The sequence below is a fragment of the Ceratotherium simum genome, chromosome 4, assembly GCF_057802395.1.
Source record: "Ceratotherium simum simum isolate JZ-2026a chromosome 4, ASM5780239v1, whole genome shotgun sequence".
NCBI lineage: Eukaryota > Metazoa > Chordata > Mammalia > Perissodactyla > Rhinocerotidae > Ceratotherium > Ceratotherium simum.
The window spans coordinates 86,587,962-86,726,350 of NC_141903.1; the positions used below are offsets into that span (position 1 = coordinate 86,587,962).

The 138,389-nt window shown below is 37.3% G+C and overlaps 1 protein-coding gene across 1 annotated transcript; it reads left to right on the forward strand.

The window, feature by feature from the left end:
- Window positions 1–1,927: 1,927 nt before the first annotated feature.
- On the forward strand, window positions 1,928–119,949 carry HOMER1 (homer scaffold protein 1). Its single transcript, XM_004420420.3, has 9 exons — window positions 1,928–2,701; window positions 46,341–46,497; window positions 51,413–51,544; window positions 55,099–55,191; window positions 64,652–64,791; window positions 98,617–98,773; window positions 102,567–102,677; window positions 103,307–103,387; window positions 111,674–119,949. Exons 1-9 carry the CDS (start codon window positions 2,697–2,699, stop codon window positions 111,860–111,862), a joined length of 1,065 nt encoding a protein of 354 aa, XP_004420477.1. The 5' UTR covers window positions 1,928–2,696; the 3' UTR covers window positions 111,863–119,949.
- The last annotated feature ends 18,440 nt before the right edge of the window (window positions 119,950–138,389 follow it).

Sequence of the window (138,389 nt, forward strand, 5' to 3'; positions counted from 1 at the left end):
CACCCTTGCCATATAGGAAATGAAAAACAACATACTTCAGAGATACAGTAATTACATATTACATGGTCAAAGCCAAGGAAGACAAAAACAATCTAAATGTGCTTGTGTTAATATTATAAAAAGGATTTGGTGGTCTTATTTTTAATTTCCATAGACTGGAACTCATATTCTCTATAAACCTGAACTGAGAGGATATATACTGGCATTTGCTATGCGTGTAACAATAACCATGAGTGAACTTTCTAAGATTGACTTATCCTATGCCAAAACATTGCTGTTTTGCAAATGAAAACATTTAGATGATTTGATGCCCCCCTTAATTACTATTCTTTATAACATTACAACATTTGTTCATGGCTCCGCTCTTTATCCTTCCGTGATTTAGGTAACCACTAAGCAGAAAAAAAAAAAAAGTTTTAAAATCGACTGCGTCTGGAATGGCATTTAATGTCTTTCGAAAATTAAGGTGATTTTCCCCAAGTCTTGTTGGAAACCTATCTACCACTAGTGAGCAGGCTCTCCTCCCACATTTCCGTGCGAGTTGGGACTTGAGAAGCCCGGGGATGCTGCTGCAACAGAGGTGGGAGTGGGAGATTCGATGTCACCCGCTTGACACTTCAGCAGTGTTGCTATGAATGATTCACTTGTGTTTGGCACATTTGTTGCAAGGAAATCTCCTCCTCCCGCCGCTTCCTTCGCCGAGCTCCTCTCGGGCTGTCTCCTGTGCTTTGGCCTTTAAGCTGAAGCGAGAGCAGGTGGGCACAGAGGAGCTCGCGGACTCCTCCTCCCCCTGCTCCTTCCCTAATTTAGCAGTACTTCCGGCCGCGTGACATCATCCCCCGCACCCCGGTGACGTGAGCGGCGGGTGACGTGTGTGCGGAGAGAAGCGCGCTGACGTTGCTATTTAAAGGTCCTCCTGCGGGGAGGATGGAGACACAGCGCGAGCACCTGGTGTGGGGTGCGGAGGAGGCAGTGGCGGCCGGGAGCGGGGCCAGGAGCCAGCGGAAGAGCAGAGCGCGCGGGCCGCCCGCCGCCGGCCGCTAGGGGAGGGGGGAAGGAAGGAAAGAAGGACGGACGGACTGACGGACCTGCCGGCCGGACTCGCTCCCCTCGAGGGCCGGCTGGGCCGCTGACCACCAGCCTTCCCGCCGCCCGCGCGGCTGCCGCTCCCTCCCGCTGCCCGCAGAGCCCCGCCGGGCATTCGGGACGGGTCGGCGCCCCAGCCCCCGGCGCCCGGTCGCGGCTCCGCGGGGCCGGCCGTCTCCCGCCCCCTCCCGCGAGCAGGGGCAGGGCCCGCCCCCCGCTCTCCCCGCTCTCCCCGCCCCCTGCCCGCCCGGCCGCCGCGCTCTCCTCCCGCGGGCGGCGCTGACTGGGAAGTGGCGCGCTCCGCTCCGCGAGCGGCCGGTGGAGGCGGAGGCAGCGGCGGCTCCAGGCCGCCCGTGCCGGCGCTGCTCTGCCGAGCGGGAGCCGGAGGCCGGGGGAGGCGGGCGGTGAGGGAAGTGTGAGGCGGCGGCGGGGCCCGGGGACTGTGGCGGCGGCGCGGAGCGGGAGAGGCGAGGAGCAGGGTGGGGGCGCTGGAGTAGCGGCTCTCCCGCGGCTTCGAGCCCCGCGCCCCTGCCTTCGACGCGAGAGTAGCCGCCCGCCTCAGCTCGGGCGGGCGCCCGTCGACCTTCCCGCCCCGTCCTCCGCCGCGGCTCGGCCCGCCCCGGAGCTGGGGGCCGGCGGCGGCGGCGCGCGGCTCGGCTCTGTGACTCATTCATTCCCCGCCGACGGGAGCCTCGGACCTGCGGTGCTCCGAAGAGACGAGGGGAGAGGGGCCGCGGCGAATGAAGGGCCGGGCGCGAGCCAGGCTCCATTGTGCTGGGCGGCGGGGGGCGGGCAGGGGCTGAGGGAGGGGGATCGCGCCCCCGCCCCCCGCTCCCCGGCGTGCGCGGCGCCCCCAGCCTGCTGCCAGCCTGGAAATGGCTCCGTCTATTCTCCTCGGGAGAATGAAGCGATCCTGCCCAGCCTGCTCTTCCTCCTCCCCACCGCCTCTCTGCTCCGAGTCTTAGGAGGGGAGACGTTTCACAGACAGACTCCAATGTGGAGTGCCGTGCACGTCGCGAGCTGCAGGGTTTGCACTTCGAGGAGATTTTTCTACATCGCTTTTTCTAATGTGAGCGCAGGGAAGCAGTGGCATTACTGCTTTTAGGATTTTTATTTTCTCCTAGGGCTCTCTAAAGTGCACGTCGCATTGGGTTGCACGCTCCACCCCCAGGGACCTGGGGTGGGAGAGAAATCTGAACCCGCAGCCTTAGTAGCACCGAAAAGGCCGAGTTACCTGCCTCTCTCTGAGTGTCGAGGAGGACATGAGCGAAATGACCACCGAACTCATTTTTTATAGGACTCGGTGAAGCTGGATTCTGCGCTTTACGACACAGACTCATTTTGTGGAATAGAGTTGACCGCTGTCTCCTCCGCGCAGCATTTTAACTCCAATAAGCAAATGCCCCCTCTGTTTGAACGTTTTGGTATTTACGAGGGAGAAATCATTTTACCTAAGGGAACTAATTGAATTGTCAGCATCACTGAAATACCTCCAGAAAAGGATCTCGGGGGGTGGAAAAGCGACTGCGAAATAGCAGACGGAGAAATTCCTTTGGAAGTTATTCCGAGCATAAGAGCAGAAACTTCAGAGCAAGTTTTCACTGGGCAAAATGGGGTAAGGATTTTTGTGTTTAACACAGCTTCGAATCTGCTTATGTATGTGTGTTATTGAGCGGTGGTGGCGATTGTCTGGGTTTTATGTTTTCAAGCAAATTCCACCTTGCTAAGCTGGTCGTACTTGAAAAATAGGTGTGTTAGCATTTTAACAAGTTATTTTTGTAGAGTGACGCCGGAAGTCATAATGAAGGAACATACGTATATCGTTTGTAACCAGAATATAGTTTTATTAGTAATGTGTAAGAAGACAACACAGTCTGCACTTTACTGGTTACACTGCCGCATTAGTTTGTACTCAAAATCGTGTTGTCTTAGGTTTTGTTGCTGATATCTTTCAAAGAGAAGTACTGCGTTCTCTCAGTACTTTGAGAAGAATCAGTTGCACAGAGGAACAATTGTACAGTAATGGGTGGTTAGACTACAGCCCTTGAAAATGATCCAATGTAAATTGTTGCCCTTACTGTGCCCTCTATTTTGCCCTTGAATACCCAAAGCTAAAATGTGTAGAAGTGATTTATTGGAGCATTAAAACGAAAATCTGAAAGTCTTACTGATGTGGTCTGCACATGGCCGATGCACTTGATAGGAGATCAGAGCTTGAATAGGAAACAGCTTTTTGTTGAAGGAACTTGGTCACTTTCTCTGTTTTTTGCTTTTAAGCTCAAGTCTTCAATTTGTGTTAACAATGTCAGATCTACACCTTCTTTCAAATCCAAAGTCAGCCAAGAGTGCATTTTCCAACCTTTTATTAACTCTTCACACAATAACTTAGTCTTCCTAGTTTAAACCAGAAACCCATAATATATTAATGGAGTAATGGTCTGGTCATTTCATTGACCGATTGTCAATGCTTTTTGTCGAAGAGGAACTTCCAGAATTTTCTTTTCTCTCTCTCCTTTTTTTTTGTAGTTGAACAAACACATCTAAAGGGACAGGAATTGAAAGGATAGACTCTGAAATTCACTGTGACAGTATAAGGGGTGTGCACACCTAAACTTTCTTTCTGGAAACTTTCAGAGGAAAGTTCTTAGATAGTATTACCTTTTGTGTTGGAGTTAAAATTTGAAGTTTATTAACTTGAACAAATTTGAAAATGTAGATATTGTAGGAGCCCTTGGTCAGGAATTAATGAGAAAGAGCGATAATTGTTTTTTAAACTTAAATGACAAGTGATGAGAATATATATAACTTGCATAATTTGGGATGCTGCTGAGAGCAGTTAAAATACCTCATTCTATTTCTAGTGCTGCTATTAGTAGCTTGGTGATCTGAGGCAATTACTTAACCTCTGTGGACTCTGTTTTCTTATCTGTAAAATGGAGGAGTTAGGTGAGTTTAACAAAATTTTGTAATCTGTAAAAGTGAATTCTTTTCTTTTTCTCCTCCTTTCTATTTTAATGATTACTAGTTAGTTTGAGGTAAATCTTTCAGATGGAGAGATTGTTTTCTCTAAGCAGTTTTTAAGCACGTAAGCTGGAAAATAATGGCATTTGAAAAATGTTTTGGATGAGTTGCACCAATTTTAATGAGACAGGATACTGAAAAATACTACTATTCAGAATCTTTGAAATATGGCTTCCTTTAAGAATCTGCAGCTCTTCTGTTTAAAACATGTCAGAGCAAAAAAAAAAATGAGGTGGCAGTTTTTCCTGTCGAAGGCTGCATTCTGTCTAGACTGTGGAATAGTAGTATCGTGGAAGAAGATTGGTTTTCCACAACCTTTAAGCTGCATGAATGCCCATCATTTTACCAAGGGAAGCTTGGGATGAACTTAATAACAGGGGGACTGGTGTTTAAAATATGAAAATAAGCTGCCACACGTAGCAGCACATTTTAGATACTTTAGGGTAATTAAATTTGTTTATAAACTAGTATATTTGCCCTTAATAAAGCCATAAAGGTGGACTGGAGAGGAAACGGAGTGTTAAAAACATTTTTCTGAAAGTCTATATTTGGGGCTATGACTTTCTCATTGATAGTGACTTGTTTCATCTGAGTTGTCAAGAGAGGATGGGTAGGTGGAACTAGAAGAGAAGGGCATGCAGAGAAGGCATTTGTGGAAGTTTCCACACTGGGTGGGTGTTTATGCCTAATAAATGTTTGCAGAATAAGCATAGCCTCCTGCACCCAGTTTTACCCAAGCAGTCCTAAATTACCTTATTCTGACGAGTATCTAAAATTTAATATTGTGGGTGAAGAGTTTCACATTTCATCAATATATTTTTGACTGTTAGGTTATAATAAGAACTTACCTTTGCCTTAATTATGGATGTAATTGCAAGTCTAGGGAGAACATTTAAGCAAAAGGAATTATTTCTAAAGAAAATGAGTGATTAGGCAGAAGACAAATTTATGGCTCCTGTAATACTAGTTTATGAAGTATTGTGGAAACAGAAAAGAACAGCTGAAACTGACAGTTGGCAGAGTCTGTTAGGATCTTGGATGCTGCCTGAACTGTTTAAATCAGTGAAGGCAGTTGAAGTATTGGTTTGTGAAATAGGTGTATCAGACCCCCTACAAATCAGAGCATTCATGTTTGTAAGATAAAGTAAGATAAAGAAGCTTCAAAGCCCCAGCAAGGAGCCTCTGTTAGGTATGACGCCCAGTCCTCCACGTAGTATCTCGTAATGAGAGCAGTGAGTCAGTAGCTATTTCAGAACTATGAGAGCAGGCAACAGAAAGCAAGTAACTTCCACTGTTATCTCATGCTACCTTTTGTTTTGCTTAGCTCATATTGGCAACTTAGTGCCATCAACAAGGGAATAGATAATCTTCCCCCCCTCATTAAAAGTTAGTTCTAAAATGTGATTCTCCCTGCAAATGAGGTCTGATAATGCTGTTTCTGATTTATCTCACCTGCCTGTGGGGACCTCTGGAAACCCACTTTGCCTTTCCCCAGATAACTTCCTGAAGCGTGGAAGTGGGTGCTGCTGCATTGCACCCTATATTGAGTCCCTTTCTTGCTGAAAGAGAAAATTGACACCTCTTTCTGCCTCAGGCTACCTGGGGCTGTAGCAGAAATGTGGAAATCTTGATCCAGCACTACGATATGAACAGGCTTTGTTGTGAAGGCAACCACCTAATCATTTCCAACATTAGAGAAGTTAGATGCAAGTCCTTAATTCTTTGTTCATTTTACCAATTTTGAACCCCTATCATGTGGCAAGTACAGCAGCTTAATGCTGCTGATACAGGGACTAGTAAGATGTGCTCCTTCCCTCAGGGAGTTGATAGTTTAGAAGTTGGGAAGACAGTCAAGCCTGAAATTAAAAAGTACAGTGAAATGTCAAAGGGCTGTAATGTAGCGCAGCCTAGAGGTACAAAGTGTGTATGTGTGTGTGTAGCATTAGCTGCTGAGGGAAGGATAAAAACGCTTTTGTGGAGGAGGTGATAGGTATTAAATAATGGAAGATGAGTACAGGTGGGCCTTGTAGACAAATGAGCAGGGATTCAAGACCCAGGGAACGGTGTGATTGACAGCACTAAGACAAGGAACTGCAAAAAAGTTTGGCATGACGGACTTGTCTCTAAGGGGTGTAGCAAGAGAGAGCTGTAGAGCCTTATACAGGGGCCGGATTAGAGGGCCTTGTGGACCAAGGAAAAGCTGGTGTATTTCAAGCTTTTTTTTGGCAATGGCCCATTGTAGTAAGATACACATTTTTACCTCACAACCTAGTGCACACACATGTAAATGATAAAATGTCACAAAATAATACCCTTTGTGTGATCCACTCTGGTATTTTCTATTCTGTTTTGTTCTATTTTTAAGAAAGAATGATGTTTGGGACCCAATAAATTGATTTAACAACCTAGTAGTAGCAACTGGCAATTTGAGAAACACTGTTCTTGGTTGTGGGAACCACTGAAGGGTTTTAAACAGAGTAGTTACATGAAGGATAAGGGAAGCGGGGTGAGAAAGCAGTTTTAAAAATCGTTTAAAATTTGGTTTTGTATGTTGTATCCTGTGGAAACACCAAGCCGGAGCAGTGAAGCCTGGCTAGGTAGAGGAAATGGATGGCTGGGCAGGCCCTGGAATATTCCAGATGTGGGGAGGGGAGGGATGGCGACGAGTTGTGTGTGGTTGTCTGAGTGGGACTTTTTCAGGATTAGGGCATTTCATGTGCAGAGGTGACAGTGTAGGACATGGCATGGTATGTTCCTAGCAGTCACTCACTCAGGTGGGCCATGAAATAGTGAATTTGGAAGTTTAAAAAGGACTTTCTGGCTGGCCTACAAACTGCATGAAAAGTAAGAGTGAGAACACTTTTGAAATTCCCCCAAGCAGGTAAATAAAGGTACTTGGAGTTGCCAGTAAGACTTGCTGTGTAAGCTGAAAAGTTATTTCATCTGTGACTAACATAGAATTGTAATTCTGTATCTGTCAACATATTAGGAGGATATCAATGGTAAGCTGAAGTTTATTGAAATGTAATTGACATACAACATTGTGTTAGTTTAAGGTGTACAACCTGTTGATTTGACACGTTTATGTCTCGAAACGATCATCAAACGATCATCATAATAAGTCTAGTTAACATCCATCACCTCACATGGTTCCAAATTTTTTTTCTTGTGACGAGAACTTTCATGAGAATAGGTATATTTTTGAATATATTAATGGAATAAATGAGCCCACCCCGCTCTTATTGAAATTTGAAGTAACTAATTTTTTGTTTTTAGTGCTTTTTTGAGGTAACATTATACACGGGCAAGATCACCCTTGCTCTTTCCAAATGTCCTTTCCCGCCAGTCTACAACCTGTTGTTCCATATAGCGAGGACTTTTAACCGGTTCCTTTTTGCTCTTCTCTCCTTTTATCCTTGTGACTCATCATCCCCTTTTCCCTTGTCCTAGTAACATAGGCAGGGATAAGAGCAGTGGACTCTCAGGGCTTTTCTCCTGGCTACAGTGCGTTTACCCACGTAAAGCTGGTAGAAAAAATTCAAGCCCACTCCCAGCCCCAAACCTGCCATCTTCCTAACTTTGCTTCTGCAGTTTCCTCCTACCTCCCAGCTTCTTTTCGCTTCCATGTTGGGATTGGCAGTGCTCACCTGAGACCCGCCACCCCCCCCCCCCCCGACAAAAAAAAAAAAAATTGACAGAGGAGGAGAATTTTTCTTTTCCAGATCTGGTGGTGATGGATGGGTGGACCATCCACTCTCAACTTAGAGGGAACACAATCTCTATATGGGCTAGCAAGTTGTGTTATCATGCCAAGATGTAAGAATATTATTAAAATTTATAAATAAGATATTTTATAATGTCTTTTTAAAAAACTAGATCCTATTCTAGAGTTTTAAAAGTGAAAATAAAAACTTTTTGAATAGTTACATTTTCAGCAGGGGGGCACAAGTTGAATGACGGGGGAAAATCAAGGTTATGGTAGTTGAGTATTTGTGCAAAGTTCTGAGTAAGACTGTATAAACTAGTCAAGGTTGGTTACTTTAAGTATCTATGTAAATTAACTTTGGGGAGGGGCGAATATTAGAGCTAGGATCATTTGGGAGACAGAATGGACGTGGTATATGATGTTTTTCCCTCTGGCCTGAGGTTTTTATAAGAATGAAATAGTGATTGTGAGTAGCAAGTTAGAAGGTGATTATGTAATTCTTAAAACCAAGATATATTATGTCGTTTTGACTGGTCACATTATATAGACATTAATCCTTTTTAAAAACATCCTTATTGTTACTATTTTTATTTCTTTTACTTGTAATTTTATTTTCTTTATTTTGATTTCCTGGCTCTAGAATAGAATTACTAAACTTCCACAACAAACTTGCAGACTACCATGAACAAACAAGCACACAAAAAAATCCTCTTGAAAATATAAATATAGAAAGGATGTGTTTAGAGTAATCTCTTAATTTTGGTTCAGTACAGTAATTTATTAATAATAATTTTGAAATGAAGTCACAATATAAATCTGACTATTGTGACTTTTCTTTTTGGGGATTAGAGAATCATAAAAGTTGGTTTAGGCTAATTACCTGAAATGTTCATGGCAGTTAAGGGATTGAACAGAAGAAACTGCCTTTACACACAGTTTGTAAACTCAGTTCAGTTTTAAGTGATTGAATGTCCCAGATGAAAAGGTCATTTAATCTCACAAGGTCCAGCCTCCTTCCTGCCTTGTGATTTTTTTTTTTTTCAGACCTCTGGTATTTAGTTGAAATATTTGTTTTTAGTTACTGGATTGTTTTGTTTTGTTATTTGGGATTAATCCAACTCACTGGACAAAAGAGTAGGGAAAATGAGTTACAAATAGTTAATATTTACTGATGTAATTTTTAAATGACTGAATATAAGACATTTTAAATAGCTTTATTTCTCAGTTAGGATCTGTTTAGTTGAATGAAAGGTGCAGTTTCTTGTTTGTGCTCCCCATTTGTAATGCTTATAGTACAGAAAAGTGACCCTGTAGTTTGTGAGATTCATTGTGTTCCTGGAATAGGTGACATTTTCCTAGAGATCAGAAAGACTTCTCTTAAATTTTGAAACACTGAGTGCTTATGAGGCATTGTAAGGTTTCAGTCTCGTTAAGTATCTTCATTTCAAAAGAATCTCCATGTGATAAGCAGTATTTATATAGATTTTAGCCCATCTACAAGAATTGAGATAAAATTTCAAATCTTACTGAATGGGCATTACAAGAGTAGGTACAGTTTTTTAAAAGCCAATCATTCGGTGATCTCCAACATGTGAACAAAATCTTAGAATCTTAATTTTAGGCAAAAAAAATCTTAATTTTTACAGCATACCTCTCCATATACTGTAAAATTAGGATCCATTATCACTTTCTGTTAAGAGAGAGATTTATCAGTGAACTTCTGCTCTTAATTGTAGCTTGATTCTCTCTCCCCCATCCATCGTTAAGTCTAACACATTGGTCATTTCTGTGCTCCCTAATAAAATATCTGAGAAAAAAGATGAAAGTGATAAGAATCAATGCTTCTTGCTTTAAGCAACATTTTTGAGGGAAGAGGTTGAAATTATTGACATGATTATATTAAAATGTTTACGTTTTGTCTTTTCCCTCCACATTTTATTTATTTCTCGTTTTAAAAGTTTTTAAAAATCTGCTCACTTCTCTAGTAAGTATAATTTAGAATTAATTTTACAGGGGCAGGTAGAACTACTTTTACAGGGGCATCTTTTTAGTGACCTTGCAAAGGAAAAAAAAAAACCAAACTATTCTTTTTCATGAGGTTTTTTCCCAATAATGGATTGTGAACCCAATATGGCTCTTGTGTAGCTAAAAGAATTTTAAATATATAGAACTAACATTTGACTTAGTTAAGAACTGAATTTCTTTTGCACATAACTATCTTTTCTCTTCTAAGGTAGGCAAAAAGTCATTGTTTTCTTTCTTGTATCAGAAAATAAAATTATTTATAAAATCCAAAAATAAGCAATCTAGTCAATATTTTCTCTGCATAGCACAGTTATCTTTGCACTTTCTCAAGCTTTTGAAAAATCACCTTAATTCCTTAATACCTAATATTAGCTTTAAAAAAATAGCTTTACTTTATGGACATTTCCTTTTAATATTCTTCCATAAAACATGAAGCGTTTCCATGTTATCTTTGAAAAGGGTTGACACCATTTGCTCAAGGCAGAGCAGTTGTAAGAATTGAGGGCTTTTGTAAAATTACCAAAGAAGAGACAGAAATTAAACATAAACAAAAAACTATGCTGAGGGACCACCGATGCCAAAGCAGCTTTCATTACTTTATAAGGTCATCTTAAGTCATGTTTATTATGTCATGTCTGTTGATACATCTGAATCCACATGTTCACGTGCCTCAAAGTCCAGAGGGCTGTACAAGAGAGTGTCCTTGACTTCACCCCCATAGGAGGACGTGCTTCTAATTTGTCCCTGTCTTTAGTAGGAGAGCTGTAATAGAAATGTGCTGAGAGCCACAGCTCTGCTGCGTCTCTCTATGGGTTTCCTAAACCCCTGGTTCATAGTATAGCACATGTGTGCAGTGTAAGTTGAAAAGATATGGGGAGTTAGACCCTGTTTTTGGTATACAGAAAATCCTGATTTCTAGCAATTGGGTACACATTTGGATGTACCAAGTTCTTGTCTGATCATTTTTCCAGGTAAATTGTTGGATCCTTTCACTTTACGTTTAAGCATGCCTCAATCTTTCTTAAGTAGTTATTGTCTTCTTTCTGTTTCATTTAGGTATTTTTAAGTAAGAAATTTAAGAGCGTTATTCTGAAGAAGGCTTTTTTTTGTGAGTTGGGATTTTCTGCCCTACTTACTTTTTGTTCATCCCATTAGGCTCTTAATAATGGTCTCTAGGAAATTATCTCCAGTGGATTTGACTATCAAGGAGCTCAGAGGATTCATATCAGAACACTTCTGGCAGTCAGTCCTCCTTCCTGGCAGGGAAGTCTGTCCATTACACTTACACAGAACCATTATTGTGAACCTACTCCAGTAACTGACCTAGGCCTAGCCCTTTAGCTTTCGGCGCTTCATTTTTGCTTATTCTTTTGTAAAACTGCAGTTTTCTGTCCTGTGTTGTTACGAATCTCTGTCACATGGCTTTTAACTTGAAAATTCATATGCTTTGCTTCAGCACCCTGCCAGCTCCCAAGATGTTTACCGAATGAGGATTCCACCTACTCTTGTTCACTCATATTGCCAGGGATCTGTAGACGTTCAGCTGAATGGGAAGACTCCCAAGTCACCCTTGAACTCATCTTTCTTGAGGTTCTGTTGATTGAAAAAAAAAGTAGTTGTTCTGGGCCGACTCCGTGGCTTAGCGGTTAAGCACTTGCGCTCGCTGCTGGCGGCCCGGGCGCACCGACACACGGCTCATCAAGCCATGCTGTGGCGGGTCCAATATAAAGTAGAGGAAGATGGGGGCGGATGTTAGCCCAGGGCCAGTCTTCCTCAGAAAAAAGAGGAGGATTGGCGTGGATATTAGCTCAGGGCTGATCTTCCTCATAAATAAATAAATAAATAAGTAAGTAAATAAATAAAATAGGTATGTAAAAAAAAAAAGTTCTAGATCTTGTGGGCTGCCTTTTTCCTTCCTCAGCTGATAATGTATAGAATTTTAGTTGTCTATTTTCAGTTAGTATTTTATTGCTAAGTTGATATTTATTATTCTGCCTATATTAGTATGGGGGAAGTAATAAGACATTAATAACAACATTTCTACTTAGTTTTATTTGGTGGCATATTAGTGTATTCTGAGTAATTAATATGTGATCTATGGGTAGTTAAACTATAGGCTATTATATGGTAGGAAGCTAGCCTGAAGAATGTTTTCAAAGATGGTGCAGGGGTCAGTTAGAAACCAGGATGCAAAATTGTATATTCTTTGTGACCTCAACTATATAAAATACATTCTGTGTATGCATAAAGAGGTGTGAAGGAAATTCTTTGAAGTGCTACCATGTATATTTCTGGTAGGTATAATTGTGAAATTTTGTTTTTTGAATCTTTCTGAATCTTTTAGTTTCTCTGTGATGAATATATTAAGTTTTAGACCTTCTCTTGGGTTTTAAGGGTGAGGGGATTTAGAAAATGCTAATATCTGCAGTACAAAGTTATCAGGCTCAGTCACTGTTATAGATGCTGATGTGTTTGTATCAGTTTGCTTATCTTAAATTTTATTTCATTTTTCTTTTCAAAATTGGCTAGAGAAGTAGTTACTCTAATGATAGCAAAAATGGTTTCTTGTTTAAGTGTGAGGAGTGGTTCTGCTGTCAGTTATCAGAGTGTTCATACTAAGCCCCGCTTTTTATGGATGAGGAGACAGACTCAAAGGGAAAATGTGACTTATGGGAGGTTATGCATCTGTGATGCGGCAGACGTGTGCTAGGTCTAGATGCTTGAGCTGCTTAGGGGATTAGTTTAGGGGATCCTAAGTAGATGCTCACATATAGAGAGACTCACTTAGAGAGGGGTTTCTAACCCCTAATAGTTAAAAAAAAATTCTAATTTAGGGCAAGTTTAGTATCTTAGTGGTGAGTTCATTAAATGTATCTTGTTTTCCTTTTAGATGGTACTGAAAGAAACTGCATTCTAATTTTAGTGTAGTTAAACCTCTGCTCAGTACGTTATATTCTGAATGTACTGAAGTCTTTCTCCTAAGTGATTTGATGTTACTGCACGTATTTAGTATAGAGTTTCCAAAGTTGATATTAAATTCTAAATTCCATCAGTCAAAGCCTTGTTAACTGCCCTTGTAGTTATTGGCACATGATCCTCTGGAATACTTAAGTAGGCAGGGTCTACTTCTCTGAAGATTTCAGACCAGAAAAAGAAAGCTTGAGATGTTATCTTGAAACACTTTTTGTAGGGCTTAGTGCTGGACCAAGAGACCCACAAGTGGAAGGATGACTTGTAGCATATTGCACAATTTCTGAATCATCATGAGATAGCTGTAAGTTACTTGATTCCCTAGAATTTGTAAGAGAAGGTTGGACCATATCATATCCAGATTTAAAATTGTTATTCTTTCTAAATTATTTTTCCCAGAAGTCCCAAATTCTAATGCTGTCTTTAGCTAGGCAGAAAAATATATGAATGTATAGAGGAAGAAGGCAGTAGGGATTGGTGGGGCCTGTGGGAAAGTGAAGAGAACGTGTCCTGCCTAAAGGCATTCATATCTAATGTGTCCTAAAGACCATCTGGTGAAATAAATACATCTGAGGTCTAATCCCTTATTATTATATATTTAGCAAACATTTTTTGAGCTCCTACCATGTGCTAGTGACTATGGTACTAATAGGTTAGACACAGGAAATTTGGAAGTGCTTAAACTCTTGACTAAAGAAGGAAGACCAAAGCATAGCAGAGTAGTGGCGGAAATTAACATTAGATTAATGTTTCTCAATTTTGAACCTGCATCAGATCCCCTAGAAGGCTTGTTAAAAACACAGATTGCTGGGCTTCACCGCAAGTTTTTGATTCAGTGGGTCTGGGAGTGGGGCCCATGAATTTGCTGTTCTAACCGGTCCCCAGGTGATGCTGATGCGGCTGGTGCAAGGACCTTACTTTGAGTCATTGCATTTGAGAAATGAGGCTTACACATGCGAGCAACTTCTGTCCGTTCAAAAGCTTCATTGATTCTTGAAGCTTTTTTTTTTTTGCCCTGCTTGTAATTTATAAAAATTATAGTTTTGAACTGAGAGGAAAACCCTGATTGAGTCTCTTATCTGTTTTTTTTATGAGCTAAAAGGTCCAGGACAACTTGAAACTGATCTCTATCTCTTTAAACCTGATTACTTTCAGCAGTACCTACCAGTTATGCCCATTTCTTATTGAGAGTTACTTCTGCTTTCTGGCATTTCTAAATGTATTATTTTTAAAACTACCTGACATTGCTTTGACTCCTGAAGTTTTATGCTTTTGGAGGAAGTATGATTTCCTTCTAAGTTGTTTATTCTGCCTAAATATCCTTAAGTTTGTCCCCATACCATAGTATTAGTTTTCTATTGTTGTGTGACAAATTACTACAATTCTAGTGACTTAAAACAACACCCATTTATCTCACAGTTTCTGAGTCAGAAGTCTGGGCACCTTAACTGGGTCTTCTGCTCAGAGTCTCAGAAGCAGTCAAGGTGGCAGCTGGGACTAGAGTCTCATCTGTGGATCAGTGTCTTCTTCGAAGCTCGTGTGGTTGTTGGCTGAATTCATTTCCTTGCAGCTATAGAACTCAAAGAGGCTGTGTCTTCAAGACCAGCAGGAGGAGCCCCTCCCTGGTGCTTCATCTTCTTTCAAAGGACTCATCTAATAAATCAGGGCCACCCAGGATAAGCTCCCTTTTGATTAACTGAAATCAACTGATTAGTGACCTAATCACCTGTGTCATACCCCATCCTGTTCAACCCTTCTACCAACACTCAAAGGAGAGTTTTACGCAGAAGGTGTCCACCAGGGGGCAGTAATCTTGGGGCCATCTTAGAATTCTGCCTACTATACCACATCACATACCTATAGATATTTTCCAAATGCTCAAATATCAATGTATCCATTCCATCTTTTTTTAACTTTTAAAATTATGTAGCCCTCTACACTCCTACTCCAGTATGGACTGGTTAGTCTTTAGGCACGGGTGTAGTTCTCATACTAGACCTTCTCTTAAATAAATATATATTTGGCATTGTATCTCCTGTTTCCCGGACACTAAGTTTTCTTTCTTGGCTTACCCCTTTGTTTTACTGAAGCTCATTTACCTGTAGTTACTGAAAATGGCTAGGTAGGAGATAACTTTTTTGAGACATAATATATGTGTCTCCCTGCTCCTCTGTAATCGAGTCTAGATCTCTAGACAGGAAATAATTCCCTCTCATTATTGTGAAGGCACTGATCTGTTGTCTTCTCCTTTCTAGTCTTCCTGTTGAAGCCTGCTTGTTTCTGATTCTTGTTCCTTCATGTGTGACTTTTCCCCCACTGGGGAAAGTTTTAGGATTTTCTTTTTTTTTTTTTCCTTCTCTGCTATTCAAAAATTTCACGATGACATGGTGTGAGATTTTTTTGTTATATGTTTTGTTTTTTATGTTTTTAACATTTGTTCTTTTGGTAACTGCTGGGCCCATTCAATCTGTCAATTCTCTTAAGTTTGGGAGATTTTCTTCTATTTTTAAAAAATATCTTAAACATTTTCTCTCCTCTTTATGAACTATTAGGATTTTTTGTCAACTAATAACCTCCTTTTTGTCTTATGCACTATTTTTCTCTTTTTATTTTGCCTTCTAAGGAAATTTCCTTGACTTTATCTTCTAACACTTCTATTGGATTTTTAATGTCCACATATTTTTAAATTTCCAGGTCCTCTTTCATAATATCTTATTTGAGGACATTTATAGTGTTTTGAAGTTTTGTTCTTTCTTTTGTGTTCCTTTTTTGTTTGTTTAGTTTCTTCTTTCATGTTGGAAACTTTCCTGGAATATCTGGTGATCCTCAGCCATGTGTAACAGTGAGATACTGATAAGCTGACTAGGAACTCGCTGTGACTCGGTGAGGCCTGTCCCCCGTGGGCTTCATGGTAGGCATTTAGGTGGTGAACTGGCCTTTTTCCTGGGCGGTCCCCAGGTGTCACTAAGTAGAAATCTATTCTCTAAGATTGTAGGTCTTTTCTCTGAGACTGTTCAGTTTCCCTAGAGAATGATCTTCCAGTGTATATACCTCTTGGCATTCTGAGAGCAAGGTAAGTATATTCTTCCATTATATACCTGGGTGCATATTACCTGCTGTAATCTGAACCCATGAAGGGGAGGGTTTTTGAGGGGACATGGTTCAGTTTGCAGCCTTTCTTTTAATGCTCCTGTTTTAGGCCCCCTCTTATCTTCTACTCGTGGGAAAGGTAGTTGCTTGACTGTGTAGGGTGGGGCCAGGGAAGGAGGCTCTCGTTGCTCTGTCCTTTAAACTTTCAATCAACTCCTCAATTTCAGCCCCAGACCTCACACCCTCTTCTGCAGTCCCTTCCTCTAAATTCTCGCCAGTAAGTTGTTCACTTATTTGTTCCCTCTTTGCAGACACATTATAGTTTCCTTGGCTTTGTCAAGTCAGGTGCTATTCCTTCTTTCAAAACTAGATCTTTCAAAACTGTATTAAAATTACTTACACACTGGTGTCACTTCTATTCTTTGGTATTATGGGTTTATACCTTCTTTTTCTCTTCGCTTTCATTTTAGTGGAAATTCAGAAAAGGAAGATCAATGTGTGCAATTAATTTGCCATGTTTGACCAGAATCACTGAGCTGTAGCTTCTGAATTTATGTAAGGCATCTTTTAGAATGTGTTGACACTGTTGATGGTTAACTAATAAGAATTTGGTGGATGATAAAGTGTTGGCTTTCTAAAAATCTCTCCCTGTTACCAACACCTGAGAACTCAATGCATGATGTAAGCACATCTTAAAATTAAAAAGTTAAAATTGATCATCAGGCCAAAACAAACCTCAGCAAAGCAGAGCACTGAGTCTCTCAACTGTGTTGGGTAGCCATGGTATTGCTAGTTTATCCCCCAACACTGTGCCTCTTGAGCACTTGTAACAAACGTTAAGCACTTAATTTGTGTCATGAGTCATGCTAGGCACTGGCAATACAAAAATGAGTAGACAGCCATGTAAACAAGAAATTACATTACTGTGATTTGAGTGCTGTAGTAGAGATGCACGTTGTGTTGGAAAGCACAGAGAAGGAAGTGCCCACCTCCACCTGGGAAGGTCAGAGAGAGCTTCACAGAGGCAGTTATGTTTGTTTTGAGCCTTAAAGAACAAACAAGAATTGATGGGTGGTGGAGTGGAGTGGGGAGAGGGAAAATGGGTGAGGGGGTTGTTGGAGAGGGGTAGCATAGGTAAGCTTCAGAGGTGACATATGCTAGTTAGAAAGTTAAGGTAGTTTGGCATAACTTGGGTATAGTTCAAAAGTATATTTGACTAGAAAGTTAGTCCAGGACCAGATGATGACTGTGTGTCAAATTAGAGGACTGTACTTTTCCTCTAGATTAGTGGTCTCCACATATTTTTGATGTGGTACTCATATCAGTGAAAGATTTTGAGCATATTCCTTCATATGTTTATATTTGTAAATGACATGTCCTATTTGTGTGTGTGTGTGTGTATACGTATATAATATAAAACCTATGTAAAAATAGAAATGAAAGAGGAGAAAACTAACTTCTTCCTATACCCTAGTTTAGAGGCCATTGCTTTAAGTAAAGGTGAGCAAAGGAACAATTTTAATCTGATGGAGTTATTACCATGCTTGTGTTTTCAATCAACTACTCAGGCCTCAATATGGAGGAAGTTTTGGACTTGGGGGAGGGATGTGTGTGTGAGAAATGGGTGGGGATCTTGGAGGCCCTCAAATTTAATTGTGTAATAGGTTAATTGCCACAGTTTCGTCGAGAATAATGGCTTGGATTAAGATAAAATAGAACAGGGGCTGGATTCAAAGAGATTTAAGTAGTAGTATCTGGGGCCATTGACAGTGAACTATATAGATGGAGAGGGTAGAGGGATTGACTTGGTCACCATTAATTGAGGTAGGGAACCAGAGAAGAGAAGCAAGTTTGCAGCGAGGTGAGATGACAAATTGAGTAAAAGTTGATGTATTTATGGCCATGTATGGGGGAATGTCTTATAGTTGGATATCCAGGTCTGGTATTCAGGAAAAGAGAACTGGGTTGAGGATAGAGTTTTGGGAATCATTAGAATATATAAGTATTGGCTGAAACTGTGAATGTGGATGAGCTCATTCAAGGTATTTATAGAAAAGAGCAGATCAGGCCTCTGGGGGGAATAGTCATTTAAGGGGCAGGCAAAGTTGCTGAGAGAGCTGTCAGGCTAAAACAGTGAGAGAACCGTGTCAAAAAGCCAAGAAAGGGAGTTTCAAGAATTAAATAGCCTGGATCAAATGTAGCAGAAACATCAAATGAGGCAAAAAGTATCTATGAAATTTGGTCGGTAGTGGTCCTTTAACGACCTTACCTTGAGAAGTTTGAGCAGCCTGGGATGGAAGCCAAATTGCCATGGGGTGATGGTGCTAATGAAGGCTGAGGAAGCAGAGACCAGAAGTGTAGACATCTCCTTTAAGACCAAGCTTCTCTGAAATAGAATGTAGCTTCAGCAAGCTCTCGAGTTCAGGAAGTTCTTTTGGTTTTATTTCAAAATGGGATTAAGCATTCTTTTTAGGCCTTGGGAAAGGAGTCCATAGTTAGGGGTATTTAAAAAATTACAGTGGAGAGGGATAATTACTGAGGAAAGAGATGGGAAAGAATGTGATCTGGAGGACAGGTAGAGTAGTTAACCTTAAGCAGCGGGCTTGTCCTCCACACAGACTGGAGGTAAGAATATAAGGAAGGAAATGGTTAGATTAAGTTTGTGTGTTAAAGGGCAGGAGACTGGGAGGGAGTTCCTTAGCTGGGAGACTCCATTTCCTCAATTCATTCATTATTTCATTTAACAAACAGATATTTATCAAGTACGTGCTATGTGTCAGGCACTGTTCTGAGTGTATGAGACACATCTATGAACAAAGAGCCCTGCCTTCATGGGCGTATATTCTAGAAAATGATCACAGGCAAGGCCATCTGCTGCGAGTGTGGAGAAGAAGGTTGGTCGGAGCCTTGGGAGAGAGGTGAAGAAGGAGAGAGATACCGACCATGAACAATTAGAGGAGCCCAGCCGAGGTTGAGCCACAAGTTGTAGTGCCTTACTGTTGAGACGGTCTAAGTCTAGGTTGCTGCTGCACCTGAGGAGCAGAGGGCTGCGTGCTAGAAGGGTTTTCATGGTCTCCATTCTGCTGAACATGAAGCACGAAAGAGATATGGCCAATTTTTGTAGTGTTCTATTCAGTGTTATTTTAATATGCCACTTTTCCCCCCTTAATTGCCCTGTTCTTTCTATAGAGAACATTCTGTTATCTTAGGAAACCAACCTAGTAAGTATTAAGTTTTCCAGAATACCACCAATTTCTTAACATTTGATGTTTTTTCTGTGGGAAACATCCTGAAACCTAGTCCTGTGGAAAGTCGTGGAGTCCTTCTGAGGTCTGGGACTCCGTTTTAACTTTTCATCTCCCGATGGTGCCCTGTGTGCATACCACACTAAACATACGTACACTCATGGGGAACCAGTGTGTACAGGCATTCTTCAGTAAGCGTTTTCTTCATTCATACCCAGGAAAGTCACAGAAGTTAATTGATTGGTGTAAGCACTTGAACGTTGCTCTGATTCTTACTGAGAACTCAGTATATTACTATTTTGGGAGCAGTTTTGCAACTTTAACTTATCCTGTCTTTCTTACTCTTGATAAATATAAATATTTTTAGTCTTTTAAAAGGATGGGCTTTTGTTTTCTTTCTGGTCACTCAAAGTACCTGTACCTCTTTGCTAATTCTGATCTTATTGTGGCAGGTTGGATAGAATTTTATTTTTATGTGGACTTTCATGCTGAAGGGATACAAAGGAATAATTAACTAGTTAATTGAGCAGTATTTTTCTTTTTTATAGTAGCAAAAATCAGTTAAGAGAAAAAGGCTTCAAAATGCAATAAATTTTAATCCTTTGTTCTATAAAATGTAATTTCATCATCAAGTTCTAAATTGATGGGACTTGTACCGTTTTTTTAAAGGTGTTTTTTTTAACCTTGAGAGTTGGATTTAGGCCACAGAAACTATAGCTGTGGTATAGCATAGCGTGGATAGTACAGTACAGGCAGAGTGAATTAGCAATCAAGTGAGGTCTTTTGAGCCGGTTAGTGGCTGCATTTAAATTATTGGTCCTGTTAGCTCTGTGATCTTGGGAAGGTTATTTAAGTTTTGTATGTCTCAGTTTCCTCATCTGTAAAATGGGAATAGAGTTGTAAAGATTAAAGGATAAAATACAGAAAAGGTTGTTAAAATAGTGTTTGTGGCACATAGTAACTGCTCAATAAATCACAGCTATTATTATTATGGTTTTTATACAGTTATATTTCTGGTACTCAATTGAATTTTATTTTTTTAACTTTTAAGTAAAGAATATGAAAAAAAAAATTTAAGCTTTGATACTACTGAAGGCCAAAAATAAATTTGTGGATTTTATCTGTTCCCTTCTAATCAAATACCTATTAAACTCCTCCCACCCACATTTTATGTCCAAAGAACTTATCTGTTTAATGTTCTAATTTCATTGATTCTCTTGAAATATGCTGATTTGGGGGGCCTTGATGGATCCATGAAAATATTACTTCTCGGTAAGAAAGTTGAGGTTTAAATATTATGTATGATAAGAATAATCACTAACTATACTGTAATAAATTTTATGATACACTTAAATAATACTGTTTTTATGAAGACTTTTGTATAGTTAAGCTGTCTTATTGATCATCTTATGAAGTCTACAGAAAAGTATTTCAATATCTGATTTGGTCTTATTTATTAAGCATGTTCACCAATTATGGGAATCTTTAAGGTCAGATATTGTTAAATTACTCAGGTCGGGGTTTAATATATGAAAAGTTAAATAAAAAACCAACAAAAATAAAACACACTCGTATTTATTACCTAAAAATCTGTTTCTAAATTCTTATGACAGCATTAGTTTAGGCTAAGTGTTATGAGGGCAGGGACCACCTTGTCTATTAATTCATTTCACGGATGTTAATTGAGCACCCACTGTGTGTCCAGCTCTCTTCCAGGTGCTAGGAATACGGCAGTGACATAATGGACAAAAATCCTTGTCCTCATGAGATTACATTTTCATGTAAATCATGTCTGCACTGCTTGACACGTGACAGGTGTTCAAGAATATTTTCCTCCACACACTTTAGGTGCCTCAGAGGCTGAGTATAGAGATGTGATTAGACTACGTGCCTAGCCAGTTACTGCAAGGGGGCTTCACAGGTCCCCTCTATGGGCCAGACTGTATAGGTCATGGGCGTTGCTGGAGGATTTTAAGCAGCAGAGTAAAATTTCAATCCACCTGAAAATGTTGCATTTATGCGGCAGAAATACTAGTTTGACCCCAGAGGGGCTGTTTTTCTCTTGACTAATTTTGAATGTTTGGTCTAACTTGAATGTAAGTTAAGAATTATAGTACTATATTGACTTTTACAAGTAGATTTTTCACATAGATGGAAGAAAGAACCTTAGAGATAATTTATTCTGCTTGGTCTTTTTTTAGTTAATGTTTTATTTCCCTCTGTTTTCAGGTACAGAAATGACCTCTTGTAAATCAGTGCCTGTGTTATTGTTAAATGAGGCAGCTGAGGGCTTTGCCCCAAGTCCCCATGCCAGTTGTAGTGGAGCCTAGCCTTCCACTGCTGGGCCTTGTGTTCTTTCCTCTAGAAAGAGAAATGACCACCACTTAGTACGCCAGTCGGTTAGTACAAGCCAACCTAAAAATGGGTGTTTTGATGAGTTTATATTTTTCTTGTATTTCGAAATCTCTCTGTTTTCTGAATCCTCATGGCACTTCATATTATCTCTCTTTTGGAACTTATCACTTTCCATTCTTATGTATGTATCTTCTATTCAAGAAATATTTTTCTAGCGGAAACCTTTTTGAGAATAGGATGTGTGTATCATTCCTCTTTGTATATTCCCCACAGCTCTTAACAGAATACCTGGCATTCATTAGGGACTGAAATTATTAAATATGTACTCACAGATATTGTATTTAGGACATGGTAGCCATGCAAACCCGCAAGAATCTGTTTGGTCTACAGCAGTCTATGAGGGTCTTGGGCTTAGCCTCAGATCTAGGTTTGAATTCTGGCTCCATCCTCAACTTGACTGTGTGATCTTGAATAGGTCACTTCACATCCTTTTCCTCATCTGTAAAATGGAAATGATATGTGCCCCATCCAGTTTTAAGATTTAGGTGAAGTGTATGCAAAGGGTCTAGTGCCTGATGTACTAATAGCCACTCAGTGAATGGTAACTATTGTTACATTTGAAATTTATTCTCTATTTATTATAAATGTGCATATTTTAGTAACATTAGACAGCTCTATCACTATGTGAAGGATGTACAATAACAGAGAAAGGTCCATGGTGAAAAGTTGACAGTATTTTGGTGTGGTATTCATAGTTATCTGCTTTGGTGCTGCATGTTCTTGAAGGAGAAAGCAAAACACTTGGGGAGGTTTTATACTTAGTCATTATACTATCATTCTTGCCTGTTTACAGCCTCATCTTGATTGGATTTGGGGATCTTAGGCAGGCTCCTAAATTTTTTAAATTTAAACTTTGTATTATGAAAAGTTTTAAGTGTACAAAAACCTAAAGAGAATTGTATAATTCACCCCTATGCATCCATCACGCGGCTTCAGCAATTATTAATATATGGCACATATTGTTTCATCTGTACTGCCTGTTTCTCTCCAGATTATTATTATTTTTTGTGTGTGTGTGAGGAAGATTGGCCCTGAGCTAACATCTGTTGCCAATCCTCCTCTTTTTGCTGAGGAAGATTGGCCCTGGGCTAACGTCTGTGCCCATCTTCCTCTACTTTATATGGGATGCCACCACAGCATGGCTTGACAAGCAGTGCGTAGGTGCGCGCCTGGGATCCAAACCTGCAAACCCTGGGCCGCCACAGCGGAACGCACGCACTTAACCGCTGCGCCACCAGGCCGGCCCCTCCAGATTATTTTAAAGCAAATTCTAGACATCGTATAATTTACCTGTAAATACCAAATGTGTATCATTAAGAAATAAGGACTCTCTTTTAAAAAAAAAACCTACAATACCGTTATTATACTAAAGACGAAAAAACCCCTAATAGTTGGTTAACATCTAATCAATGATCAGAGCTCCCCAGTTGCCTCATCAATGTCTTTTTTATAATTGGATTGTTCAAATCAGCTTCTAAACGTGGTCCACACGTTGCATTTGGTCGAAAGGTTTCTGGAGTCTCTCTTAATCTATAACAGCCTCCCCCACCCCTTTCTTGCTGTTTATCAAATTTGTCCTTTAGAATTTTCCACATTCTGGATTTGGCAGGCTGCGTCCTCGTGGTGTCATTTAATATGTCCCTGTGTTCTCCTGTCTCTGGTGAACTTGTACCTAGATCTAGCCTTGATCAGATTCAGATTTGAAACTTTTTTCCCCCCAAGAATATGTCATAGGTGTTGTGGTATACTTCCTGTGTGTTGCGTTACACCAGAAGGGACGTAACAATTCCTTGGCATTTCTCTTTTTGTATGTTAAAGTTCCATGGGGCTCAGTGTTATCCGCTTGATCCATCCATTATAAAGTATATTCTTTCAATGAAACCATTATATTTTAGTTCTTCCTAATTTTATTCTCGAGGAGTACCTTGCTGTCAAACGTTATTGCCTTTCTTCTAATCTGTTCTTCACATGCAGCCAGAATGATCTTTTAAATATAAATTGGATCACATACTACCCTGCTTAAAACTTCAGTAGTGTTGCGTTACATATAAACTGACACCTGAACTTCCTACCATGATCTAAAAGGATCTGCGTAACCTGGGCTTGATCTGCCTTTCTAAACCTCATTTTGTGCCATTCTGTCCTTTGAGGAGCAGTACGGCGTTATTCATAGCATAGGCTCTTGTACTAGACTGCCTGAGTGTGTGCTCTTAGGCAAGTCATTTAACTGATCTGTGCCTCAGTTTCCCCGTGTATAAAATCATGGGGAACAGGATTATAGTGATTAAATAATACATGTAAATCACTTAGAACAATGCCTGCATAACCTATAAATACTAGATGTTAGCTGTCGGTTGCTGCTAGTGTTGGTGTTGTCATTGTCTGTCTCTGTGCTCCAGCCGCCCTGTACTTTTCAGTTTCTGGAACTGCCAAGCTCTTGCAGCCTCAAGATCTTTGCACATTGTTCTGATTATCTCTTGCTATATGGCAAACCACCCAAAATTTAGTGTCTTAAAACAACAGTAATCACTTATTTAGCTCATGAGTTTGCTGCTTGGACAGTGCTTGGCGGGGCTGGCTCATCTCTACTCTGCATGGCATTGGATCTACTTTTAAATGACTCATTCATATGATTGGCAAGATAGTGCTGGCTCTTGACTGAGAACTCAGCCAGGGCTGGGGGTCTTGGTTCCTCTCCACAGGCTGCTTGTCTTTCCTCACAGCGTGGTGGCCAGGTTCAAAGAGTAAGTGCCCTAAGGAACCAGGCTGAAGCTGAATGGTCTATTAGAACCTAGACTGAAAAGTCACACAGTGTCACTTTTGCTTATTATCTTGGTCTAGGCAATCACAAAGGTCCTTCAAGTTTAAGGGGAATGAATGTAGATTCCATCTCCTCATAGGGGGATGGCAAGGTTGTAGAAGAGGGACAGGAGATATTGTTGGCAGCCATGTTTGGAAAACACATTTTGCCACACACACACTGTTGTCTGAGTGTGAAACACTATTATCGCTCCAGTTCCCAGTGTTTAGCCGACTATCCAATCTAAATTAGGTCTGTCTTCCTCCATTCCCATTGTATGCTCTCTTTCTTATAGTTCTTTATTTTCCTTGGCAACACTGATCACAGTTTGTTATCCCTTAAAGTCCATGAGGACTAGGGTGATATACCCAGGACCTTGCATAGAACCTGTTGAAATGTATTATTTCTAACTTACAAATCTAAACACCACGTATCACAGTTTCACTAGGGAAAGCCTATTCCAACTTTGTAAAGAGATATAGAAACACCAGGAGTCAGTCCTTTAACTACTCATGTCCTACTGCTTAGCTTAGGGTGAAGATGCAGTAGAAAGGAGAAACATGTATGTGTAAATTTTGTGGGGGAGAGGAGGAGGAGAGGTAGGCAATTCGAATAGCTGAATGCTTGCTTATTCTCCATATACTTTTAAAACCCCAAACCCACAAATCCATTTTTCTGTTCCCCTATTCCTCTAGTATCCAGTTCATGGCAGGGGGCTTCTAGCTGGTCTGACAAAGAAGCATAATAGCCTAAGAAATATTCAGAACTCTCAGGGAGTAGCCAAGTAGGTATACTTTACTCAAGGAAAGCTAACCAGACCCTCACTCAGAACCAATGTTCTTTTACTTTCGGCACAGATCCTTTTTTTTTTTTTTTTTTTGCTGAGGAACCAGATGTTAGCCCTGAGCTAATTTCCACTGCCAATCTTCCACTTTTTGTATGTGAACCACTGCCACAGCATGGCCACTGACAGACAAGTGGTGTAGGTCTGTGCCCGGGAACCGAACCCCGGCCACCGAAGCCGAGCATGCCAAACTTAACCACTAGGCCACTGGGGCTGGCCCTGGCACAGATCTAACAACACTGGTTATCAGGTTTCTCAGCCCCCAGGGGACTGGATAGGGAAAAGAGAATAGGCTTTTGGAAGTAGGGTACAGATAACAGCCAGAACAGCTATTGATACTTCATATATTGTAGCCTGGGAATAGTAATGGGGGGTAGAAGTTTCCACAAATTCTAAAGGCCTTTCATTACTTAATAAATACTACATGCCACCTTGCAGGGTGTTGGAGACACAAGGGTGAACACAATGCACATAGCCCCTGCCTTCATGGAGCTTGCAACCTGGGAATGGGAGCAGACCTTATGATTAGTGTTTGCAAGGAATATCTTTTCCATCCTCTTACTTTTAACCTACATGTGTCTTTATATTTTAAATGATTTTTAAAATTATTTTCTAGTAAGCATAATATAGTTGGGTGTTGCTTTATATCCAGTCTGACAACCTCTGCCTTTTAATTGGAGTGTTTAGACCTTATATGTTTAATATGATTATTGATATGATTGAGTTTAAGTCTACTATCTTACTTGTTTTCTGTTTGTCCCATCTATTCTTTGGTCCCTTCCCTCTCTTTTTTGCCTTATTTTGGCATACTTATTTGAGTATTTTTTATAATTACTTTTATTTGCTTTATTGGCTTACTACATATACCTCTAAATCTTTTTTTTTTTTTTTGAATCATTCTTTAGTGTTATAGTAGGTATCTTTAACTTATCAGTCTACCTTCAGGTGATATTATATCACTTCACAAATATTAAGAACCTTACAGTAATTTAATATTATCCCCCACCTTTGTGCTATTGTTATACATTTTACTTCTACTGATATTATAAACCCCACAATACGTTGTTATAATTTTTTTACTTAAACAGTCAATTGTTTTTGAAAGAGATTTTAAAAATGAGAAAACAATAGTATATTTACCCATATATTTGCCATTCTTGTTGCTCTTCATTCCTTTGAGTAGATCCATATGGTATCATATCCGTACCATATCCATATGGTATCATTTTCTTCTACCTAAAACTTCCCTTTAACACTGTCTCACAGTACAGGTGCACTGATGATGAATTCTTTCAGCTTTTGTGTATCTGAGAAAATCATTTTACTCTCTTTTTTTTAAAGGTTTTTTTTGAAGTAAAATTCATATAATGTGAAAGTAACCATTATTCACATTAATCATTGTAAAGTGTATAGCTTTTAGTACATTCACAATGTTATGTAAACATGACAACTATCTAGTTCCAAGACATTTTCATCACCCTAAATTCACTTTCATTTTTGAAAGATGTTTTTGGTGAGTAGAGACTTTTTGATGCATTTCTCTCCTTTCTGTTCTTTTAAGGTGTTGTTCCACTGTCTTCTGGCTTGCATTGTTTTTAATAAGTCAGCTGTCTTTGTTATCTCTGTTCCTCTGTATGTAATGTGCTCTGTCACCCTGAGTCTGTGTTTAGGATTTTCTCTTTGTCATTGGAATTTAATTATGCTGTCCCTTGATATAGTTTTCTTTGTTTCTCTGTGCTTTGGATTTGTTGAGCTTCTTAGGTCTGTGGTTTTACGATATTATCAGATTTGGAAATGTTTCAACCATAATTTCTTCAAATATTTTTTTCATCCCTCTCATCTTTGAGGACTTCAATTTCATGTATATTAGGCTACTTCAAGTTGTTCCCTAATAATCACATTGATACTCTATTTTTTTTCAGTGTTTTTTCTCTGTGCTTCATTTTGGGTAGTTTCTATTTCTGTATCTTTAGTTTTCTTTCCGTCTGCAGTGTCTAATTTGCTGTTACTTTCATCCAGTATATTTTTCATCTCTACGGCATTGATTTGGGGCTTTTATATTTCTTCAAGTTTCTTCTTAACATGCTTATGCTTTCCTCTGCCTTCTTGAACCTGTGGACTGTAGTTATAATAACTATCTTAACATCCTTTTCTATTAGTTTTGTCATCTATGTCATTTCTGGATCTGTTTCTGTTGATTGATTTTCCTGCTCATTTTGGGTTGTATTTTACTTCTCTGAATGTTATTTAGAATTTTAGTTTATTGAGTTCTGAATATATTTGTATTCTTTTAAATATTCTTATACAGGACCTAATTAAAGAAGTAGGATATTTTCTAATATTTATATGGAGGTAATAACTAGTATAGTTATGATGCTCATCTCAGAGAGAGTGAGGAAATAGAATGTATTTTGTTAGCATGACAGTAACAAAGAGTTAGAGCTTAGGAAATTTTGAATTGGTCACTGAGTTACTCAGAAGAAAAAAGAAATTTAAGTCTAGTTTTCCTTACCAGACACCATTCTCTTCTTCGGGAATAGTCAAAAGTCATGGGCTTTGGAGTTAGTCTTGGATTTGAATCCCAGAAATACCAGTACTAGCTGTGATCTCTGGCCAATTATTTAAACTCCCCCCTCCTCCAACAAGTCGTTTTTTTGTTTTTTGTTTTTTTTAAATCTACCTCCTTTTGTGTCTTAACAGTTGTTTTGAGAATAGAAATGAGAATATGTATAAGATATTTACATGCACTAGGAATTCAACAAAATGTTAGTTTCTTCCTCTGTCCTTTCCCCTACCCTTTAGCTGTTTCATTTTTGCAACAGTGCTACTTCTGGATCACATGTTGGTTTGAAACTTAGTGAAATGGGGAGAAAAACAGAATCATGACTCAACTACTCTGAACAGTTACTGTAACTCTTCCCATGGCAATAATTTGTTATTCTTAAACTTTAATTTTTATCAAATTACTCTGCAGTTGAAGATACTCAATTGGCAAACAAATTGCCTAAAATTGCTTTAAAATATTCAAAGCTTCTATTAATTTTTATGCTGTTTTTCAGTAATGCTGTTCCTATTAAGTAAACATATTATTCGAGATACATGATTAGAAATTTCTTTTTAATGGAGATTAGAATAAACTAATTCTATAAATGCTGGAGGGTTAATAGATTTTAACTGGATGAAGATTTGTATCATCCATTATTGTATTAATGTCCTATGTCTGCTATAACAAATTACCACAGAACTGGTGACTTAAAACAACACACATTTACTCTCTTACAGTTCTAGAGGTCATAAGTCCAAAATCAGTTTCACTGGGGCGAAATCAAGGTGTCAGTAAGGCAGTGCCTCAGGAGGCTCTAGAACAGTTCCCTCGCCTTTTCCAGCTTCGGGAGCTGCATTTCTTGCATTCAGGGTTCATAGCCTTTTCCTCCATCTCCAAAGCCAGCAGCACAGCATCTTCCAGTCTCTCTCCATTCCTCTTCTTCCTTCATCACATTACCTTCTTCTGCAGTTAAATTTCTGCTGCCCTCTTGGTAGAACACTTGGGATTACATTTAGGGGCCACCCAGATAATCCAGAAGAATCTCTCTATCTCAAGAGCCTTAACTTAATCACATCCGCAAAATCCGTTTTGCCAAAAAAGATAACATTCACCGGTTCTAGGTATTAGGACCTAGATATTTTGGGGGGACATTATTCAGCCTTCTACAATCATTTAAAGGGGATAACAAATGTTAGAATGTTTTTTATGCAGTCCTACATTAAAAAGTGTCAATTTACTGAAGTGTTCTGTTGATCTCCCCTTTTCCATCGACTATTTACAGTTTCACCTGGTAAAGTAGGTTTTCCTCCTCTGTCCATGTCACTGTGTCCACATAAATATTGAGTTCTGATGATTCACAATAAAAAGACTGTCTTAAAAGCTACATCATTTTCAAAGAATTAGTAAGTACTTTCTAAAATAGTTCATATAGCCCATTTTATAAAACTTGTTTTTATGGAATCTAGCCCTTCTGACTGTGTGCATGTATGTGTGTAGGAGTCCTGTAATGGTTCAGAAAGCTTTTACAGAAAGTATGCACAACTTCCCCACAAGTAGAACTAGTTAGGGAATTACATTTTTAAAACTGAAGGGAAACAATTTCCTGGAAAAATTCCTTTATCAGAGGTGAAGTGTTAAATAAAATGCTGAAAGAAGTAAATTCTTAGGTGTTTCTGCCAAGAAGAAACCAATTTAAGATAGGAGAAACAGCAGAGAGGAAGTAGAAAGTATTTTCGTACATGTAAAGCTCCTACTTTTATCAAAATATGCATATTCCTATCGTGTAATCCTTCTCAGAAATGCCGTATGTGATAAAATCTAGCCAATGTCTGAAGCAGATATGAGATACTTTGGAATTAATAATCAATTTCTAGTCTCACAGACCAATGCTTTCATCTTACACAGACTCACACTATTATTATTATTGTTATTATTATTGTATTCTGTTACAGAAGTGGATTCATTCTATCAAAATACAGATCAGAGAGTTATCTTTTCTTGCAGAAGGAAAGGTCTACAGCTGTGATAATTGGCTAAAAATGACTAAAAATAAGTTTTTGGATTTGTCCAAACCACACTATTATTCAAATGAAGTGGTATAGTGCAAACTGTTTTCAAAATACAGTAAGGTAAGTGGTACCAGTGCACATATATACATCCCATGAAAACACTGAAGTACCCTTAACAGTGCTTATCATGCATAGTAACCATAGTTGTGTAGCTGTACTGTCCCACTTCTGTCAACAACATTCCAGGCAGGGCCCAGGCAAGTTTGGTTACAACAGTGAACTCAGGTTTACATAACAAAAGAATTCGTTTCCCATCCAAGGAGTCAGTATAGGATAAAGCTGTGGGCTCTAGAGCCAGACTGCTTGTATGCTGGTTCTGCTGTGTGCCATCTTGAGCAAATTATGTGCCTTGTCTATGCCTCAGGTTACTCCTCTTCCAAAGAGGGATAATAGTAACTACCTCACAGAGATTGAGAGGATTAAATAACATGGGCATAGTGCTCACTTAGGACAGCATCTGACCATACGGTAAGCTCTCAAAAACTATTATAATTAATTATAGTTAATTAATTATAACCAAAGAATTTATCACACATTCATTTTATAAGTTTAGGCTTTGTTTTCACCCTTAAAAGTGGCATATTTGAATTTCTCAGTTTGAATGATCTAATGTATGGCTTTCTTCCCTTGGCACAAATGATGGAAGTTGTTGTTAATTTGTGTGCTCATTAGTTTATAAAAGGGAAACTGTTGAGATATCACATCATTCCAATTGTCAACTTTTTTCTGTCCTTATTACTTTTTTAAATTCAATAGCTAGTGTTTAAACTCTTCAGTTTTTATTACATTGGATCTGTAATTTTTCAGTTTTTACAGAGAATTTCTAGTAATTTGTGAAATAAGGAAAAAGATTAAACAGAACAGTTAAAACTATAGTGTTGAAAAAAAGCAGATGAATAGATACACCAGACACCTGAGATGAGATCGTTACCTGAGTGGAGAACAGAACACGCCTGAGTTTCTGGCAGAGGAGCAAGAAGTGTGTGGAGCTGTAGTCTTGTTTGGGTGGAACAGCAGGCAGACAAGTGTTTTCCCAGCTCTGTCATGTGAGATAGTGATATGGGGATCCAATGGGAGTGTCTTTTATCAATCTGTTAAAAGATTCAAGGGAGAACTTTAAATCTTAATTCAGTGAAGGCTTTCGTCTAGGGAACTGAAATAAGCAGAAATTTGTCTTCTGACTATATTACTAATAAACAGGGGAAGGTTTAGTCTTAAAGAATTTAGAATAGTTAACAGTTTCCTTAAATACTTTTGGTATTTTGCCGAAGTACCTTTTTTTTTTTATAATTTTATTTATTTTTCCCCCCAAAGCCCCAGTAGATAGTTGTATGTCATAGCTGCACTTCCTTCTAGTTGCTGTATGTGGGACGCGGCCCCAGCATGGCCAGAGAAGCGGTGTGTCAGTGCACGCCTGGGATCCAAACCCGGGCTGCCAGCAGCGGAGTGCGCGCACTTAACCGCTAAGCCACGGGGCCGGCCCTGCCGAAGTACCTTAATCATAGCAAAGAGTGAATGCATTTAGGATACTGGGAATAGGAAGGTGTCAATTTTTTTTAAAGTGTTATGGCTTAGCTTATAAATTCATATAAACTTTGCATTCTTCTCCATAGTTTAGCTGTATTTATTTTGACATGATTTTCTTATTACCATGATATGAAATTGTTGTAGCATGACATGCTGTGCTCATGCTCCTGTTTGTAGTACCGTTGTTGTTAATACCACCCGCTCTCTTGAGACATGAGACATAAGGCTAACTTGTTTTTCTCATATGTCTCAAAAGAGCATTTGATTGAGACTCTAGAGCTCTTTTTCACATAATGAGAGGTTGTTTTTGACTAGGAAAGATTTAAGAGTAGGTATTCCCACTTTGGACTCCAGGGTAGGGCTTTTATAGAAGAACTGAAGAGAAGTGCTTCCTACATGGTCGCCAAATAGTTGGATGAGGCAGCCATAATTGGAGTTCTGATATTATCTGGTTAAATATTGTGGAATGTCTGCCAAACACAAAGGCTTTAGTAGAATTGATACTTTTTCTATTTATCAGTTGGTTCAGCTAATATTTGTACTAGTTTAGTTAATTAAACCATCGTCATCTTCTATGCAGTGTGAGCTGGAGAACCAGTTAGGGAACTTTCTCCAGCTTTAGATGATTGGCTTTCTTAGAGTTGATAATTTATGGGATCCCTTAGGACAAGCTGGCTGGTTAATAATTAAAGCCACACAGGTAGTTATAGGTTACTTGTGTAGGACAACTCTACGTATTGTTACACACCATAAAGAGAATTCTGAGCAGACCTAGTTGATGGAAAAACTTGCATCAGTGGAGGTTTGTGGCTGGTTTGTAGGAAGTATTCTATGGGCAAGTGTGTCCCCAAATCTATATTTGCTGGATGAATCCATTATCACTAGGGCTGTAATATTTTAAACTGTCATTTGCTTTTTTTTTAATTTAAGGCATATGTTTAATAAAGTGCACAAATCTACAGCTCAGTGAATGTTTACATGTGGATTTATTTGTGTAACCACCAAGATAACATCCCACTAGCTGTGGGTTTTTTTTTTTTTTTTTTGTGAGGAGATCAGCCCTGTGCTAACATCTGCCAATCCTCCTTTTTTTTTTTTTTTTTTTTGCTGAGGAAGACTGGCCCTGGGCTAACATCCGTGCCCATCTTCCTCCACTTTATATGGGGCGCTGCCAGAGCATGGCTTGCCAAGCAGTGCTTCGGTGGGTGCCTGGGATCTGAACCGGCGAACCCCGAGCTGCCGCAGCGGAGCGCACACACTTAACCGCTTGTGCCACCCGGCCAGCCCCTAGCTGTGTTTTTTAAAGCAAGCAAATACATTGCATTGTTTACTTAAAAAATTTTTCCTTATTATAAATACAATACATGTTCACAGATTGAAAAATGGAGATAAGAAAAAATAAGTAATTTATAATCCCACCACCAAGAACTCTGAATGTCTTGGTATATAATCAGTCATTCATTCATTTATTTATTAAGTATTTTCTGAGTACCTAATATGTGCCAGGTATTTGAGTTGCTGGAGACACAGCAATGATTAAAAAAGGCAAAATCCTTCCCCTTAAGGAGATAACACTTTAGCTGAGGGAGAGGGACAGTAAATAAGAAAATACATTGTATGTCAGATGGTTATAAGCGCCATGGGGAGATGTGAAAGAGGGGATTAAGGAGTCCTGGGAGAGGAGAGGAAGGGGCTGCGGTTTACAGAGAGCAACCAGGAGCAGCCTCACTGAGAAGGGAACATTTGAGCAAACACCTGGAGGAGGCAAAGGAAGATGCTAGACAGCTCTGAGGGGGAAATATGTCAGGCAGAGGCCCTGAGGTGGGGGTGTCTGGCATGTTTGAGAAACCCCAGAGGGCTGGAGCAAAAGAGGGTAAATGGCACTTGGGGTTGGAGAGGGAGCAGGGGCCGTGTCCTGTAGTGGTTCTTCCTCCTGGCTGCACGTGACAATCACATTGGAAGCTGGGCTGCCCACGCAGGCCACTAATTCTAGGATTGGAGGCTGGGTGTTTCTAATGCAGCCAGGGCTGAGAACACTCGTAGAAAGCCTTTAGACTATTTTAAGGACTTGAGCTTTTACTGTGAATGAGATGGGAAGCTGTTGGAGGGTCTCAAGGAATGACCCACCTGATTTAGTTTTTATTACTTGAAAACTGTATATAGTGGAATTTTTCAGACATACACAAAAGTAGAAAATATACTTTTCTGTACCACCACCAGCCCACCTACCTCAGTGCCATCTACGTTGGCTTTACTTGCTTTGTCTTGACCCCTCCCCGCTTTTTGTCCTGGAATATTTTAATGCTAGGTTGGGTTTTTAGAAGGATCACTCTGGTTTCTGTGTTGAGAGAAGGGGAGGCAGAACAAGGGCTGAATATAAGTATATCCTCCATGTATTTTTTTCTATGCATATAGGTAAAGTTTTTTAAACAAAAAATTATACTGTATTCACTGTTTATAAACTGTTTTCGTTTATTGGACATCATATGTCACTGAATATTCTACATCTTTGTGTTTTAATGGCTGCATAGGATTCCACTGTATGGATGTACCATAATTTATCTGCTGTTGCATTATTGGACATTTTAATTTAGAACCTTTTGTTATCATAAACAATGTAGTGATAAATCCCTATAGCTAAATCTCTGCATATATCCATGATTATTTCCTTAAGGTAAGTTCCTAGAATGGAGTTGCTGTGTCCAAAGGTATGCACAAAGATGTAAAGGCTTTTGATATGCATTGTTAAAGTGTTTTCCAGAAAGACTTGACAAATTTATACTCCCACCAGCTGCTTCTGAAAGTGTAAGGTTTTATTAAACTCTCACTAACACTGAATTTTTTCATTAAAAAAAAATTTCCTATTTTGACAGGTGAAAAAATGATAACTCATAGTTTTAATTTGCAGTTCTTTGATTTCTAGTGAGGCTAAATTCCGTTTCCATTTGTATTTAAATAATAAACATAGAAAATATGTTTATTCATATCATTTGCTAGCTGTGTGACTTTGGATAAGTCACTTAGACTTATCCAAAAAAACCTATGTTTTTGTACTATGAAGTGGGTGTTGTATACCTGCTTCATAGGGTTTCCATGAACATTAAATAAAAGCATTTTGTATACCCAGCTTTTTAAATTTTTTGACCATGATCCACAGTAAAAAATGCATCTTACGTCGTGCAAGCATTTATAAATATGTAACCAAAAGTTTCATGGAACAGTGCATATACCTTTACCAAGTGTGTTATACTCTGATATTTTACGTTCTCATTCATTTTTTTAAATGTCTATCGTTAGCCATTAAATTGATCATGACCCTCTGGGTTGTGATCCAGTGTCTGAAAAACACTGCTGAGCTGTGGAGTACTGTATCTTGTTAGGTGCTCTTTTATCTATAGTGATTCCCTCTTTCAGGCACCTCAGAAGTCAGCCTCCCTTTACCTCTACTAAAATTCAACTTTTAGAAAAGCTAAATAAGAGAAAGGCCCCAAACTTAGCTTATTGTATTCCTGTATCAAATTTTTTGGTCAGTGAAAAATAACTTCACAGTCATAAAATGTTTTTGTTTGGGATTCTATGATACAATAATGACTGAATTATTAACACCACTATTGTGAAATAGTGTTGTGAAGTAGATCTAACGCATTTGAACAAAAACACCACATCATTACAGGGATTATATTTGCAAAACTCCAAACTGGGACACAGCATCTGACAAAGAGTTTTGTCTATAGTTTTTGTTAGCTGAAAAGTTGGCAAAAATGGAAGACATAAATCACATTTAGTTACATTTAATACGGCCCTTTTCCATAGAAAAAAGAAGATAATATGAGAGCTGGATAATCCGGAGAAACTGAGAATCTGTGGCTACCATGCATAAAACACCAGATGCTGTTCATTGGTAGATTTATAGCTAAACTACTTGAGGACCACGCAGAAAGGAGTTAGCCATATGTAATTATTAGCTGTGACTAGAGAAAATTTAATCAGATGAAACTGAGAATCACTTCCAAGTCTGAGGGATGCTGGAATGAAAACTGCATAGAAAAACAGAGTGGGGATGGAGTGGTGGTGTTTACTATTTGAAAAACACCCAGGAGGTTAACCTATTTGACAATAGAACTGTATTACTTTTGATCTCTAGTTTAACATCAGATGTTTTATTTGAGTTATTTTTTGAGCTAAACCAGGAAAATTTTAAATGACTCTAAGTTAAAAGTTGGACTAATAAGCATTTACCACTTCTTCACTCACTCCTCCACAGAGGAAAAATTTTGAGGAATGTCAGAAACAATTTGGTATATAAAAATAAAAACTAAATTTTATACCAAAGAACCATAATTTACCTTTGAAAAAGAGCAGAATTTGTATGCTGTATCTTTACTATATTGATTTTAAAAATTAAATGTCATCAGATTTAGAAAAATAAGCAACTCTGCTTTTCACTGCTTAAGTGTGTGTTGACCTTAGTTAAGTTTAAATGTGTGGTTAGAATTGTATATATGAGATGTTCCCATACATATGGTCTGAGTGCTGAGTTTTAGATTCTGGTCTTTTCACTCTCTGGAGCTAAAATAAGGTGTTAAGCAAGCTCAGGAATAAGTGTAGAAATCGGTTGGGCTCAAATGGCCCAGAAATACATGAAGAGCTTCTCAGCTTCCCTAGTAATCAGGGATATGCAAGTTAAAGCAACAATGAAATACTATTCCATGCCCATCAAGTTGGCACAAATTAAAGATGTTAGTTGGACATCACCAGGTATTGGGAGGAAATAATATAAGACTATTAAGAGTATAAATTGGTGCGTGTGCTGTGAAGAGCCATTTGGAAATGTGCTATGGTGCATACCCTATGACCAAGAATTCTGCTTCTAGTATATCTCTTGCATGTGTGCACAAGTAAACATACAGGGGCATTGTTTGTCATAGTGCAAAAATTGGAACAACCTATGTGTCCATCAGTAAGGAAATGGCTACATAAAATAGTCCAGTATTTTCCATTTGAAATACAATGTGAACAACGTATGTAATTTTAAATTTACTTTTAAAGTTTTAAAAAGGTGAAATCAGTTTTAATATATTTTGACATAACATATCTAAAATATTGTCTTTTTAACCTGTGATCAATATAAAAATCATTGAGATATTTTATATTCTTTTTTCATACTAAGTCTTTGAAATTCGTTATATATTTTGCACTTTGAGCACATCTCAGTTTGGATGCTAAAATTTTTATTGGAAATACTTGATCTGAATTTAAACTCCATAAAATTTACAGTTGAAACAGTAGACTCACGTACCCAAGTTGTTCCATACATGCTTAAAAGTATTTCAATAACTGACTTGAGTGTCAAATAAAATTTAAACTAGTTCACTTTTTCAGTTGCACTACCCATATTTCAAATGATCAGTAGTCATGTGGCTAGTAACTACCATACTGGATAGTGCAGTTCTAATCATAGCATGCATTTTTGCACTGTAGTTAAAATAAATGATTAAATATGTATAAAATAAAATGTGGCTGATTATTCAAATTTCACAGTGTCTATAAGAATTCTAGACAAATGATGTTGGGTTTTTATTGTCTGTTTTGAGCAGCTTACAATATTCAGAATAACGTAAGGCATAATACAACATCCATGCAACCACTACTGTTAAGATTTTGCCAAACTACCTTCAGATATTTCTCTTCAATCCTTGGTTTATTTTTTAAAATATTTACTTGTTCAGACATGACATGGATTGAGTATCCACTTGGTTAATTTGTACTAGGTGAAAAGGAAAAGACTACCTAAGAGTATTATTGTTCCTTGAAGTATTATTGATATTGGAACTTAAATAATCTTTTATTTATTTATTTATTTATTTAATTTATTATTATTATTTTTTTTTGTGAGGAGATCAGCCTTGTGCTAACATCTGCCAATCCTCCTCTTTTTTGCTGAGGAAGACTGGCCCTGGGCTAACATCCGTGCCCATCTTCCTCCACTTTATATGGGACGCCGCCACAGCATGGCCTGACAAGTGGTGTGTTGGTGCGTGCCAGGATCCAAACCAGCGAACCCCGGGCCGCCGCAGTGGAGCACGCACACTTAACCGCTTGCGCCACCGGGCCAGCCCCTTAAATAATCTTTTAACATTTAATTTATTTTAAAAGTTTTTAGGAATTGGACGTCTACTAGAAAATTACTTATTTTAGATTTTTAAGATAGCACCACTTATATTAACAAGAATTAAGTTCTCATTAACAAGAGGCTATTTTCCTTAGATTTCCCTAGTGTATATTTTCAGTTCTCAGAATTTAACTTGATTTAGTGGAAATCATCTGGGAAGAGAAGAATGTTTAATATCTAATATAATTGAAAATACAATACTAATTTTGTAATCGCGCTGTCAGACATACCTCTTGATATATTTTAAAACACCCAGTATTTTATCCAAAATGCATAGAGTTTTAAATGGGGAGGAGGGGCAGAGATGATGTCCCTTGGCAGTTATTTAATAAATAAAAAGCCAGGTTCTTTGAGCATTGAAGATGTTGCTTAAATATATACATTTAGTGCATCTGCTTGCTCTTTACTATGAATTTTGGCATATCCCTTGATCTTTAAAAATAGCTACTGATCAAAGTGCCCAAGGGAAATAAGTGCTATAATCTCGTTTAATAACTAGTGCTGTGGCCTAATGAAAGGACTGAGATGGATAAAAACTACTCTTAAAATGAGTGATGGTATGGAATATAAACAGTTTTGTTACTGTGTAAGGATAGTTTTATAATTTAATAATCTTAAATTCCAAATGGAAAATTTTAATTTATTTGATTATGTTTTCTTCAGATAGGCCAATTAAATTGGATACTTGATGTCATCAAAGTATTTCTGATGCTCTATTGCTGTGAGGGAAACAAGAATTTTCTAAAAAAAAAAACCTTTAATTTGAATGTATGATTAACCAATTGAAAGACCAAGGAATTCAAATCATACAGTTTTTTAAAAATCTTACAGAAAAGACATCTCGTAGCTGTTGGTGTCATATTTTAAGTCTGTATACCTCTGTTATAGCAATGCCACTTTACAATTTTGTATTTGCTGTATAGTAACTTGGAAGTTTTAAAAAACATACGCCTGCTATGTTTTTGGTTCATCACTAGAGGGAGGTCTCACAGTATGACTCTGTGTTGGGGAGCCATTAGAATCATCTGCTTTCCTCCAAGTAAGCATGTGTTTTAAAAAAAGAACATTCTAAATGTATCGGCCATCAGCTGCTAAACACATAACATGGTAATAGGAATACGTAGTTGGTAATATGCAGTCATACTCTTGGAGCAGCATCAAAACAGCTCTTACAGTCAATAAGATTTTTATTACATGCACGTGCCTGGCAGGGGAGCGGGGTGGGTGTTAAACCGGGGCCCTGAGAATCCAGTGGAATTTCAATTTGTTTTATTAACTTGTACAGGATAGTTCTTTTGAGGAAATTCCAATGCTTGAGCTCCAGCTTGTCTGAAGACACGCTGTGCCACCTCGATGGCATTGAAACTGAATTCTTAGGCACTACATCTGAAGTTAAATGGTCATGTCTGTCCACTACTTGTCTTATCCTTGCCCATGGCCTTTGGCCTTAACAAGTATTGTCCAGCTTCCCTTGCCACTTCGAACTCCAAAAACTAAGCTGGAAGTGGCATGTTTTTGTCTTACTTCCTGTGTATTTACTTCTAATGCCAGAGGGTATTTTCACCGGAAGTGGACAGAACTTCGGCCCTTCCTGTCCTGCAGTTAGGCATGTTCCAATTTCTGCTCCTCTCCTACTTACCCTTTATTCCTCTGTATGAAGAATAGGAACACTTTCATACCACGGACTGTTAAGTCAGTTGAGTTCCAAGCTATTAAAAATTGTCACTTATTCTGTAGTTCTTTGGCAGTCGTCAAAAGTGGCCCCTAAAGCATTCTTTTCTCAGCGTTAATTGTGATGTAAGTGTAGTTTCCTCCACCATGCCATTTAGAAAAATCTTTTAGTACCTGTACAAGGTTAAAAAATTAAATAGTATTTAAAGTTTTATTAAGACAACTACTAGTTCTCTATCTCATCTCTTCCTTCATCTAGCCCCATCCCCAGAGGCAACTGATTTTAAAATTCCAATTTTTATTTTTCTTGGTGGTTGCCTCCATATCTAATATGCTATTATACTGCTATTTCTCGATTAAAAGCTTTTGATATTAAATCTTTATAGCAGAAAGTCAATTGATAGTGAACTTTCTCCATTTCCACATTTCTTCCTCCCACCCGTCTCAGTGCAGTTAGTCTTATAAATTTTTCTATTGATTACTTCTACAATTTTAAATGGGGCCCCCAAAATCTAATTGTGTATACTGAAGGGGAGGAATACTATCCTCTACCCACTCTGGGTCCTTTCTGGCTGGGCTACAAATTAAATTGACATGAGACTGAATACCAGGAGAAAATCAAACAAAGCTTTATGACGTGTATACATGGGAGAGACCAGGGAAACTGAGTATCTGGACAAAATGGCAGAGGTTCTGTCCTTAAATAGGTTTAGATAAAGACAAAGGAGGGTTTTAGGGGGTGGGAGAGTCAGTTATGGGCGATTTCCAGAGAAGCACAGTAAAGTTATTATGCAGCCTCACCTTCCACATTGATAAGTTTCTAGAGATGAGGTCATCCACCCCTCTCCCCAGTGCAGAGAGGGAGATACCTTTACAAATGGAGATTTCTCTTATAAATGTAAATGTTTAGTAAACAGAACTTTGATAAGAATGGGCTTAGCAAGGACCCTCCCAGTCTATCGATCAGTTAGTGGGGGGAGAGGTAAAAATGTCTTTCAGAAAATAATCAAGGGAAAGAGACATATTTTGAGGTGGCCAATTCTGATCTCCCACAATACTGTGGGGTTGCGTTATGAAGTTAATGAATAACCAGTGTATAGCTAGCCAGTCAGGAGTTCTGGAAGACCACCAATCACATTTTATTGGAGGTCATGTTACTGCAGAGTTTTTTAATATGTAAACTCTAATATGTAATTTTTAAGATGACAACTTCCTGGAACAATTAGGAAACTTGTTTTATCACATAAGAAGCCTGGAAGCTGATTCATTGATTCAATGATGTAATCAAGGAACCAGGTTCTTTGTCTTTCCATCTGCTATTCTTAGCAAACAATGTTGGCTTTGTTCTCAGGTTAGCTGCCCACACAGTCCTAAGATGACTTCTTCAGGTCTGGGTGTCACTGCAAACACAGTACTTAATAGAACATCTCCTCTTATGTGTGTATCTCTTTATGAGTATACCCAGAAGCTTCCAGCAAATTTTCCCTGGTTATCTCATGGACCAGAATTGCTTCAGAGGTCTGTTCCAAAACTGACTTCTGGCAAGGAGAATGGAATTGGCATGATTATCTTAGTGAAGCTCCCAGTCGTGTGGAGGAGGGTAGAGTGCCAGAACAATATCTGAGGTGTGTTAGGAAGGAGCGAGGAGGCATAGTTGGTGGATAGTCAGCCAGTGATGTCTGTAACAGTGCCAGACTCTCAGGGGAAAGTATCATCTACCTTGTTTCCTACAGTTCTGCCAGGCTACTTTCATTTGAGAAATTAGGTAGAAAGTCAGGGAATTATTTGAAACCATAGCCTTCTTTATATCCACTTTGCTGCAGTATCTAATTCTACTTATATATCTGAAAAGGATGTTTGTAAACAAGGCATTGAAAGGACACTAGGAAATATATAATTTCTCTTTCTTCCCTTGAGCTTGGTTATATTTTTTGGACCCATACTTTTGCACTTCTTTGGAACAAAAATTTATTGAGTAATCACATAATATTTGCAAAAATATAGACTTCAGTAGCAATTTTTAAAAAGCATTATCATTGATTTTTTTTTAATCAAAGCTATCCAAATGACAAATGTTAACTTTTTGCTTTTTTTCTATATCTAGAACTTACATATCTCTTGGCAAATAGTCTTTTTGTTTTGCTTCAGTTTTTCATGATCCTCATTTCTTTCTTATTACACAGATACCTGAGAGTTAAATATAGTAATTCTTTGTCAACTCTAATGAGTTTGAATAAACCTGATTTTTAAAACAAAATTTTGATCTTACTACATTTTTCTCGAGATCATCTTATACTTACATTCTTCCAATTTTCCACATTCATATTAAGCTTTAGAGTCCATCACTGTATGTAGCACTTTTACAGAGTTTTAGCCCAAGATGAAGAACGTCAGAATTATTCTTATACCAGCTTCCTAGAATTATTTTATGAACCAACTGGAAAATACTCCAGTAAGCTGTTCTTATAACAGTAAGTTCATTTAAACTACTCATTGTCCTGATATCGATGTAAGAAATTACGAAGTAGATTTTCTAGGATTAAAATGTGTGTATGTGTGTGTATCTGTGTGTTTAGTTTTATTTCTCAAAGCTAGTTTAAAGTATTTCATGTCAAAATCTATTTGCTTTTAAAGTTGATTTTTAGATTAATGTTTAATTTTTTAGAAGAGTTACTTTGTGTGTTATTAATAAATATCTATATAAGAAATAATACTGTAGTCATTACTCAGTTTTATGTCTTTTTATATCTACTGTCTAGTGGCAATTAGTGATGTGAATTAAAGTAATGTCAGCTAAACCCATTTAACTGCAAGACTTCTCAGAACCTTTAATATACTAATGTGCATTATAAATATTTCAGAATGGGACGTAACATAGTGTTTGCAGAACTTATTTAAACATGGAACACTCATTTCTAGGACTGTTGTTCCATAGAACATACTTTGGGAAATGCTGGTATTTGATGCAGTTAGTATTTATGTGAGTTGTTGTAAAGGAAGTAGTGTATCTAATCTTTATTTATGAGTACCATCCAGTTTATTTGAAAAAGTGTTAACTTTAGCACTTGGAGCAATCAGTTTCAGATGCTTTACAGATCCTTTTAAGAGATAAGAGCTTTAAGATTGCAGGTATAGCTTCTCTACTGCTTCTTCTACAGCTTTTCTCTAAAATGAAGTTTATCCACATGCTTAGTGTTGAAATGTATCTTAAACAGACTATTGATAAGATCTCTTGATGATCCCCAAAACTTTTCACTCCAGTATGGTTTTCTCTCCTGAGCACCAAACTAATATTTTTAAGTTCCTCTTCTGACAGTTTTACATGCAAACCGTTGTAGGCATCTGAACTTGGTCAAAACTGAACTCATCCTCTCCCTGTCCGCCCCCCAATCCCAGACTTTACATTTGTTTACCACCCTGGCTAATGGCACTGTCTTCTTTTCAGTCACACAAACCAGAAACCTAGGAGAGCTAGATTCCTCCTGCATCTCCTACATCAGGGTTTCTCAGCCTTGGCATCCTTGACATTTTTGGCTGGATAATTCTTTGTTGTGGGAGACTGTCCCGTGCGTTGTAGATATGGAGCAACATCCCTGGCTTCTACCCACTGGATGCCAATAACAGTCTCCCTCAGTTGTGACAACCAAAAATGTCTCCAGACATTGTGAAATGTCCCCTGGGAGACAAATCTCCCCTGTTTGAGAACCACTGCCTTACATCCAATCTGTTACTTAATGTTATTGATTCTCTTTCTGAATTTGCCTTTAATCCCTCCTTATGTCTTCATCCCACTCCCTAACCTCCTATCCTCTTTATTTTTTAATACTTGGGATTCTTTCATAAGGTTCTGACTAGCCTCCTTATGTCCAATGTTGTTTTCCCTCCAATTCACCCCCTTCAGTGCTGCCAAATTTATCTTTGTAAAATGCAAAGCCTTCCCTATTAACATCTCTCAGTAGCTTCCAGCAGGGACCCTCATGAACTGGCTTCTCTCTTTATCTCTAGCCTCATTTTCAAAGGCGCTCATACTCACTAAGGTTCTTGCTACACAGGCCTATGTACTGTGCCCTCTTCCCGCTATGCATACTTTATTTCAAACTCGGCTTAGGCATCAATTTCTCCATGGTAGCCTTTAGCCACTTACTTTCAGAGAATCTATCATGGTGAAGAGCATTTTATTTTATCACATGTGTCTTCCCTCACCAAATTGAACTTTTCAAGGCCAGGAACCATCTCTCTCTCAGTTTTTGGCAAGTAGTAGGTATTCGATAAAAGTTTGAATCATTTATTTGCATGCCCTGATAGATGTAGTAACATCCTCATTGCTTCTAGGAATTCTGTTCCCTGTATAAGCAGTGGAATCATTTCCTGTTCTTTATCATCCAGACTTAAACAAGTAGGCTTTTGACCACAGAAATCTTGAACTGTAACTTTCTTTAAGAAATCAGCTATTCAGAAGAGAATTGAAGAAAGCTATATATTTAGTTGATATCAAATGTCATTCGCTTGTAAAATAGCTAGCTTACCCTAAAGATTTTTATTCAAAAGAGAATTGTATGGATTAATTGTGCAGATTAATTAAATTGTATGAGTTAATATGATGCAGAAAGTACTGAACGCAAAACATTGCATTTCCATTGAATAAGGATTTGATGATTGGTCATATAAGGCTTGCAAAATGAATATCATTGTCTTAACTATATTAGTTTTTTGGAGAATGCATTTATTAGAGCACATTCCTATAATTACCAGCCTACACTGTTTAGAAATTTACCCCCCATCACATGAAAAAAAAAAAATCAAGTCAGTGAAGACTAGAGCATCTCACTTCCCTTCCTTACGTACCTTAATGAATAGAATATTGTGTGAATGGATTTCCCTGTGAACTGGAACTAGTCACAGTCAGTCTGACCAACCACACTTATACCTAGAACTTTAATTAAAAGGTGAAAAAAAGGAAAGTAGAGATTACAGGGCTTTTGGAAGATAACTCAGATGTAACACCAGCCTCACTGACAGTCAAGGATTGAGGATGGGGAAAGAGGGAACGAGTAAGACCTACTCCCAATTCAGAAGAATTCTCCTTCCTGGTGCAATGCCTTGCCAGATTGTTAATAATTATTTATTGAATGAATCCATATATAATGGCAGTTAAGCCAGAAGTGATGACTTTCTGCCTCACTTTTTAGGGAATGGCACAAAATGTATCATTTCTTTTCAAAAGAGATTCTTTATAAGAAAAGCTGTTATGGAGGTTTCCAGAAATAAAATTGCAAAGAGCCAGATTACCTACAGAGAGGGTAATTCCCTTTCACACCAGCTCTCTAAGGGCTGAAGTAGATCGTAGGAGACATGTGTGACACCCAGTCCATTGTTATTAACCCAGAGAGCCATTTTGCCAAAGACCGAGATTTGCCTTGTCTGTTTTCTATTTTCTCTCTTTTCCATACTCTTCTTGCCTTTCTTTAAATTTAAAATTTTTTAAAAAATATAAATTCTTTAAAATGAAAAAATTTAAATTTATTTCATTTTAACATTAAATAACAGTCAAAATTCTCATTAGGACCTTAAACTGCTTTAGGAAAGAAAGGTGTTGTGTAAATGAAAGAGATGAGCTTTATTTGAGCTCAGGAAAAAAAAGCCTGGTAAATGCTGTTTCCAAAAGAATTTTCACTGAGAACTTAGAAAATTTTGTGTTATAATGCTTCTATTATATACGGATCATCTCATGCTTGTTTTTTTCAGACTGTAAAAAGTCTATAATGATCTTATTTTGAATATATATTTTCGAACAGTTTTGGTTCTTGAAATTATCATTTTAAAGTCTCTGTTGTATATCTTTAACATGATCTTTACTTGATATCTTTACTTGATCTAAGTAAAAGATACTGTGGTGTTGGGCCGGCCCAGTGGCGCAAGCAGTTAAGTGTGAGCGTGGCGGCCCAGGGTTCGTCGGTTTGGATCCCGGGCGCGCACCAATGCACCGCTGGTCGAGCCGTGCTGTGGCGGCATCCCATATAAAGTGGAGGAAGATGGGCACGGATGTTAGCCCAGGGCCACTCTTCCTCAGCAGAAAGAGGGGTTGGCAGATGTTAGCTCAGGGCTGGTCTTCCTCACACACACAAAAAAATTAATTAATTAAAATAAAAAATAAATTAAAAAAAAGATACTGTGGTGTTGAGCTACTTTGTTTTCCATATACTTTCAATATAGTAAAGATTATATTGAACGTAAACTTTCCCAGTAAATTATTTACCTGTTATCAAAATAATATAGTTTTAAGTGGGTAAAAACTTTCAACTTAGGGTCAAATATAAGATATTTGTATTTTAACAGAGTGTAGTCGATTCTCATTATTCACAGTGGTTATGTTCTTTGAAGGCTCCATGAACACTAAATTAGCGAATATTGAACCATTGCTCCCAGGGGGGCATATGGGGTTAGGTTCCTGTGAGCCTCTGGTCACAACTTTTTCATCAACCGATCGATACATAACCTTGTTTTATGTGTGTTTCTTTTTAAAGACATTTAATATATATAGTTGATTCATTACCGTTGAACTCAGGCCAGCAGCACTATACATCATGCCTGAACAAAGCTTATATGACATACATTTCCTCCGTAAGGCGCATCACAGCCTTCTTGCGCTTAGGAACAGACAGCACTTCAACACTGTGCTTGAGGGCCATTTTAAACAGTGAAAGCACCAACAAAAAACACAAAAATGTGAAATACACGGCGCTAAATAGATTGCATAAAGGACACTTGTTTATAGTATGAGCACTGAAACAAGAAGACAGATTGTTGCCTTGATCAACATCAGATGGAAACATTCATGTAGGTGACTCACATTTTTCCACTGCAAAAGACAGAAAAAGTACCTCAAGTATTGATTTTGGGGTTACAAATACATTTTATTAAGTAGGCGAATTCGCAAATACAGAATCTTTGAATAATGAGGATTGACTGCAGTTGTTTTAAAGAAGCTTATGATTGGATACTTAGAATATTCAAATTTAAAAGAAAGTTTCTCTTATTTTCAGGGATGTGAGAGTTGCTGGTTAAGTGGAGTCATCTCACAGTTTTCATGTTCTGTTGTCCAGTGGAATAAAATTGGCTGCTTTCAGTCGGTCATTTTATTTTCTCCCCTACAGGGAACAGCCCATCTTCAGCACTCGAGCTCATGTCTTCCAGATTGACCCAAATACAAAGAAGAACTGGGTACCCACCAGCAAGCATGCAGTTACTGTGTCTTATTTTTATGACAGCACAAGAAATGTGTACAGGATAATCAGTTTAGATGGCTCAAAGGTAAGTTATATTTCTTCAAATAATCTTTAAACAGTATAGCATTTCAGTTTTATTCAGCAGATTATCTTCATTAAAATATTTTCTTTTGGGTTTTTAAAGCTTAACTTTTAAAAAACAAAATTGATCCTTCTTAGGGTAGCAACACTTTTTGTCGACTAAATTACTTGGATTAACCACCGTGTTTATATTGAGTTACATACCAAAATATTCTACAAATTTAAGGTCAGTTTATGTGATAAATATTCATTGTGTATGTGTTATATGTCAGGCACTATGCTAGGTGCTAGGAATGTAGTGGTCAACAGAATGGACACCGTTTCTTCTCTTTTGGAGCATACAACCTAGTGAGGGACTAGAATTCTTTTCAGATACACTTCTATAGACCAGTAGGCAGTTCAAAATCCCTAAATCATTTGAAGTCTGCCAACTCAGTATTAAAGCTGACATCCCTTGTTCTGAAGAGAGAAGCATATGGATAAGACCTAAGGTTTTATTTTTTAGGAGAGGCAGGTAGTATCATGTTTAAGAGCATGGAGTGCCTGGGTTCACATCTCAGCTCTACCATCTACTAAGTTTTTGACTTTGTTTTTGACTAAGTTTTCTGAGCCTCCTTGTTCTCCCCTCAGTACTGGTAGCTATAAGAATTGAAGTAGTTAATATCTGCAAAGCACTTAGATCAGTACCTGTTGGATAGTATCTCCTTCAAACAGGGGAAATTCCTTTTTTTTAATCAATGCGTTTTGAATAACACATGTAGGTAAAGAAATACCAAACATCAGATTGTGGACATAAAGTGTGTAGAAAGATGAGGGCTCCATTCTCCTCCTTCAAGCTTTCTTGATGCCACGAGGCCTTTCCACTCCCAGAAGTTTAGCAGTTCCACGTAGGGGTTAAAGCACAGACTCTAGAGCTGGACGGTCAGGTTTGATTTTTGCTCTGCTACTTACCAGCCATGTGACCTAGAGCAAGACATTTAAAGTCCTCGTGCCTCAGTTTTCTCATCTGTAAAAAAGGAACTAATAAAAATACCTACATCATTACACCATGGGATTGTTGTGAAGATTAAATAAATTAATTTAGACAAAAGCACTTGAAGTGTGTATAGTAATCACCATACAGACACTTATGCTATTGTTATTATTAATATTATTAGGCTATTAATTATGTGTTGCCTAGTGGTTTGGGAGAATAAAAGATAATTTAATTTAATGCTCAACCTTCAGTCTGTTTTTTCTGTGTGCTCATTCCTTACCTCCTTAACTAGATGATAGGACGCCAGGGGCTATTTGCACTTTGTGTTGTACATAAGTGACTAACATGTATTCATTTGAATAATTGATCCTCTTCATTTTCACTTGGAGGATTTAAAAGACTTAGGAAATAGTAATAGTTAATTTCTGTGAATTTATTTAATGAAGAATAATTTTTGTCATATTTTGTAACTGTTTAGCGAAATTAGCAGATATTATTATAATCGCAGACTCTAGAGTGTTAATTTATTTCTTTTCCCTGACTTGAACCTTTAATTCTCTGTAATCTGTACTTCTCTCTTGGCCCAAACCACAGATAAGATGTAATTTTGTTAGACAGGAGAGTTAAGTGGTGTATAAAAGTGAAGTTCAGATGAAGAAGTCCCATGTCCCATGTGATTAAATAATCCTCATGTGTTCTTCCTTCTGAAGCAATATGAACTATTGCTTCTGGCATTTCCTTTTTTTTTTTTTTTTTTTTTTTATTGATGTCATAATAGTTTATAACATTGTGAGGTTCCAGTTGTACATTATTATTTGTCAGTCACTGTATAAATGCTCCCCTTCACCCCTTGTGCCCACCCCCTGGTAACCACCAAACTGTTCTCTCTGTCCATGTGTTAGCTTATCTTCCACATATGAGTGAAGTCATACAGTGTTTGTCTTTCTCTGTCTGGCTTATTTCACTTAACATAATACCCTCCAGGTCCATCCATGTTGTTGCAAATGGGATGATTTTGTCTTTTTTTTATGGCCAAATTGTATTCCATTGTATATATACACCACATCTTCTTTATCCAATCATCTGTCAATGGACACTTGAGTTGCTTCCACATCTTGGCTATAGTGAATAATGCTGCAGTGAACGTAGGGGTACATAAGCCTCTTTGGGTTACTGATTTCAAGTTCTTTGGATAAATACCCAGAAGTGGGATAGCTGGATCATAAGGTATTTCTATTTTTAATTTTTTGAGGAATCTCCATACTGTTTTCCATAGAGACTGCACCAGTTTGCATTCCCACCAGCTGTGAGTTACGGTTCCCTTTTCTCTAGATCCTCTCCAACATTTGTTATTTTTTCTCTTGGTGATTATAGCCATTCTCACGGGTGTGAGGTGATATCTTAGTGTAGTTTTGATTTGTGTTTCCCTGATGATTAATGATCTGGCATTTCCATTTTTGAACATACTGTGCAGCTTGTAATTATTAGGCTTTCTTAAATAACTCTTGTGAAAAAATTTTTGTTTTGTTTCTTTTAACAAAATCTACCTTCTGTAACAGTTATATTTTCTATCAAATTTTCCTTTTTCTAGTTACTTTTCTAAACTGATGCTGTTAACTACTGCAGTTCCCTGCAGGAGTAGTTGGGTTTTGGTAAGCAGTAGAAGTTTATTTGGTGTGGCTAAATGAGTGTTTTTCTCCTCCCCATCCCCACTTCTGTTTCTGGAGTACATGATGAGCTGCAAAACCCTTAGGTGCCCCTGACTAGAAAATGTCCGTTTGTTCTCACTTAACGCCTTTACTGTGTGCATCAAGTTTGCTTGAAGGTTTTCTAGTCCTGCTGCAGAGACATCAGCGTGGCCGGGTGCCAGGATCAGGGCACTATATGATCTGTAATGACACAGCATTTCTACCTCTTTTCCTTGAAAGGACAAGGACTCCAGGATTGAGAGACATATTTATTTTAAAGAACTAAAATTTTTCTTTTAAATGGATTCATAGTAGCAATCTATTCAAAGAATTCTAATAAATAATTTTTTAAGTGTAGGATCATCTATCATTTTACAGTTTTTCTTCAGTAATTAAAGAATCCCAAAGCAAGTAATAACAGAGGCAAAGGAAGTTCATAATGGGGATTAAAATGGAACTCCTATACTTAAAAGCAGAAAGAAATTAATTTGAAATAGCTAAAATGGAAGGTCAGTGACCAACAGCACATGGGTCAATTTTCTTAGATGCCGCGTAAAACCTGGTGCTGCCTCACTTTTTGAGAGTACTTAGGATCACATGTAAAATGCCCTTCTCTCCTTGAAAACATCAGGTCCCAGCTCAAATGTACCCTCCTCAGGGACACTCAAGGACCACCCAATCTAAAGTAGTGCCTGCTGGTCCTTGCCTTCTAGCCTTTCAGTCTCTCTCTCATCCTGGTCTCATGGTCTTCACAGCACTTAACTGTGCTCTGAAATTCCATTGGTCAGCTATTTATTTATTTGTCATTGACCGACTCTTCTTGCTCTAGAATGTAATCCACAATTACATTGCCTCTCATTGTTGGATTTCAAGTTTCTAGAATTGTGCTTGGTATTTAATAGGTATTCAGTAAAAAAAGTTGAATAACCAAATGATTCTTTACTACTTGGTAATATATTATTTTCCATTTAGTCTTTCATTTAATGACAACCCTGCAAGTTAGAGCAATTGTTAGCCACATTTTACAGGATCTAAAATGACATACTGGGAAAAGCAGCTTTTGAACTGAAGGGTAAGGAGATATATGAGTATATAAATTTTGTCAGAGGTAAAAATGCTTAGTAGAGGATAAGGGCTCTTGTATTACAACAGATACATCTACTGTCTTTGAGAGTAAGCAAGGGACCACCCTCTTTTATTGTCTTCTTTAGTAGGACCAGTGTCATACATTCGTTGTTATAACTTCATCAACACCTGCATAGCTCATAAATATTTACATTTAGACTGTTCACGTGGTAATCAGATTTAGCTTTGTTCTCAAAATGCTTAATTTTCATTCTGCATTTAATATTTCACCAAATAATTGCTTATAGATTTGATACCATGTTTATTTTTATTATTATTGGAATCACTTTGTAATCTCAATTTTGGAGGACATTAGACTACTTAACTAAAACTGATTCTACACTTTTGTAGTACTGGCAGAGAGAATGAACTCAAGTTAACATGTTATATTATAATAATTGAAACTTATCATAGTGATCACCAAAGGTAATATTTAATAACGTACTAAAGTGCTAGTTTTCTAAGAAACTGTGTTAAACAGAAATGATAGTGATTCTCAGTATCATGAATTTATTCACTTTATGAAAAAAGAAGTAAAGTATATATTTAGGAGTTTGATTTTTTCTTGAGTAAAGGAAAAGTACTAAATGATTGAAACTCTTTTCTGTATCATAATATATTTTAGGTAAGTCAGCTTTAAGAAAATTCTTGATTATGGATTTTGGAAAATTAGTGTACAAATAGAAAATCTGTTCTACTGATACATTCATTTTTGAAAGATTCTTTGGAGGGTGGGACCTTACTTTTAAATAAACAACTATTAAAACCTACTTGCTTCCAGTGAATATCATCAAAAATTAATAGATATTGATCCTAAATGTTCAAAGGAAAGAAACTGACCACACTAAAAACTCTTGAAAATTTTTGCATCATAGAGAAACTTACTTTGGTTGTAAGGTGTTGAAAGTTTTGATAGAGTTTATATATATAAATATATTTATAGTTCTATTAGTTACCGTATTTCCACACCATCACTTATAATGTTAAAAACTATTTCTGTAGCTATCTTTGTGTGTTTAACATTGTGACTCATTAGGAATCCTAAAGTTTTTATGTAACTACATAGTCCTGTGTTTAAATGCCTGTTTGCTAATTTTTGGCTTGTTACTTGTACTTGTTTTATTTTTCAGGCAATAATTAATAGCACCATCACCCCAAACATGACATTTACTAAAACATCTCAGAAGTTTGGCCAGTGGGCTGATAGCCGTGCAAACACTGTTTATGGACTGGGATTCTCCTCTGAGCATCATCTTTCGAAAGTAAGTTAAATCGTGACATCTAAGTGGAAATCTTCATCTTTAAGTCAGACGTCTTAAATATATAATAGCAAATGGAGAGTATGAAATATAGGAAATGTTTGTTTAATATTCTTAGAGGAACTGTAGTGACTTTAGAGCAAGAAGTGAGAGATCTTTGGATTCCACTGTCAATTGGAAAATTTATTGTGCACATTAAAAACAGTCACCATCAATTGAGAAGGATTTGTGTGGTTAACTGTCTATATGATAGGAGATAAAAGGTGGAGATTATCACTCCAGAATGGACTTTGCTCAGGGATTAGCACCTTTAGTTGGAGATGGTCTGCAAGATAGGTAGACACCAAGCTCTTCTGAATTGTGAAAACTCAAGCGAATAGTGATAAAGCTTTTTGACATGATAGCAGGCACGTATAAATTACTGTGTTTAGGGAAAGTGGTGCTTTATCTTGGTGAGAGTTACTCTGAGCTCGCTGATGCAGTAGAGTGAGATCTGATAGACACCATGAGGAATTCTTGGAAGATACTGACCTAGTGAATTACAGAGAATTACTAGGCTAAATATTGGAAATCAAACAGTATTCCTGTCCCTGAGCAAAAGCACTGCAGTGTTCATGCCAGCACCTTGAGTTCTGTGGCTGTCACGCAGAACGAGTGTCTAAGGAAAAGGAAATAGTCTCAGGAAAATAAGATGATCCAGGAGATGAGGATTACTCACTTTTGCTCTTTAAATTTTATGCTCACCAGACCCAAAGATTTATTCTTAAAGCTTCTCTGAAGCATTCGTTTAAGAGGATAATGCTACATTTGAAACACTATGCGTGTGATTTGGTATACATAGGATCTGACGGCTTGAGAGTTGAAATTGTTTCAGTGCAGGGTAAACAGGCTTTTGTAGATGCATACTGTTCATATTTATGTTAAACCATCAGCTGTTACAGAAATTATTCAGATTCTTAAGGATGAGTTCTTTTAAAAAACCTTGCACTTTTGTGAATATTTATTGACAGTTGAGTAGATAGTTCAGTAATTGAAATAATCTTTGTTTCCTTTTGTTTTAGTTCTAATCGTTCCTTAATATTGTTGTTTTCAAGTATTTTTGTTATGTTTTTGATATAAATTATAGTTCAAAGCTCAATTTTAAGACTATTTTAACTTTTGCTTTGATTATAAGATTATTATTTTAACTTTTGCTTTGATTATAAGATTAAGAAAGTATTGTTTGGTTTGGTTTCTCTTAAACCCATCTTAGTCTCTAAATACATTTCTTGAACTGTGGTAAAGGTATGAGTTTTAGATTCAAAGTATTTCAGCATAACAGAAACACACGCCTCCAATTGAGCATTGTCCCTCCATAAACAATCCCCTGAAGAAATTATACGTTTATTCTAATACTTTTGCCATTACTCGGAACCTTTTAGGAACTTTTCTTTTGGAATTGTCTATTAAAGCCTATAGGAAAAAAAATTAAAACTATAATTATATTATACTTGCTAAATTTCTTGACAACACAGGAACTAAATTGTGGATTAATTTCTCAAAGAAACTTGCATGAAATGACTTTTGAGCTTAAGTAATTTTGACTATAAGTTTTTTGTTACATCTTTCATGTTACTGAGAAGCTAGCTAACGTGGTAAAGGAATAGTCTATTAAATTCTGCCAGTCATACTGTCTCCTCTCATTTGATCTTTTTTCTGGAAATGGCTTTTATATTTCAAGAATTTAATTTTTACTCTTTAAAGTTAGCATATGCTTTTGACCAACCTTCCTGGTAGTGAAATCTAGTATTTTGAGGGTGGATTGACCATTAGGAAACAACCTGATAGCTCTTGGAGCCAAGTGTAGTTTATTTATTCACTAGACTTGGCTCCAAGAGCTTATGACCAGTCTCTTCAGAATGTTTTGGTCCAAAGATGACAAAATCATGATTTATTTTCCAAGCTTCCTTGAAGACTAATGTTGGTGTTTTGTGGACTGTAGGAGACCTAGAGGAGTTTACCATCTTTTACATAAATGAAGCAAGCATATAAATATTCTGGCTTGTTTTATCATTAAAAACTGTAAGTGAACCAAAGCATTATAACGGTTTGGAGAAGGCTCTAAAGAAAATTCTAGACAAGGGCCTCTCAAAATAAGGGAGAGTAGCAGCCTTGAAAGAAATGTGTGGTCTCCTAAGGTTGATGTATGAGGAGAATTCCAGCTATGCTTAGATTGTTAGAGGGCTTACTAAGTTGTATTTTGTTATCATGGAAACCTAAGCCTATAAAAATTAGCAGTAACGTAGGTCTTGATGAAGTTGAGAAGGGTTTTAAACATTAACTACTTTGGAATGCTCAATTAGTGTTAGAAAAACTTTGTGCACTGCTTCAAATTACATAAAGAGAAATTAATTATGGTTTTGGTTTTATTTCATTTCCACCAATGTGAATGAGACCTTTTTAGCTTTGTATTCAGATTTTTTTTACCGTAAGGAGAGATTCTGTTCAATTAGAGAAGTATAGTAATACAAATTCCTTGATCTACAAGTTGTAGGTGGGGGTGACAAGGTTAAAGGTAAGAAGGAAAGTTGTAATAATGACAGCTTTGGTTTTGACCCTCCTCCATCTCTCCAAGGCCTGTCAGAGTATCACAAGCCTTTCATTCCAAATCTTTCCTTCCCTAGATGGAAATGAAATCAGGGTTGGCTTATGGGGTTCGAAGAGGGAACTTTAATTTCACATTTTTATTGCCAACTCTAACAGGTGTTTATAAGTTGCTTAGAGATTTTAGATTTTTTAATTTGGTTATTTTGTAGCCCTAACTTACTCTCTCTGAGAATACTGGTAGACTAGCTTCCACTTCCAAAATATAAATAGATACTGTCTGTGGCCATGACGTTTATAGATTCCTATGGGGTCCTAAGAATTAGCATTTCATGTACAATAATTTTTTTAAATTGTTACCAATCTTAAAGACCTTTGTGGAGTCGTGTTATTTCTTTCTGCTGCTGTACATTAGCTGTTTAGGAATCTTTGGAAATGAAGTTTTAGTAATGTAAGTTAGTGAGAATAGTAAATGTTGCTATTTGTATTGTTGAAAATAAAATGCCTTACATAATACAAGAGTTTATATACTAGTAAAAGTTAAAAACATGCTCCAAATACTGAGATGTTTAGGAGTGGATACTTAAGAGATTCGGTTTTCTCCGTGGTAAACAAACATAGTGTGCCTATCTTTTACTGATACCTCTGCCAACCTGTACACCCCACCTTGGTCTTAGTAAAGTATATCTGAACAACCAAGGAAGGACATAGGTAAGCTAGCTGACACGAAATTCTAACTTAGTTATATCATGATGTTTTTTAATGAGATTTGTCAGAGTGCTTTGTTGTGTACAAGAAAATGTGTGGTATTAGATTTCTTTTTACATCATTTTCATGTTACCACTGTAATTGATTTGAGGGCTAGGATGCTTGTGTAAGAGTCAGTTATGCAGAAGATAGAAGAAAACTAAGGTGAAAGTGGTCATTGAGACCTGTTTTCATTTGGCTAATGTATATAGTCTTTATCCATTCAGTTTGCAGAAAAGTTTCAGGAATTTAAAGAAGCTGCTCGACTAGCAAAAGAGAAATCACAAGAAAAGGTGGAACTTACCAGCACCCCTTCACAGGTGGGTATTTAATTTCTACTCTTATGAGCCTTGTTCATTGCAAATGGTGTCCTTTATGCCAGAGTTAAGTTTGGGAAAATAATGGCAGAATTAAGATGATTTCCAAATTGGACATAGAAATGAACCCTTCAGGTAATCTGTACTAGTGGAAGAAGGTTTTTTTTTTCCTATATGTCAATGTCTACAAGAATCTCAGGGGAGGAAATATCAGTTTAGTAATGAAAACTCAGATTCTTTAATGTGCATGCAACTTGAAAACAAACAGACGCAAAGAGCATAGATTGGCCTACTGTTTGTGTTCTGTGTTCTGTGATGGTCAGTCGGGTACAGCCACAAGAAGAGACACAGGAGAGGCTCAGGAAAACACAAGTTTATGATATTCATAGGACCTAAAAACAGGAGGCACGGCACACCTCTGGGGGGCACACAGGAAAGCCTTGGGGCACTCAGGGAGCAGAAGGCAGGAGTGCGGGGAAAACTGAGGCTAGAGCCTGGAAGGGGGTTTCCTCTGGAATGGCAGGGCAGGATGAACAGTTTAGGACTGGCTAGTTTAAATAATTTTGGTGGGCTTTAAACTATAGGAGTGGTTCCTAGTTGCCTGGTACCTGGCCCTGGGATGATGAAGGCAGAGGATTATTGCCTCCATGCTCGGGCCAAATAGAGGAGATCTGGCTCTGGATTGGTTAGTGTCATATCGAAGGGATGCTCCCATCTCAACCCTTGCCATCTCTAAGAATTGGCTAGCCAGAAAGGTTATTGAAGATGTCAGAACATCATAATATACAAAAAATAAAAAATTTAACAATACTGTTTGTTCTACTTGGTTTTAAAGTGTACTTAAATCTGACAGGTGGGATATCTTACTTTATGCTCAGCACTGAGACCCAAAGGTTATAGGTTTTATACAAGTGTCACTTTTTCCTTTAACAAATGAGTTAATAGCTGTTACTTGTCCATCATAATCTTTCTTCTGTTGGAAATGAATTATATCTTCAAGTAAAGTTCACTGTATAGTTACATTTCAGTACTTTTGTGAAGGTTTTAATGTACATAGTGTGATTCATATAGAGTGCCAATTATTTTCAGCTTTTTAATAACAAGCTCTTCTGAAATTAACTTTTATTTCTATTGTCATCTTAAGAATAGGGTTCAGCTTTGTGCTGGGTTCTTCTCTATAGTAATTGTTTTTGAAGTTTACTCAGGAGCTTTTATGAAAACGAAGGATCAGATATTACAAATGTTTCTCTGGAATAATGTCAGTAGTAGCAGGTTTGCATAAAACTTTTCTTGAGGAAATAAATAGGAATTGCCTTGAATTTAGTGACTAGCCAAATGATTGGATCATTTTAGAAAATTTTTTGCTTTTTACCTTACTCCCCACCCCTGACACCTGACTCTATTTGGTAAACTCTACTGGTATAAAGAGTTTTGTTTTGTTTTGTTTTCTTTTTTACAGGAAAGGAGAGTTCTGTTGAGTATGCTTAAGGTACCTATGTCCTCATAGACTAGAGGTGTACTCTGGATTGAAGCCAAAGCTCCATTATACCTCCTCTGTAACTTGTAGTGACCTGGAATAACATGAATAACCATTTTGAAATTTCCCTTGAATCTGTCTTCCATAAGTGCTATGATAGTGTGGTGATACTCTTAAACATAAAACCTGATTTAAAATTTAGTACCAATACATGTTGGGAGCTCCAGTTCCTCAGGTGAATGATTGTAGTGTTACAAGAGGATGCTACAGCACATTCAGTAAGCAAATACTCAAAGGACTCCAATAAAATTATAATGGGTTACACTTTGCCATTGTACTTAGTTGCTGTTTCTCTAATCATGGCTTGTTTTCTGTTTAATTGGCCATGAACTGTTACAATGCTGCTGAAATACATGCTCCTCTTTGGTGGAAGGAATGTCTTTAACCTTTACTTTCATCAAAGGAATATATCTAAGACGTTTCTATTTGGAAAATGCTGTGAAATGTAAGATTATACTAAAGAAATGTCTTAACTTCATCAGTATTTGAGAGCCAAAATATACTGACCTTAATTTATCTTTTCAAAACATTTGACTGTTAATGTACAGAAACCAGAGAAATAGTACCAAAAAAAGTATTTCTTTTCATTTTTCTTTCCTCCCCTTCCCATTTTTGTGAGAGTCCCTTACAGATGTCATAATACTTTTGTTTTAGTTTGAAATATATGACTTCTGGACATTCCGATCCTATGCAGCTAGAGAGCAGAGCTGGATTCTCACTGGTTTAACTCAATCTGCTAAATTAACGCTCTGCCTGAAGAACAGAATATTGTTCAGGAATTCAGCAAAGAGGATCAAGAGGTTAAATGGGATAATCGATAACAGTAGAAATTCAGTTGGTCATAGCTGTTGTTTTTATCTGAGGAAGTATAACAGATTGTTAAGAGTATGGTTTTCAAGTCAGACAAACTTAGACATAAATCCTTTTTCTATCACTATGTGATCTAGGAAAATTGCTTAACCCAAGTGTGTTTATACATTTGTAACATGAGTATTACATTACTTATAATATAGGATTGTTGGGAGGAGTAAGTACGATAATGGCAATATCATTATTACCATGACATTATGACAGTGTCATACAATAATGCCTAAAATGTAGGTTCCAGAGCCTGGCTTTGAATCTTGGCTCTAACACTTACTAGTTTTCTGAACTTACGCCAGGTACTATTTGTTTTTTTAATCTACAAAATAAGAATAAGAACATTATCTCCTTATAGTGTTATTGTGAGAATTAAATGAGGATTACAAAGTGTTTAGCATATAGTAAATGCTTAATAAATGTTAACAGCTGGTGTTGGTGTTAGGGTTATAATGGTGAAGATGATGGTGGAAAGCCTTGACATGATATCTAGCACATAACAGTTATTTAGAAAAACACAGATGCCTTAATTGAATAAAGCCTGCATCAGAATCCCTTGGAAAACTTGTTAAAACAAATTTAACAAGTCCCTCTCCCAGCATTTCTGACTTAGTAGGGCTGAGATGGGGCCCAAGAATTTGCATTTCTAACAAGTTTCCAGGAGGTGCTGATGCTGTTGATTTGAGGACCACACTTTGAGAAGCAATGCTGTAGACAAACTACTCCACCTCCCTTAAGGCTTGTGATGAAAAGATTTAGAGCAAAGTGAGCCACTTCCCCATTCTTAGACTCTTGAGCTTAGGTCGTACACTTGATACAAATGTATGGTCATGTCAGATCATCCTAGTGTTGTCTTGATCAAGGTAACATCTTTAGGAATAAGTCGAATCACATATTAGTTATTAGTTTCTTTCGTGTCCCTCTTTAAATAATAGATGTTAATTTAGAACTTTTTCTCTGTTGGAGATCTTAGGTCCTTGTGTTTCCTTGGGAATCTTTTAAACAGTCAGTTTGATATAAAAATCAAGAGTGATGATTGGCCTTAAACCTGAAATTTCTTATATGGTTCACAATAAAAAATACTATATTTCAGTTAACTTGTTAGGCACTTTCCTTGGTATATGCACTGAAGAAAAAGGGGCTATATAATCAAATAGTACCAAATTTTTCTTCATTAAGGAAAAAATGATTTTTAGCTGTTAGTTAACTAAGACTTTTAAATTGAGTAAAATATTTACTCTGTCAATTGTTAGTAGCCAAACAAAAGTTGTGGGGTATTTTTTCCATTTAAATTGTCCAGTTGTATAGCATTGAATATATTGCAGTAGCTCTCTTGATTTATATTTATTATGTGTAGCTTTTTCCTAAAGATTTTTTAGAATTCACATTATAGAAAAAGTAAAATATGTATGTGTGTGAGTGTGCGTATGCAAAGAAAGAACAAAGTTTCTTTAGCTTTCTGAACTTTTTTAATGTTCATTTTAATGCTAAATTGTATTTAATCAAATGAGGCACTAGCTTATTATAACTGATTATTATAGGATCTCTGTGACTAGCTGTTTGATCCTGTGAAAGTCAATTGACCTGTCTGGGTGATAGTTCTTGTATCCATAAGGTCAGAGGTTTGAACTATATGATCTCTTAGGACCTTTCAAGTGCAATAAATCTCAGATGTTTTAGATTTTCTTTAACAAGGGTATCACTTGCTATAAATAGATTTCTTTGAAAGGTCACCTGCATTAGCCAGGTTTTACTATCCTGAACTATATTATTTATATATCTAGCATACAAATATACCATTAGAATTAGTGAATGTCTGTAAATTAATATGATACTTTCTTAGTGTCATATAGCAAATATGGTTTTACTGAACCAGATACCACAAGAACAACTTTTATGACCTCTGGAAAGGTTTGCTAGAATTCTCTGGATATTATTGTTTGCTGTCCAAAATAAGGACAGTGGACATAAGTGTTTCTTACCCTGTTACTTGTCTCAATGGAGTATTTATCCATTTCTGTATTGGGTTTACCTACTAGGTATTGGCACTGAGAATAGAGAGAAGGGAATAGACGTAACAGTGGTGAAATTGACTGAACTTGGAGGAAATCAGAAATTGAGGGAATGGTGAGGGTGAGGGAGGGTAGTAAAGGAGGAGTTAGATGTTTTTGAAACTTCTGTTCTTGGTTTGTAGCGTGAACTCCAGAAGAGGATTTCCACTTTAGATGTTGAATTTGTATCCTAATGGTACATCCAGGTTGACATGTCCTGTGGGTGGTTAGGAGTTTGGAATTGGAGCTAAGTCTCAAGAGCCATCAACAAATGAGTAGTAGTTAAGGCTGTAGGTGAGAATTATATCATCCAGAAAGAAAATAGAATGGAAAGAGAGGAGAGACAAGGGTCAAAAATTTGCAGTTAAAGATTGTCACTTAAGAAATTTGAGAAGAGATATAGGGAAAGACACTGAGAAGAGGTAGGAAATGAATGAGCAGAGAATGTTAGCACAGAAGTCAAGAGAAGAGCATTTTAAGCTGGAGGCAATGATTTGGCAGTGTCAGAGGCAGAGTTCCAAAGGGATGGGACTTAAGAGGACTTTCAGCCTAACAAAGTGGAGTTCACTGGTAATTATAGGTGGATTCTTGGTGAAGGAAGGGCAATGTGAAGAGTTTCTAGAATAAAAGGAGGTAGAGTTAGTGACTTTGGGCTACCTTGAGACCAAAATGTTTGGTAGTGAGAATAAGGTAACAATATTTTTTTTCTCCTGTATGAAGAGAAAAAGAGTTAGCATGATAATCTCAGGATGATATGGAGCTAAGAAATTTTTTTTCTAGAATGTATGTGTGGGGGTGACTTGAGTATGTTTCTAAATGTAAAGAAGGAGTCAGTGAAGGAGAAAGAGAAGACTAGAAGGAAGGGATCGTTGATGGAGAATTGTGCGGAAGATAATGTTGTGAGGGGGAAAGATGAAGACAAATTAGCCACTTCTTCATCTGAGACAGGAGGGAAGGAAAAAAGTGGATTCAGATACAGATAGGAGGGAGCTTGAGGAAGTCTATGCCAGTTTATCTCTATTTTCTCTGTAAAGGAAGAGTTAGATCATTCACTGGGAGGAGGGACAACTGAAAAGAGAGAAGCCTTGAACAAAGATTTGGAACAGCTGTGAGGTAAAGAAAAAAAGAGTCAAGTGGGAGTAAGTAAAATTAAAGATTACTGGGCACCTCAAGAGCGTAATTGAAGTCAGAGCCCAAAATTATTTTCATGACACTAATCAGCATGTTTAATGGTATTTTCTCCCGTAGTGCTTGGTAGCTTGAGCACATGAGAATAGAGAATGATGGTTTAGTTGATATGAAATTGGAAGTTGGTAAGATAGGTGTTGTGGAAGGTCAGGAAGCCCCCAAATTTGCTAGTAAGAATATAATTAAGGTGTTTGGCCTTCTGGTATAGGCTGAGCCTGGAGAGAAATAAAGCCAGGCTGAGCCTGACAAAGTAGCATAATAGCAGAGGGCCAAGAGACTATAAGTCTTGATGAGGTTGAAGAGCAGGTGGAAAGTGGTAGGAGTAGGTTGGGAGGATAGGAAGTTGTACAGTGCAAGCCCTCTTATTTGTTGGAATCAAAACCAATAGTTGAGTAAATCCAAAAAGTCAGTTAATGTGAAGAATTTTTTTTAAAAGATTCTTTTCAATTGATACATTAAAAGTCAATGATATTGTGTTTCATTTATTCACCAATATTTTGGTTTAAAGCTGACGCCTTTTCTTTGAATTGAATCTGTTGATTGGAATTCCATGTTATCTTTCTTACATGAATCATGCCAATAATTAATTGTCTGCAATGGGGTTTTTTCTTTAAGTAGAGCTAACTTTTGGCATCCCACCCTCCTTCTGTAGCACATAACACCTGAGAGTGAGCTGGTGATCCCACCCTGAAGGCCTGGCCTGGAGTGAGGGCCAAGGTCATTTCTTTTTCATGTGATTTCAGAATATTTCTGGGGTTTTGTTTTTTTTGCTTTCTTGCCACTTCCTAAATGAGGAGAGAAAGAGAATTCTTAAGAAGCACTTCATGAATCTTACATCTGTGCTCAGTCTCCTTTTTTATAATATGTCACACCTGTTAATTTTGGTTTCCTTTATACGTTCTCAGATTTTAATATGCAAAAGTTTTTATTTTCAATTTGACTATCATTTTTCTTTTTCAAATTATTTTTTGGTGTGGGGTGTGGGGCAAGTTTTCCGGAAACAAAATGAGATGTGAGTGGTTTTATTTTCTCAAAATAATGATGTAAAGGTGATAGAAGTTCATTAAATCTGTTTTTACTTATATTTTATGTTTTTTACTTTTCTTATCAACACTGTTATACATATATACATATACACACACATATATATATCAAAGAAGGTATTATTTGTTTTTTTTCCTTTAAACATTTACTATAGAAATGGCTAGCCATATTAGCTTAGGAATCTCTTTCTAAAGAGAAATTATCCTTCTTTTTCAAAAGTTTATAGTCTAATAAATATACCCGTATGTTTTTTATTTTACTGTTTGATTAAAAGATATAAATTGTTAGTTTTATATGAGGTAGGTTTTTTTCTTTTAAGAATAACTAAAGTTGAATGTTTAGGAAATAACACAAAATTTAGATTAAAAAACAACTAGATGCTTGGAATATGTTAAATAAAACAAGTTTCACAGTGCTATTTTTAGAATATACAAAACTGCTGGAAAGTTTCACAGCTTTCTTTTGGCTACCTGTGGGGTAGTTGGAGAGCAGAGGAGTTCCATTTTCCTTTTATGCTGTTGTGTACTTTTGGAACTCTTCCTTGTTCTCATGACAAATACTAATTTTTTTTTAAACCTACTTTAAAAAACCATGCTCTAGCCTCTTCGTTTTCATTTTAGTTATAAAGTCTAGAGTAACTAAATATGCCTTTCGTTAAATATAGCAAATATCCAAGTTTTCTGAAGAAAAGGTTGCTGCATTGAAATACTGGAATATGACTCCCCTGTTGGACAAGCTCCATCCCTTTCTCCCTCCCCTTCCTTCTCTCCCCCTCAGCTCGCCTCTGAGAACAGTCTTTCTGCTTCAGTAGCATCAGCGTTCCTAGCCTCTTCAAAACCCTCCTCATTTTCCCCCCAAAGGTCATAAGAACCAGAAATCAAAGTACCGCTCCTCTCTCTTTTAATCCTAATCTACTATTGTCCCTCACAATTTTATCAAATCTTAGTTTGTTTTGGTCTTTCTAGGAGAAAAATAATGCTGGTTTATTGAAACCATAAGTGATAACTTCATGGTTTCTTACTGGCTGCTTAAACTTTTTCTGGCTGATTGATATGGTCCATTAATTGACCTAGGAGTAGTCACTTTGAATACTGTTCCCATTATTCACTTAGAGTTTGACTTTTGTTATAAAACAATTTTATGTTGTCACATTATACTATAAACTTTATTCATGCATTGACTATCAGTTAACAGAACCAATGAGGATTTAGGAGGAAGATTTAAAAAGAATGAGATTAGGGGCCGGCCCGGTGGCACAGCGGTTAAGTGTCCACCCTCTGCCTCCGCAGCCCAGGGTTCGCAGGTTCAGATCCCAGGTGCGCACCGACGCACCTCTTGTCAAGCCATGCTGTGGCAGCGTCCCATATAAAGTAGAGGAAGATGGCCACGGATGTTAGCCTAGGACCCATCTTACTCAGCAAAAAGAGGAGGATTGGCATCAGATGTTAGCTCAGGGCTGATCGTCCTCACAAAAAAAAAAAAAAAAAAAGAATGAAATTAAAGGTCAAATAGAGGTTCCATTACTAGTTGAAAAATAGTTAAGTGATAATGAGCAATCAAGAAAGTAGCCTTTTGATCTTTGATAGCTTGTATAATTTATGGCAATATGGTCTATTAGTTAAAATATTTAAATGTGAAATAAAACACATGCAGCAATATAAAACCAGAAGCCCCAAAAAAGAAAGTTAGTCTCACCACATTATTTTCCACATTTCTTCTTAGTACTTCTTCATGTGCAGTATTTTTTATGTAAAGTATATGAATTAGATAATGTAGGTATCTCCTTATATTCTCATTTTTTTTTCTAACTATAAGCATTTTTCTGTGTTACACGTATTCTTCTTGTTTTTATTTGGGGAAATCTTGTATTCTTTTAAGTTGACAAATTATGACCATACCTAACCACTCCCCTGTTGCATGCTGATGTTTTCGTTTTCTTCCCTAACATAGCCTAATATTTCGGTTGTGAAGTTTTATTGCCCAGAGGTTACAAGGGGCCCACCGAGCTGCTCTTTAACTGTCTGGTGCTAGGACCTCCCCTGGCTAACAAGTTTATCAAATGACTCCTCATTTTGGTTTCTAATATCAAATTTAGATAATCTGATGATGACAGTAGCAAGAATAAGTGTCAGCTTGAGCTTCATTTTAAATTTCATTTATTTTCCAGGAGGATAAATTAAATTTACCTTGATAGAAATAAGACCAGAAATTTTGTGAAGAAAAATAATTTGATTATGAGTAACAGGCAAGAAAAGCTGAAATATACTAATATCATTGTGTATAACATGTTATAGAGGTATTTCTGGCTGCTTTTCTAAATAACTCCAGGAATTGAAAAGTAGAGCAGATTAAAAAAGCTAAGACTTCTTGAAGATTTCATTCTCACCTTTGCCTTCCCACCCTCCCAAACGAAATCACATCTTCCTGCATTTTTCTGCCATCTTTTTCTTCTCCAGTAATTCTTTGAATATCTTCTATTCTAACCAATTAGTTGCTTATATAAACCCAAAAGTTTTTCAGTTATTTGAAACGATGTTTCTAAATTGTGTTGTTTACATGTCTAAATTGTATTGTTTCAATTAGTTTTCTTATGAGTTGCTTTGCTTTAAAAATTTTTCTCCTTCAAATTTCATTTTTTAAGTCTTTGACTAAATTTCAATTGAAATATAACCGTATTTCACAAGTCAACATATATCAGAGTCAATTTTAACTTTAAGACAATCTTGTGTATTTTAACAGGAGTATAACTCTTTTTTATCTGCACATCATTCTTTTTTTTTAGGAATCAGCAGGTGGGGATCTTCAGTCTCCTTTAACACCAGAAAGTATCAATGGGACAGACGAGGAAAGAACACCCGACGTGACGCAGAACTCAGAGCCAAGGGCTGAGCCAGCTCAGAATGCATTGCCGTTTTCACATAGGTACAGCTTCACTTCAACCATCATGACCAAGTAAAATGTCTAAATGTGGAAACTTATTTATTTGGTTTCAGATAAATCTTGTCAAGTTACAACCTGATTGAAAATTCCAGCTCAAACTTTTTTTTTTTTAACTGTTTGTGTTATCCTCAGAAAGGTTTTAGTAATCTATAGTTGATAGTTGCCTAGATGGACAGGAGTGAACATTTCCTTTATCTGTGTAAAAAAAGGGCTACTGAGGTAATTCAAGGACAAATCATTTTTCAGTGAAACTCCCTTCTACTTATTTTTTAACACAGGCCCTAAAAGTCCCCCTTTGCTAACCTGGTTTCCATTCCCATGTATGTTCTTGAGGGTTATAAATTTTTTTTTAAAATAGATTTCCTGCTCTGAAATTGAGCTTTACTGTAGTCTTAGAGATGGTCTCACTTTAAGATTTCACAGAAGGAAACAAGTTCATCGGGGTAACTTCTAGCATGAACCTGTTAATGTCAAATTTATTTTTGCACACCAGCTAACGGGAGATAAAACTTCACGTTTCTGAATTTTAAAAGAATTTTATACTTTAAAAAGATATAATTTATCCTTAAATGTGTTCCAACCAGTTGCATTAATTATCGGCTGTGATATTTTTAGGATGTAAGGAGGTCCGTGAAACTGCAGTATTGAAAATGTAAGCAAGTACCTGTCAGTCTGTATCTTAATTTTTATCTTTCTTTGGAAACTTTTGACTAGGTAGCTTTAGTTAAAATCAAGAAAACAGTTTCCCTTTGTTTTGCTTCTCTTTTTTGGGACCAATTTTTTAAAAATCAAATTCTTTAGCATATTCAGAAGAATTGTGAAGTGAGATTCTAAACGTTCTTTTTCAAGAGAATTTTAATTTTGTTTATGTTGCTTGAATGTTCGGGGCCTAGGATTAAACGTATTAGAGACTAACATTGAGGGACTTCATGGTCAGGCTGAGGAAAAAGAAGTTAGTCGAGCTTTTATTGGGAATGCATGAGGGAAAACTATTTGACTGTGAGGCTATTCTAATTTGTTCCTAAAAATGCTAATAAATTTTCATAAAGTAGTAGACATATTTGGAATTATCATGGAGATGATGCTTTAACTATTGCAGTAGAAGCATATTCTCTTTTCTACAGCTATAAAAATGACTGGCACATGAAAATTTTTAGTTCCTCTGATCTGAAAGACTGTATGTTCACATTGATTGGTAAAACATACAAGTTTTTCAGGTATACAGTTAAAAAAGAGCAGTGTAGTTAGTGTGCAGTTTTTAAAAATATGTTATTTATGTTAAGGAAAGAAAAAATTTCCTTTCTATTAAATTATATTTAACATATTCATTTAATAAATAGTCTTAACTGCACCTAACATAATTATAAACTTGATTTCTTTGGCTAACACTTAAACAAGCCGTGTTGTTGAGTCCTGTAGCATTTAGAAATAAGAACTTTTGTATTTAACATTTTTAGAAGCTATTTCTAGTTTATGCACCTAAAATTTTCTAAATGTTTATTGTTTTGCTAAACCTTAGTATCTGGAGTTACTAACTGGGATTGGTCATTGCTATTGATTTTCTCTGTTCTTGGGAGTCTAATAGGAGTTACTTAGTTTGACTTGAAGATATAGCTTCTTTGACTACTGGTCAAAAGCTAAATATAAAAGATAATCTAAATCTATAGGTTAGCCATAGAGATATTTGAATTCTGAAAATAAAACTGAATAGATCTGTTCAAGCTTTTAATTATGTTAAAGACATTACATAATTGTATAGCTTTCTTATTTTAAAAATACCTTAGCTATGGGATTTTAGAAGACTTATTCTCTGAACTTGTTTTGATTTTACATTAATCACTATTAATCAATATTCACCTGGTTACTTGACTGAAATCAAGATTTCTACCTGAGATAGAAGATTAAGTATTTTACAGCTAATGTTAGAATCCCAAAGTATCAGAGTTATAAGAGAACTCAAAGACGGTGTAATCCAGAGTTTTCCAAACTGTGGTGGTTTGAAATCAACTTAGGTTATTCATGGCATTCTGAAAAATGAAATATAATAAAACCAAATAGGAAACATGAAAGTAAAACTCACATTAAGAGTAGAAACTTTGTTTCAGTAGTATCCATATTTTGTGTGTGTATCCATATTATAGTGTAAAATGGCAAAGTTTGAAAGCATGTACCTTTGGCACTTGAGAAGACTAAATCCCAGAGATTAGGTGAGTTGTCTTGGCTCATATATGTAGTTCATTACTAACAACTTTAGGACTAGAGCTCAGCTCTTTGAGTCTACTATGTTCTGCCATTTAGTTAACTGTGCATTTTAGTCAGATCCCCAATACAAGTACATTGTTGTGTTAGGAAGTTAATATCCTATCCTGTTCCTATCCTAGGAGACCTACGTAGAAATAAGATCAGTGTTTCATACATAGAAACAAAGAATATTAAAATAATTTTTATTTAAATCTGGACCTCGGGGCTGGCCCTGTGGCACAAGCAGTTAAGTGTGTGTGCTCTGCTGCGGCAGCCCGGGGTTCGCCGGTTCGGATCCCGGGTGTGCACTGACGCACTACTTGGCAAGCCATGTTGTGGCAGCATCCCATATCAAGTGGAGGAAGATGGGCGTGGATGTTAGCCCAGGGCCAGTCTTCCTCAGCAAAAAATGAGGAGGATTAGCAGATGTTAGCACGGGGCTGATATCCTCACAAGATAAATAAGTAAATAAATAAATAAATAAATCTGGACCTCACAAGTATTTAAACTTGATACACTATTCTTTTTTTTTCAAGGCAAAGGAGGAGAATTAAAATCTGTATTTTTAAAGGCTTATTTAAACTATTTTGCCTTTCTTCCTTAGTACTTATTTCAAAGAAAAGAATAAATAGCAAAAAAAAATATTTTGCCAATGTTTCTCTGTTCTGGTTGATACCATTTTACTGCTAAATAGGAGCAAAATCACTAGAATGTCTATATGTTTAAAAAAAAAAAAAAGATGGAAGGATACAGGGAACAGTGACCAATCAGTCAAGTTAATTAAGAGTTGATTGTAGTAATAGCTACTTAGCCAATTTGTGCTCTTCTTTTTTTTTTTTTTTAAAGATTTTTTTTATTTATTTATTTTTTCCCCCCAAAGCCCAGTAGATAGTTGTATGTCATAGCTGCACATTCTTCTAGTTGCTGTATGTGGGACGCGGCCTCAGCATGACCAGAGAAGCGGTGTGTCGGTGCGCAGCCGGGATCCGAACCCGGGCCGCCAGCAGCAGAGCGCATGCACTTAACCACTAAGCCACGGGGCCGGCCCTGTGCTCTTCTTAAAATTCAAACTTTATGCCTGAATCTCATGAATTCATTAATTAACATACCAAAAGAAGGCCCTGATTGTCCTTTGGTCCTGAAAATTTTCGTAATGTGGTTATATGTTTGTTCTTTACTCTCTGTAAGCTTTGTTTATTTCTAAAAAATATTACTTAAAGAGATAAGCAAGATTTTTTGTTGCTCTTTAAACTTATGCAAATTTTCAAATATATATGAGAGAATACTATTATGAACTCCCGTGAACACATCACCCAGCTTCAACAGTACAAAACAATGGCCAGTCTTGTTTCATTTTTACTCACTCTTCCACTTTTGTATAATTTTTAAAGCAAATCCCAGACATCATAATTTCATCCACAAATAGTTTTTTTAAGTTACTTTTGAACTTTTTAAAACCTTGTTTACTAAGCTAGTACAACTTTTTATATTCTGTTTAATTTGGTGGCATTATAGGGTTACCTTGAATTATTTACTCTTTGATTTTTAATTATAGTGCTGAACTAAGTTTTAAAATATATGGACTGCTCAGTACTCCTTAATCAAGTGCTATAAAATATATGGACTGTTCAATACTCCTTAATCAAGTGCTATAGTACTGTTTTATGTCCTTGTCATAAACTATGCAAAAACATTCTCATTGAATGGGTTTCAATAAATTAATACTTTTTTAGTGTATTTATTTAAATGCCTTTACAAGTTTAGGGATGTGTAAAATAGGGAGAAAATATTTACTAATTTCTTTGGGGAAATGGTATTAAATTTTATCGAAATTGCTATTTTTTCTTAAAAAATTATTTTTTAACCTAAATAATAATATCCTTTTGGGACTGAGCAGGTGTACACTCTGACCCACTGAAGTGTTCAAGTTATCCTTTGAGACCAGAGTCTTAGATTAGCTACATACAAAATAAAGTAGCTACATACTAACACACTAGTATATACATATGGGGGAAGGTTTTGTTCTCTCCTTCCAAGGAGTTGTTGTTTGCTTCGTAGCATCAGCTGTGTGGAATTCTGGGATTTACTTGTTATTTCTTAATAATAATAAATCCTAGTTTTGTTTTTTTTTTTTAAGATTTAAAGCTACCTAAAATTCTGTCGGAAATAGTTAATTTTATAGTATCCCAGTGCTGTTAGAATGTAATACTGAAATATAATACTGAAAACTAAAACTTTTTGTGTTCATTGTAAATTTATGATCCTCGGATAACGGTAATATATTGATAAATAGCTGCTGTTATATTTTTGAGAGTTCAGAACATATATATACATTAGTGGTTTGTGAAGCTATTTTTATACTGATAAATTTTAATAACAATTTGATTATCTTAATGGAATATAGGCTCTTTTAAGCACTGGTTATATTTATTTATTTATTTTTTATTTTTTATTTTTTTGTGAGGAAGATCAGCCCTGAGCTAACATCCATGCTAATCCTCCTCTTTTTGCTGAGGAAGACCGGCTCTGAGCTAACATCTATTGCCAATCCTCCTCCTTTTTTTTCCCTAAAGCTCCAGTAGATAGTTGTATGTCATAGTTGCACAGCCTTCTAGTTGCTGTATGTGGCACACGGCCTCAGCATGGCCGGAGAAGTGGTGCGTCGGTGCGCGCCCAGGATCCGAACCCGGGCTGCCAGCAGTGGAGCGCACGCACTTAACCACTAAGCCACGGGGCTGGCCCTAGCACTGGTTATATTTAAATTCTTCTAACATTAGATGATGTATTCTCATGGTGCTGCTAGAATTAATGCCTTTTGGGGGTGCTGCATATATCTTCTGTTAAAGAGATTTTTCTGTCACTTCCTGTGTTTCCAACAGATATTCATTAAAGGATGTATGCAGAAATGTTATCCTTTAGTATATTGATTTTGCTTTAATCACTATAACTATAATTTTACCAAAATTTATTAAATCTGGGTGGGCTCATTCCATTTGTGTTTAGTAGGCTAACTTCATTCATTAGCAGAGTTTCAGAAAGCAACTACTTTAAAACTGAGTAATGATTTCTGTGCAATCTCAAAAGCTAAATTTCATTGGCAATTTTACACACCATTTTAGTTACATGTTAAAATACCAAAAAAATGCTTTTTCTTCAATCGAATACAGTTTGTACTTCAAAGATGATACAGAGGAAAAAAGTGAATGACTGTTAAGAGCTCTGGGTGCTACACTCTCCACATCTGTGCCATCTGTCTCCCTTTTTTATGGATAGTAAGCAAAACTTGTAAGATTATAGTTATGAACCAAAATAGAAATAACTTCTGCAGATAACTTTTGTTTGGATAAAACCGTGTGTTGTAAAGCTGGGACTTGATTTCACGGGAAGTGCTTTATCATTGATGTAATTGCAGAGGAAAAATTTAAGTTGTAAGATTCACTTTATTGTTACAGTTAAAATTGACTTGAATAATATTATTCTTCCACCATTGAACCTCAAAAATTAGATTAGCTTCTTAAAAATTAATTTGAAGGCCAAGACAGTTTGTGAGAAATCGTAACACAACAATTTAGAGATGTCAGAATTTCTGGTACCGTAATTGTGAACAGATAGCATTTTATGAGAAGTGCTACAGTAATTTGATAATATATACAGTTCTGCATTCTCTGGGAAGTGAGAAGCAATTTATATATTTTTAAATAAGATGCAATAAAAAATACAGTTTCGTGACCAACGGTGTCTATTAGCTTTCTGAATAACTATACTTAAATTTCCTATCTTGAATTTTTTTAGAGCTAAACTTTATTCCCTTCTAATGTCTTCTAAAAGATGTTCAAGAAAATGTAAAAATTTGCTGAAGCGTTTTTTCAGGCATTATCACTTAATATAGGTTATTTGCAGAAGAAACATACTGTTTGTATGAGATAAAGACACTACTAACCTACCTCCAGCAGGGATTAGTCGCTTCCCTTTCTCCCCCTCTGCCTTACCATTGTGATTACCGGAAAAGAATGTTCACAGTCCATCCCTAGTGATTGTTAGTCTATTTTTAAGCTGGAGTTAGAGGTGTGGTCATTCACAATGGACCACATTGACCCTAGATTAATTATGATCTCTTTCCTGTAGAGGGCTTTTAAAAAATTACTTTTTTCCCTCCTTTTCTGTTCTTAGAAGACCAAAGTGGGGATTCCTTTGGAAGAGAGGTGTGTGATATGGACAGTTCTGTTGTTGGTCTAAGGGAGAAATGTTCTTCCTTTGGATTTGGCTTTTTATCTTCTTGTTAGAGTAGTAAGGGACAAGATCAAGGTGTGAACACAAGGCAGAGGCCAAGCAAACCACATAAATGTGTGAAATCTGTCGTGTATATGACAGTAAGGAATTGTGAGGTCTGTGGTAAAGTGGAGTGTGCAAGGTTCATCTGAAGATATTAAAGTTTTTAAAAAATAAGATCAAAGAGAGAGATGGAGACTAGATGACCCATCTGGTTTCTAGTCTAGACGTTCAAAAGGAATCTTTGTGATTAACATATGGTTTAGCCCAAGGTAAGGATTTTAAGCAAATTCCCAGCTAGTGATATCTGTTGTTGTAATACCCATATATAATACCCAATACCTCTTGGTGGAGGTATTTGGGAAATTTTTTTTTTTTTTTGCAATTTTTTTGCAAATATGATTTGCAGATTTAGAATCCTGGATATTTCCTCTTTGGTGACATATTACTCTGATAAGTGTTACTGGTTCTCTCAAACACAAAATCTGACCATGTCACTTTCCTCCTTAAAATATTTCAGTGGCGTGGTGTATGTAGACCAGTCCATGGTTGTCAGATGAGGCCTCCCCAGCCTCATCACCTTGTGCTTCTCTAAGGTTACTCCAAATTGCTTGTAGTCCTCCACATATAACCAAGCAATTGTGCTATTGCTCATCTGCAAGTCTTTGCTCCCTTGTTTTTGGAGTGTTTTTCCTTCTGTTTGCAATGGCTGCATACATACACTCACTCACTCACTCCATACTTCCTCCCACCCCACCTCTACCTCTAACTTGTCAACCCCTTGTTGGGTCATCCCCTCTGTATCCTGTAATCTCCAGCATCATCTCCTCCAGTAAGCTCTCTCATGCCCTCAGACTGAATTAGGTGTCCTCCTCTGTTAAATCCCTATTGCCTCCGTAGTGATATATGGAGGCTAACATTAACGTCTCACTGTCTCCTGGAGCAGGGATTGTGTTTTATTCATTTGTATCCCTTGTGCTTACCACGATAGACATTCAGTAAGCATGTGAATGACCCAATTTCCCTCACAGAAATAGAGTTCATGCTCTGAATGCCTGTGGGTAAGGTGCTTCAGTCAGCTAAAGTTACACCTACAAGTTCATAAGACCTTCAAGCTAAAATATAAAACTAGTTATAGTCTTTGAAAATCAGTCACTCTTATCAAACTTAAGTCTTGAGTTTAACTGATTTATTCTAATTTTCTTCAGAATTTTTTAGTTTGTGTGAAGAAATTTTAAAGATAGTATGTTATTAAACAATGTTCTCAAGTACCTAAATAATGTGAAGGATGCTACAATGTGCATTTTCATTGTAATAGAATAATTTTTCATCCTTTTCTTGTGGAAAATTTTTTCCTTACTTAAACAGCAGTGCAGAGTGATTCGATAATGTATTTTCTGTAAAATTAGATGATATTTATATTTTTTGTTTTAAAAACCAATTATAACCAAAATATATTTTTGAAAATTTCATTTCTTATAAAGGTCAGCCCAAGTTTGACTCAAAGAAGTGAATTTAAGGACTAGAGATTTTTTAAAATTGAGAATTGTACTGTGTACAATTGGCTGAAGTAAAGATTGGGGCCAACTCTTGCTTCATGGGATAACACATTAGCCTCACACTGCACTTGGAAATAAGCTGACAATTAATTCACTGAAAGGTATTGAAAATAGTCATGCTTGAGAGCCTACCTTCCTTGTAGGGTGTGTAAAATGAAGATATGACTAAATAGTTGAAATGAATATACATTTTACTTTTATTTGTTTTCTATCAGTTTGTCATTTTCCATTGTGACAGTTTAGCTTGGCCATATATCCAGTGTAGACAAAACAGTTCATTTTGATGACTCTGGCCTAAACTGAAGTCTAGACATTGATCTTATAATTTTGAACATAGAAGGAACTTTCACTATTACGTAGTCCTGCCACTTCATCTTACAGAAGTGGAAGCAAGTCCAGGGAAGAGGTATTCAGCATTACCACTTGCTAATGGCTAGCTTAGATCAGAGAGGTCTCCAGAGGCATTGATCATTAGGGTCCATCCTGGTTAAGGCAGCTCTCCGTCTTCTAAATTCCAGGGGGTTTGTTTTCTGTATATTTCAGATACTTATCATCTCGATTTTTATCATTGTTCAACACATATTTACCATTACTTGCTAAACTCTCCTCCTAGATTCTTAGCTTCTGGACTAAGCCTCGTTGACTTGAATTTCTTGGTATCCTGTATAGTTTCTAGCCATTTAGATATATAATAGAGAATGAATAAATTTTTTGAACCAGTAAGTACATATGCTTTTACTGTTACTGAGATGACAGAAAGGGGTAAATAAGTTGGTGCAACTTGATCATTAACATCAAAAATATACCATATACGAGACAGGGCTAACAAAGATACCAATATGGAGAATAATTAGTTTACCTTTTTAATTCTAACGGGATCCACTTAGCTATTAATATTCCCATTAATATTTTTTTTTAATAATTTTATTTATTTATTTTTTCCCCCCAAAGCCCCAGTAGATAGTTGTATGTCATAGCTGCACATCCTTCTAGTTGCTGTATGTGGGACGCGGCCTCAGCATGGCCAGAGAAGCAGTACGTCAGTGCACACCCGGGATCTGAACCCGGGCCACCAGCATCAGAATGCGAGCACTTAACCCTAAGCCACGGGGCCGGCCCCCCATTAATATTTTTAATAACAACTTTATTGAGAAATAATTCACCTGCTAAACAATTCACCTATTTAAAGTGTACAATTCAGTGGTTTTTAGTGTGTTCACAGAGTTGTGCAACCATCACCACAATCAGTTTTAGAACATTTTCATCGCCTCCCCCAAAACCCTGTACTCGTTAGCAGTCAATCGCCTTTTCCCCTTCACACACACTCCACCTCCCCCAATCCTAGGCAGTCTTTCTATCTCTGTAGATTTGCCTGTTCTGGACATTCTATATCAATGGAATCATAACAATATATGGTCTTTTGTGAATCTTGCGCTCAGCATGTGTTTTCAAGGTTCACCCATGTTGTAGAATGTCTCAATACTTCATTTCCTTTTATTGCCAAATAATATTCCATTGTTTGGATACACGGCATTTATTAATGCACTCATCAGTTGATAGACATTTGGGTTGTTCCCATTTTTTGAAAGTTCCACTGTTGTTATGAATAATGCTACTATGAACATTTGTGTACAAATTTTTGTGTGGACATACATTTTCAATTCTCTGGAGATATACCTAGGAGTGGAATTACAGGGTCTTATGGTAACGTTATATTTAACTTTTGGAGGAACTGCCAGGCTATTTTTGCAAAGCAGCTGTAGCGTTTTACATTCCCACCGGCAGTGTATAAGTGTTCCAGTTTGTCCACATCGTCATCAACACTTATAGCTATCTGTCTTTTTGATTATAGCCATCCTATTCAGTGTGAAGTGGTATCTCATTGTGGTTTTGATTTGTATTTCTCTGATGGCTAATGTTCTTGGGCATCTTTTCATATGCTTATTGGCCACCTGTATATCTTCTTTGGAGAAATGGCTACTCAGATCCTTTGCCCATTTTTAATTGGATTGTTTATCTCTTCGTTGTTGAGCTGTAATTCTTTATACAGTCATGTGCCGCATAATAATGTTTCAGTCAACAACAAACCGCGTATACAACGGTAGTCCCAGAAGATTAGTACCAGATAGCCTAGGTGTGTAGTAGGCTATACTGTCTAGGTTTGTGTAAGTGCTCTCTGTGACGTTCACACATCGACAAAATCGCCTGACAACACATTTCTCAAAATATATCCCCGTCGTTAAGAATGTATGAGTGTATATTCTGGATATAAACCCCTTATCAGATAAATGATTTGTAGATATTTTCTCCAATTCTGTGAGTTGTCTTTTCACCTTCTTGATGGTGTCCTTTGCAACACAAAAGTTTTTAATTTTAATTAAGTCCAATTTATCTATTTTTTTCCCTTTATTTCTTGTGCTTTTAGTGTCATATCTAAGAAACCGTTGCCTGGTTGAAGATCACAAAGGTGTACACCTATGTTTTCTTCTGAGAGTTTTATAGTTTTAAGTCTTACATTTAGGTCTGATCCATTTTGAGTTAATTTTTGTATATGACCTGAGATGGGGACCCAAATTCATTCTTTTGCATGTGGATATCTGGTTGTCCCAGCACCATTTGTTTTTGTTTTTGTTTTTGTTTTTTTTGAGGAGATCAGCCCTGTGCTAACATCCGCCAGTCCTCCTCTTTTTTTGCTGGGGAAGACTGGCCCTGGGCTAACATGCGTGCCCATCTTCCTCCACTCTATATGGGACTCCGTCACAGCATGGCTTGCCAAGCAGTGCGTTGGTGTGTGCTTGGGATCCAAACCGGCGAACCCCAGGCCGCCGCAGCAGAGCATGCGCACTTAACCGCTTGCGCCACCAGGCCAGCCCCCCAGCACCATTTGTTGAAAAGACTGTTCTTTCCCTGTACATTGTCTTGGCATGCTTGTCAAAAATCAGTTGACCATAAAGGTGAGGGTTTATTTCTGAACTCTTAATTCTATCCCACTGATCTATCTATTCTTGTGCCAGTAGCACACTGTCTTTATTATTACGGCTTTGTAGTAAGTTTTGAAATTGGGAATGTGAGTCCTCCAACTTGATTCTTCCTTTTCAAGATTGTTTCAACTATTCTGACTCCCTAGAATTTCCACATGAATTTTAGGCTCACCTTGTGAATTTCTGCAAAGAAGCCAGGGGGGATTCTGATAGGAGTTGCATTGAATCTGTAGAACAATTTGGATAGCGATTTAACAATGTTAAATCTATCAATCCATGAAAATGGGATGTTTTCCCACTTATTTAGCCCTTCTTTAATTTCTTTCAACAGTGTTGTTTAGTTTTCAGAGTACGTTTTGTACTTCTTTGATTAAATTTATTCCTAAGTATTTTATTCTTTTTGATGCTGTTGTTAGTGGAATTCTTTTCTTAATTTCATTTTCTAATTGTTTTTTGCTAGTATATAGAAATACAATAGATTTTTGTATAGTGATCTTATAACCTGTAAACTTACTAAACTCATTTATTAGTTTTAATAATTTTTTAGTAGCTTCCTTAGGATTTTCTGTATACAAAATCATGTCATTTGCAAATAGAGATAATTTTACTTCTTCCTTTCCAATCTGGATGCCTTTTGTTTCATCTTCTTGACTAATTGCCCTGTCTAGAATGTCCAGTACAATGCTGGATAGAAGTGACTAGAGTGGACATCGTTATCTTGTTCCTGATGGTAGTGGGGAAAGCTTTCAGTCTTTCACCATTGAGTATGATATTAGCTGTGGGTTTTTTGTAGATGCTCTTTATCAGGTTGAGGAATTTCCCCTATATTGCTAGTTTTTTAGTGTTTTTCCTATTAATGTTTATTCTGATTGGTTAGTGATTGCCTCCCCTCAATTGGTAGCTTTAGGAATCTGTGCTCTGACAAATGTGGCAATATGCTTTCCTTATGTTTACTTCTTAAAAGGTAATTGATAGTTTATTTTAAAGGAAAAAAGAACTCAACTGAGAGGAAGAATTCTTATAGAACTATCACTGTTTTTTAAAAGCTCACCAGTAGGCCTCAGTTTTCCTTTCTAAAAGTATGAAATGGTCCTTTTTTCTAGCTTTTTGTCTCTCCGAAATATGTGAAGCAGCTTTTATAGACTGTGGGAGTAGGGGTACATTTACTTCTTTATCTGATTTTGTAAGTGATATAGTTAACTTTTATCAGTGGTTTTTTTTCATTAAAAGAAAATATGTGCTTTTTAAAAAGAGAAAGAGTGTAAATATTCTTTAAAAAATGATACTAGATAAATTATGGCATTATTTCATTGACTGTAAAGCATGTTCTTATTAAATATGAATAGAAGTATACACATGAAAAGTTATTCATTTCGTATAACTGATTCCTAGTGTAATTATTACTCTAGAAAAAGACTTGTATTTTTTCTTAAAAGATTATAGAAATGTTAGCTGATGGTTATCTTAAATGATCAATTATGTGGTCAATACTTGTTTTATGTCAACAGGGTTCTACCCGGTGTAACATAGAGGGGTTGTGTTTGGGATCTGTGTAGTCTAAAAGAGTTTTCAGCATACTTGTACATCAACCTTTGAGCAGTATAGGGCTGTTAACAATCATGTTGTAGGACATTTTAAAGGCTGCCTCTGCATACAAAGTAGAAAACTACATCACTCACTAAATTAAGCCCAATTTTTTTAGTCTCATTTACCTGGGGCACCAAAGGTTTTTTTTTTTTTTAATTTTAATTTTCAACAATAAAAGTTCTCCCTGATACTTAATATGAAACCTTAGACATAGAGAGAGAGATTTCCTTCATAGCTACTTTGGAGTCTATAACATGAGGTTAATGGAAAAGCATGTTAATAAAAGTGTCTTTAGAAATTATATTCAATCCTATGACTTAATGGTTTTGTGTAATTGGGTTGTTCTAGGGTATGCTTTACTTACAAGCTAGGTTACTATTAAAGAGAACACCTAAGGCATCTGTGGCTCTATGAAATAATAGATTTTTTTTCTCTAGATATATAGAGAATGGATATAGAAATTTGTTAAATTATGTGAAGAACCATATCATTGGGTGCAGAGTCCAAGGACACTGCTGTTGTATAGTAGTCATACCTTTTCAGCTTCTTTTAAAAAGTGTAGCTGAGCCATTCTGTCGTAATTACATATGGTCAGAAAGTCTTAGTTTCCATAGCAAGGATGGGAGATGCACCTTATCTTAGAGGTCTCGCAGCCCACAGGACCTACCAGTGTCAAGCCCTCAACTAGTACTAGACATATTCCCACATTTTGGGTTTTTTGGAGAAAGAGAGGTATCTTAGGCAGAAATATTAAAGAAGAAAAATGACGTACCTAAATAGACTCCCTTCCCTTTCTTCCATGTCCCACTTGTTAAAAAATTTCTGCTTGGACTTTTTTTTCTTTTTGTGGAAAAGCTGGACTCCTTACTTCCCTACATCCTGATACCTACTGGATAGTTTTTTGGAAAGTCAGACAAGATCAGTTCTCCAAATTGGATTTTTTTCCTTCTGCGGAGACAGCCAGTTTTCCTTGGTAGATGACTTCTGTGACCACCTTTAGTTTTGGAACTTATCAGAGTCACCATTTCCCATGGAAGAAGAGGATCTGCAGTTTATCTTAATTGAAAAGATGCAAATAGTCCCTGACTGAGAGAGAGTAACTAACATGGAAGCAACATGACAATTTTAAAAGACCCAATCATCACAGTTTTAAGTTTGAAGAGTCAAAAGAAGTAGTACCTTTAAAGAAGATCCTTAGCCGTTTAATTCCTGTGTAAGCCTAGACAGCATTTCAGGTATTTCCGTGAGAGGAAGAAAAAAATGACTTGCTCTGGCATCTGGTGTTTTGTTCCTTTGGCAAAATGCTATTATACTTCCTCCACTTAATTTTCAGAAGACTTAAAAGTCCTTGATGAAGAAAAATTTCTGTTTCTTGAGAATCAAAATAGCTCTTATTCCTGAAAAAAACTGAAAAATAAGCAACCTAATTTTCCTGGACTTCAAAGTAGAACTGGGTCATAGATGCTGTTTCTTTTAGGACTTAGTGTAGCCATTTTCCTCCATGTAATCTGATACTCATATCTTGGTCCATTTCTTTTGTTGTCATATGAGAACACTTAACTCCCCACCTCACAGAGATGTTGTGAGGGAAATTTTAAATGTTCCTGAGAGAAGTGTAGAATTAACAACTCTTGACCCTCTCTTTGTTGATAGTTTCTATAATCATAAGATTTTGTTTATTTTAAAATTTACAAGTGCTTTCCTATAGTTATGAATGGATATTAGGTGTATTAAAATGGAAGATAATGAAGTTGTATTTGATTTATCACTGAGCATCCTTGTATAAATAATTTAAATGCATGAAATGTTGCATTGATTTTTTTTTTTCAACCGAGAGCTTTTATACAATAGTAATTAAAGAAAAGCTAAAGTACAAGTGTCTGGTTTCCCCTTTTGTTTAGTTGAGATCTAATTATTCATACTTCTTAGAGAGATAAAAGGTAACCCATCTCATCAAATTCTAATGAATAGAAAATGAAAAATACAATGAAATAGATACAATTTAAAGAAAAAAAAATGAAAATCTTGAAACAAAGTTCAAGCATATACAGAGGCCCAGAGTTTAGACTTTGATAAAAACTGAGTAAAACTCTCTTATTAGATAGAGGTGAAATCTTAGTAATAGTTTCATTAAAAATAGGACTACTGGGCTGGCCCCGTGGCTTAGCAGTTAAGTGCGGGCACTCCACTGCTGGCGGCCCGGGTTCGGATCCCGGGCACACACCGATGCACCGCCTCTCCGGCCATGCTGAGGCCGCGTCCCACATACAGCAACTAGAAGGATGTGCAGCTATGACATACAACTGTCTACTGGGGCTTTGGGGGGAAAAATAAATAAATAAATAAATATTTAAAAAAAAGAAAATCTGCATAAAGGAAAATGTTTAAGTATGAGTTAAAATTCATGCATAGACAATTCTTGATAGCCTGAAGAATTTGATTTCATTTGTATAATTTCATTTTCATAACATATTTTGGGAAGTAATTCTATAGAATTTTCTGTTTCACATAAATCAACCAACCCGATTTTTGCAAGTCAAGCATTAGATATAGCACATGAATTATCAGATAATTGCTCCCAGAGTGAGGCTTTAGAATTGCTATCAAATGTCTGCTTTATCCTGCTTTGTTCTCACTACATCATAGTATCAAAAGACAAATCAATTCAAAGTGAATTTAGGGATTCAAGCTTATGATCTGGTATTCGTAAACAAATAATTTAGAAAATCTTTTCTGAATTACTATATTATTTAATTGTTTGTTTTATAACTTATTCTATATGCTCTAAATAAGGGAATGGACATAGTCCTAGGTTAAGTGCGTTGGGATTAAGAAGGCACTTAATCATTTTGATTAAGTATTTGTGTATGCTTCACTTTTTTAAAAATTTAATAGCTTTATTTATTTATTTTTTTTTTAATAATTTTTATTTATTTATTTTTCCCCCAAAGCCCCAGTACATAGTTGTATGTCATAGCTGCACATCCTTCCAGTTGCTGCATGTGGGACGCGGCCCCAGCATGGCCGGAAAAGCGGCGCGTCGGTGCGCGCCCGGGATCCGAACCCGGGCTGCCAGCATCGGAGCGCACGCACTTAACCGCTAAGCCACGGGGCCGGCCCGTAAAAATTTAATAGCTTTAGATGAGCCTTGCGCACTTTCATTCTGCAGAGGTCCTGTTGCTCCCTCCTACCATATACACCACACAATTCACTCGCTTATGCTAACTTGTTAACACATTTAACTGGTGTAGGGGTGGGAACTATAGAAGAAGGCTTTCTTTGGCCAACTCAGTTTGTCCCTGTTATTGCTCCCCCTTATAACTTTCATAGTCTGCCCTCATTTAAGCATTTTATGCACATGTTTATACGTACTATTGATAGGAATGATATAGATTGGTCCATAGTGTATTATTCTTTATCCAGTTTAATGCTCATATGTTTGGTTACTACAGCAAGAATAATATTTTGGCAATTCTAACCTCTTAATAATGAGAAAAACACTATGTAAACAGTGAGCTAGTTTGAGGATAATTATGAAATTATTGATAAAATTTTAAATATAAGCATTAATAAAAATAAAGCTCCTTTAAAAATAATTCTGAACCTGGTTTCTATTGGCCCTACTGATTTTTTTTTACACCGAAAATGGAATCTAATACTGTTTTTTAATTTAATTTATTTTTTTTCCCTTTTTCTCCCTAAAGCCCCAGTAGATAGTTGTATGTTATAGTAGCACATCCTGCTAGTTGCTGTATGTGGGATGCCGCCACAGCATGGCCTGACAAGTGGTGGGTCGGTGCGTGCCCAGGATCCGAACCTGGGCCTCCAATAGCGAAGCGCGCGCACTTAACTGCTAAGCCTTGGGGCCGGCCGCTAATACTGTTATTTTTTTATTAAAAAATTTAGAGAAAGAGTGCATTCTTTTTCCCCAAAATATGATAGCATCTAATATAATATGTGTGCTCTTCTAGCCAATCTATCACAGAAAGTAAATATTACAGTTTGTGAACGTGTGCTTCAGAAATAATGAAATATAACAGTATTAGTCATTACCTTGACAGTATTACTTTTCTGATCTTGGAAACTTAGAAGGACTCTCTTGTATCAGTGCCGATTTTATTATGGGAACAGTTTATAGAATACACCCTGAGCCTGATTTAATTCTAGAGAGAATAATTTCCTGGGAGGAAATGTGAATAATATAATGGTTTTGTGATCATTTTGTTGGTCTCTAAAAATAAAGCACATTCTTACCATCGTATCCCTCTCAAAAATAAAGGGATTAACTTGGGTTCTTCTGGCTGTGCCACCTGTGGTAGTCCCTTAGGCAAGTCACTTCATCTCTCTGAACTGGCTTCCTCATCTATTGACTAAAAGAGAGGAGTGAGTAATAATTTCTAAGGCCCTGTCTCTTAATTATCTTCAGGTGAGCCTACCTTTAGTCCAGGAAATGAGTAAGATGTCCTGTGTGGTCTTCTGTGGCTGGGCATGAGATTTAGTACTGAGTTTATAATCATTAAAAACATTGATAATGTTACTGTGCTGCATAAAAGAACCTATTACGTAAGTCAAATTATCCATCTCTGTCTTTAAATAGAACATGAGGAAGAAGTATAGTGTCCTATGCTTTGTATTATGTGCACACATAATTAAAATTATTCAAATTCCTTCCTGATGGCACTATGGATTCAAAATATGTGATTCATAAGCTATTACTTTTCAACAATAGGTTCATTTAAAATGAGAGCACCAGCACAGGCCAGAGCAGAACACTGTATGTCCTGGAATGGATTATTACAATGGGATAAATTTCTGAACTATAATCCTATCTAATAACTAGACTCATAGATTGAAACCCATAATGAAAATTAAATCTTCTATACTTGGGAATGGATTTTAGCAGTATTAAATCATAAACGGCAAACTGAAAGAAACTTGTTGTATGTAGTGGCTCACTTTGAAACATGGTATCAACCAGTGGAAACTGGTGAAGTGTCTGGTATGCTGTCCTTTGGGAAAGTAAGATGTCAGAATTTAGTAAATGATAGATTGCTATACCTAGAAATAATACTATAGGCATTTAACACCTCAAATAGTGTTGTTTGGTGTCTCACCTGTGAGTCACACCTCACAGTCTAATACAAAGTTCTAGACTAATTTATAGAAAGAAAGCTTTATGCCCTAAAAGGCCAGGGAAGAATACTCCTTACTTTTAATTCACTAAAGTTCAGTGATACCAGTTGAGAAGATCATCTTTGTTCTTCCTTTGTTTTTCTTCCTCAAGAAATCATCTTGTAATAGTATATTTCAGTTCAGAGCTCTGAATGCTAGGCTATGTGCACCATCCTTAGTACTTCTAAAGATTTGGTGGTATGGGGTATATGGAAGTCTATTCATTAAAGGGCCCAGATGGGTTTATATTTAAATCTCTGTTTTTATAATTTTTAATTTTTTTATAGTTTTATCTCGACTCATTTTGTTTTAGAATTGTCTCATGAGAAGCAGAACAGATACAATTTCCCCATTTTTCATGAAAAAAAAAATCTGAGGTGTAAGGAGGTTAGGGAATTTTTCTAAAATCTATGGATACTAGAATTAGAATTTGACTCTAATCCTTTGCTTCTCTGCCCCAGTCTTTCTCTAATCTATCTTGAAGAAATTTTAAGTCTCCATATGGAGACCAAACTTGAAAAAGATGATAATTGACAAAATTCATTCATTATTTGGCACAAAAATAGGTTATGAATCTTTAAATGTTTGGTTGAAATTCACCAATAATAGTAGGTCTGTAGGCATTTAATTCATTTGAGAATGTGTTATGTATTTAGGTTAGGTCAACACGGTCATGTTGATTTTATGACTATTAACATTGACAAATATCTTAACAGCGTTTAGTGTGTATACTTCTGTGTGTATGTGTGTAGTCATAGTTTTCTTGATTACATAGCTGCGAGCAAAGGAAAATTATTAGAGAATCTTAGATTTGGGTAATTTGTATGAGTATAGGACACAATGAACTTATACATTATATACTTTCTTTGCTCTTTAGTCTATTGATCTAGTAATATAGTTAAGAATACAATCCATGTGTTTACCAAGTAGCTAGCTAATGATTTTAATTCTGCTTAGAGCTAACCTTTATATTTCCAAAACCATCATGGCATGAGCAAACATTTGGAACACTTGTCTAAGAGTTCTCAGATTTGCATGTAAGGGTACAGCAACTTAGTATCTAGAGGGGGCCTCATAACAAAAGTCATTTCTTGGGAGCAGCAAGTTGAAACTTTCGAATAGCTTCAAAGGTATTTTCTGCAAAATATGTTCTAGGCCCTGAATAGTTCAAAAGTAGGTTCTAAATTTTATCTGAAGGTAAAGAGATTAGAAGTAGCTCTGCTGTAAACCAGTGATTCTAAAAACATGTCAGAGGCTAGGAGCACCTGGAAGGCACAATTATCTTTGTGGAGTGTTTTTACATGTGTGTATATACATTATATAATCACATGGATTAGAAATCATTTAACTAACAAGTTATTTATATAAAATCACTGTGAGTCACACACAAAAGCAGTCAGTGGTCAAACTAAGCATGACCAGCTGTTTCTGGCAGGTATCCATGTATAGGTCCACTTTAATGCTCATTTGTTCAAAATCTTTTATTGTGCATGTCTGTGTGCCAGGACAAAGTGAGTAAGATTGCCCTCAAGGAGCTCTGTGAGGCAGTAGAATATATAAGCAGTATGGTAGTGATCCATGGGGTTCTTTGGGAGCCCCAGCTATCTCCATGGCTACTTCAGCACTCTCTGATCTTCCCTTTACACTTTTTCGACATATTTGAGTGCCAGGCACTGTGGATACATCAGTAAACAGGAAAAAGTCTCTGTTCTCATGGTGTTTAAACTTAAGTGGGCGAATAACAAAAATAGTTTCATAAATAACTGTATAATTACTGTTAAGAAAAGTATCACGAAAGAAGAGATCACAGTGAGAGGGAGTAGGGAGGTGGTGGTGTAGCTGGATCAGAAGAGGAGGCCTCCTTGAGGAGCACACATCGCTCATCCTTCCAGAGAATAGGAGTGGGCCGTGGAGAGTGGAGAAGGAGCAGAGGGAGGGGCATCTGCTTTGACCTTGAAGCACTTAGGGATTTAGTGTCCTTGTGTGAGGTCATGGTAGTGACAATGGAAGGAATCTATAGAGAAAGACTGGGATAGAAGAAATGAGATGATTATTCACTATGTAGCTTAGAGAGCAAAGGAATAGGAAGACATAAAGATATTTCTAGTCCACTAGCTTGTAAGCCTTTTGAGAGCAATAGCCGTGCTTATTCATCCTTGAACTCACATCATCTGGTAGAGTGCTTGACACATAGTAGGTGTGCAATAAACATTTGTTGAATCAGGTGACTGGTTAATTGTTCCTTAGATATTGGATTTTTTCCAATATTAGGATAGAATTTTCTTTGAGGATGAGTAAAATGTCATATACATCTATGTCCCCCAAAATATTAGACACATAAAAGGCAATAAATACTGTTGATTTATCACTGATTGCTTGAATTAAATTCAGAAATTACACACACTGATAGCCTGCTTAGTTATCCAGTAACCACTAAAATGCTAGCATCACGTGACTAAGTAAATTAGTAATGCAAATCTTAATGCACTATTAAAAAATGAACTAAGACTTCTTTGATTATTTTATCTTTCTTCTCCACATAGAACACAAGAGCCAAAATATATAAATGCCTAAATTTATAGAATTTTTCATATGGTTCTCAATTGCTAAAAGTTTTAATGAAGAGGTACTTCTGACTGTGTAATAAATCTAGAATATCATTTAGCACTGCCTGTTAAGATCTTCTATGAATGTATTGTTAAGTGGTATCAGTAAATGGAATCTAAAATGTGTTTCTTCCTTCTTGAATTTCTTTATTCACTTTTACAAAATGCATCTGAAAGAGTAATTTAACTGTACTCTCAAAAGATTAACATTTTTAAGTTGTATATGAAGTTAGTTGCTACACGTCATGTCCTTTTTAGTATAATTCTTGAAAAAACTCAGCGCGGAAGCTAGCTTTCCATTTGTATATTTACATAGAGTTTCTCCAAGGTCTTTATTTTTTTCCCTAGCTTTATTGAGATATAATTGACATATAGCATAATGTAAGTTTAAGGTGTACAGTCTGTTGATTGGATACACATATATTGCAGAATGATTACCACCATAGCATTAACTAACAACTGTTTCAGGTCACATAATTACCATTTCTTTTTTGTGGTGAGAACATTTAAGGACTCTCTTAGCAACTTTCAAGTATATAATACAGTATTATTAATTATAATCATTATGCTATACGTTATATCTCCAGAACTTATTCATCTAATAGCTGGAACTTTGTACTCTTTGACCAACATCTTGATCTCCTTTCCCCCACCCTCAGCCCCTGGTAACCACCATTCTAATCTCTATTTCTATGCGTTCAGCTTTTTTAGATTTCACATATACGTGATATCATATAGTATTTGTCTTTCTCTGTCTGACTTATTTCACTTAGCATAATGCCCTCAGGGTCCATCTAGTTTGTCACAAATGAGAAGCTGTCCTTCTTTTTCGTGGCTGAATAATACTCCATCATGTATATATGCCACATCTTTATCTGTTCATCCCTTGACAGAGACTTAGGTTGTTTCCATGTAGCTATTGTAAATAATGCTGCAATGAACATGGCATCCTAAGTCTTTAATTTGGTTTCTATAAATCAGTAATAATCATAGATATACAATTCAACTGGTCGAAAGGTGAGAAAAAAAAATCATCAGTCATCACAAGCTCATAAAATACGGCATTTTCATAAGGAATTCACTAATATGGGTGAACACTGTGTATGGTAACAGCTCCTCTCAAGCTTGGGATATGTGGTTATTTGGGGTGGTTTTCTGAAAGCTGTTAATAAACCATGTAAACTTCTAGAAGCATATTTAGTACTAAGAGCCTAGTTTTAGTAGAATCTGCATTCATTCGTAGAAAACAGCCTAGCAAATATTAATAGAAGGGCATGAAGTAGTTGCACAGATACTCACATTTATATGTTATAGAATTATTTACTTTTCATGTCAGCATAAGCAAAACATGAAGTCATTCGTCTCCATAATATAGTCTTTCGATTTTGAGTATTTAGTGACATGGATGTCTGTTATTTTCATATCCTCAAAAAGAAATACAGAGATCCTACTTTATTTGTCTATCCATATTTGTAACCATTCTCCATTTTGAAATATGTTTTGCAAATTTTGCTGTGATGTGAAAGGCCTTTGGAACAATAACTTAAATCTGTTTAATCGATACTTTACCAGACTATCCAAGGATTTGATCCCAACTTCCACATTTCCATGTCTGATTAGTATAATTTGATTATCACTGATTTTTATTAATCCATATTCTAAGCTAGTTGGAAAGTAGTCACCTATTTTTCAGTGATCTTCGCATGGCATTCTCAACATCTTTATATATGACTGCATATAGCCAATTGTAGATTGATCATAAGATAATAGAGCAGAGGAAGAACGCATGTGAAAAAAGACAATATAGTTTAGTTGGAAAACCTTAGGGCGGTAGTCTTAATTGAAGTCCTAGCTCTGTTACTGTTATACAGAAGACAGAAAGTCCCCATCCATTGCAGCATTTGGATTTAATAATCTGGGTTAGTTAATCCAGTTGCTTAAGCTTGGTATAAATGAAGCCCAAGTCACTGGTCTTGATATCATATGCAATAGCTTCATGCAGAGAAAAACGCTTTCAAAGTCGCAGATTACAAAAGAGGGTGTTGGATCAAGGGGAAAGTTTATGCGATGGATACGCTCAAATCTGTCACTGTTACTAGAAAAACAATACAAAGCAAATATCCTGCTGGCAGATTTCAGTTGTATCATCTTCCTACAGCTAAAGTGTGACTCTTGCTGAACTAATCTGGAGCTGGATTACAGCCAGCCTTCATCACCCTGGCCAGTAAAGTTGGTTCTCGGAGTTATAACAGACTTTTGCTTCCCATCCAGGCTGATTAGGTAGGCTTTAGAGGGAAAACCAAAAAGCCTCTCTTGATAATAGCCAATCAATCAGTAGTAGACTAAGCTATTATTAATTCTGAGCTATTTTCACTTATTACCATCTCCTCCTCCTTAAAGTTCATTTGCATAATACTTTGATCAGGGTGCTTACTTTCGCATATTATTTACATAGCTTATATATGCATTAAATAAATGAAGTTGATAATGATGATCTGCCTCAACTAACAGGCAATAATAGTTACAAGTAAAATTTGTTCATGCTATTAGTCGAACATTTAAGTAATTTGAAGTTATGTCTTTTGACTCAGGCTTTCTTTAAAAACAAATTTAAACTGAAATCCAAAAATTCTCTGAATATCAAATAGTGGTCAGTTAAGTTATTGATTACAACTGATTTCTAAAAGAATGAAAAGTTTTCATGACAAGAAATTGGAAACAGATTTTACTGTAGAATTATCCATATATTTGTACCCAATTTTTGCTTTGGCAAAATCTCTATTAATAAGCATCTTTTCCATTCTGCCAGTACTGAGAGTGGTTTCTGTTATTTTATTTATAATGTTTTTCTCCAACAATACTAAATAATGTGCTAAACAATTTTTAAGATGGATTTTCCTAAATGACCTACTTTGCAAGGAAACAGAGACATCTTAGCTTCTAGAACTAAGTGAAATTATGAATGGACAGATAAAAATATTCATTTCTGTCATGAATAAAGTATGATGATTATAATGCTATTACCCTATAAATAAAAAGGCAGGCTTAACATTAATTGATCTCACTCTTTGCAAAAGATAGATGTGTATTCATAAGAGAGGAGAGAAACAATTCTTCACTTAGTATGTAAGGCTTTTCCCCTGAAGACATCTCCCCAATAGGATAATCTAGCATTGAGCTCTGAATAAATTTCCAAAGAAAGTTTTTAGTCACTGATGAGTTTTATGGAAACCAACACAAACATTGACTTGTATGAAGGTAGTAGGTGCATACTTCACAGTATCACCATGAGTGAATTCTTTTCTCACTTATGAACTAGCAGTAGGCCCACTGAACAGGTTTTACTCCCTTCCCTTACATCCAGCACCCAACCCTCCAAATTCAATGATGTAGGGAAACTGATTTACATTAAAGTATTTAGAATGCCTGTAAAGTAGTTTGAGCCTTTCACAAATATCTTCGAGCAAGAAGCTGGTATCCACATCTCCTACCTTAAAGAGCATAGGCTGCTTTAAATTTTCAAAGGTAGTCTCTTTAGAGGTTTTAGATCATCATGGGTAGGGACTTGCAGCGAGAGTAAAAAGCAGAAGTGGAATTGGGACCTCCTGTGGCCCCTTCACCTTGTATCTCCATTCCTTGGCCACGGCTACCTTGAGGCACATGGCCAAGACCACAGAAAGCGCCCTGCCAGGCAGGCAGTGTGCAGTGTTAGCGGATGTTACAGTACAGAGCTGTCTCCAGTGAGAGCTACTCTAGCACGTGCATACACGCTTCTGTTACTGCCAGCATCGCAGACGTGGGAGCCAGGGGATTTCTAAGGGCCTCTTTTTAGTGGGTTTATGGGTCCCTCCCTTTTAGTGAATAAAAATGGAGGTAGAGCCAGACTTTTTGTGCCCTCTAGAATCAAATGGAAACTCTGCCCTGAAGTGCAGGATGTTTTTATGAGGTAGACATAACATACATCAGATTCAGATTTCACCTTCCCTTCTTTCCTCTCACGATCAGAAATCAATTTACATCTTTATGAGAATCATTTCTGTTTACTTATTTTCTCACTCCTTCATTAACTTGCTAAATTTATTCTGAGATCTACACCAAAGGTTTAAACTTAACTATAAATAATATATCTGTAATACCTAAGGATGACAACAGAAATTGAGTGCGCACCTGATGTGGTTTGATTTAAATCACATCTATTTAAGTTATTTACCTCGTTAACCAAAAATATCTCCCTTAAAATATTTAATGTTGAGGGCCGGCCCCGTGGCTTAGCGGTTGGGTGCGCGCGCTCCGCTGCTGGCGGCCCGGGGTTCGGATCCCGGGTGTGCACCATCGCACTGCTTCACCGGCCATGCTGAGGCCGCGTCCCACATACAGCAACTAGAAGGATGTGCAGCTATGACATACAACTATCTACTGGGGCTTTGGGGGGAAAAAATAAATAAATAAATAAAATTATTAAAAAATATATATATATATTTAATGTTGAATCTTTTTAGCTTTTTCATAGCTCCCTGAAGATTCTTTCAAGATTCTTTATTGCTTGTGCATATACAGAAGGTACTAACATTTGAGTGTCTATTATGTGCTTTCTTCAAGGGTACTTTTGTATGGACTATTATTCCTCACAGTCACCCAATGAGTATAGTTAGTATTAATCCTAATTTTACAGATGAGGAAACTGAGACCTACTAAGGTTAGGTAACATGTGCAAGGTCCTATAACTAGCAAATGGCTGGAGCCACAATTTGGACTAAGTCAACAGAGTCCTAAGCCTGTGTTTTTTATTGAGATGTAATTGACAGTCTAACATTGTATTCGTTTTACGTGTACCTGAACCTAGACTTGTAACCACTGTTTCACAATGATTCTTGCTTAATGTATACATTTAACAAAATTCTTCACAACTCAGAAATTTATACTTATAGTCTGGTAAAGGCATGTATTATACATTTTGAAGTAATTTGTTTCAGATTACTTTTACAACGTCCTCAGAAAAGTCAGTGGTGTTTTATTTTCTTTACCAGAGCTAAGTAAAACTCTGTATTCTATCTGATTTCAGATGCCTTTGATGATGACATACCATTGTTTTATATATTACCAAGAGAAAACATTGTCAATTCAACTGACTGTAACAGCTCTTTCAGACTTATTTAGACATAGATATTAATGTTTGTGTACATCACTTTTATACATATGTAATATATGTAAAATAAATGGTTTAAAATGTTCCTATAATTTCATCATATTCAGAGTCCAACTCTTCTGAGTCACTTTTTGACTCTATAATTTATATCCACATTTTTTTTTAAATTTTTTGTTTATTGCAGTAACATTGGTTTATAACATTGTATAAATTTCAGGTGTACATATATCCACATTTTTCAACCCAATATCATCTTTGGAGGCTATCAATAACCTTGGTGATACAGTGTTTCTTTAAAAACTATTTCACTCTTGTCTCAGATTTTCTTCCAAACCAGTGTTTATTAAAAGCTTTAATACATAAATTTCATTTCGGTTCTAAACACCATGTTTCCCAGAGAATGACCAAGTGATTTCCAGTTCACTGCAGGGACTGTCTTTAAAACTTTATCAGCAAATATATCTTCAGTCTGTTTACCAGTAGCCATCAGTCTCTGTCCTGTATGTTAACCCAGACACCCCAGGCCATGTGCAATGACAATGGATTGTGAGGCAGGGAAGGAATCTAAGCTAGCAAGTAAAGCTTGGGGGATTATCAAGACAGACATTGAAAGCAGGGGTCAGAGGCAGCAGTGTTCAGAAGCAGGTGCCAACAGGAAGATAAGGAACAGAACAGTGGAACATCGGGTAAGAGGACACAGGATGAGGAAGTTAACAAGTTGCCAAAATTACAGTAAACTTTGAGAGACACCTCGTTATGCATTTAGTCAAATTGAGGTTTCAGCTGTCTCCCATAGAAAAATCCTTTATACGAGGCTGTTTGCTTGGCAGGACCTGAAATTCCTACTCTTTGAAGTCCTTTTGACAATAAATACTGTTTATAAACAATGCAAAGTTAATTTATTTTCATTTAAGAAATAGTTCTTTCCTTTAAAAGGTTAACTTTAGGGCCGGCCCCACGGCTTAGCGGTTAAGTGCCCGCGCTCTGCTGCTGGCGGCCTGGGTTCGGATCCCGGGCGCGCACCGACGCACCGCTTCTCCGGCCATGCTGAGACCGCGTCCCACATACAGCAACTAGAGGGATGTGCGACTATGACATACAACTATCTACTGGGGCTTTGGGGAAAATAAATAAATAAATAAATAAAAATTATAAAAGGTTAACTTTAAATTGCATTAACAAACACAAATTTGGATCCTAAACTGTTCAAGAAAGCGTTAGTTTCTAAGTGGAATTAGCTCGGGGCCAATAGGCGGACATGAGAGCACCTAGCCCAGAAACTGGCACACAAGTAGGTTGAAGTCCATGTTGGTTGCTTCTACGGTCACAGGTATGGAGGGGGAGTGAGGAGAGAAACCGACAAGCAGATCCTGAGACAAAGCAGTATTGTGGGTTACTCAAGTCAGCTCTCTTATTTTCATAGTTAGGGAGTGACCTCACCACCAATATTGAGAATAGTGTCGAGAAGTAAGCCTTATTGCAACCTATTTTTAAATCCTCTTTTAAAAGCTTATCTGGATATTTTTCACAGTCCTGCATAATTAACGTGCTTAGGAAGTATATGCAAGAGAGAGAGGCAGCTTTCTTACATTCTGTAACTGACCATTTGCAGGTAGTGTCACTCCATGGGTTAAATAAGTGCATTGCTCGTACGTTAGACTCCTATTTTGTTGTATAGTCTAACTATTTGTTAGTACTTTTTCTTCTAGATTTTACATAACTAGTGTAGCAAAGTTTACTACTTTCTCCCAGAACTTTGACTTTAGATAAAGGAAAACTAAAATTCCAGTTTAAGGAAACTTTCAAATGATGTTTTTGGAGCGTTTTGAACTCTTTCATCTGACTTCTAGATCTGAAGCCAACAGGAAACCAGCTGGTCCTTTTTTGAAGGGAAACTTGACCAAACAGTCACAAGAATAAATAATTATTTTGCCCTCATTCCAGCATTTAGACATGAGATCATAGTGGTATTTCAATATCTCTTCTGACTCACTGGTGTCTCCACCTAAACAATTTAGTGGTTTCTTTGTGAACAGTTTATTTAATGTGAAACTATCAAAACTGTACCTGTAAAAAAGGACCAAATTAGCAGCCAGAGAACCCCAGCCATTTTTTTAAAAGTATTTCTGGAATGTAGGATGCTAACTTAAAATTTTAGTATCAGAATTAATCCCAAGGTATTAATTACGGCTAAAAATCAGTCTAATGGGGGAGGAATGTGATATCTTAGAGTTGTAGATTAAAGAAAGGAACATTGTTTTTTCAAAATTGCAAAAGTGTGCGAAGTATTTAAAATTTATATACAAGGGCTGAACACGTCTGAGATTACTGAGGTAGCTCACGTGTGGACCATCCTTCAGGATACTCTTTGAAATTCATTGTAAGTTGGAATTGTCTAGGGTGTTCTAATATACTAGGTGGTGAAAGGAATATAAGAAGCTGTAAAAAGAAAATGGCAGATTTACAAAAACAAAAACATTTTATTTCCTAAGTTGTATTTCACACTGTGCTCTAGAAAGAAGGATTATTAAAGAAGCAGCTCATAAAGTAGAGGAAGCAAGAGTCAAATTTACCAACAAAGATAAAATTTTGGTTGATATTGCAAAATGGCCTTAAAAATACATATTTATTTACCTTGGAATCAGGGATAAGAAAGTGCAGAAACATAAAAACTTAGCATTGAACTGCTGTCCTGTAGTGCTCATTTCAGGACTCAGTTTCCAATCGTTATGGTTTATCGTACTCTTTGTAATATGCATAAAAGTATTTGATATGACAATTTTCTTCAACATGTATTTTCTTCTTTAAGTGCAATCAGCAGTACTTTGGGGCTCTGCAGAGTAAAGAAGAAAAAGGTTAATGGGAATCCATTGAACAGCTTATCTGTGGCCAGATCTCACTATTTAATGTATTAGAGGCTCAGGAGATGTTCATGGATATGAAGTAAACAAGTTATAGTATATCAAAACTTCGTGCATTCATCTTTTTCTATCCTATTCCAGAGGTGTCATTTCAATTTTTTCCTATTCAAAACCAGTTTTAGTTACGCCTTGTCTACGTCCCATTCCTTTCTTTTTTGTATCCCTGCCTCTGTAACCCTACCTCTCCTATCTGCTTCTTATCACTATCTCCAGATGCCCTCACCTCCTTCCTTTTGATTTTTGACTCTCTTATTATGTGTCACAGCTATTCTGTTTCCTACCCACCCAGTCTCTTCCCATGCCAACAAATGCAGACATGAATGGAGCAGCTTAGAGATCATTCTACCCAGTCTAAGAAGGCCTGACTTTGCAGCTCTCATTATTTGTAATCTTGCAGTCACAGAAAGAGTATCTAAAGGTGCTTAGAAAGCCTTTTTTTTTCGTAGTGTGATATTTTTTCGATTGAAATGTAATTCATGTATAGTAAAATTCACCCTTTCTACTGTACAGTTTTATGAGTTTTGACAAATTTGTACGATTGTGTAGTCACCAACACAATCAAGGTAAAGAAGGGTTCTATCACTCCCAGAATTCTCTCCTGCTCTTTTGTAGTCAGCCTCTCTCCTTGACCCCAGCCCCCGGTAACCAGTGATCTGTTTTCTGTCCCTATAGTTTTGCCTTTTCCCTAATGTCATATAAATAGAATCATCAGTATGTAGCCTATTATTTTTCCTTTTTAAAAAAATTGTGGTAAAATATATATAACATAAAATTTATCATCTTAACTATTTTTAGGTATATAGTTCAATAGTGTTAAGTATATTCACACTGTTATGGAACCAATCTATAGAATTCTTTGCATCTTGCAGAACTGAAATTCTGTACCCATTAAACAGCAACTCTCCATTCTTCTCTTACCCCAGCACGTGGCAACCACCCTTCTACTTTCTATCTTTATAAATTTGACTACTCTAGGTAACTTATATAAGTAGAATTGTATAATATTTGTCTTTTTGTGACTAGTTTATTTCTTCCTCAAGGTTCATCCGTATTTTGTGCATGTGCCAGAATTTCTTTCCATTTTAAGGCTCAATAATATTCCATTGTATGTATGTACCACATTTTGTTTATCCATTCATCAGTGGACACTTGAGTTGCTTCTACCTTTTGACTATTGTAAATAATACTGCTGTGAACATTGTTGTACAAATATCTTTTAGATATATACTGAGAAGTAGAATTACTAGATCATATGGTAATTCTATTCTTAATTTTTTTAGGAACTGCCATACTGCTTTCCACAGCAGCTGCACCATGTTACATTCCCACCAACAATGCGCAAGGGTTCCAATATCTCCACATCCACACCAACATTTATTTTTTGGTTTTCTGATGGTAGCTATCCTAATGGGTGTGAGGTGGTATCTCACTGTGGGTTTGATTTGCATTTCCTTAATGATCAGTGAGGTTGAGCATCTTTTCAAGTGCTTACTGGCCATTTGTAGGTCTTTGGGGAGATGTCTATTCAAGTCTTTTGACTATGTTTTAATCAGATTGTTTTTTGTTGTTGAGTTGCAGGAGTTCTTTATATATTCTGCATATTAAACCCTTATCAGATATATGATTTGTAAATATATTCTTCCATTATGTGGGTTGCCTTTTCACTCTTTTGATTGTGTCCTTTGATGCACGGAAGTTTTTTACTTTGCTGTAGTCCAAATTTATCTATTTTTTCTTTTATTGCCTATGCTTTTTGTGTTGTATTTAAGAAATCACTGCAAGTCCAGTGTCATGAAGCTTTTCCCCTATGTTTTCTTCTTAGGAGTTTTGTAGTTTTAGCTCTTATGTTTAGTCTTTGATTCATTTTTAGTTAATTTTTGTATATGGTGTGAGACACAGGCCCAACTTCATTCTTTTGCCTGCGGATATCCAATTTTACCAGCACCATTGGTTGAAAAGACTGTCTTTTCCTCATTGAATGGTCATGGTGATCACATATATGAAAATCATTTAACCATATATGTGAGGGTTTATTTCTGGACTCTCTATTCCATTGGCCTATAAATCTGTCTTTATGCCAGTACTACACTGCTTTGATTACTATAGCTTTGTGATAAGTTTTGAAATCAAGAAATGTGAGACCTCTAACTTCGTTCTTTTTCAAGATTGTTTTGTCTATTTGGAGTCCCTTGAGATGCCATATGAATTTTAGGATGTATTTTTCCATTTCTCAAAAAAAAACACTGTTGGAATTTTGATAGGGATTACATTGAATCTGTCGATCACTTTGGGTTGTATTGAAATCTTCACAATATTAAGTCTTTCAGTCCATGTACGTGGTATGTCTTTCTGTTCGTTTGTGTTGTCCTTAATTTCATTCAGCAACATTTTATAGTTTTCAGTGTACAAGTCTTTCACCTGCTTAGTTAACTTTATTTCCTAAGTGTTTTATTCTATTCGATGCTGTTTTAAATGGAATTGTTTTCTTAATTTCCTTTTTGGATTGTTTAATGTGTATAGAATCGCAACTGATTTTTATGTGCTGATTTTTGTATCCTACAACTTTGCTGAACTCATTTGTTAGTTCTGGCAGCTTTTTTGGTGGAATCTTGAGAGTTTTCTACATATAAGATCGTGTCATCTCCAGAGAGATAATTTTACTTTTTCCTTTCAGATTTGGACCCCTTTTATTTCTTTTTCTTGCCTGATTACTCTGGCTAAGATTTCCAGTACTAAATTGAATTCAGAGTGGCAAAAGCAGGCATCTTTGTCTTGTTTCTGATCTTAGAGGAAAAGGCTTCAGTCTTTCACCATTGAGTCTAATGTTAGCTGTGTGCTTTTCATATATGGCCTTTATTATGTTGAGATAGTTTCCTTCTGTTTCTAGTTTGAGTGTTTTTTTGTCATGAAAGAGTGTTGAATTTTGTCAGTTGCTTTTTGTATATCATTTGAGATGATCATGTGTTTTTTCTTTCATTCTGTTAATGTGGTGTGTATTACGTTGATTGATTTTTGTATGTCGATCCATCCTTGCATTCCAGAATCTGTTTTCATTTTTTTAATAGTGTCTTTCAAAGAGAAGTTTTTAATTTTTATGAAATCCCTTTTATCAGTTTGTTTTAATGTGTCATGCTTTTGGTGTTGTATCTAAGAAATATTTGCCTAACCAAAGGTCACAAAATTTCCTCCTATGGTTTCTTCCAAAGTTTTATTTTTTGAGTTAATTTTTGTATAGGATGTGAGATGTAAGTCAAGATTCTTTTGTGGGTGTGTGTGTGGTTATCCAGTTGTTTCAGCACATTTGTTTAAAAGACTATTCTTTCTCCTTTGAATTGCCTTGGACCTTTTATAATTATCTTCATTTTAATCATTTCCAGATATTTTCACATCTTCACATGATCCTCCTTTGTACATATCTGTGTCCTAATCTCTTCTTATAAGGACACCATTTATATTGGATTAGGGCCCACCCTAATGACCCCATTTAACCTGAATTACCTCTTTTAAGACCCTATCTCGAAATATAGTCGTATTCTGACATACTAGGGGTTAGGACCTCAACATATTAATGGGCAGGGGCAGGGGTGAGGGGGGACACAATTCAGCCCATAATACAGAATTGAAAAACCAGTCAGAAATGTCCAGTATGGTAGCCACTAGCCACGTGAGGCTGTTGAGTACCTGAAATGTGCCTAATGGAACTGAGAAGCTGAATTTTTAACTTTATTTAATTTTGAGCAATTTAAATTTAAATGACCATATGCAGCTAGTGGCTAACATTTGGACAGTGCTAATCTCTTTATTTGACATATGAAGAACCGAGGATCAAAGTGTTTGAGAAGCTAGTCCAAGATCACACTAATAATTATTGAAATAATTGTGATATAGGCTGAGTTCTCAAATTTTTAATGGACTTTGCTACCTATAGCCTATAAAATAAAACCTAGATAAATAAAATATAAAACACCCTCATTTTTGTTCTTTTTCCTGCTATAAAGGCATGTGGTAATCTTACTTTATAATTGTAAAACTTTCAACAAATTGATTTTAGAAATATTCAAAATCATTTTTTCTTTTTAATTTTTAAGGGGTTTGATATTTGCATATATCGAGTGTTTAAATTTGCTCAGTAAGATTTTTGCTGTCAGATCAAAGGGTCCATTTAAATAAAACTCATCTCTGTATCAGAAAAATTTGTAGGTGGTTTAAAAACAAAATCTAATTCTATTAGAGCAGGTGAATTGGTGCATGCTTTCTCAGAAAATCTGAATCTGGAAAATCATTCCACAACAGAAGAAATAGAAAGACCTTTCTTTTTAAGGATAGAAATGGGTTGTTAAGTTAATACCTTAACTTATTGTTTGATTCTGTCCTTTCACGTTTTGATGAATTATTCTCAGTAAACTTTAGAAAATTTTTTAACTTTTCATTTTAAACTAACTTTAAACTTACAGAAAAGTTAGAAAAACTGTACAGAGAATCCCTGTATACCCCTCACCTAACTTCCCTTAATGTTAACATCTTACATAACCATAGTATAATGATCAGAAACAGGAAATTAACATTGATGCAATACTACTAACTAAACTACAGATCTTAGTTTTCACCAGTGTGCATTTTCTGTTCTAGGAACCTACCCAGGATCCCATATTTCATTTAATTATTTCTAGTCTCCTCCATTCTGTTTCTCAGTCTTACATTTTCTTGATACTTGTGAAGAGTACCAATCAGCTATTTTGTAGAATGTCCCTAAGTTGGGTTTATATAATGTTTTCTCACAATTGGAATGAGAGTCATGCATTTTTGGCAAGAATACAACAGAAATGATCTTGTGATGCTTATGTGTCTTACTACTGGTTACTGGTTATCAGCTTTAGAAATCTTGGTGATAGAAACTGTAATTCTTTTATATAATATATATTAAAATTACTATAAAATATCCATCCATCAAAACATTTGCTCTGTGATGCAAATGACTTATTAAAAATTAAAATGCTGAGTAAAGAAAGCTATTATCGTCACTAGTTAGTTAAGGGGATGAAGTTAGTAGAATTTCACTAATAGGAATAAACTGTTCAATAATGAGACTTTCAAAGGAGGCAATTTTTTCTTCACATTAAGCCTACTACTTGGGTACTTTTTATATTTCTTCACTTGCTCGGTTTTCTTCACTAGGTACATTTCATTGAAATATTTGTGTTTTTGTTCTTTTTAGGTTGTCTTTGAAACATTCATGGACTATAAAACAAATAATAGAACTGAGTACTGCTGTCCTTTTACAGTAACAATATTCAGTGTAATGGATAGAATTTTCTTTTCTTTTAGTTCAGCAATCAGCAAACACTGGGAGGCTGAACTGGCCACCCTCAAAGGAAACAATGCCAAACTCACTGCAGCCCTGTTGGAGTCCACTGCCAATGTGAAACAATGGAAACAGCAGCTTGCTGCGTATCAAGAGGAGGCAGAGCGTCTGCACAAGCGGGTAAGCTCGGGCTGCCTGAGGTTATGGCTAACCCGTTTCCTTGAGCACAGGAAATTGACGTGCAGATTCAGCACAGGGACGTCTGCTGGGGCTTCTTGTTGGTTGTCAGAACATACACACGGGTTGTATTATATGCGGGTTTGTTGGTTAAGAAGAATGTTTTCCACAGTTTAATGAGAATGAAGAATATACAGCTTTTGGAGTCCAAAGACCTGATTTCAGATTCGTTTTCTGCCACTTATTAGCTGTATGACCTTTGGTAAGTTATTCCCCTCTTTCTGCTCACTGTTCTTATCTACATAGGAGTACTAATATAAACTCTGTACAATTCCTATTAGAAATTGAGACACTGAATTGACATGTAATTGCACTGAGTTCATGATAATACTTTTATTATTTTATTTTATTGTTTTTTAAATAAAGAACAATTTGAAAAATACAGGTAGAAAATTCTTTATAAAAGTTGCTATTATGAGAAATATGGGGCACAAAAAGAGAAATCAGAAATCTCAGTATCATTAATAGCAGAAGCCCAAACAATTACTTATAAAGAATTTTTTTATTCAAAGCATATGCATTCACCCAACAAGAAGCAGATGCCACTAGTTTCCCTTTTAAAAACGAATGCCAAAGAAGTGAACTCCATAGACAACAGGAAGTGGGCTTAGTACGAGAGCACAATTTGAGGAGTGTAATAGGGCCAGAATGACAGGGGAAGTAAGACAGAGATGGAATAGAGACAGGGGGGAAAGTAAGAAACCTGAGTAAATATTATTCTATCCTAAGTATAAAAGTTAACTTATGAGGGGAAAGAGGAAAGTTGTTGTTTAATGAGTACAGAGTTTCCATTTTGTAAGATGAAAAAGTTCCGGAGATCTGTTTCACAACAGTGTGAATATACTTAACACTGCTTAACTGTGCACTTAAAAATGGTTAAGATGATAAATTTTATATTATGTGTTTTTTACCACAAAAAAATAAACTTAATTTGATAATTAACTCATAAGTCAATAAATATTCATTGAAGAGCGATCGTATCTCCTTTTTGTGTAATCCCTGCCCTCAAGGAATTTTTTCTTTGAATAGTCAATTGAATTTTAAAAAATTTAAGAAACGAATCTTTTTATTTACTCAAGTATTTATAATTTCCAGTGGTCTTCTTTCCTTCCTGTAGATCTGAATTTTCATCATATATCCTTTCCTTTCAGCCTGAATAACTTTCTTTAGTATTTAGTTGCATACTGACTGGCAACAAATTCTCTCAGCTTTTATATGTGTGTATATATAGATTTTTGTCTTCTCTGTAGGTCGCATTTTCCTATTTCTTCACATGTCTAGTCATTTTCAGCTGTCTATTGGACATTGTAGATGAGATGATGTAGAGCCCCTAGATTCTGTTATCTTCCTCTGAATAGTGTTGATTTTTGTTTCAGCAAGCAGTTAAATTACTTGTAGATTACTTAGAGTTTGTGGAGGCATGGACTTATGCTTTATTAGTCAGTTTATTTTAATTTTGCCCTGAATTTTAGGATTAATCCCTTAGTCCTGGGAAATCTTTATTTCTAAGGCATAACCCTTCTGGGGTTTCAGTGGAAAGCTTAAAGTGTTTAACAAGGCATTCTATTTTGGTGGGGCTTGAACTTCAAACTGTCTTTTCTGTGGTGAGCACTACCGCAGCTTAGCTCTTGCAGCCTTCCAGCTTTTTTCCCACCTGCTTGGACTCCTTGGATTCTTACCCGTGCTTGTTCAGTTCAGGGTTCAGCCAAAGATTTGAGGGAAGTCTATATGCTTTCTATATGAAAGAAAGAAGGCTTTCTTTCATGCAGTTCCCTCAATTTCTAGCTGTTCCAGCTGTTCTGAGGAGTCCTCAAATCCTCAGGCTTCTCAGGGAAATAAGACCACAGGTTTTTTTTTTTTTTTTAATTTTATTTATTTTTTTCCCCCAAAGCCCCAGTAGGTAGTTGTATGTCATAGCTGCACTTCCTTCTAGTTGCTGTATTTGGGACGTGGCCTCAGCATGGCCGGAGAAGCAGTGCGTTGGTGCACGCCCGGGATCCGAACCCGGGCCGCCAGCAGCAGAGCGTGCGCATTTAACCACTAAGCCACGGGGCCGGCCCAGACCACAGATTTTTGCTTGAATTTGTAGTCAAGCGATGCAGACAGACTCAGAGTGCCTTCAGGTAAAGAGATGTGTAAATGTGTCTCAGCCAGTGTGATTGCATTCTTTGTCTTTTGCCCAATTTGGTCACTCGCCAGGGCCTTCAAACAGTTGATTTATACATTTTGCCCATGATTTGAATTATCTATGTGGAAAATTAATCCAGTAAAAACTGCTCCATTCTTATCAGAAGTGGAACTCCTATAAGTAATTTATTATTTAATTGGACAAAGAAAACTAATATATATTAAATAATAAGGAAATAATTCCCGAGATTTTTGAACAGCTGTTCAGTTTTGTGGATCAGAGGACCGGGGAGCCTTGAGGGCTTTGGTGGATAGGAATGGCTTTCTGGAGAAAGTACGTGCTGAGCTGAGAGTTGAGGGTTTGGTAAAGTCTGAATGGTTTTCAGAGGTAAAAGAGGACATTCTGGTTAAGTCAACAAGATGGGTATGAACATGGTTTGTTCTTAGGACAAGGAGACTTGCGTGCTTTTAATTGGAAGTACACACTGGGTATCCTGGGCGGGGAGGATGGTTAAGTAGTTTGGGACTAGTGTATGGAGGAGCTGAGAATTTCGATTTGACGTTGTAGAAAAGATGAGCCATTGAAAGGCTTTGAATGGGGGAGTCACAATGAGAGATGAATGTTAGCAGTTTGCAGAAGAGATAAAAATAAGCAAAGATTATAATTAAGTCAATTGGCAGGCCATTGCTCATTGTTTAGGCCAGGATGATAAGGGTCTGCACAAGGCTAATAGTACGTGAATAGAAAGGAAGGAAGTGATATGAGAGGTAGAGTGGCAGAGGGTGGAAGGTAATTAGGTATTTGGAAAATGTGAGGGAGAAGGATTTGCTCTGTTTCTTTAATAGTCTAGAATTTACTCTATTTTAGTCACCTAAAATCTATGAGATTGTGATGTGTGTAAAGAGCTGTGATAGGGTATTTGTATGCGTTTATGTTGACATCTGTCTATTTGACTGTTTGGGGAAGGTATAAACTTTTAGAGACAATACCCTTCTCTCTTCTCTCAAAAAACATGAAGTGCTTATTAAAAAAACTTATGTTGCTCTTTGGGCCCTCAATAAATTCTTCCTGACTCAAGGACTGTTATCTTGTGCCATAAGAGACACGATTGGTGTGAAGTCATTCTAGTAGGTAATGATTTAAGTTGTATTTTAAGCATATCTTTTCTTCCAGATTCTTATATTTTGGAAATGTATTTGAAAAATTTCTCACTTCTGCAAGGCCAGTTTTCAGAACTCATATTTAATTTGAAGGCTACAGATGGAGGGCAGATGGCTATATCTGATTTTGAATATGTTTTCAGAAGAAATTTTTAAAGAAGACTTTCATTATAGGGGTTCTCTATTGTCATTAACCACTTAATTTAAGTTTTCATAAACTTTTCATGACCAAGCCTTGTAAATAATTATTTCCTTTTTCTTTTTTCTTTGTCCCAAATTCATATCTTTAAAGAATCTATTCATTCTACCCTGAGTGTCTTAATATTTCTTAAAATTAATTTTCATATACTGATTCAAAGTTCATTATTCACCTATCACGGGCTTATTATATCTTCAGCAAGAGATCCTTTGAAATTGTCATATAATTTGTGCTCTCATTTAATTTTAGGTCACCGAGCTTGAATGTGTTAGTAGCCAAGCAAATGCAGTGCATACCCATAAGACAGAATTAAATCAGACGATACAAGAACTGGAAGAGACGCTGAAAGAGAAGGAAGAGGTATTTTCTGCTTTTCACTCATCTGTGATCTAGCTAACATGCATAGAATATTAGAGTCAGTGTCAGATTTAAAGGTCCTTTATGGAATAAAGTAAGGTGGTGGCGTTTTTATTTAGGGTGAAATTTTTCTTGCATAATATTAAGCTGGTTCATATTTCCCCTCCTTGTTTCCATTGTTGTGAGTTGTGGTGACGCCATCAGACTGGTATACTGCCTATTGCCTTCTGTATGAGAGTTGCATTAATATGATCAACAGAAAACCATTAGAGGTTAAATGAATTTTATAAGCTGTTGCTTTCTCTGGTTTCCAGTCAAAAGATTTAATATACCAGGAAAGAATTATATCCACAAAGCTTGAAGCAACCTTGAAATGTTCACATTGTTGTATCTAAGCAGTGCTGTACCAAAGCCACCAAGTTAGACTTGTCATTTCTTAAGATTAGTCTGTACTAGACAACATATCTGTGAAGATGAATTCACCTCTCTAAAAGTCAGTATAAAGGAATATTTTTTAAATCTTTTTTTTTCTTTTTCAAAGGACTAGGACAATAATTTCAGGGAAAAATGAGGCCTTCTCTTTCCTTGATATAGTTTAAATGTTGTTATTAAAGACAATCTACTTTTTCTAGGAAATAGAAAGATTAAAACAAGAAATTGACAATGCCAGAGAACTACAAGAACAGAGGGACTCTCTGACTCAGAAACTACAGGTGAGCTATAATACAACTTTTATTCATTTCTGCATAGAGAGGCATCAATCATTCTTTCACATGGTGATCACTTTTATTCTGGAACTCCATTATGTAGGTTCCTGGTCATTTTTCTTTTCCAGAACTTCCGATTCATGCCTAATCTTTGATTTTTCAAAAATTACTTGATAACTTCTTCTAGGTAGCTTATGATCATCATAGGTGGTCATTTATAAATTGTCCTTAGTAAATTATTTTAGAAATTTCTACTCTTTAACATACCTGACTTTAAAGAATACCCTGACTTTAAAGAGAATTTCTCAAATGGATTTTATTCAGTTTAGGAATTCTGCTCATTTTTTTTTTTTTTACACTGAACTAAAGTATGAATTACAGCAGTGGTTGTGCCCTCATGAAATCAAGTTAGTGCTCTTTTTATTTCTACAATTTAGTTAATTGTACTCAATTTTTTTATGCGTAGTGTGCTTCCTGATTCTAATCTACATACGTATATCCTGTGTCAGTGGTAGTCACCAGAGTTAGGGAAGATTTTTCAAAATTTATTACCCAAGTCTCCTCCCACCAGCCAGGCACTTTTCTTACACCTCCGTGACTAGCTGCCTCAGGGACGGTGAGGACTACTAAAGTAGTAGTAGTAGTAGTTGGAGTAGAAACAAGTGCATGTATAGAGTGAGGAATTTGGGATAAGGGGTGATAAGTGGGACCTGAAAGCCCAGGATTGGAAGGAGTATCCAGATTATTTATTGAGTGACTACCACGTACCAGGCCCTGTGCTGAACACTTTACTTATATTATGCATTTAATCTGTGTAACAGTCAAATGAGGAAACTGAGGCTTGGACAGGTTGGCTTGTCTGACCTATATTTAAATGGAGACAATCAAATTCTATGACAACAGAGGCCCTTCATAAAGAAAAGTTTCTTTATATGAAATGAAATATTTCCCTTGCCCGTCACTGACTTTCAGCAGCCTGGGAAAAATGAGGTTGCTTGTTTTGATTTGCCCTCTTAGATGTTGTTTCTACATTTTAATCATCTGTGTAAAATAGTGGTTCTCAACTGGAGGCAGTTTTGTGCCCCAGGGGACATTTAACAACGTGTGGAGACATTTTTGATTTTTGTAACTAGGACGGTGCTGCTGATATCTAGTAGGTCGAAGCCAAGCATGCTGCTAAATATTGAATTATCCAGCCCAAAAGGTCACTAGTGCCAAGGTTGAGAAACCCTGGTGTGGAAAATCAGGACTGGAGGAAATGGGGGAAACTCAGTCTAGTTTTGTCTTTTGTTTATTTGGTTTTGGTTACATTTTTTGAGTACTTGCTATGATTCAGGCATATGCTAAGCGCTTACATAGATTAGCTCTAATTCTCACAGTAACAGGTGTATTATCCCTATTTTCAAAGAGAAGGCAGCAGTTCAGAGGTGTTAACAAGTTTCATCAAGGCATTTAGCTAGAAAGTAGTGAAGCCTAGATTTATTTTGATTCCCAAGTCTCTGTTCTTTCTGCGTTACCACACTACATCCATGCCATCCCTAACAATGCTTTTAAAAATTTTGTTGTACATATGTTTACAGTGTCCCAGAGAAACCAAGAGATAATTTATTCATGTTAAACTTCTAAATGTATTTCATCATTGATTGAGCAGTAGTTGAATTTTACAGCTTGCACTTGGAATTGTGAATATCAATTCTCACCTATTCTTTAAGTGAATATCAAAAATACTTATCAAAACAACCTACCTGGAACAGGACAGGGAACCTTTCAGAAAACCTAAGGATGAATTCTAAAAGGCCAACCCAGAGAAATAACTTGTATTTTTTTCCAGTTTTCCTCTGGAGCCTGGTCCCTCCCACCTAAACATCTGTTTATCAGAAATCCCAACACCCTGAACCTCCATAAGTTCACTCTAGAAAATTGGGATCATTAAATTCCTTGACTGGTAGAGGAACTTCTGATATTGCAGTGCATGGAATTGGACTGTAGGTATGAATATGGATAGAAGATTTATAGTTATGGGTAAATTAAGAATAGTATGATATAATTTTTCTAATTTCCAAGTTGTTTTTTCCCCAAATATCAATATACCATGCTCATTATAAAAAATTTAGAAAAATATAATTTAGCAAGTTAAAAAAAGGAACTATAATCCCATCATCCTAAGGCAAAGCAATTGTCATTTCCTTCCCCCCGTGTTTATTTGGATAACTTTTTCTTTACATGAGACACATAAATACCATTTCTTCATCTGGCTTTCCTAACTTAACATTATGTCATAAGCTGCGTATGTCATTTGGCTGCATAGTATTCTCCTATATAGATGTACCAAAGTCTTCTTCCAACATTCCTCCAGGGATAGTGATTTATGTTGTTTCCAATGTTAGCTATAATAAATAATGTCAGAATGAATCTTTTGACATAAATCTTTGCCTTTCTGATTATTTAAGATGAGCTTTTAAAAGAGAATTACTTGGTGTCCATGTTTTAAGATTTCTTATGCTGAGAAATTGATATCTGGATAGGCAGGATAGCCACTGGATATTGGTCTCCCCTCATCTTTGCTGTCTATGGGGAACAAAAGGTTGCTCACTATTTTTATTATTATTTTCATTTTTTGATTACTGGTAGGACTGATCTTCATTTTCTGTGCTGTGGAATAATTTATGTCATATTGGAACTATCTGGTCTTTGAAGGTTTAGTAGAATTCCCCCTGGAAACCATCTGGGCCCGGTGCTTTGCTGTGGAGTAATTCTTTGATCACTCTCGGTTTCTTCTGCAGATACTGGTCTATTTAAGCTTTCCATCTAGGTTTTCAAATATTCATTGGGAACTCTTATAATTTCTTATTTTATATACTTGTTCTTTATCCTTTTCTTTCTTGATTAAGTCAAGTTAAGCAATGGTATGTATATTTTGTTGTTATTTTTAAAAAAACAAGATTTTATTAATCAGTATCACTGTTTTTTAATCCTCTACCTTATGAATTTCTACTTTTATCTTTATGATTCCTGCCTTGTGCTTTGTTTTGGTTTACTTTTTTATTCTTTTTCTGGCATTTTGAGAGGGGAATTTAATTCCTTTATTTTTATTCTTTCACTTTTATATATATGTGTTTAAAGCCATAGATTTTTCTCTGATCATTGCCTTAAGTGTACCCATAGATTCTGATAATGTTTTAATTATCATTATTTCTTGAAATTCTGTGATTTTGGTTTTACTTCCTTTTCATGCAAGAGATGTTTAAAAGAAGGTGTTTTAATTTTCTGGTGGACGGGCCTTTTAATTTTTTTTATTTAGTTATTAATTTCTAATTTAATTGCATTGTAAACAAAAGGGTTTGTGTAATTTCTACTTTACATAATTTACTGCTGGGTTTTTTTGTGTGTGATTTAATATGTGATCTGTTTTTGTGAATGCTCTTTATTGATTTTGTGATTTAGATCTTTTGTATCATTACCTTTTTTTGGTTCTACTTCATCTGTCCTATACAAGAGTGGCATATTAAAGTCTCTCATCAGTGTATTTTTATCTCTGTCTCCTTACATCTCCTGTAGTTTCTACTATAAAGGTGGCTGCTGCGTTTCTTGGTACACAAACATCATTGTTATATCTTCCTTGTGAGTTGTGACTTTTAGCATTAAAAATTGTCTTCTTTTGCCCCTTTTTCTACCAGTATCACAACCTCTCATTATTTTGAGCCCATCTCATTATTTTTGGTCTTTCTAAATGAATTCCTAGGTGGAAGGACCTTTTTATTTTATGATTCTGTTTTCAATTCCTAGTCTTATTGCATTGTGATAACAGAGTATTTTTTGTAGTATTTTTACTTAATTTAACTTACTGCTGCTTTTTTTTCTGACCTACTATAAGATCAGATTTTGTGAATGCTCTTTGTGTGTCATGTACATATAGTTGGATAATGTTTTGTGAGCCAAACTGAAAATTTTCTTTTTTACTAGATAATTCATTAATGTTTATTGATATGATTTTTATGTTTGGTCTCATCTTACCATTATTTTGTGTTATAATTTCTGTATGTTATATTAATTTGATTTTTTTCTTTCTGTATGATGTGTTCTTTGCTCTTTTTTTTTTTTTAACATCTTTTGATATTTAAGATGGTCTTAACTTTGTTATAGTGGTTACCTTTGAACTTAGACCTTTTTAAAATGCTCCTAGTCACCTGTGTTCATATTTAAATTTTCATTATCTGGTTTGTTGGCTTTTAAGATATCCTTTGACTTTGAACAACACATATTCAATAATAACAAGAAATGGGCAAAAAAACTGAAAAACAGGAAAGTTGATTAAACGCATGATAGAAACAGAAGAAAAAGGCAAACTCATATCAGAAATGAAGGCTGCATTATAAGATGCCCAAGGAAAAACAGATTTGAGTAAAAATTATTTTGTAATCAATTCTTAAAAAAATCCAAGGGAATGAAAGTGAGATAAAGAAAGTAGGGAGAATAGAAAGTTTTTAGTGTTTGACTATCTGATTCAAGCTCTTTTTCAAATGCTTGTTTGAGAATATTTAATTCAGAGCGGAGGGTTCAGAGTCCTCTTATGCTTCGTAGTTGGTTTTTTGGGGGGATTTTTATTTTCATCCACTGAAGTGTTTGGAATATCATTTTCTCTTTTCATCTTATAACAATTCAGTGAAGATTGCTTGCACCTTTGAATTTAGTGGTTAGAGTGGCAGTTTTGGGTGGTTTACAAATTCTTAGTTCAAAAACATCCTCTTTTGAGGAGACATTGGGCGAGAGGTTGTATGTACTTCAATATTTTAGTTTTGTTTTGTCTTGGAAGATTCTAAATTTCCTTGCGTTGCTTCTTTTTCCCTTTACCACACCCTTCCATCAGGTTCCTTTCTCTTCTTTTTACTCTTCTCCTCCAAAGGGTTGCCTTTCCAAGGCTGCCTCCTCATGTCTAGTGGACACCAAGTCCCTTCTTGCAGTCTGCTCCGGTCTACCAAGATGTTTTTTTTTCCTCTGGAATTTTGGCGCTTTCAGGGGTCTTCCTCTTTCTTAGGGTTATTAGAGTTCAGTCTTAGGACTTGGTTCTCCCCCTCCCTCTTCTGTGCATTGCCCCCACAGTCCGCCCGCCCTCTGCAAAGAGTTAGAGTGAGAGCTTGAGAACTCTCTCTGTCGGAAATTGGTGCTTATATTACCTAATTATAGTTAATTTGAAGTTTGTATTGCTCTCTTTCTTCTAATTACATTGAAGTCGTGGAATTTGCATGGTTTTTTCTTTCTTATTATTGGTTTATATAGTTCGGGAGATGGCTGGGAGATTCCATTGTGCACCATCACCATTACCTCAGCCACCCGGGTATCTGTTCTGTTTACTTCTTCATTGCCAGTATCTTCCTTCTAGGACGCGTGTTCCATTAAAACAGGGACCATCTTTATTTACTGCCACATCCTCAAAGCCTAGTATGTAAAGGATGCTCAGTAAATAATTGTTGAATAACTCTTCTTCAAAATTTGTGTTTTTTACCCATTTTTCTGTTGAATTATTAAAACTTGTTTTGATGATTTGTATCTCCTGTTATATGTGAAGGTTAATAATCTAATAGGGCAATAATATATCTTACTTGTAAGAGCTTAAGATGCGTATCAGATGTCAACAAAGGCAGTCTTTCTGTAGCTTTTATTTAGATTAAATAATGCAGATTTAAATTTACAGAAAATGAACCTGATCTTGTCCCACTGATGTTGATAATAATTGTTTAATTTTTTTAATCACTCTACTGTTGTAGGCTCCATAGCTAACAAATATGGAGCATGGCCTTCTGCCCACTAGGATTTTATACTTTCAGCTATTGCCCTTTAGAGCGCTCGGAAGGGAGTTAGCAAATTCTGGCCTTCAGTGCTTTATCGGGGCTGCACCAGGCCCCTGGATGCCCTTGGCACATGCTTCCATCTCAGTAAAGGAGAAGGGGAAGGTAGTAGGACAAAAATGATATTAAGCAGAAGAATGAGTTAGGATGGAGAATAAAAGTCAAGAAGGAGAGATTGGAAAATACGGACAGAAGGTGGTAAACTGGGAAGAGGCACCAGCCAGGGCTCCGGGTGCCTGGTGTTGGCTGCCATGTACTGGGTTGTCTATTCTTGCACTAGGATCATATTCTCTGCCTCAAAATAGACCAGCACCGTCGGCATTGTATTGGATCTCTTGTTCTGCCTAGTAAAATTCCTCCTGTCAGAGGAACGGCTTAGAGTTCAAGACTCCTTCTAGAGAGAACAACGCAAAAATTTTAGTAGCTGAGAGAATTTGGCGTCTTGCTTGCTTCCATTGATGTGTTAGGATGTTCCACTGATTGGCAAGGAGAACAAGGAAGCCTTTCATTTTTAAGGAAGGCTTAGAGGGCAAACTAGGTGGTGCCTGGTGAAGTGGGTGTTTTCTAGTGAATGACATTTGGTCTATTTTTATAGTTGGAAACATTCTACTCTTAAGCTTATTGTTTCAGCTGGCAAGAGAGCATGCCGTGCAATCATGAGTGGAATTTTTACATTTGACCCCAGGGTCTGTTTTCTCCCTCAGAGTTGAGAGCCGCCATGAACTTGGCTTCTGGATTTATAAATATTTATTGGTTTCAGATTCTCTCTCACTTTACTTATCTTCACCTGGTGGATTATTCAAAGTAAAAAGATTAGAAACATACCTGGTAAACATCTAACAGAAAACACTTTAAGATTAGATTGGGATTCCTTAAGTTCTTTATTTATAAATCATTGTAGCTGCCTTATTCTTTTCTTTTATTTTCCCGGCTCTTGGGACTCATCTGTGACATCGTGCTTGAGCCTTGCCGTTAGTTATTTCTGTTAAAGCATGTGAGCATTTCTTGATATTCAGAATCCTAAGTCAATTGTTACTTTCTTATATGTATTCAAGCTAATTCTCTAATTATTTTTCTTAAAAGTTGAATTTTTACAGGTATTGTAAGACAAATAAATTTGGGGGAAAAATGCCCATAATCCCGACGACGAGCACTATTTCCTGTTTCCTATTTGTGCATTAATTCCCAGTGTTTGTCCTCATGCGTACACATTTTTGCCCAGTTGCAGGGTGCCACTTCGTTTTCTGTTATTTTCATTTAACATTTATCAGATTGTCTTTCAAAAATTTTTTAAATATTTGTTTCCACTATTCTTTAGACTGGATAGAATTTTTTAGAGATTTATATTAAATGGTATACTGACATTTGAAACATGTTTTCTGAGACTGATTCATATTGTGGTCCTAACACCAAAATGTTTTCATTGTCCCATATAATTTACAGATGTGAATGGAATTCGTGTCAGTCATTTAATTCCTCTCAGATGTAAAAGTGAGCTTTCCAGAAAGGATATATAACTTTCAATTAGTTGCTTTTCTGAATAGTTTATTTAAAGTGTAGTAGATTGTTTTCTGCTAATTTTCTCAGTTTGACTTTTTAACCAAAATTAAATCTTTAGCTCATGTTATGTATTTTATTTTTTAGAATCATTTATTTTTCATGCTTAGGAACATTTTTAGAGCAATAAAAACTTCGAAATAACTTTTAAGTATGCCAGAATTTATTCTGTGTTAAAAAAAATTTTTTTTAATGTTGTGGTGAACTTTTATTTCCCTTTTGTCACTTTTTTCTTTCCTTGATTTGCAGTGTATTGGAATCGTTAGCTCTATAGTTCTCTTATATGTGCAGTTATTATCTGTCTTCACTGCAGTTTTTAGCAGTTGAGCCATAGTCTCTACCACATGCGTTCATTTGATATCGAGGCAAAACAAAGTATAGTTAACATACCCAGAGGATCCTAAAACCTCATTTTGGAGAGTCATCTTCTTCTCTAAATCTTTCTCCAGAATTGCCAATAAGGAGAAAAAAATTAATTTCTCTCTTTTTCTCTGCCTGCTTTCACCTAAGATTGCAAACAGTTGTGCATTAGGAAAATTACATGGGCAGAAATAGAAATAAGATGTAGATAATCTGCAAAATGAGTCTTCACTTGTATCCCAGTGTTTGATTTGAAGTGCCTAGAGTGTTGCCTGACGTGGAGTAAGCAGTCAGGAAATTTTTGTTGGATGGATAGATGGATTCGTGAACAAGCCAGTCAGTAAAACCACATGGATTTCTCAGATGGTGAAATCTGAAATCTCCTTCAGTTGTGTCAACTTGAGATTCAGAAGCTCTTCCTCATTGTCAGACTGCATTAACTGCCACGATATTAGTAATAACAAAAGTTATATTATTTTCTAAGTCATGAACTGACGTATATATATATATCACACTTTTGTTTCTAAAGGAAGTAGAAATTCGGAACAAAGACCTGGAGGGACAACTGTCTGACTTAGAGCAACGTCTGGAGAAAAGTCAGAATGAACAAGAAGCTTTTCGCAATAACCTGAAGACACTCTTAGAAATTCTTGATGGAAAAATATTTGAACTAACAGAATTACGAGATAACTTGGCCAAGCTACTAGAATGCAGCTAAGGAAAGTGAAATTTCAGTGCCAATTGATTAAAAAATACACTGTCTCTCTTCATAGGACTGTTTGGGCTCTGCATCAAGATTGCACAAAAAATTTGAATATCACTCCTCCAGGAGGAGGATCTTTTGAAAATTGGAATTGTATATTTCGGTGTAAATTTTAGAATTCAGCTTGTAGCTAGTTGGGGAAAAAAGAGATGAAAAACTTGAACTACAAATTACCTCCATGTATATTATTGGCCATAGTTAACTAGAGTTATAAATAGACACTTAATGCAATCTTTTTTTCTGATATTCACCAACGGGAGAATTAACAATGTCTGGGTCACATCCCCTTTTTGTGTTCAACACAGTGAAGGTTATCTGCTTTTTAAATTAATTTATTTATGATATCTAAAGCTGTGTTTTGTGCAAAAACTTAGTGCTGAAAGCCCTGTCTTTTGTTGTAATCTGAATAATTTCTCAGGATATTTTTGCACTGCTGAGAAGCAGTGCCGTTACCAATTAATTCTTGCCAGGAGTGAGAGAGAGCTGCATCTTTAATTGAAACATACTTACTATAACTGGGTGTATAGAGTTCTTCCCTTTTTTATACTGGAAGAGAGTTCACTCTGGTACACTCTGATATTCCCTAACTTGTCTGCTGTATGGTTTACTTTTCCATATCAATTCCATGTATTTATGAGAAGATATTGTCTCCCATTTTATTACACATTTTAAAGCCAACTAACGAAGGCAGCTGAGTCCCTCAGAAATTTTTCTTTTTAAATTTCTAATACATTTGACACACAGTACTGAAATACAGTGGCCGTCACTGACGGTCTGGCCTAGCAATGTTAAGGCTATTTACAGAATATGCAGTTACATTTATTTATATATTTTGCAAGAAATCTTTTCTGAATGATCAATGCATTTCAATTTACAAATAATAATGGCTATTGGGGAATTGTTTATTATAGATCATTTTAAGGTGTATAGCTATTTTAAAGGGGATCCATTTCCATCAAACAGCCGATCAGAGGACTATTGGGATTGGAGCCGTGTACTCTGTCTGGGTCTTCACATCAGCCACATCTCTAGCCAAACCTCACAAGGCAATATTCTGAACTGTCAAGTAGGCATTTCAAAACAGGAATTCAATTCAATAGGCTCTTCTCAGTAAACAGGTTTTAATGTTGTTTTGATGTAATTTTAAAAGACTTTTAGCAAACATGCATTTCTTTATATAATACATTTCTTTTAAGAAGCTATTTTAAAAGTAAGCCAAGTGCTGTCTATCCTGCTTACGGGGTAGGAACTGCATCAGAGTCCCTATATTCTTGCTGTACAGTGCCTGTGACGTTGAGAAGGGTTCTTTTTCAAAGTATTTGCTTGAGTGTCTGACTCGATGAAGTCTACAAATGCCCTGACTTTTTGTTTGTACCCCAAAAAGATTGAATTGTTAAATACAAAATTAAGGTAATTAATCAATTTGTAACCATTTTTTCACTCACAAACAGCTACTCAACACTAAGTAGTTTTGTTTTATATATGTATGTGTATGTATGTAAATACATACATATTAGTTTATATTAGAGTGAAAAATAAATGGTTTTGCTTCTAAAGTTAGTTTCTAAAGTGAGTTTTCAGGTGTCTCTGAAAAGTTTACGTCAGATACTTGATCATCGTGTATTATTTGTGCTATAACATCATGTGAGTTACCTCCATCTAGTTTAGGATATTTTCCTCCCCTGTTTATTATAGGGAGGATAATTTAGGTACACAAGCTCAGAGCTGAGAGATTCTCTGATAAATCAGGTAATACAATTTTTTGGATTGATGGAATTTTGAAGTAGATATGATTTTATCCATCAGTTTCTGAGTAACAGCACCAGATTTTAATTTAAGTAGGGGGTTTAACACTAGGGATCAGGGAATTTAGTTATGAAGAGTTAAAAATAAAAAAATAGTATAAGCTGTTGAAATGGTAAGTGAATTATTTTAATGATGTAATAAGATATTTTTAAATTTTGACATAGTTGTCATTTAATGGGAAAATAACTCACCAAAATGTCTCCACTTGAATTGTGTTGATATGTGAGACGTGTGTAATTCAATATATACATATACCCATATGTATATACAGAAAATTATTTTTAATATTTTGCTACTGATATGATATTTAAAATTGGAAATTTTGTGAGTTTTTTCCCTGTGCAATAGAGCCTAATTTTTTCTTTTTTTAATGACTTAACAATTTCTTGAGGGCTGCACCTTTAAATTCCCAGATTGTCATTAGACGTGGACAGTATATGGGATAAGGTGGACACAACTGCACATATAAATAAAATCTTCTTACTAAGACTATTTTAAACATTCATTTACAGTAGGAGAGTATCTAGAATCGTCATCTACAAGACATAATTAGGTTGCGTACCTACTGTAGTTTTCTCCATTTCTGTATCATATAAATAAAAAGTTTGCATATTAAAATTGGTTTTTTCCCAGAGACAGGTATTGTATAATGTATCTATATTTAGATCAGACTGTGGTAATATATTTATCAGAAGATAACATGGGGGACTATAGCCTGAACATGTGGACTTGAAGTGACGCAGATAAGGAGAGCAGAGATTGGTCCCGTGGTGTATAAGTGATTATATGATAACTATGAATTCTTGTACAAAAAGCAACTGAAAACAAAAGAAAAACAAAAATACAGTTTTTAATTTGAAATACATTTGTTGTTCTCTGGAGAATGTACTTTATCTTTTTTTCCTTCAGTCTTTTACAGATATTTAAAAGCGTTTAAGTGATGGCAGCATTTACTTAAATCTTACAGGTGCTACTGGATTTTGCATTAGTGTGTTATGTTGTGAAATCCTAACTTTGACATAAAAGGTTTTATAAATATTTCCCTGCCTGGAAAATTAGTTTTTGTTTCTCTTCTCTTCTTCTCTCTCTCTCCCCCTCTTTTTCTCTCTCTTTTTTTCTCCTCCTTTCTTTCTGCAGATTAAAAAAAGTTCATGAAGTTGCATTGCATCCCTTCTTGTCCCTATAGAAGAACGCCAGCACCATCATAGATTTAATGTTTTGCTGTCATTGAATTGTTGGGAAGCAGTTAGAGGAAAAAATTACACTTTTTTTTCAAGTGGAACTAAAAGAGACACTCAAAATTAAACCACTGTCACCTTTTAAAACTCATTTCTTTGCCCTGTTAAATTTATTTTTAACGTGTGTGCTACAGTCTTCCATGTTTTTATTTAACTCTGGAGTATGCAGCTCATCTGCTCTCTCCTTGCAAACCTGATTTACTGTCAGTTCTGGAATGAGAGGCAGGTCAGAGGGAAAATTTGTTTGGGGCAGTGGTTTTTTTTGTAAGAAATCCTCTGTTTATTTGATATCAAATAATTTTAACATCCTGAAATTCTGTGCTTGAAGTCATGAAATAGTCTTTGCATTTTTGTCTTCTGGATATTTAGCATTGTTCCTTTATCATTCATGAAGTAAATTAATTTATATAAAATCTTGAAGAAAACTTTCAGGTAAGAAGTAGTTGAGAATGACATTTTTAAAAATTTCTCACGTAGGATGTTATGCTATAATAAGTATTTGTTGAAAAGATAATTTTTATGTGAGAGAATATTTTTAAAATTACTAGAAAAGGATCATTTTAGAATGGAAAAAGATGTATCATTCACCTTACTTGAAATTGTGAAAGTGTATTTTTTCCTAATATTCATGTTAAATTGGACCTTAAATTTTTATGATAGTTTTTCTCTATGGGAAACTGATCTATAGATGTCACACAAATAGAAGCATAGTTATTGAATTAAAGAAATGAATGTTTTTCATTTTTTGTTTATATATTACCTAGTAAAATAGTTCACAATTTTATCCAAGAAAAAACTCAAAAACTCAATCAGCACTACACTGCCTAGTGATTTCTGCTGGTGCACTGAATAGAAAAGAAACATTGTGAGTCATTTTTACCAAAACCAGGTGACCCAGGGAGAGAAATTACATCCAGTCAATTCTCTGATCTCTTTAAGGACCCTTCTATCCTTTAGATTAAAGGACACATTCCAGAGGATTCCAGGAGCACATCTGGGTGGGGAAAGGATATTTTTTGTGAAAAGAGCCAGCAAAACGCAGGAGCACAGAGACTTCAGTTTTTATCTAAAGTACATCAGGACAGCCAGAGACACATAAGTGCTACTTTCTTACCTTGCTGCTGCTTTTAACTAAACGAATTGGAATTGCCCTAATGAATTTCAAAGGCTTTCAGAAGAGCCTGTCATTTGTCTTGTCGGGATTTATAACCTAATATGAGACACCTAACATTCAGAACTCACCATTCTGTGGGATTCTGACCTACTTTTGTCAATTATTTTAACATCAAATCTACCCAGGGACAGAAATATTACTCTGCTTTCTCCTGATAACACCAAATTAAGGTGATAATGGATGCCTAATAAATGGAAAATTAAGCCCATTGCTGTAGTGTAGAAAAGTGTCTTTTGTGGATATTTTTTCTATCAACATTCATGATTTTATCTGTGTTTTTCAACTGTTACTATATATGCATATATATGGCAAGTCATATCTATGTGACTTGCATATATGAGTTATTTGATTGTGATACCGTAGGTAGAATGACTATTTCAGAAAACATGGCTAGAAAGCAGATAGACTTGAAGTGAATGCTTTCCTGACAATTTCAGTATGAAATGGAACAGAAAGGAGTGTTTGTTGAATATCTGCTGTATGACAGGCACTGTACTAACTGACGTTTCATTTCCATGTGTAGGGGCCCTTGCAGGGGTGTCCTTTGCAAGGGGGTTGGGAGGCAGGAAGGGAAGAGGCTCAGATGATTGCACCTGCTGTGTTCCCAGTGATCAGTCTGGTCATCCAGTACCCCAGTCAAAAGGGGGAGACCTTGCTTGTGTTTCTGGTTTTTCCCTCTAGCTTGTCTGCTTTGCCTCTAGAATATCTCTGTTAGGGCACTTCTTAACTGTATATGTTATATTCGCTCTTCTTGAATTTCTTCCTTCAGCCTCATTTGGTATTCACAAGGCTTGTTATTGTTCAGTTGTAAATCACACTTTGTTTGCAGGTGTCATATTTATGCAATATGTTTTAGTCTTAAATTTTTTTTTAACTCACAGGCTTCAGGTAATCCAAGGAAATTATGTTTTATATGCAGAATTTCAGTCTATAAAACTTAAGTAGCAAAATATTTATAAAGCCCTTGGGAAGGTAATTCATCTCTTAAGTTTCCTAGTGAAACAAGTTGTAAAGCTGTAAAACTCATCCTCCAACGCTATACAGTAGTTCAGTACTGGGTGACTTTGTGGTCAATGCTGGTTCCACAGAAGTTAAGGCCTCTCCAGGTTGATCAAGCCATTAGATCAGCCCCAGAAGTAACTCATGGCCCTAGGATCTTTAGGTGGGTGATACCCCTCATATAAGTGGAAGCATACAATATTTGTCTTTTTGTGTCTGGCTTATTTCATTTAGCATGTTTTCAGAGTTTATCCATGTTGTGGTATACATATATCAGAATTTCATTGCTTTCCGATGCTGAATAATATTCCATTGTATACCACATTTTGCTTATCCTTTCATCTGTTGATGGACATTTGGGTCATTTCCACCTTTTGGCTATTGTGAATAATTCTGCAATGAACATTCCTGTATAAGTATTCGTTTGAGTCCCTGCTTTCATTTCTTTGGGTATATTCCTAGAAGTGGAATTGCTAGATTTTATGGTAATTCTGTGTTTACTTTTTTGAAGAACTGCCAAAGGATTGGGTTTGAATTGAGTTAATTTAAAAGGTTCATAGAGCAGGGTGCCCTCTCACTGGGAAATCACAGTCATGGGGTTAGTGTTTTGTTAATAGACCTATAAGTGATCCATTGGCCTCTAAGTCATGCCCTTTACTCTCTTACCTAAAACATTTATTGAGCACCTGCTATCTCCCAGGCCCCATTTTGAAATAGAGACTAGAGAGAGAAGCTCACAATTGAGTGCAGGACAAGACAGTTACTTTGTAGTGCAATGATAAAGGAGAGTACTAGCATGAGGGAGCCCGAAGGGAAGAAGAGTCAAGAAGTCTTTTTCAGAAGAGATGATACTCACCTGATTCTTGATGGAGAAGTAGGAGCTGGCTAGTTGAAGAAGGAGTGAAAGAGAATTGTAGACAGTATGTCATGTGCAAAGGCTCAGAGAGGTGAAAGCATTGAGATGTTTAGAAATTTAGAATTTAGTACACTGAAACACAGGATGTTAGGGAAGGATATGGCAAAAGATGGGGATGGAGAAGTACGCAAAGGGTAGATAAGGAAGGACTCTAAGTCATATGAAAGATTTGGGTTTTATTCAGAAGGTAATGCAAAGATATTGAAGGATTTTTTGTAAAGAAGTGATGTAATAAAAAGACTTTTGCAAGTCTAGGTAGTTATGCAAATCACAATCCCTGTTGAGAGTCTGCTTTTTGGCAGTGGCAGTGGGAACGGGGAAGACGGAATGGATTCAGGGAGTATTTAGGAGGTAAAACCATTAGGACTTCTTGGCTAATGTAGATGGCAAGGAAAAGAGAAGAATGCCGGATGACTCCTAGGTCTCTTGAGTTGGACAACCAGGTGAACAATCCCATTTACTGAGATAATGAATTCAAGAGGGAGAGGGGCTTAGTTTGGGTGGCAGCAAGGGGGTGAGACAAAGCAAGAAGAATGATGAGTTAGTTTCATTTTGAGTTTAAGATGCCTATAGAATATCCAAGTGCAGATGTGAGTCTAGATGGAGCTTAGGAGAGAAATATGAGCTGGAGATAGATATTTGCAAGATGTCAGCATATGTAATGGTAGCTGAGGGCATGAAAAATGGAGAGAATATAAGAGGAAAATGTCAGTCTGGGCCAGGTGCAGGACAAGAGCTTATGAAGGAGACCGAAGGGAAGGCCTGAGGGATAAGTGGACAGCCAAAGGTGGGGACTCAGGGAAGCCTAGAGTAGAGGTTCAGAAAGCCAAATTTTACACGAAAATAAATCAACTCATGTCTTGAGCCAACGATATTCAAACTGCTTTCTGTTGAGACCCTTCCTTAATATTTGATTTTAGAAATATTTTAACTTAAAAAATTAAAAACCAACAAACTCAAATATGCTGTTTTTGATATATTAAAACATTGAGATCCAGCACACGTGAGTACTAGGTTAGCTGTTTTCGTGCAGATGCCAGAATAAGGCCATCTATGGTGAATGGAGGAGCATCTTGGTGGTTCAAGGTGAGCTGTGACAGAACTGCCGCCATTGCTTAGTGTGAATCTCAGCTTCCTCAATACTGTGCAGCCGGAACAAAATGCAGAGGTGGGGTCTGCAGAAGATAACCTCTGTCTTCTGTAAACCCAGTCTCAAATATTTGTTTATGAGAATAACTTCACCTTTCTTATTGATCTGTTGCTTAAATTACATGTTAGCTACAATTCTTTCTGTTAATATATTGGACTTCCGTGTAGCTGTCATTTCTGAAAGGTTGCGAGGGTGGGAAGCTACAGCCAAAAAGAAGTTGACGAACACTTTCCTGGTAGAACTTGGCTTATTAATCTTTCTGCAGCTCACCTGACTCTCAAAGTCAGGTTCCAGAGGCTTAAGTGTGTTACATGTGTCTTTTTAAATGTTATTTTGATACTGAATTCACCACTAGCACCAGGTGATTTTGTGTTCGCCTTGCTATGGAAAGTTTAGAGTTAACATTTCTGTTGTCTTAAATGATCCTTACTCTTTTTTTTCATATTGATTCATAAACAGATAACTGTATACAAAATATCTCTGGTAGAAATTATCTCAAAGGATGACAACAACAACAACAAAATACTCTGTATTTGGTTTTAGACTGCTGTATGGTATTTGATTTTTTTTTCTAGTTTAAGTTAAAATTAGCTTGAATTCCTTGAGTAGACATGACTTGCGCTACTTGGGCAACAAATTAGAGCATGTTAGACATTCCAGAAAGACAGGAGCTACTGGTTCTCAAAGTTGGCTCCAAATAATCCATAAAATTTGCAAATCACTTGTGAATTGTCAAATAAACTATACCTTTTAAACCGCTTTTGTTCATATTTTTGTATCTAGTGATTAATCCTGGTTTCCTTTACCAGAGCCTTGATTAGGGTACAGTCTATGCATTAAAATCCTGTGTTACACATAATAGTATAAAACAGAACTTCACAGTCTATGGTGCATACCACAGTTCACAACAAATTTTCACAACAATGTCGTGACCTAAGTGTTATTGTTATCCCCATTTTGTAGATTTTATAGAGTCTGAGATTCAGCAAGGTTAAGTGACTGGCCAGGTGAGAGGCAGAGCGAGGAGTAGGACACAGGTGCTCTGCCTGCGGCCCTGTGCCCTTCCCACTCCTCCGGGCCCGAGCTAGGAGCTGCAGACCTTTGCTGAGAAGGCAGGTACAACAGTGGATCACTTCACCATATTTAACCACCTCTCAAGGAGGAAAATTGGTTCTATTTCACAATGGTATTACGTCTTTGAATACGTATCTCCCTGCTTCTCTCCTTTTTTAGACAAAACCTTTTTTTAAGTTATGCTGTGGTTCATACGTGCTTTCTTTTTCCAAACGTTTTTAATAGTACAGTCACCCTTGACCTCTCAGTTCCATCTCTATAAATTGCTGCTATAATCTATTTAATGTATGTCCTTTCAGGAATTTTATATGCATTTACATACAACATATATGTGCTGATAGAAATGTCTAGCTGTTTGGGGGGAGGGAGTACACAAATTTTATCATATGCTATGTCTTATTCTACAATTTGCTGTTTGTTTTTTGTGAGGAAGATTTAGCCCTGAGCTAACATTTGTTGCCAATCCTCCTCTTTTTGCTGAGGAAGACTGGCCCTGGGCTAACGTCCGTGCCCATCTTCCTCTACTTCATATGTGGGACGCCGCCTCAGCATGGATAGACAGGTGGTTCGTAGGTCCACGCCCAGGATCTGAACCTGCGAACCCTGGGCCGCCGAAGCGGAGCACACACACTTAACCGCTACGCCACCAAGCTGGCCCCTGCTGTTTTTTTACTTACTCTTTTTGGAAGTTCTGTTCAAGTTTGTACATATAGACCTACCTCATCCTTTTTAATCCTTCAGGAGTATTCCATTTTATGGCTATATTGCAGTTTATTTAAGCATTTCCATGTTTTTTCTTTCCTTTTTTGCTCTACCCGCTTCTTCCTGACCTTAGGCTCCTTTGTTAAGGGTCAGGGGCATTCAGGATTGATGAATACCCAGTTACCAAATGCCCCAGAGTGCCTCTTATATCCCCAGTCAGAATGAACGATGGATGAATAAATTTTCCTGAAAACTGAAACTCAAAAAAAAAAAAAGTTTTAACTGATCTTCTTGAAAACCTTTCTAAATTATACCACAAGCAACACCTAGCCGCAGCTTTGGATGGGGTAGTTGCTCGATAAACGTGATGAATGACTGCACATGCTTTACTGTTTTAGAGAAGAGAAGACGCCCAATGTAACCTTGAACCTTTGTTTAGTGACTTGGTCCACTGACTGTTGCACAGTGCCACCCTGTGGGGATGACTGGGGGACCACCAGGCGTGTGAAGAACAGTTTAAAAACAGAAGTACTGTGCCTTATAGCCTTCAAAGTCGGGGAGAAGGGGACAGGATTGAAAAGGAGAGGAGAAGCGGAGAGATGCTTGGACTGCGGCGTGTCCAGACTGCGTCTTCCTCTCACGCCAGGAGGCTTTGGCACCTGATTGGTGGCTTTGCTTCTGGTGTCATCCCCTGCCGGATTGCTGTTCATTCGATCAAACATTTCATTGGGAATGCAAAGATGCTAAGACACAGTCCCCACCCTCAAGAAGCTTATAGTCTAGTGAAGAAAGCCTAGGTGTTAATCAAGAGGTGCAATAAGACATTAATGTTCTTGTAAAAGGAGTCAGAGCTTCCACTGAATGTACAGAGGAGGGATTTAGTCAGTGGCAGTGAGGAGGTGGCATTTGAGCGAGATGTAAAAGATGAGTAGATGTCCACTTTGAAGATTCAGGTGATGGGCGGAGAGCCTATGAGAAAGGGCACATCACAAGAACAAAGCCGTCCACTCAAATTCAGTCTAACACCCTGGCAGACCCATCAGTGACAGCTTGGGGCGCCAGAGCAGACAGGGCAGACAGATTCCAGACTGGAACCTTGTCTCTTGTCCTTGGCAGCTCTGACTTCCTAAAGGTGGTGGAAAGCCACTGAAACGTTAAGGAGGGAAGTAACGTGATTGGATTTAGATTTTAGAGAAAGAAATCATTCTGGCCACAATATCAAGAATGAATTCAGGACTATGTGAGCTGATAGAGGGGTTAACTAACCTTATTGTGGTAATCAATTTGCAATATATATGTGTATCAAATCAACACATTGTACACCTTAAACTTACACGATGTTATATGTCAATTATGTCTCGATAAAGCTGGGGGAAAAATGGATTAAAGAAAAGTTCTGCAAGACCAGATTCAGGATGACCTTTTTTTTTTTTTTAATTGTAGCAGTCTAGGTAAGAGACCAAAATAAAAAAAACCGCAAACTGGAAATGATGCAAAAACAGCTGAACTAAATATGAGAGATGTTCAGGAGGTATGTGATGGGATGATATATTTTGAAATTTTTAATTTCTGCTTCTTTCCCAGCATTTATTGCTCCTTTCCCTTTCCCCTCCCCCAATTCAAACAACAGCAAAAGTGTTCTATTCCCTGGCCCTCAGGATTGGGTTGTTACTGCAGTAATGAGAGAGTCAATTCTCTACTTTTGAATTTCTCCCCTCATGTGATGAGAAAGAGGAATTGAAGGGAAACCAGAAATGGGAGGGTGGCAAGTATCACTAAGGAGCCCTGAGCACTGCCCCTTCCCTCCAACACACCAGCCTTAGGTCAGATTTGGGGGCCAAATAAATGAACCCCCAAACAAGATGGAGCATGGAATGGCAGAAGACACCCATGCCTCGGCTTCCAGGTTTGCCTACAGAAGAATTCCTCTGGGCCGGGATGATGTAGCAGCCACCGAAAAGAAATGGTGACATGGTGTGTCTAAGCTAAGATAGTCCCCAACAAGTTTCTTGGGTCGCCAGCAAGTTTCTTGGGTCCCCAGAGTGGCATAGGGAAGCATCTGAAAAGTTTCCTGGCCATACCCTCTCCAGCAGGTGCAGAAGTAATTGACAGAGGAGCCAGTGAATGGGGACAGAGGGTCACTTGCACGGGTCTGAGACCAAAGACCAGATGGACATTTCAGTGGGTGTTGCTGCAGAAAGGCGCCAGTGACCAGGGCCAGAGGGAAGCCAGCTGTCCAGGCAAATGCCAGCACTGATAGAGGTGGATCAAGAACCAGAAACTGCCACTCCGCCCGCCCCCCCCAATACTGACACTACATGGAACTTAGCTGTAACCCAGGGAGGAGGTGGCGGGAGGAAACCCTAATAGGCTGAGTTTACCTTGAATTGACCAAAACGGAGTTTCTACTGCCAGGCAGAATACATTTTAGAACAAAATTGAGAAGAACAAAATTACATTCTTTGTACATCCTAGTTGTGCCCTGCAAAAATGTACCCACCACCGATAGACTTTGTGGGACTTGGTAACTGTCTGGAGGACTTCTAGGTTTCCAGATTTGGTTTGAAGAAAGATAAGTTCTGTCTTGGACATGTTGAGTTTGAGGTACTTCTCCAGAAGTCTTATGGATCTGAAGGTTGGGAGAGAACTGTAGGCTGGAGAAATGAATTTGGAAGTTACCAGAAGTTACAGAAGTTGGTGAGGCCATGAGTGGATGAAATCAAATGGAGGGTGAAGAGGACAGGACGGAGCCCTGGAAGGTCCTGACTTTTACACGGGTGAGCAGAGAACGTGGAGATAAAAAATAGCCTGTGAAGAAAGGTCCAAAATGACCTAGAGAAGAACTAGCAGGTGACACCAGATAATCAAATTGGTAACTATCATTTAATTTTATACTAAATCAGTAGGATCCAGCTTCAAGGATAGTTCAGGGTTACAAACTAAAATTCCTTGTCCTTATATCCTAATAGTTTTCCTTATTGACCAGGAAAATATCTGCCCCACGTCCAAACTTGAGGCCGCATCCTGGTTGCCTGTGGATGCGGGATGCTGAGTGCCAGAGCCTAATTGATGCTAATGTGGTGCAGCCCTACTTCCCTCCATAGTGTTCCCACAAAGGACATCCTAGTTCACGTACACGGGGAACGCTTCTGTATGTTTAGGTGAAGGTACTATCAGGATTTTTTCCCACTATGTTACCCAATTCCCCTTTTAAGAAAAGATCTCCATCACAAATTATTTTCAAAGATTAAGACTAAACAAATTTGTTCTTTTGGGTCTATGCTTCTTATTTGTAGGCAATGAGAACTACATAAATCCATCATTCCCTCATCACCCTGGCTGCTAGGAAGCTAATACCAGGTTTGGGGCTTAATAGCTTGTTCCTTGGATAGGAGATCTTATAATTCTAGTTTTTGCTTTCCTCTTGGCCCTTATTTATTTATTTCTGCTCCTATTTTTTGATCAGTGGTTGGTCTTGTTATACTGGTCTGATAGTATATTTTTATAATAAACTACTTCAAATATGTTTTGAGTTTGGCAGGAAACAGAATAGCTAATTAAAAAATAAAGGATATGTTGTCATAATTTTGCAGTTTTTTTAACTGTATCGCTAAGGTTGACCATTGGTCTATGGTAGTAACTGTTGTCTTCGTTTATTAGTTACAAAGTTCATTCTGATAAATGATTTAGAGAAGTTTTTTCCCAGTAGTCAATCTGTATATCAATGATGATAAAAATTACACAGTTGCTTGCTTGATGAAATAGAGCATTTAAGGACACAAGGTAACCGCAGTGCAGTGATATCAGAAAGCTTTCCTCTTTGGTCTGTTAGCTCTGCTTGTCGATCACGGCCAAGTGGGTTAAAAGTGTGGCCACTAATCCTGTAAGTCATTAGTATAAATTTTTCCTTCCCCAAATCCCATGTCAGAGCTAATAACAAGCTTCTTGCTTTGTTGAATTATTATGAGCAAGAACTCATCAAAAATAAATAACATACATTGCCCTGGGCTGTGCTTGGTTCATAACTTTAGACATGCTTTCTTTCATCATTTTGGACTATCAGATCTTTTTTAGGTACCAGGATCTGCTTTTACCGTCACCAGCCAGGAAGATACAAGGCTTCCCTCTAAGGTGGAGACCCAGTATTTGCCCAAGAGCCCTGCCAAAGCCCCCTGGGCAGGGTGCAGCCTCCTTCAGAAGGTGAAGAACACACCATATGATCCTCTCCAGTGGCTACTAACTGAAGCATTAAGCCGCCTGTGCCAGGTTAGAATGCAGTTACCGATTACCATTGCTTTAATTCTCCCAACTTAGATGGCCCTGAGCCACCTGAACTGAAAGTTGGATGAAATTCTCCTTTGAATAACGCTCATCGCAGAGCTTACCGTAGCCTAGGTCCTCAGCCACCACCTGCTAAGTATTAGCTTGGGTCCCAACAAAGAGAAGAGGTCTGAACTCTCCTTTTGGCTAATGATTTGCTCATCAAACCAAGATGTCTCAAACCTATAATTCTAGTTTTAATTGATTTCTCCATCGATTGCATTCTATTTGAAAGAGCAATAGCTACAAAAGAGGAGAATAAGAACTTTTATTACCGCAGAGGCTGTGTCAGGCACTCTGCATGTTTGTCCTTTGGTCCTTACAACAGCCCCAGGAAGCAGTGGCTCTACTTCACGGATAAACACCCAGAGACTCCAGGAAACTAGCGGTCACCCAATGCCACACAACTAGCAAAGGATGGAATCCAGTTTGAACTCAGATGGGCTTAATTCTTATTTTTCTGTAAGAGGCATATTTTTCTTTGCCAACCTCAGCAATGAGAGAAAGAGAGACAGAAAGATAATGAACAAAATGGAGCTGACTGCTCACTGAAGAGGCTCTAACAAGGTTGGAGCTAGGTGGCTGTGGCTGGAGTCTCTAGGGCAGGGTCCTTGGGAAGATGCCTGAGTTGCTGACCATGATTCATCCAAACCTTCCTGTTGCCTGGTTTGTTATCTGATCCCAAGACTGTGCTATAACTTTTGGGGTGAAAGAACAGAGGGAAGAGTCTATGGAGTACTCATACCTCCCGCCTAATGCCTTGATTCCCGAGATGCCTACTTCATACATAACGAGCGAAATACATGCAAGAAAGCTGCATGCAATGATTGAACTATACTCTAAATATGATTTCCCGCTGTGCCAGGGTGGGCTGATTCATGTGGACTCAGAGGAACCTCAGGGACAGGTTTTTGGAAAACGAGACCCCGGGACACTGGAAGCTAAAAATGCTGGCAATAATGCTGATAGCTCTTAGTACTCCTACTACAGAGTACTCCCATTCCTGTCTACCCATCCCTCTGGAAAGAGTCCCAGGGTCTCTGGAGTCAGGATCACGTAAAGAGGGGGGTCGGTAGTGATAAAGATGACGACATCCCCATTCCTGCACCTAGAGAGCCTTCTTAGCCTTTCCCCTACATGTTTTCTAGTAAAGAACCCCCTTCCACTCCAGCCTCATTGGGATCCCCGATTTCAAATTGAAGATTTTGGTTCCACCTTGTCTGAATGCTGAGACGGTTTTTGCTGCAGACTGGGAGCTGGCAATGTATCTTCAGCCAGAATACGTAAGGGTTCCTTAAAAACATGCAGCACGGAGCAGCATGAAAACCACAGAAATGCTTTTGAGATTCAACTTAACCTTCAGGCTATAAAACCAACTGCAGTGATAGGTGGGCTTTGTTTTCTCTGCAGGGCCAGGGCTTCCTTTGAGAAAACTGACAAATTTGTAAATGTGATAAAGATAACACTTTTCAGTAAGCTGGTATTTCTTCCTCTTTATTAATTTGGTTCAAAGAACTTTTGAATTTCATTCAAACCTTTCACTTTGTATCAAGAAAAACAGAGTCATACCAAGAAAGACTTGACCAATATATTCTTTTCATATCACAAATTCTCTTCTCAAAGTTGTTTTTTCTTAGAGGAATGAAAGTACTTTTATTTGTTGTTGGGTGATGGTCAAGTGCTTTCAAGTGACCTGTTTTTTCCTTTAAATATGCATTTTCTGATCTACCTGATAGCAACACTTACAATGTCATGCCTCCAGTGGCGTTCCATCTAAGATAAGATTTGCTGTTATTGCTAAAGATGACTTCACAGATATCCCTCCAAGAATCACACATATTGTTGACAGTAGAGAGCAAACATGAATTGATTTTTTTAATTAGAATTTTGTTAGGCATATGTTTTGGACGTGGTCAGTTGATGATTTTATTCCATTTTTATTGCGAACAAGAATGAAAAACGGAACAAATATTTTCACACCGGACTCATGGTGAATGAATTCAAGCAGAGTTCATTACCAGTGGTTTTCATCGGCAGCGGTGTGACGTTGCCCATGGAGGTGTTGACTTGCCCCACCTCATAAGGCCCCGCCCCCTGAGTCGGCAGTGCTGGGCTTGGGGAAAGGGAGGTCGCTGCACGTGTCTGTTAAGGCTCGGGGGCTTCTGGGGTTTTGTCAGAAGCTCATGCTAAAAACTGTTAATTCCCATCAGATTCTAGGGTAGAGATGTCATCCAGGATAAACGATGACTAGGTCACCTCTAACTGTGGCAGTCCGCAAGTGTGGCAGTGTGAGCCAGACCCAGAGCTGGGCAGCTCTTCCTGACGTTTCCCTCCATGAAGAACTCCACATACTTCTTTGCCATGCAGTGTTCTTCACACGCGTGTGACCTGCCAGCATCTTTAACAGGCCTTGCCACTCTGTTTTTGGCAGGTCCCTTCATCTCCCCAGCCCCCAATTTCCTCCTCTGCAAATGAGGGAAATAGTCTAAACTTGCTCCAACCTCTTCTTCCAACTCTAGAATATTCAATACATTGAGAGGAGAGGGTTAAGAATCAATGGCTCTAAAGAAACTCAAAGGTTTCTCTCCTCTGAGGGCAAAGGTGTGCCTGGCAATCATTTATTGTTGTCTCAAAATTTTGTGAACTTTCTCTAAACATACGCCTAGCATGTGATCCAGCCGGTCTACTCCTAGCTGTTTACACAAGAGAAATAAAAACATGTCCACACAAAGACTTGCACATGAATCTTTATTCCCAATAGCCCCGAACTGAAAGTAACCCAAATGCCCATTAACAGGTGAATGAATAGACAAAATATAGTACATCAATACAACGGATGACTATTGAGCAATACAAAGGAACACACTACTGATTCATGCAGCAACACGAATGAATCTCATTATGCCCAATGGAAGATGCCCGACCCAAGAGTACATGCTGTATGATTCCACTTATGTAAAATTCTAGAGAATGCAAACTCATCTAGCAGAGGGACAAAAAGCGGGTCCGTGTTTGCCTGCGGACTGCAGACGAGTACAGGGATCTTTTGGTGGTGATGGAAATGTTCTGTGTCTTGATTGTGATGGTAGTTGCACAGGTGTATGCCTCGTGTCAACACCCTTTAAATGGATACAACTTATATGTAACTTGTTTCTCAAAGTTACTAAGGAAAATTTTTTTGTAAACTCTTGACTGTTAAATCCGAGGCTTGAAGAAAATACATAACAGGCAGCAGTTTTGTGAGGGCATGATATCAAAAAAGGGTTGATGAACCAAAGAGAGTAATCTTAAACATTCTGGAAAGCCCTTTAGTTTCTGGGCAGCACATGTGAATTTACAGAAAAAGAACTTATCTTCTGGTTTTGGGTAAACCCAGAACAGAGAACTCCCTTGGGGACTAGGTAGGCTCCCAGGCTGGTTGCGCCTCATTCGCTCTGTCCAGCCCTCTGGATCCCGAGAGCCAGCTGGCTCGGCAAGGGCACGCGGCAGACAGCATCCTGTCTTTTCAGCATGTCAGGCTCCTTAGTACCAATTTCTTCCTTTACTCTGCCTCAGGTGGTGTGTGTCTCCCCAGGGGTAGATTCCATTCTGCTTTTTGAATGTTCTATTCAGAAACTAGAAAACTGTAGGGCACATTCTTCCTTTTTAGGCCATCTGGAGCAACCTATTTTAGTTGGCACCACTTATAGAATCACAGGATGTGAGCTTTGGAAGGAACCTCAGAGATTCTCCTGTCCAACTCCCCAGAGGAGGAAACGGGGGCCCAGAGAAGGTAAGTGGCTGGCCTAAGCTCACACAGCCAGAGCAGGACTAAAAATCAGTGCCCTCCTGGGGTCTCTCCACTTCATTACACTCGCTCATGACTCGCTGAAAAAGGGCAACCCAGGTTCTCCAGCTGTCTAAAGCCAGCTCCTAAATCCAAGCTCTTAGCCTGCTGCACTTTTTAAAAATGAAAGCTGTAAAAGGGTTGGATTCTAGCTGACAGAAAGGCAGGAAATTCTCCGTTCTGACCTACTGTGAGGAAATGAAAGCATCAAACCTCAGCATGGGAATGAATGAGAGGCATTTATGATTATTGCAGAACTTGGCAGCAATTACAAAAGCCTGTTCCATGGTGCAAACGCCCATGTTAAATTTCCATTCTTATTTGCATTTGAGAAAATAGGATAAAATTATTTCTTGGGTAGGAACGTTCCCTGTGACTGCGAAAGCTTCTTGGTCATTACTGTTCCTTTCACTCCTCATATATTTCCCCTTGATGGCTATTGAAATAGCAGATATTTTACACAGAGAGAACATTCATCCCAGCACATTCTTGACTGAAGTTGAATCAGATTCTTCCAATAAAGCAGCCGCTGCCAGGGAGTAAATTAGGCCTTTGTGGAAGCTCCGCTAACACTCGGTCCAACACGGCTCTCATTTTCAAACTACAGTTTGGCAGGCCCAGGTCTCAGCAGCGTCCCCATCTCCTCCTCCCACATCTGGCCCTTCAGTGCCTGGGCAGGAGCAGGGTCACACGGGGCCGATGTCCCCTCGGGGGCCGTGATGTCCATTCCCGGTGGTGTCAGGACAGTGCCCGCGATACAGTGCCCGCCACGCCGGCGCTGGTGCTGGTTTGGGGGAGACAAAGATGGCAGCTGTGTAACTGAGAGGGGGTCTTGGCCCTCTGGATGGCCTGCTGGGCTGGTAACGTTTGGCTCTTCACACAGATTCCTCAGCATGTCAGCTGCAGCCTTTGGCAGGATGACTAGGACGGTCGCTTTGGGAAGAGGACTCGAGCGTGTCAGAGAGAATCGTGCCCAGCTGAAGCAGCAGCCTCAGCACTCCCTGCTTCCACGAGGGGCTCCTGGGTGACCAGGCGACAGCACTGCCCTGAGGTGTCGGCAGTGGTGAGGCCCAACCCTTCCCAGCGGTATCGTTTTCTGTGCCGCTCTGTCTGTCCTGGCGGTCACGCTGTGTTGCAGCTGCAGCAAACGCCTTTTGTTGTCAGCCCGGCGGGCACCGTGGATGGGTCCAGCATGGTCTCCAGCACTTCCCGGGACTGAGCACTGTGAGGCCAGGGCCTTGGTCTTCTTCACAACCTAGTGCCACCTCCTCGAGTTGCAGACACCTGTGCGTCCACAAGGGCGTATTGTCGATGTGTAGTAAATCCTGTTAAATGATTAAATTACTCGTTGAGCAAGTGCATAATACAAGTACTGACCTTAATATGGACTAAGCAAATCAGAGTACTGATGATATAAGAAATTACTGAAAATACTATGGGAGAAGAACTGAAACTTTTTCTAGAAAATTCATTAACGACCAGAATTAATCTATGACCATTTTCGTTTGTATTATGTAACTATGGAGAATTAAGCTGGGTACCAGAAAAAATCACATCCTACCCATCTCCTCTAATCCTTTGAATTTAAATCACTCCCATCATTGAGGTCAAAGGTGTTTGGGGCACCTGAACTGGATAACTCATTTTCTTCTCCATTTTCTTTTTATTTATTAATTATAGTCTTTACCTAAGAAACAGGAATACAATTGCTATTTCAAATCACTTTTACTTTTTATTTACTATTTTTTATCAGCACACAAACATGCTCTGGCATCTCTTACCTTTAAAAAAAATCTGCCCTTAATCCTTAGAGCTATCAGTTGATTTCTCTCCCCTTTTTCACTGAAAAACCTGTGAAAGAATTATGTCCTCACCAATTATCTCCACTTCCTGACTTTCCATTTTCCCCTCAGACTTCTTCCCTCTGGCGTCTGTCCCCACCGCTCCACCAAAAGTACCCTCCCCAAGGTAACTGGTGATCTCACGTCCCCACTCCAGGGAGCATTTCTGAGTCCTCATCTTACTGGAACGCTCCTCCAAGGACCATCTGAGAATCCTTCAATTGCACACGAGAGAAAACCCAACTTAAATTGTGGCAAAGAAAACAGTAAGTTTCTTGCAGTGTTTCTTTACTGATTTCCTCCCCTCCACTTCTCTCTTCTTCCTGGCATCAGACATTGGATTAGCTGAATTAATTCTCTAACGATCTGGTGTATCCTTCATCTCCTTAGCTGTTTATTCGGCTCTAAGAGTTCCTCGCCTCTATCTTTCAAACCTTGTATTTAATTTGTAATGTCAGCTATCAGAGTTTTCATTTCTAAGTGTTGTTTCTTGTTCTCAGAATATTCCTTTTTATTGCAACACATTCTTGTTTCATGGATGCAGTATTTTGCCTTATTTTTCTGACAAAAATAATTTTATTTTTTTTCTCCTAGTCTTGTTTTCTCAGAACTTCTTTCTTTAGTTTGTTTTGGCCTCTGTCCATTGTGTGGAGATTTTCTGAAAATGTCTCTGTGATTCTAAGCAGTCTGTTCATATTCTACAGTGAGACCCTGAGAGCTCTGGGGGCAGGGAGTGTGGAGCTGGCTGACTCGTGGCATTGGGGGTAGGTTAATTGGGTGGGAGGCCAGCTTTGTCATTTGGTAAATCTCCATGCCCACACACACAAATATTAACACGTGATGGTCTTTTCTCTGGGGCCATTTGGTTTCTCCAGAGAGGCATCTTCCAGACTCCTGTGAGGGGTGTGGAGGCCTAGCTGAGGGCCTCGTGGTTCTGAGGCGACTGTAACTTAATGCTCCACTGCTCAGCATCACGTCTGTCCCCTTCTTGTACCTGCTCTTTGAGTCCAGATCTTCTCTGGCTCATTTCGTCCAGAGAATGAACCTCTAGTGTCCGGCAGGGGGAAAGGAGGGCCTGGGAGTTGGGGTCTCTTGCTGCTGTTCGACACTCTGCACCACTCTCCTTTTCACCCTTATACCTCATGCCCACCTTCCAAACAACACGGTGCCTCCAAATGCCGGGCCCGTCAGGATTTGGCGAGCTTCTCGGCATCTCACTGTGCTCTCCGCCCAGCTGCTCCACTCAGTGAAGTCACCGGGCTCCCACACATCTGCCAAACACTTAACATTTCTCTTCCGTCATTTTCTCCTCTTTTGTTCTTTATTCCGTCACTGCCACGTTAGGGCTTTAGGAGGGAGTAGCAATAAAAACATGTTTCAAGCCATCATATTTAGTTGAAAGTTCGTTGGCATTCTGTACATTTTTGAATTATATTTTGATTCTTTAGGATTGCATTTCCACAGAAAGTCAATCAGAAAATAGAAATTCTGCACTTTTCAACTGCACCCAATTCTTTCTACAAAGAGTAACATGAACGTAAAGTTTTGTTTGGTTAATTTAAAATGTTGCCTATTGCTAATATTCATTTTGTGACATGTGAATAAAATTATGTCCTATTAAAGAAGGAAATGTATTTTCAGATTGTCCAGGAGCATCTATTCTAGTCTCAGATGTTGTTCTAAATTACTCAAATCTTTGTGGTTCTTTGTGAAGAATTGTGGTATCACATCTTCTGGAGAATAATAGCTAATATTTATATATGTGCCGGGCTCTCTTCCATGCACGCACTCAATCCATAACACAGTCATACGAAGTAGTTTATCATCGTGTCCATTTCACAGATGAACAAACTGAAGCGCACAGAAGTCATTTGTCCAAATTCACAGTTAGTAGTCTCAAGAGTCCTCGATCTTAATTACTTTGCCATGCTAATTCTTTTTATTTGATGAAATTTTTAAAGATTTTCCCACCTACTTCTCCAAAGGAAACTTACATTATTAAAACACCTAGAGGAGAGTTTAAAACACATACACACACACACACACACATACATACACACAGAGCCAATTAAAAGGAGCAGAGAACTGTGAAGTGCAGAAGTCTCAGATGAGTTGGTTTTTCCATTAGAGCACTAAATTTGGCTCTGATTTCCTGCCAACTAATGCAAGAAAGTGAAACATGTTAGATTATATGGTTCTCATTGTTTTGTAGAGCAAGCATGCAACTTATTTTGCAGAGAAAAAAGTTTTTGGCAACTGAACTCTAGAAGAAATTTCTAGAATTCTAATGAAAGAACTCTACATTAGAGTTTTTTAAAAACTTTTATTGTGAAATGTAATACTTATTCAGAAAAATACAATAACGTAAATGTAGAGCTTACTGAATTATTGTAAAGTGAACCTCCACCTAACCACCACCCTGGTCAAGAAACAGAAACTTGACAGCCCCACAGAAGCTCTCCGCATGGTCCTTTCTAGTCATAAAGCTCTCCTCTCCCCGAAACGTGACCGTGATCATGATTTTTACGGGAATCGTCTCTTTGCTTTTTTTTTTTTTTTTTTTCCAGTTTTACTACCTAAATAATATCCTAAACACTATAGGGTCATGTGCTGAATAATGACATTTTGGTCAACGACAGACCGCATATACGACAGTAGTCCCATAAAACTAGTACCATACAGCCTAGGTGTGTAGTAGGCTGTACCATCTAGGTTTGTGTAAGTACAGGCTACGATGTTCGCACATTGACGAGATCGCCTAACAACACATTTCTCAGCACGTAGCCCCATCGTTAAGTGACGTATGACTGTAGTTTCGTTTTGCCTGTTTAATTTTATATGACTGGACTCATACAGTAGCTATTCTTTTTGGCTTCTTTCACTCAACTTCATGTCAGTGAGATTCATCCCAATTGCCGTGTGTAGCTGTGTTCATTTTTATTGTTCTATAGCACTAGCCCACATTTTAGGAACATACCACACATCTGTCTGTTCATCAGTTGATGGACATTTGGATTATTTTGGTTGTTGGCTATTATGATGAATGCTGCTATAAGCATTCTTGCATGTCTCTTGATTCAAGCATATACATATTTCAGCTGGGTCACAGGGTAAGCATATATCCAACGTTTGTGGATAATGCCTAGCCATTTTCCAAAACAGTTGTACTGTTCATGCTACCCACCAGTAGGGTATGAAAGTTCTTGTTTTCTAAATCCTTGACAACACTCGAAATTTTCAATCTTTTAAATTTTAACCATTCTTGAGGGAATAACGGTATCTCATTTTGGTTTTAATTACGTTCTCCTTGTTACTAATGAGGTAGACTATTTTTTTGTATGCACACTGGTGATTTGAATTTATGAATTGCCTACTCAAGTCTCATGTTCATTTTTCTACTGCATTGTCTGTCTTCTTTTCATTGATTTATCAGTGTTTTTAGACAATGTTAGCTTTTATAAATTTAAATTTTAATTGTTTGATACTAGTTACAGGCATACCTCAGAGATATTGAGAGCTCAGTTCCAGACCACCACAATAAAACAAATATTGCAATAAAGTGAATCACATGAATTTTTTGGTTTACCAGTGTATATAAGTTATGTTTACACTATAGCGTAGTCTATTAAATGTGCAATAGCATTATGTCTAAGAAAACAATGTACATACCTCAATTAAAAAATAATTCATTGCTAAAAAATGCTAACCATGATCTGAATCTTTAGTGAATCATAATCTTTTTGCTGGTAGAGGCTCTTGTAAAAAATGCAATATTTGTGAAGCGCAATCAAATGCCCCTTGTGTGGCAGAGTCACGCCAACCAGACAATCCATCAGCTCCCTCTACACGTGACTGCCACACACGGTATGCCTGTATACAGAAATTCTGCTGACGTTCAAATATTGAATTTTATCAAGCAATTCTTACTAAAACTCTTAATTCTAGTATTTATCTATAGATAGTTTTGGATTTTCTACATACATAACCATAATATCTGCCAAAAATGTCACTTTTTCTTTCTTTCCAATGCTTTACCTTTTCTTGCCTAAGTGCCATGTTAGCACCTCTGATACAATGGAGAAAGTAAGTGGTGATAGGGGCATCGTTGTCTTCTGTATGATCTCAAAGGAGGCTCCCCTGTCTTGCAGTGCATGAGACCTGTCCGTTTGCCATGAGAGAAGGGAAAGACTGGAGCAGTTTTTATGGACTTTTCACTGCTTCAGGCTGACAGTGACACACATTACTGCTTCTTCTATTTCATTGGATAGAACTAGTTATATGGCTCTTCTGACTGCAAGGGTACTAGCAAATGTCGAGGGAGTTGATGCATTATCTGGTTAGCATGACTCTGCCACACAAGGGGCTGACAGAGGATAACAGGGGGACCTACTCAAGAAAGAGGGGGAAGTCCTCCATGAGGACATGACATCTCAAACCTTAAGGATGATGTGTTAGTTTCCTAGGACTGCCGTAACAACATACCACAGACGGGGTGGCTTAAACAAGAGAAATTTATTGTCTCACAGTTTAGGATGTCAGAAGTCCAAAATCAAGGTGTTGGCAGGGTTGGTATCTTCTGAGGACAGGGAGGGAAGGATCTGTCCAGGCCTCTCTCCTTGGCTTGTAGACAGCCATTTTCTACTTGTCTCTTCACATCATTTTCCCTCTACACATGTCTATATCCAAATTTCCCCATTTTTAAAAGATACCAGTCATACTGGCTTAGGGCCAAGCCTTATGACCTCACCTTAACTTCATTGTCTCTGTAAAGACCCTATCTCCAAATAAGGACACATTCTGAGGGTTAGGATCTCAACACACAGATGTTGAAGGGACACAGAGAAGTTGGTGATTTCAAAAGAAAGGGAGGGAGGAGAACAGTTCTAGGAAGAGGACAATTTGTGCATAGGTCTAAGGTCAGAAAGAGATTATGTCTGTGGCTAGAGCTCAGCAAACCATGGGGCTGAAAGGAAGGGCCAAATCACATCCAGCCTTGTAGTCCAGGGGAAGGAGATTTGAGATCTTATTCTAACTGCAATAGAAAGCAACTGCAGGGTTTCATGCGGGGGAAAGACATGATCTCACCACCTTGTGGGTGGAGAATAAGTTGCAGGAGACAAGAGTGGCAGTGGAAAGATCAGTTAGGAGGCGAGTGCAATAGTCTAGTTGAGAGACGAAGGTGGTCTGGACCAGAGGGTGGTAAGGGACAGAGAAAGCAGTGGATATATGCCAGATGTGAATTGGAGTTAGGCTCAACAGGACGTGTTGGAGAACTGGATGAGGAGGGTGAGGGTGAAAAGGGCAGCAAGGATAACTTCCAGGTTCTGAATTGCAGAACTGGATAAACTGTGAAAGCTGGGTAAAACCGGGACGGGTTGGGTTCATGTGTTGCTGGGGTGGGGGTCCAGGGAACCATTTTGGACATGTTATATTTGAGATATGTATGAGGTATCCAGATGAAGAGATCACTAGGAGCTGAATATGTACAGATCTAGTGTTCTAAGAGCTATAGACCAGGGAAAAATTGGGAATCATCACGACACACAGATGTCATTTAGAGCCATGGAAAAGAGTGAGACGAACTAGAAAGAGAGAGAAGAGAGTTATAAAGAAAGTCTAGAAATATTTAGAAATGGATATTTCTTCATCTCAACCATCGACAAAAGCCAAAGATAAAACCATTATGCTTATATATAACGCAGTGAAACCATTGCTGGAGTTGGTGAGATAATATGTCTAGGTGTTGCCTTCTGATGATTCAACTTAATGAGAGATATTCATAATTGACATTAGCAAACCTTTCAGCAAGTGCTGGGTTACAGTAAATTTAGGGTTGCATTTTCTGACCAGTGTACAGAGTTAACATTCTCTTTCAAGAATTGTGGACTTGACCCATATACTTGCCCAGTTGGCCATCCTATTTCTGAAAAGAGGTGGGTCACAAAGTAGCCTATAGGGAAGACCAAATAATTTTTAAAGGGAGATGTGAACTACTGGAACACTTGACCATTTACTCAAAGCAAATCCCAGAGGTTTGAGAGTCTTTCCTTAAGCATCAAAAAGATCATTTTGGCCTAAAACATTTATGGGATGTTGTTGCCAACTGGACTACTTCCACCACAGAAGCATAGTGTGGCTTTTGCATAATGTAATTTTGAGAAGACTATGTCACGATAGGCCCATGACAGCTACAGATGGTAACTTTCTTCCCCTCTTCTTACTCCTCTCCAAGTCACTGAATGGTGTTAATTTATTCTTCTAGCTTAAAATATATATTTACATGCCGTAGAATATCTACAAAATAAAGAAAATTCAGAGTACAGTTTCTTATTCTAAATCTTTCTTAAGAAGTTTTAGGAATAACTATTTGATTGACTCCTGGTAGACTTCATTTTCTTTGCATTGAAAAATAGCTACAAACAACATAAAGTTTCTTGTAGTTTGCCATCTCCCATCATCTTTGATTACACAAAACATCTGTTGATGGAGGGAGTCCAGTACCCCTGGGGTAACTTTTTAATTGTTCTTGGTAGTAGATTATTCTGACAGAAATTGGCTAGTAGGTTTAACTATTTACGGCTTTTCCTCAAAAAACATTATTATACTCAAGAGTTGTAATGACTTGATAAAAGCATTATTTAATATTATTTCCATATGAAAGGGCTCCAGATGACCAAGGAGATACAGCAAGACACTGAGGGCTGAAAGAACTCAGACTGGCCGCAGTCACTGGGAAAGTTCTAGGTCGTAAGCATGTGGAGAGAAATAAATTGCTGAGGCTGAGTAAGAGCACCTGCAGCTTTGAGATGTCACTGAAGTGAGACAAGTAATTGTCTAGGCATATCTAGCAATATACGTTCCTAGGAGTCTCCTTGCAAAAACTATGTCATGGGGAATAAGGTTCGTACCCTACACTGCGTATTAGCCTATGTTGAGCCCAAAGCACTTCAAAGGAATTTGCTATAACTCATTCACATCTTAGGGTAAGTTGCCTCTGAAGAGGTTTGAACTTAATACCCTTTTTTCTGTAACTGACTTTATTTGAAGTCACATCTTGATGACTTTGATACTTTTTTTTCCTTCTTGAACATTTTTACTGATCAAGAGTTTCTCTAGCACCTCTCCACACAGGAGACTCAGGTCTAGTTTTAACCTGGAATGAAGAGCTCTTCTCAAGACCATCTCAACTGAAAGCTGAGCACTAGTTGGACCTTATAGGGTAAAGCTGAAGATGCTGTGGGGATAATGGAGGGGTTTTAAAGCAAAGCTCTCTGCCACTTAGGAGTTGTCACCTTGGATAATTTAGTATCTAACCCCTTTTCTTGTGCTTCAAGTGATTGATAACATTTGTAGAACTGTGAAGATTAAATGAGATTTTGTAATTCTTCCTTTCACATTTTAACTTTCTTACTCCCCTACTTTCAATGTTCTGATTA

Bases quoted from the DNA above. Each gene is read 5' to 3' on its own strand.
- HOMER1 (XM_004420420.3), top strand. The intron at 46,498-51,412 runs GTAAGTTATATT...TTTATTTTTCAG, and splicing joins TCAGTTTAGATGGCTCAAAG to GCAATAATTAATAGCACCAT. The intron at 64,792-98,616 runs GTACAGCTTCAC...CTTTTCTTTTAG, and splicing joins GCATTGCCGTTTTCACATAG to TTCAGCAATCAGCAAACACT.